This window comes from Manis javanica, chromosome 11 (assembly GCF_040802235.1).
Source record: "Manis javanica isolate MJ-LG chromosome 11, MJ_LKY, whole genome shotgun sequence".
Taxonomy (NCBI): Eukaryota; Metazoa; Chordata; class Mammalia; order Pholidota; family Manidae; genus Manis; species Manis javanica.
Window position 1 is genome coordinate 117,558,263 of NC_133166.1, and position 143,439 is coordinate 117,701,701.

Consider the following 143,439-nt stretch of genomic DNA (forward strand, 5'->3'; position numbering starts at 1 on the left):
CTCCCATGGGAGCCATCCTCTTAAGAAGGCAGAGAATGAAGAGATTGTAAATAAACATTGATATCCCATGCCCTGAAGAATGGGGCTCCATAGTTGCATAGTTCTGTTGCATAAAAAAAATGGAGTCTTTGGAGTCAGATATGGGTTTGAGCCCTGCATAGCTGTCAACATGCCCAGAGGTGAGGGACTTGGAATGAGGCTTAAGGACAGGGATGCTGGTGGTGCGGGCATCACTGGGTGGTATCTCAGGCCTGGCACCTTTTTTACAGAGCTCCTCTTCTGAGAGCTGTGTGAAAGGTAAAAATCATGTCGCTGACATCCCTGTCCCTCAGTATGCTTTTTTGTTTATTTTTTCCTGGCACAGCAACAGGAAAAAAAAGGGGGGGAGGTGACATCTGAGCAATTCTGGCAGCAGAGTGTAAGGACAGGCAGAAGTCAGTCTGGTGTCCGCAGAAGTGAACCTCCCCATCCTGGGTTTGGATGCCTTGAAGGTAAGGTAGGCTCTTGCTTACTGCACAATTTGTTGGGTAAGTAGTGAGGCACACAAAGCCCTGGTATTTATACTGCCTCTGACTCTCCTCGTCAGGAAGCTGGTGAGAAACCTGTGGTGTTATGTGCCTTTCCTCATATTAACAGCCAACATGTTCTGAGGGAGGATTTGCCACATGCCAGAGACATCAGGCTCAGCATTTAATAGGCATCATTTATGTGTTGCTCTCCCTTTGAGGAATGTATTTGTCTGTCTTATACATTGTACAGTATCATCATCACTCCATTTTACAGATGAACAAACTGAGGCTTAGAGAGGGACAGTGGCCCTGGATCCTATAGCTAGCAAGTGACAGGGGCAGGATTTGGCCCAACATTCTGATTCCAAGGCTCAGTGCTGGTCGGGAGCAGCCGGAATACAGAATGAACAGGAGCTCTATCTGCTCCGGTGGACCCACAGCCTAGTGTGGAGGAAGGGCCCGTGTGTTGGGGGCATTCATTCATTTGTTAATTCACTCATTCACTCATTCGTGGAATGCCTACGATGAGCCAGGTTTGCGGGTTGTCTGATGGTTTACGACCCAATTGTCAAAATATTTGCTTTCTGTTAGACCCTTGCCTTCAAATGGCTTTAAAATTTAATAGTTTTAACCTCTAAGCTCACCCGCGCGGAGGAGTTAAGTAACTCGATTACACTCCAGTGTAATGTCTATACAAAAGTGGAGTATAATAGGGTATGTGTTTAAATACCGGGCGGGCCCGAGGCCCGAGCGGAGAAGAGGTGGGGAGGAGGCGGCCTGGCGCTGGGTTCCGCGGGCGCTTCCGGCAGGGCCGGCTGGGGAGGGAGCCCTGGTGCGGTGAGCGGGAGGCATCCTGGCCAGGGCCCGGGAGGCCGGGCAGGGAGCTCTGCGAAGCTCTCATCAGCCGGTCGCACGGGAGGGGCCGGTGACCTCACGGTGGCCCGCACGCTACGGCCATTTAATTCGGTCCCTCGGCCCTGGCGGTCACGCTGCTTCCCAAGTCGGCCAGGTGGGTGGCGCGGCACTTTGCGGGACCTCAGGAAGGGCGGCCCCTCGGGGTGGCTCTCGGGGCCCCAGGGCCCGTGGGAGACGAAGATGCTGGGCAGCGCGGGAGTAAATAAGCCGGGGCGCGGCCGGCCCGCAGCCGCCGCCTCCTGGCATCCGACCCCGCTACACCGACCGCGCTCCCCGCCCGGCGCGCCAGCTCTTCGGGGTCGGAGGAGCCTCCCCGCCCGCTCCGGGGATTCGTGCGATCGCCGCCGGGCGCGGGGCAGGGAGCGCCCCGCGAGGAGCCCTCAGGGGCGATGGTTGTTCCTGGGGGGCTGGGAGGCGACCCGCGCCGGCTCCCCCGCCGGAAGCCACCGTCCCCCGGGGGCTTGGGCTCCCCGGTCCCCGTTGCTGACAGCTGCCCCCTTACTACCCCTGCCTCAGGCATTTACGCAGCTGAAAAGGCGAACTCCAGCCTGAAACTGAGCGTCCACACCGCGGAAGATGCACGCGTCCCTTGTAAGTGAGGGGCGGGCGAGGGCTGGGTGCTGTTTAATGGTGACGTATCCCGGGGCCTGAGTTGTCACTTCAGAGAGGTCCCTCGAGGATGCTGGCCACCCCTCCGTCAGCCGCCGGGCATCAGGCGCCAGACGCGGGGCAGCAGGCACAAACTCGAGTTGTCTCTCTACTTGCACTTGCGTGGGGGCCGCCCCGCCCGAGACAGGTCCGGGGGGAGGCAGGACCCGCAGGAGAAGGGAGGCAGCAAGGCGCGACTTGCTGCGCAAACCCCTGGGCTGCCTTCCTGGGACCCGCCAGACCACCGGGCCGGGCTCCTAGGCCGAGGGTCGGGGCTGGACCTGCTGCCCCAGGCCCCTCCTGGGTCTGACCACAGCGGCCTCCCCTGGTCTCCGCTGACGCACCTCTTGACGGGCCCTGCCAGCAGTTCCAGCGCTCACTTTCTCTTTTTCTAACCTGTGATGTGGCTCAGAAATCAGAAGGGGCTTAGCAGATGCATCCTTTCAGCCTAGCAGGACCAGCTGCAGAGAGGTTCAGAGAACCTGGGATTTGCTCCCACTGTGCGCCTGGATGTGGTACACCTGTGCTTGGCATTGTTCTGAGCACTTCATAAATTTCCAATCCACTCTTTTCCCAGACTGAAGATTATATGACTCAACACTATGAAATGCTCAGAATAGTGCTTCCCGTATTTGTTGAGTACTCTACTGTAACTTATTATTATTACTACTACTACTACTACTACTACTATTATTATTATTTCAATCCAGGAGAGCTTCACTCAGTGCCTGGCATTAGGATGTACCTGGCATATCTGATGCCTGGAGTGCTCATTTCTAAACATCCCTCTCCTTTCTCTAACAACACCATTTTCAATAATAATCATGAAATGAATAGTAATGTCCAGAAAAGAAACACAGTGAAAAATTTTCCTTCATTGAGCTTTGTGTATAAATCATGCCAGTGAAAAAATAAAAAATGAAAGATAAAATGTTACAGAGAAAAATAGAAAAAGTTGACATTTTTTAATTGCATTAATGTACTTTTGAAAAAGACTTATTCTTACAGGTTGATCATAGTAATGGATAATAATAACTTTACAGTTTCTGTTTTGGAGCATCTGAAAAATTATCCACGATCGTGTTAAAATTGATCTTTGCATATATATGTTCAGTGTTTAGTAGAGCTGTTTGTCAATCCATCTTGGCCCACAGTTGAAGAACGGTTTTTTAATTAATTTTAATTTCAAAAGCTTCCCTTGTACTCATCAACAAATATACAAAAGCATCTCTCACATTAAACAGCACATAACCAAGCCTTAAACATTATAAGTTTGTTAGAGATTCATAAAAATATCATTTCATAATAAATTCCAGAAGTTGCAGTATTGCCTATGCTTAAAAAAAATTATAGCAGTTTTTAAGCAGTTCCACATTTGAAACATTTTCAGAAAATTCATAAGTTTTTATCTTACTTGACAAAATTCTCCCAACTGTTATTTCCTTTGGCAAAAATCAGAGAAAATGGACGATGATGGTGAGCATTGACATTTATTTGATCCATCGCTTTAGAATGAGAGTCTAGTTGTTGAAAAAGACCCAGGCTTTCAGACACTTCTCTTTTAGTTTCTTCTTCCAGCACTGAGAGAGAGGACCCTTTTGTCTTCTGTTTAAACATAGGAAGATGCAGGGCCACAGGGTCGGCAACACAAACCGACACAAACGCGCCGAAAGTCAGCTCCAATCATTCTGAGCTGTTTGAAACTTGCTACTGGAACAGACACGTTTATCTGAGCCTGTATGTTGGCTGACCCTATCACTGGTGTTCTCTGAACTTTCACTTAGAAGACAAAGTTTTTTAAATAATAAGAAATAAAAATATGCCAATTTGAGGCTCACATTAAATCTTGGCAGTAACCGCAGCAATGAGAACTTAGACCAATGAAATAGCTTTGTGGGGAGTAGTGTTGTATCACCAATGTTGTTTAAAATTGTCATCACATGGTGATGATAAATAACAGACTGACTTTTGGTGTATCTTATGTTTTAAAATTCTCTGTGGACAACTGATTACCATTTGTGTGCACCCAGGGAATATAGTTCCCACCTGCCCTCTCTGGGTGTGCCACTGGTGGGCTCTTGACACATGCTAGTTGTTCAAACAGCTCCCCTGACTTGCTGGGATGGAGGGGCTGCGAGTCTACTGTACAGGCTCAACGTTTCTCCGAGCCCTTGAGGCCAGCCCCTGACACCTCCTAGTGAGTGCCTGCAGTGACCGCTTCTCTCCTCTTTGTGTCCCAAACTCTCTGAGAGTGACTGGGCCAGGAGCCTTTCTTTTCTCTCCTCACCACACTCTGCCCTTAAATCTGTGGCTTGTTGGGCAGCTGCTGTTGGGGAAGGGAGGATCCAAAGAGAAACTGAGGCTCCACAATAGGAGGAAACGATGGGCCTTTTCTGATGTCTGGTTCTAGACTCCCTTATTGACAACTTTATGAGCCCCTAAGTTTGTCTGATATTTTGACAGATCTCTGCAGAGCTAGTTAAGGTGTAAAAGGGAGGGGGAAGCAGAGGACCCTTCTCAAATAGCAACGGGGCTTCAGGCCCTGCAGGGGTTCATCCTCATTACAGAGGGGCCATAGGCTGGAGGTGTTTGAGAAGGAGGCAGGGCATCTTTCTAGACCACAACCTCTGCTGACAACTTTGCATGTGTCCGGCTGGCTGCAGTGACAACACTCTCTGCCTATGTGTCAAGGGAGACACTGAGGAGGTAGAGATGCTGGGCCTGTCTTAAGGGTTGAGTAGGAGTTTGCCAGTGAATAGCCAAGGGCATTTTAGGCCTAGAGTATAGTAAAGGCAAAGCTCTCCATGGGGGTCATTAGTGGATGTTATTTAGCATCTTCGTGTGAATTACTTGGTGTAGTGAAAGAGCTTGACCTTTAGATTTAGGAAGGCCTGCAGTGGAATCCTGACACCACTTCTGGGGAGCTCCAAGATGGTAGGCAAGTCACTTCCCATCTCTGAGCCGTTTCCTGGTCAGTGAAATGGGGCTGCTGTAAGGACCACAGGTAACTTGTGAAAAGCCCAGGTAGTGCCCAGTGGCCATGCTGGTGGTTCCCAGATGAGTCAGGGGGAAGTCCTGGTTAATGTCACAGAAGTTTGACCAGTAGGACAAGCCTGGAGATCAACAGTCTAGGAAGGGGGATGAGTTTTGACTTCTTTTTCCAGGCTACCCATGGCCTTTGGGCTGCTGGGGCTGGACCTGGTGCCCACTGGAACTGCCACTGTCCCCTCTCTCAGGAACTGGCAAGGGAAAAGGGCATGTGAGATGTGAGAGCCCGACCCCTCCTCCGCCTTCTCTGCACCTGAGGCTGAGGAGTGTGGGCAGGCAGGCCTCCCCCTCCAGCTTGGGGCATGGGGTCTCAACCCTCTCACAGGCATAAGTGGTTTATAGCTTTTGCCATCATTATCTCTTTATTCCTCACACAAGCCCTGCTGGATGGGTCTTAATAGCCCCATTGTCCCAGAGAAGCTCAGAGAGTTTATGTGATTCCTGAAGGTCACACAGAAACAGAGCAGAGAGATGCTCAGTCCCAGGTGGACTTGTTGGGGGGAAAGTCAGTTTGGAGACACAGGGAAGTCAGATGGAGTGAGACATGAAACAAAGTTAGGCAGGCAAAGTGAATTGTATTTTGCCCTGTACAGCAGAGCGGGCCCGCCTGAGGTTAGACAGGTGCAGGCAGTTTACTCTGAGGTTTCTTTTATGGGGTCTTGGCAGGGCTGAGAAGTCCTTGACTGACGGTCTTTGGCCTTGGAGGCCTGGTCTAATTGTTAAAAGGAAGACAGTGACTGCTCTGATGATTTCTGGGCCTGCCTTTGGATGTTTTATTTCTCTTATCTGGGGAGAGTCTGTGCTTGGAAACGTTTTTTCTTGTCTGGGGAGTGTATGGACATTCTAAGTAACTCCTAAGTCCTTGAAACTTCAACTAAATAACTCTGTGAATCTTTTCTGGCTCTCTGGTTTTATCCAGTTAACTCTTTGAGTCCTTTCAGTGCACTTTACTGGCTTTATTCTCCCTCCACCCTATTATGTCTACCTTTCTGCCGAACAGACGGGGCTCTGCTTCTGAAAACACAGCCTCAGGTGGATGGGACTGATGGCTGGCTCACAGGTTTTTCTCTTCCTAAAACCAGGGCACGGAAAGTCCAACTCAGCTGGGAAATTCTTCCCAGCCCCAAGCTCGGACTTTGGTCTTTTTTTTTTTTTTAATCACAAGATTCTAGTCATTTCCCCCAGAGCAGTGGAAATGAAGGGGATAAGGCCGAGATTTGCACACTCCCCACAGCACGTGGTTTGGGGAACGAGGAGCACTGGGTTTCACGACCTCCACAGAATCTCCAGCTGACCCTGAAGCTGCCGGTGACCTTTCCAAATCAAAAATAACAAAACCACCCCAAGAGCAGTGGCAGTAAAACCTGCTTTACACAGCACCTCCCATAAGCCAGGTGGTTTTTGCTGAGTGTTTTGTAGGTATTATTTGATCCTCAAGACAACCCCGCAGATCAGGTGCTATAGTTATTCCCATTTTACAGCTAAGGAAACCGAGGCTGTGAGAAGTTGGGTAACTTGCCCAAGGCGATCCAGTTAGTAAGTAGCAGAGTTCCTCATCTGAACCCAGGCTGTCTGGCTCTGGAACCTCAAGGCTGTAATCAGTGTGGAGTTTCTGACAACTAAACCCATCTTGATTTAATCACAGAGCAGTCACACTCATTAGCCTACCTTCTGTATTTTTGTACACCTGAAACATTTTGTTAAAAAACAATCACAAGCGTGTGGCGATGGGCTAAATGGGGCTGAGTGTGAGTGGATTGAGTACTGAGTGGCCTTGGATTAAAGATGGACATTCTTTCTGTTTTGTTTCAATCATCTGGTTGAAAATTCCTCTGCGAGTGTCCTCACTTCCCTCTCTGGCCCCATCCGCCCCGGGGTCTCATCCTGATCAGAGCTGCAGTGGGGATGTGGATCGTCACGCAGGAGCGGGGGTGGGAGACGTGGGAGAGGGCTGGGCTGTGTCCATTCTCCCTGTGGTGTGGGGAGGGCACTGGCGTTCAAGTGCCCACTTTGCCACTTTGAGGCTGACCCTGGGTAGTGACCTCATCTCTCAGCTTCAGTTTCCCCACCTACACAATGAGGTACATCTCAGCCCAAGCCTTTATCTCACCTGCTCTCCCCTCGCACCCGCTCTCCTGGGGTTCTCACTCCTGGTTGCTCTGTAGACTCACCTGGAAGCTTTAAAAGCACACCAGGCCCGTGCTCCACCCCAGGCATCCGGCTCCTTTGGCTCTTGTCTGCCCCACATCCTGCTTGTCTGTCTCCGCCTCTGCCCTTTAGGTCACTCCCCTGCACCCCCTTCTCTGATTGCAGGAAAGTGGTAGGGTCAAGTGTGTAGAATTTGGGTTTGAATTCTGTCTCTGCCACATGCATGGCCTCCTATTTTTGGAGACTTCGGTGAAAGTCTCAGGTGCTGCCTTTTCTGGGATGACCTTGCTTCCTCTCCCCCCCATTCTTTCTCTCTCATGGACCAGTTCAGCCAGGCTTTTGCCTCCAACTCCCAGTAGGAGCTGTTCTCATAAACATCACCAGGGACTCTTTTCTCAGACCGCTCTCCCAACCTCCGAACACATGCATTTAGCTGCCTGCCAGCCTCTCTTTTTGGCCACGTGGCATGTCAACCAGCATGCCAGGTGGGAGTGCTGAGCGCCCTCTGCCTGCTCCATCTGCAGCCCGCCCTGCAGCCTCCAGGTTGCTTGACCTGAAACCTTGGGGTCATCCCTGATTCCTCTTTTCTTCACACCCACCTCGCTCCCCAGCAAGTCCCACTGGCTCTGCCTTCACAGAAGTCCAGAATCTATTACTTCTCCTCCCTCACTGTCCCTGTCTTGCCTGAGCCACTACGTCCTCTCGCCATCCACCAGTCTCCCACCTGCTCACCATGCCCCTTCACTCTAGCCACCCCGACCTCCAGACCGCTCCTTACACACGCTCGGGGCCCACCTGGGGCCTTCGCTCAGGCTCTTCACTGTCCTGGATGTCCTAGACCTCCGCAGGGCCCACTCTGCCTTCCCGGAGCCCCTGCTGCGTATTGCAGCCCTCTGGCCCGTCCCATTGCTCTCCAGCCCCCTTGACCCTGCTCTTCTTTTTTTTTTTTTTTAACTTGGTATCACCTCTAATATTCCAGATGATTTGCTTATTTACTGAGGTTTAAATTTAAAAAATTTATTTTTATGCCTTTACCCTGATGATGAACAGAAACTTCACAAAGGCAGGGATCTCCAATTTGTTCATAGATGCAGCCCAGGTACCTAGGTTGATCCCTGACACCCAGCTTGGTGAACATCTCTTGAGTGAATGAGCAAATGAATGAATTCCTGGACCTTCTCAGGCAGAGGTGGGCATCTCCAAGGTGATGGGATGCTCTAGAGGCCACTTCTACCATTTCCCTGGGGCAAGGGGAGGGTATTTGTTAAAAATGCACAGTGATTCTGCATTCATGCCAGCAACCCCTTCCCTGACAATTTGTGTGCAGGCTCAAATCTGAGAGCCACAGCTGGAGGTAAAGGCTGCAGGCTTGGCGTACCAGTGAATTAGGATCCAGTGAGTTCTAGAGCATAGAGTTAGAACACATCACATGCTTATTTTATTTCTGTTGTCATTTTCCTGGACTCCCTCAGTATCTACTTCTGTCTCTCTCAGAACACTGATCACTTACATTTAAAAGATGAATTTCACGATACTCTACAGGAGGAATGAGTAGGTGGACATGTGTGTTATGAAGCACGTAACATAATAGTTCACTCTAGAATAGATGTTCACTAAAAAAAGTTTTCAATTTTGAACACTTGAAAATTCAACCTGTATGTTTGAAAATTTTCCATAACGAAATGGTGGGAAGCATGCTATGAACTTAAAAATACTCCTTGTAGAAAAGCTGGAAAATACAGAAAAATAGAAGGAAGCAAACTAATCATGTGACCACCCTTAGCCCAGCACCCAGAGGTAATTGGTTAAGATGTGGTATTTATTTTTCTAGTCTTTTTGCCATGTGTATTAATTTTGTATTTAATTATATAATAGTAATTGTATGGAATACCCAAAATTTAACACGGATGTTTGTCAAGTCTTAAGGTTTTTTGGATTCTAAAAGAAGTGTATGTGTATTTAAGCATTTTGGAAAACCAGAAAGAAATGAAAAGAAAGTACCCCAAATTCTACCACCTAGTAAGTAACACTGTTAACTTATTAGTGTATTTCTATATTTTTTATTTTATATGTTTTTCTTTTTTAAAATAAAATTTAAAACATACACTGTTTCATATAAAGCTTTTTCATAAAATGTAACTTTTAAAACCTTATTAGTGTATTTCTATATTTTTTATTTTATATGTTTTTCTTTTTTAAAATAAAATTTAAAACATACACTGTTTCATATAAAGCTTTTTCATTAACCATTCTGTTATGGACATTTCTTGTACCCTTTTAAAATGTAACTTTTAAAACCTAGTAAGTAACACCTACCACCTAGTAAGTAACACTGTTAACTTATTAGTGTATTTCTATATTTTTTATTTTATATGTTTTTCTTTTTTAAAATAAAATTTAAATTCTACCACCTAGTAAGTAACACTGTTAACTTATTAGTGTATTTCTATATTTTTTATTTTATATGTTTTTCTTTTTTAAAATAAAATTTAAAACATACACTGTTTCATATAAAGCTTTTTCATTAACCATTCTGTTATGGACATTTCTTGTACCCTTTTAAAATGTAACTTTTAAAACATAACTGTACAAAAAGTATCCCAGCATATAAATATGACAAGACTTAGCTAATCTTTTTATGTAGGGTGTTTAGGTTCTAACACCCAATGTTTTGCTTCTAGATGTGACTTTGTGATGGACATGTTTGTGGACATTTAAGAAACAAATTGTCAAATTGTCAAATTTTCATTCAGGAAAGTTATACTGATTTATAGTCCCATCAGCAGTGAATGAGAGTGCCTGTTTGTTTACCTGCATCTTTTCATGTATTTAATAGTGGGATATTAATCCCCCTACCCCAAACCAGTCTTTAATTTGCATTTGTTTGATCACTAATGAGGTAGAATATGTTTTCTTGTATTAATGGTAATATATATTTTTCCTTTTGAACTTATTATATCCTTTGTCCATTCTTTTTCTATTTTGGTGTTTAAATTGTTTTTATTGATTCATAAAAACTCTTTATATATTAAAGATAGTCACCGTTTTTCTGTCATTTTCTTCCAGCTGGCCATAGTTGTTTGTGGTGTTTTTTCAAAACATAGAATATTCTGGTCTTGCCCCTTTGGCTGTAAGTAACAGGCAGACCACTCAAGCTAGCTCAAGTAAAGAAGTTTTAGTGTAAGAACACATCTCAAGAGCTAAGGCGATTCTCATGGTAGTCTAGGAACAGGAGCTAACAAGGCTGGGTCTCCCAGGGCCTAGAGCTGGGAGGCAGTTCAGGATCAAGGTGGGTCCGGACACTTCAGCAGCTGGAGTTTGTGCACCTCCACACTAGTGCTCCATCACTGATGTCACTCAGCCTGCTCTTCTTAGAAATGTGCCTGCTTCCTTCTTTCCTGCTACTGAGAGGTGTCTTCTATTTGGTCAGAGTTGGCATTCTCTCCCCACTCCCCACCCCGGGTTTGGTCCATAGTCTGCTGGGGTCTCTTCATCTTCATCACGACTTTTCAGTTTTAGCCCCTACTGCCAAAAAGCCACTTTTTTTTCTATTTGTTCAAGTTTTTGAGAAAGTGAGAGGATTTGATTGGCCCAGTTCCACTTACCATAGCTCATAGGATGCAGTCTGCTTGAGGCTGTGCCTTCTTCTAGTCCAAGGGCTGGGATACAGTGGTCACATGGTATAAAATCATGCTGCCTGGCGGCCAAGATTGTAGGTTAAAGGCAACTCCCTTAAGAGGGAAGTGGAACATAACAGGCAATGATAGAAACTTTTAACAGTAAGAGCTTTAGCATTTTTAAAAATTGTCTAAACTCCTAATCTTTTACTTTGTGCCTTTGTCTTTGGCCTTTAACCTTAGAGTGTCTTTCTCTGTTTCAAGATCTGATATGTACACATCTATATTATTTTAGAATCTGTCTTCTGGTTTTATGTTACATTTAAATGTTACTGATTTTTAAGCATCATTAACATGGTCATGTTTATAGACTCCACATGGGGGATGGTTACAAGGGGTTTTGATGACAGAAAATATCCACTTTTTCCAGGGAAAAACTGAGAGTTTATCAATATAAGGGTTTTTCCTCCCTATTTAAAAATCGTAAACTTTTTTTGTTATAGAAATAATTCATATTGGTAAAATGACAACAAAATAATATAACATAAAACATAAAAGTCTCTGAATCCTAAACCACACATAGATAATATACAAAAGTTTGGTGTATTTTCCTCAGATCATGCATAGATCATGCAATCAAAATCTCATACATTTTGATTATAGGATTATAAAAATGTATTTTAAGCAAAAATAGGATAAGAACATTTTTCAACATACTTTTTTCAATTATTGCTGAATCTGCTCAGTAAATTCCCCAGATTCTCTCCAATGGTTGTTTGAACATATGGATGTAGGTTAATTTTTTTTTCTCTTTTTTTTATTAAGGTATTATTGACATACACTCTTATGAAGGTTTCACATGAAAAAACAATGTGGTTACTACCTTCACCCATATTATCATGTCCCCCTCCGTACCCCATTGCAGTCACTGTCCATCAGTTGCAGCAAGATGCCACAGAATCACTATTTGCCTTCTCTGTACTACACTGTCTTCCCCATGATCCCCCCCACACCATGTGTGCCAATCATAATACTCCTCAATCCCCTTCTCCCTCCCTCCCCACCTGCTCTCCCCCACCCCTCCCCCTTGGTAACCGCTAGTCCCTTCTTAGAGTCTGTGAGTCTGCTGCTGTTTCGTTCCTTCAGTTTTGCTTCATTGTTATACTCCACAAATGAGGGAAATCATTTGGTACTTGTCTTTCTCCACCTGGCTTATTTCACTGAGCATAATACCCTCTAGCTCCATCCATGTTGTTGCAAATGGTAGGATTTGTTCCTTTCTTATGGCTGAATAGTATTCCATTGTGTATATGTACCACATCTTCTTTATCCATTCATCTACTGATGGACACTTAGGTTGCTTCCATATCTTGGCTATTGTAAATAGTGCTGCGATAAACATAGGGGTGCATCTGTCTTTTTGAATATGAGAAATTATATTCTTTGAGTAAATTCTGAGGAGTGGAATTCCCGGGTCAAATGGTATTTCTATTTTTAGTTTTTCGAGGAACCTCCATATTGCTCTCCACAATGGTTGAACTAGTTTACATTCCCACCAGCAGTGTAGGAGGGTTCCCCTTTCTCCACATCCTTGCCAGCATTTGTTGTTCTTAGTCTTTTTGATGCTGACCATCCTAACTGGTGTGAGGTGATATCTCATTATGTTTTTAACTTGCATTTCCCTGATAATTAGTGATGTGGAGCATCTTTTCACGTCCCTGTTGGTCATATCAATTTCTTCTTTGGAGAATTGTCTGTTTGTATCCTCCACCCATTTTTTAATCGGGTTATTTGCTTTTCAAGTTTTGAGGCATGTGAGTTCTTTACGTATTTGGGATGTTAACCCCTTGTTGGATCTGTCATTTACAAATATATTCTCCCATCCTGTAGGATGCGTTTTGTTCTGTTGATGGTGTCCTTTGCCGTACAGAAGCCTTTTAGTTTGATGTTGTCCCATGTGTTCATTTTTGCTTTTGTTTTCCTTGCTCAAGGAGATGCATTCAGAAAAAAGTTGCTCATGTTTATATTCAGGAGATTTTTGCCTATGTTGTCTTCTAAGAGTTTTATGGTTTCATGACTTACATTCAGGTCTTTGATCCATTTCAACTTTACTTTTGTGTATGGGGAGAGACAATAATCCAGTTTCATTCTCTTACATGTAGCTGTCCTGTTTTGCCAACACCAGCTGTTGAAGAGGCTGTCATTTCCCCATTGTATGTCCATGGCTCCTTTATTGTATATTAATTGACCATATATGCTTGGGTTTTTATCTGGGCTCTGTAGTCTGTTCCATTGGTCTATGGGTCTATTCTTGTGCCAGTACCAAATTGACTTGATTACTGTAGCTTTGTAGTAGAGCTTGGAGTCAGGGAGGGTAAATACCTCAGCTTTACTCTTCCTTCTCAGGATTGCTTTGGCTATTAGGATAATTTATTTAATTGGTCTTAATTGAACCTTAATGTTCAGGTTGTTTTTCTGATGTAAGTTTTAGAGGCCAGCAATTGTTCCTCAGTTTGCTAGCTAGGGAAAATGACTGTTTCACAGCTCTTTGTAGCTCTGCTTTTGTGGCAAATATAAAGCCTTTTTGTTTCTGAAACCCAGTAAGCACAGTCTCAGCATTGCCATTATTCTTGCCTGTGTGGCATAGGAGAGCCCTGGTCACTGTGCTGGCGGGAGGTCCCTGAGCCCTGCGCAGGGGCAGCTCTCTGCTCTGTGTTTCCCGTGGGCTCTCTTTTCCCTTGGAAGCACTGGACACAACACAACCAGGTCCCAGCCCTGGGGATCAAGCCACGTGAGGGATGCACCCAGCATTGCTGATCCTGTTACAACAGGTGTCAGCCAACTTTTTCTACAAGGAGCCAGACAGTGAATATTTGAGGTTTTGCTGGCCATATAGTCTCCTCAACTCTGCTGCTGTAGGGAGAAAGCAAACTCAGACAATATGTAAATGAATGGGTATGGCTGTATGCCAATAAAATTTTATGGAAACTGAAGTCTGAATTTCATGTAATTTCATATGTCACAAAATATTCTTCTTTTGACTTTTCCCCAACCACTTAAAAAGTGTTAAAACTATTCTTACCTTGCACACAAAAATAAGCAGAGGCACAAATTCATCACTAACAGTCAGTGATTTAATCACTCATAATGGAGCCTCCATAAGAAACCCTAACTCAGAGAGCTTCCCTTTAGGATAAACTGGTCATCTAGTCAGTAAACTGTTTACCTGAGTTCTGTGAACTGTTTTAGCAAATTGGGGGGATTATGGGAACTCCTGATTTATAGCTGGTTGGGCAGAAGCACAGGCAAACTGAACTTGCTATGAACAGCTTAATTGTGGGTGGGGGGCAGTCTTGTGGACTAAGCCCTTAGCCCGTGGTCTGCTTTAACCCTGGGCAGGCAGTGTCTGAACTGAGGTATATTGTGGGACATCCAGTCTGTGTCCCCTGAGGACTGAATTGCTTGGTGTGGAATCTCAGCACATCTGGTGACAGAAGGGGGAGTATAGTGCAGAGGAGGAGGGGCTTTCCTTTACTCACGCGTACACACGCACACGCCCCTCATCAGCCAGATGAGCAGCCAGAAGGGCATTACTGCCAGAGAGTGATGCCAAGCCTGGGCAGGCTGGGGAGCGTCTGGTTCACCCTCCCGATTTGGCAGCCTTTGCCGCCTGGCTCCAGGGTCTTACTCTTACTACTCTAACAGCCCTGTTCTTGGGTTCACAGCCGGAGCCCAAGATTGGAGACCTGATTGAGATTTTCCACCCGTTCTACAGACACTGGGCCATCTACATTGGTGACGGATATGTGGTCCACCTGGCCCCTCCTGGTAAGGGCATTGAGGGCCTCCCCTGTGCTGGGGCTGGGAGGAGGGAGATGGGGGAGCTGTGGGTAACGGGTGACCCCAACTATTACCCACATAGGTATAGGGGAACCTATTACCCCTGTTCCCTGGCAGGCTGTTGTTTCTTGAGTGCTGTAAAATGGCAGTTTGATGTGGGGCAATGGTTTTCAAACTCTGTTCCTTGGAACCCTAGGGGTTCTAATACAGGGGCTGAGGTGGGTTTCTAAGGAGGTAACTCTACTTTTATGGTTTTATGTAGTATGGCTTTTTATAAAACACATTCAACTCTAAATGTAAAACTCCCTGAGAAAATGGGTTTTTAGGCAGAAGATTTGGCTATGAATCCAGTTTCTACTCTCTAGTCTTGGTTTCCTTATCTGTAAACTGTGGTTAAGCATACTTAACTTGGAGAATTTTTAATGAGAATTCCCCACCCTTTGTCTTAAACTTTTTACTTAAACTAAGGTATAACATAAACACATCAAGTGTACAAATACAGCAAAGTATATAGTCAAAATGTATCCAACCATGCGACAATGACCCCAGTCAAGATCTGGAACATTCCATTACCCTAAAAGGCTCCTGCATGTTTCTTCAGTATCCTCTCTGCCCACCTAGAGGTAACCATGATTCTAGCTCCCCTTGCCAAAGATAAGCTTTGCCTGTTCTAGAACATCATAAGAGAGGAGTAAGTCTATTCTCTTTTGTGTCTGGCCTCTCACATAAGGCCCATGAGAGTCCTCAAGCTGTGAATGGCCGTAGTTCTTACCTTTTCATTGCTGTGTGGTTTCTGTTATATGAATACACCTCAAATTTTTTATCCACTCTTCTGCTGATGGATATTGGACTAGCTCAAGTTTTGGCTGCTGTGACTCCGGCTGCTATAGACATTCCTGGACAGGTCTTCTGCCTGCCGTTTCAACTGTGGCCTCCCCTTGTACTCACAGAAATCAGATGTAACCAGAGTAGATGTCATCTTTCCATTCCATTCCTGATTAACCAAACCATCAGTAACTTCAACCACATAATCTGTCTTCTGTTAAAGTGCAAAAAGTGCCCCTGCCCTTATTTAAAGATCCAGCCCCCATGTGTGGGTCCTGGATCCCCTCTTACTTTCTTGCTCCTCAAATTCTGCACCTCCTTCGGTTTTGTCACTGTCCCTTCTCTCCTGGTTATTCCTACTGGTACAGGAAACACTGTACTGTCTCCTGTTGATAAAACAATCCTCCCCCACCCCTGACGCATCTCTGGCTAACAGAGCAAATCTCTCATTGGCTCCCATGCCATCACTTGTCCCCCACCTTCCCCTTCTCTCCTTGGTCCTCTCCATCAGGCTCTCTTTTTTCATCTGCCTCCTGGACCAGCTTTTAGCAAGGCTACCGAAGACCTTTCACACCTTGACAAAGCCAAAGGTCACAGTTTCCTTGGCTTCTCTGCAGCCTTTGACATAAGTGGCCTCTTTCTGCTTTTCGCCTGGCACTTCTCTTACCTCCTCTCCCACTAGGCCCCTTCTCCTTGGCCTCCTGTGTGGGCTTCTCCTCCTCTCCCACAGCTTTAATTCTTGTTCTCCCCAGGTGACCTCATCTGGTCCCCCAGCTTCCAGTACTGTTTATCTGTCGATGTCTCCTGAGCCCATGCCCTCAGCCCTCACCTTCCTGCTCAGCTTCAGCCTTGTGTAACCTCCGACTACTTAGCATCTCCACTTGACATACCCCAGATTGGGAGGCTCCATGGGATTACACCATCCAGCTGCTCAGGTCCCAGATCTAGGCGTCATCCTCGATCCTTTGGACTCCATATCTAATCCATCAGGAAATCTAGTTGGCTTTATCTCCAAACAGACCCCAGCTCTGATGATTTCGCCCCATCCCCACTGCATGCCCTGGTGTGAGCTGCCGCCCTCTCTCATTTGAAGCTGCCACCGCCAGCTGGTTTCTCTACCTCTTGCCCACCCATGGCCAGTCCCTCCTTCACTGGGCAGCCACCATGATCATTCTAAAGTATAAATCTGATTATATCATGCCTCTCCTTAAAATTCTCAACTGGCTATTCCATCATATACAGAATAAGATTCAAAATCTGTACTGTGACCCAGGGGCTGCAGTTCACTGGCCCAATTCTCATGACTACCCTTTCCACAAGCTCAGGGCTCATGCATGGTGCCATCTCTTTTATTTACTCCAATGGACCTCTCTTACACCTCTTGCAGGCCTAAATTCCCCTGATTTCCCAAAATCTCAGAGTTGTACTCAGGGCAAAGGGCTTTAGTCCTCTTTGGACAGCCAAGTCGATCAGGACCTGGAATCTGATCAGCCCGTCCTGCCATTGCTTTTTGCTGTCACACAGTGTCACAGTGGAAGACCAGTCCTGCCCTGTGTAACAGGGTGTCTCCCCTGCTGGGAAAATCATTAAGGTCCAGATCTTGGCAGGCCACAGTGGCTCTCGGAGGGAGAGTGAGCCTGTCTCTGGGGTCCACCTATTGGTGCACACCCACTTTGTTTTGAGCCATCGTACCCAAAGCATGCCCCTCCCTACACCATGCACATTGGCTGCCTTTGGGAGGGAAGCCCAGTCTCTGGCCTCAGCTTTCCCTTTCTACCACTCTGGTCCTCCTAATGACCCTAGATTTCCTTTCTTTGAGGCAGTTTCATTTCTGGAGATTTTTTGCCCCTTTCATTCCCTCAGCCTTGCCCAGGGCTGTGCTGATATACCCACTGGGCCTCCCTGGCATCACATTTCAGGGAGCAGCTGTGGGTTTGGACCCTTTGCTTCCAGAAGGGCAGGAGCTACTTCTGCAAATCCATCCACCTTTTCTGTAGTCATCAGCTTTGTATGTGGTGAGGAAGTGTAGCCTTGATGGAATCACAAAAGGTTCACACTTTATTCCTGCAGGAAGATGGGTGTGCTCAGGGCCCATATTTACATAACCAAGAGGGCCACTGAGGTGTCACAGAATGTAGAAGGCCAGTTCTCTACGTTAAAAAAAAAATCACAACAAATCATGGAGTTTCATTACTCCTCATTTCAGATAAGGAAACCAGGGGCCACAGACCACAAGCACCTTCTCCAAAGCCACACGGCATGCGTCTGACTCTCCCTCCTTTTCTCTTATACATCTTCTCATCCCCTTGAGCCAAGGGCGAATGCTGGCTGGGTGTCCGCTCTGAGCCCCTGGGTACCTGCCCAGGACTAATCCTCCTGTTTCCTCCTTGTGACTCCACAGCTGAAAGTGCAGGAGCTGGTGTAGCCAGCATGAAATCTGTCCTGACTGAGAAGGCGATGGTGAAGAAGGAACTGCTGCATGATGTGGTTGGGAAAGACAAGTACCAGGTCAATAACAAACACGATGACAAGTACTTGCCACTGCCTCCTGGCAAAATTGTCCAGTGTGCAGAGAAGTTGGTGGGGCAGGAGTTGCCCTATTCGCTGTCTGGCCAGAACTGTGAGCACTTTGTGAATGAACTGCGATATGGAGTCCACCGCAGTGACCAGGTACGTGACCTCAGGAAGCAGACCATTCTCTCAGGTGACAGTAGTTGGGTGTCAGTGTGAGCTGGACTGGGGCAGAGAGGCATAGCTGTCATTCTGGCATCTTTCTTTCCTAGCATCCCAGAGATTCTCTATAATTCTCTCCATATGAATGCTTTCATCCTCTGTAGTTCACATCTTTCTCTTTCTTGGATTACTTCCTTGTTGTGGTGGAATACTGCTTCTAATAGTTTACTGAGAAAAGGTGCATTTAAAAATGACCTTGCTGTCGGGGGGACTTGGTAAAGGGGGGAGCCTAGTAAACATAATGTTCTTCATGTAATTGTAGATTAATGATAACAACAACAACAACAAAAAATGACCTTGCATGCCTGAAAATACCTTCATTTTACCTACATATCTGCTTGATAGTTTGGGTGTGTATAAAATTCTAGGCTGAAAAATAACATTTCTCAGAATTTTGAAGTCATTGCTCCATTGTTCTATCATTTATGCTATTATTCTCAAGTCTGAAACTGTTCTGATTTTGATCCTTTGAATGTGACCTATTTTTTCTTTCTAAAAGCTTATAGAATCTTCTCTTTATTCTGAAATTTCACTATGATATACCTTATGTGTATATATTTTCATGTGTTGTTCTGGGCACTTGAGGCCTCCTTTCAGTGTGGAAACCCCATTCTTTGAGTTCTTGGAAGTTTTCTGTTTTTTCTTACTTAGGAACTCCTATTATTGGGATGTTGGACCCTTAGACTTCTCTGATTTTCTTATCTGTTCTCTTCTGTTTTCTATTTATCTATCTTTCCTAATTATAAAAATAACATTTATTGATAAATTTAGTTATATTGGAAGTTCTTTAAAAAAGTAGCAGTGACAATATTAAAGGGCATAAAAAAGAGAAACTTATGCCAAATAAATATGATTACATCATTGGTGATACTGCATAACAATCAAGGTCCTCTCCTCACTCATGTGTGGTTTCTACTTCAGGTAAATTTCCAGTCTCCTATGCAGCAGTAAACTCCAAATAAAGATTACTATGCAAATATGGAAACAAAAGATACTCTATGAAATTCAGGGTACTACATTAGGAAGATTCAGCAGGTTTATAAAATATCTCCTAATCATCTCATTTTTAGTTATTCTTTCAGTGAATATTAATAGACTGAAAACAGATTCACAAATTTATATGAGTAGAGTGTTTTATGTCAATACAGAATTGTTGCATGATTTAGTAAAATACATATGTCACTAGCTATGAATGATACTTAGAGTAATTAAATTACTCTAATTCCACATCTCAAGGTAGTGCAATAACTAGGAAATATTTTCTACCATATGCTGTTTTTATAAACAATAGTTCGACTCCTTTTGCAAAATGAAACAATACACATTGGACACATCACACTTTCCTTCCTATGACTTTAGCCCTACACACCTACCCATCCACCTGAAAGAGGCAAAACAATGACCACACAATAGAACAGCGTAAACGATTCTACTGGGCTCCCATCGCAGAAAAGAAACCAGAACATACCACAGAACAAAAAGAAGCCCTATCTATAGTGTTTCCAAAGATTTCCTCTTTCGTTTCTTGGCCTTCGATGACGGTTTCTCACCCGGAGCAATATCAACATTTTGGGCCATTGACAGTGAAGATAATTGCTCATTGTCGTGACTTCCCCTGTGGCTTGCAGGATATTTAGCAGCATCTGCAGTCTCTACCCACCAGATGCCAGTAATGCCCTCCCACTTCCAGGTGTGAGAACCAAAAATCTCTGTAGATATTGCTAAATGTCCTCCAGAGGGCAGAACTGTCCCCAGCTGAGAACTACTGGCCCGGGTGAGTAACGACCATCATACATTGTTTGGCCAAATTAAATGTTACTTCCACGTGTCCCATCTCACTAGAGACGGTGGAGAGAGGAGATGTTGGAAAATGTCCAGCCCTGTTTGCCTTGGTAAGCATTGTCAAACAGCAACCCGCCTTTTCATTTGACTCATGTGGACACTTCTGTTTGTCTCGAAGAAGCAAGCCAGTCATTATGTTTACTTGTGCTGGGCTCTTTGAAACAGACTAGATTTTCCTTCAACAGAGCAACTGTGACTCACTTAACTTCCCAGTTAGAAAGGGAAGCAATGGATTTAAACTAAAATGTAGTTTGTGCTTTACATGCCTAAGAGGATTCTAAAAACGATTCTCCTGCATTCTACCTACTTAAAAATACTCAGGCTTCCAAAAAGGTATATTTAGTAAGCTTTTGTAAACAAGCCTTCATACTGAAAAGCACTTTAAAAAAAAGCAACTAGGAGTTATGCTTATACTGAAGTCATACTGTGTCAGATAAAATATTAAGATAAATAGAAATTGAAGATGTGGCCAGTGGTAATGTGCATATTATCCAAATCTTTTGTGTGAACCCACAGGGGATTATTTTTAAATTACTTTAAATATTTTTTTAATTAAGGTATTACTGATATACACTCTTATTGAGGTTTCACATGAAAAATAATATGGTTACTACATTCACCCATATTATCGAGTCCTTCCAACCTACCCCATTTCAGTCACTGTCCAGTGTAGTAAGATGCCAGAGTCACTATCTGCCTTCTCTGTGCTGCACTGTCTTCCCCATGATCCCCCCACACCATGTGTGCCAATCATAATACCTCTCAATCCCCTTTCCTTCCCTCCCCACCCGCCCTCCCACACTCCTCCCCTCCCCTTTGGTAACCACTAGTTCCCCTCTTGGAATCTGTGTCTACTGCTGTTTTGTTCCTTCATTTATTGTAAATGTTAAAGCCAAATTTCTATACATGTATTTTTTTTACTTTTCTTATCAGTTATGTTTTTAAATTATTGATTACATTCTTATGAAGGTTTCACATGAGAAATAATGTGGTTGCTACATTCACCCATATTATCGAGTCCCCCCCCCCACACCCTATTGCAGTCACTGTCCATTGGTTCTATACATGTATTTTATAACTATTTTGTAACCTCTCACAGTCTAAATCCCACTACATTCAGAGTAACGCTGTTCTTTTACCGACTTAGAACACTGCTGGAAGTGAAGAAAGCACATTAGAATTTTCTTTTTTTCCAGAAACAATTCTGGGGCTTAATTCAGAGAAGTTGTGTCACATGAACAGCTAGCAATGATGGCAAATATTCTCCATCATAATATTCTGATTTAAGATCTGTGATACACCCCATGCAGCCCACTTTCATGATGAGAACTCCTGTAATTTCAGCACAGTGGCTGGGCTGGAGCCACCCACCACCACCACCCCAGCCTTGCAACAAGAAAATCTTCAATGGCGTCTGACTCTTAGGCACATTGTTTTCCCAGTAAAATGTGCACTATCAGGACTACCTAGATTCCACTTTCTTGTATTAATTGTACTCTTTGCCTCTGTACAAAGCCTGCCCGCCAACAATGAGGTTATTGTTTTGCTTCACAAAGTATCTTTTGTGTGAACCCACTGCATCAGCATTTACTGTCACACTATGAGGTTCTGTAAAGAACTGGGGGCATATTGTTCCTCCTGCATTATCTGCAAACTGTCCCCCACCCACCCATCCTTGGCACATCAATTAGCAAGAAAAACAGAAAACAAGTGGTTTTATGCAGGTTCCCTAACAAGTTAGCATATTAGAAACGCAACTGCCACAAAGCCATGCCTAATTTTCTAACTAAAAGGAAGGTGTAAAGACTGACTGGCAGTCAAATCTCAGGTCAGTACCTTCCTACAAACTTTTGTACTCATGCTTCCTGGCTGCTAAGAACATCGGTACAGCTCTCAGTAGAGTTTTCCAGAAGTGAAATCATGTCAAGTAATCTGTCCGTTCTAGTATGTTTCCCTTGGATATGTTTCCTGGGTCAGCCTTCTGCTGTCTGTGCTGGGTGGTCCTTGGCTGACTGCTTGGCTTCATCCTACGTCTCCCCTTCTACTGTCGTCCTTGGGATTTCCTTTACTTTTCTACTGGATTGAATTCCCTGGTTCCATGATCTTTTAGTTTCTCATTTTCTTGTTTCTTCTCTTATTTAGGAAGTTGTTTGAGGTTAGAAAGATAGTACATGGGATAATGTTGATAACAGTCAACTCAACATGCCAGGCTCTTGAGTCACACTGCTCTGACCTGGACTGGTTGCTGTATGAGTTTCATGTAGCTGCTGTAACAATTACCACAGGTCTAGTGGCTTAAAACAACACAAATTTGGTGGCTTACTGTCCTGGAGGCCAGAAGTCTGAAAATGGTCTCACTGTGCTGAAATCAAAGGACAAGTAGGGCTGTGTTCTTTTCTAGAGGCTCTAGAGGAGAATCTGTTTTCTTGTCTCTTTCAGCTTCTAGAGACCACTTGCATACCTTGACCTTATAGTCCCTCCTCCATCGTCAGAGCTAGAAATGGCTGGTTGAGTCTTGCATTGCATTACTATGACACTCACTCTTCTACCTCCCTCTTCCATCTTATTAGGACCTTTGTGATTACATTAAGTCTACCTGGATAACCCAGAATAATCTCCCTATTTTGAAGGTAAATTGTAACCTTAATTCTCCCTTACCATGTAGCATAATATACATATAGGTTCCTGGAATTATAACATCTTCTGGGGTCTACTATTCTGCTTCCAAGTTTACTCTCTACACTTGGTACAAAGATGTTGTCCTGGAGTTTCCCCTCACCATCATTCTAGAGAAATCCCTTCTCTCTCCTGTACTAGAGAGCCCCTCTTCTGTATCTCATGGCTTTTTTCTTGGTTTACTCCCTTGTTTTGGTAGAACCACCTTCAGCAGCTTCCTGAAAAAGGATACATGAAAAGGTAAATTTTTTAGACCCTGTTTGTCTGAATTATTTTCTATTTTACCTTCCTACTTGATTTGATAGTTTGTCTGGGTATAAAATTCTGGGGTTAGAAATTGTTTTACTTTAGAATTTTGGAGGCACTGTTCCATTGTCTTCTTGCTTCCAGCATTGCTCTTGAGAAATTTGAAGCAATCCTGATTCCTGATATTTTGTGTGCTCCCTCTTTTCTCCTCTGATCTAGCAGTTGTAATGTCTTTTCTTTCCAGTGTTCTAAAATTTCACAGTAATGTGCCTTGGTGTCAGTCTGCTTTTATGCATTAAGATGGGCCTCAGAGGACCATTTCACTCCAAAAACATACATCCTTTGGCCCTGGCAAATTTTCATGAATTACTTCCCTCTTGATTCTTTTCTTCTGTGTTTCCTGTATTATTTCTTTCTGGAAAGTCTATTATTCATATATTGGACTGCCTGGATTGTTCCCTATATTTTACCTTTGGCTTCTGTTTTCTAAATCTTTATCTTTTTTGCTGTTCCTACTGAGAGATTCCTCAACTTTATCTTTCAGCCTTGAGCTGTCACTTTTATTGTACTTTTACTTTCTAACAACTGGTTTTTTCTCAACATTCTGTCTTTTATAGCATCATGTTCTTATTTATCGGATACAATATGTTCTCCTATTCTCTAATGATAGTTTTAAAAAAAAGATGTCTTCTTTTCTAGACACGGTTTCTGCCTCTCCAGATTGCTTTCTTTCTGTTTGTTTTGCTCTTCTATCTTAGAGGTGATCCGCAGATGTGTGGCACCTTGGTGGTATGCTCTTGATTAAGGGTGGGGAGCTTGTCACACAATGAAAGCTCTCAGTGAGCTGGGAGGGGACAGTGGCTCGTTGGCTCTGCCTGTCACTTATGTGTGATGTGGGTGGGCTGTTGGCTTGGGAATCCTCAGTATAGATTAGTATTTTTTGTCTCCGTTTGGGCTGGTGAGATTCCCCAGAAAAGTTTTCCTAACTCTGTGTGGAGGGGTAGGGGGGCAAAGAGTCTTACATTTAGCATATTTATGATCTTTTAAGCTCTTGTTTTAGGCATGATACCTTCATTCTCACATGTGCTTCCAGATTTCCAGGCTCCTAAATCTCCCTCTCTAGAGAATAAACTGTCAGACTTCTGTTGTGGTTAGGGAAGGGGTGAAGGGGCCTAGCTAAAGTATTTCTCTCTCATTTCCAGAGGTACCAGGTGGCTCCAAACATGATCTTTTCCAAGAATTTTGTTGTATCATTAGGATTGACCCTCAATTTTTCTTACTGCTGCCTCAGCATTTAGTGTTCTTTGGGTCCTTGTGGAATTATGCCTAAAACAAATGCCTTACATTTTGTCGAGTTCCAAGAGGGAGTGAAATTGACACATGTTCAGTTTTTACCTGAACTTTACTCTTACTTTTGTAATACTCTTTTTTTTAGTACCAGCAATACAAGTAAGAAATCTTAATAATTTAGAGTATAACATCAATACTATTCATAATTGAGTCATGTATTTGTGAACATGTACAGCACCTCTGTGGCTGGCAGGACCAGATGCTGGGGAAACAGCAATGAATAAGACAAGGGAGACAAGTGAGGTCCTTGTTCTCGTGAAGGTCATAGTTTATAGGGTGTTCAATTGCAGTTTCTGCTAGACTTCACATTTGCTCCCTATTGGCCAGCCAGGACCTCCATAATCCTTGCTTCACCTCTCTGTCCTTTCCACAGCCACCCTCTAGGGATTTATGTACTTTAAATAACCACAGGGAGAACTGAGTTTCCCTCTTCAGGCCCATGTATATATATTCCTGGCCAGCTGGCTCCCTCCACTAATTCTTTCCCTATCCAGCTCTCTGCTCCCCGTTTCCCTGCCAATATTTGTTGACTCCAGAGCTTGTCAAGAAGGCCAAGGGACATGCGAGGTGCCCTGAGCTGAATCTTGTTGAATGTACAGCATGTGCTCAGATTCCTGACACGGAGCCTGATCAACCCCTCTCTCTCTTGCAGGTCAGAGATGCTGTCATGGCAGCTGGCATCGCAGGAGTAGGCTTGGCAGCTGTGGGCCTCGTTGGAGTTATGCTGTCAAGAAACAAGCGAGAAAAGCAATAGATTGAAGGGACTGTCGCGTCAGCAATGACTTGATGCATTAAGGGGTACTCCTATTGCCAGAGGTTTGGTTTGTGGATTTCATTCTGTTTTATAATAAGGCTTATTTTCACAGAATAAAAGAAAGCCCCCACAAGGTGGGTTTTATTGGGGGAAATGCAGGAAGACCTGCCTGGTGTGAAATCTGTTGGAGGCACAGCTGGGCCCTGTTCCTACTCCAGGATGTGCTCAGGTCTTTTGGCGACTTTCTTTCACTTTCTCTTTGCAGGCCGTGTTCTTTATCTTCCAAGAAACAGAGTTCAACTCTGGTTATCTCAAGTAATGGGCATTTCTGGTTGTGAGGTTACACGTGGGCTCTAACGGAGGCAGATCCGATTGGTATACAAGGAGAGGACCCATAGGACCGCTAGGACCTTTGGTCTGGAACTTCTAGGACTCCCCAGCTGGAGTCTGTTGACCTCTGGTAAAGTTCAAACATAACCCAAACCAAACCTCTGCCTTAAAGAAACTCAGTATATGCTCTTGCCAGTCTGGTTAAAACCTTTCTGATCTCCCCCTGCTCTTCACACCTTCCTTCAGCCTTGTGGCTCCCACCCCCAAGCATTCCCGCGTCCTCTCCCATGACTCCCCAGACTCTGATCTCCCACCGGCTCCCACTACCGCTCTTCTGGCAGGGACTCAGTGCCATCTCTCCCCACTGCCTGTAGGGGGCTCTCAGTTCAAGTTCCTGAGAGAGAGAGAATCTGACTGGCTCAGCTCACCACGTCTAGCTACCTACCAATTGGCTGCCCTTTGGGTCAGGTGACCCCTCTAGGCAAATCAGCTCTGCTCAGTTGGATAGGGGGTGGTCACATGGTACAAGGTTGCCTCAGACCTTCTCCGGTGGGCATGGAGCTGGCCCTTTGACTGACCTTCCCCTCACTGGAGGGGTTGGGGGGAAAGTATGCCTGGTGGCTGGCTTCTTGAGGTCTGCTATTGTGCAAAGTGACCATTTCTCTGAAAGGGGCTTTTGTAGATTTCTCAGAAAACTCTGCTGGGGCCAGCTGTCCTCCCCTTCGCGGGGCAAGGCTTCTCCTCCCTCTGGTTGCGAGTGTTTCCTTCGTCAATCCTGGTACCATCTGTCTGTTGACACCCTGGATGGGACAAACAAACGACTCCATGCCAGCTCCCTCCTGCCTGGCCCACGTGTGGTCCAGGGTAAACACGTGCCCATCTACTCCCTGGTGTGGATATAAAAATAGTTTTCTCCCAGTGCACTTTCCTTTCGTCTCCACTCTGTTGATGTAACATCTCACGCTTGTTCCCAAGCTCCCCAAACCCAAGGGACACAGGCCAAAATCAAAGGGTGGTCCTTCCGAAACCTCCTCTCACATAGCAGAAGGTGATGGGGACACATGGAGTATAAACCTCCAAACAAATTACAGAGAAAGAAAGGAATGAGGAAAAATAAATACAAGAAAGCAAAACAAAAAATTCACTTCAATTAAAAATAAATAAAAGAAATTATATCCAAAAAGTAGAAGTATAGAAATAAATATGATGGAAAGACTAATTCCAGATATACTGGAAACCACGATAAATATAAATGAACTAGAGGTCTTAAAACAGTTGTTTTAAATTGAGGGTGTGTGGAAACTGTCCTAGACTGAGGGGTGTTTTGGAGACAAAACAACTAGACGTGAAAAACAGCTATAAAAGTAGTTTGGGATAATCTGGAGAATTTTAATATGGACTGAGTATTAAAAATATTAAGGAATTCTTAATTTTATTAAGTGTGATAATGGCATTAGGCTTATGTAAACACAAGACAAATTAAAAATAGGTTCAGATTAAATATGACAAAACAAGTTTTTAATCTAAGCAGTGGGTATATGGGTGATCACTGTACTATCTTCCTAGTGCTTTCTGTGTGTTAAAAAGTTTGCATAGTAAACATCTTAAAAGTATATGAAATTTTCACTTGAAAGTTTAAATAAGGTTTTTGAATCTACTTCCATAGATAATAATTTTTTTTTGAGAGGGCATCTCTCATATTGATCAAATGGTTGTTAACAACAATAAAATTCTGTATAGGGGACTCAATGCACAACATAGATGATAATTTTTAAAAGTTAAAAGAAAAAAAATGTATTAGGCAAGTACTAACTAAAAACAGGTATACTAACTAAAAGCTGGTATAAGCATATTGATATCAGAAAATGTAGGCTTCAAGGCAAAAATTATTACTAGACAGAAAGAGGATAAAAAGTATGGCATAATAAGAAATATAGTTGGTTTTTGTCTTCAGTTCCTGGGCAGAGCTCCAAAAACCCTTGGAATTTCTTAATTCCTTCCTCCTTCCTTTCTTCCTATTTTAAAAGTAATTTATTCTAATTATTGAAATTACATTTATTGAATTATAATAATTGAAGTGGTTAGCCTTGAAAATAAAATAAAATTTACTAGCAAAGACAGGTGTATTCAGGAGTAACAAAGAATTGCAACATGGGACAAGCAAGTTATGACAAAACCATAGCCAAGTTTGGAGAACAAAGGAGAAGAAGACTCTTTTATGAAGAACAGGGCTGAGTTAGGGGGTTGTTTTAAGCAAAAAGTTCATTGAAGTAAACTTGGAGTCCCATGTGTCATGGTTTCTCATTGGCTGAGTTGTGACAGTCTCTCATTGGCTGGAAAGGGCAGAAGCCTTCCTTCCTCCCGCTGGGGAACAAAGTAGCTCAAACAGCATTAACTTGTAAGGGATTAGTCTCCTCCACTGGGGTGGGAGATTTATGGAGAAGTGGCAGGTGTGAGCGTCCCCTCTGCTGGCCTCCCGACTAGTGAAGTCTCCCTTTCTTAATTTTCACAAAGTATAGTTGATAAACAATATTATATTGGTTTCAGGTAAACAACATAGTGACAATTATCTACATTATTAAACCCTCAGCATCATAAGTGTAGTTACCATCTTTCAACATACAAAGATATTACAATATTCCCTATGCTATACTCATACAAGAGTCTACTCAGGTATCCTCATCTCTGTGACTAATGTCTTTTATAACTGGAACTTTGTGCCTCTTTATCCCCTTCACCTATTTCATCCACCGATTCCCACCTTCCTCCCCCATGGCAGTCACCAGTTTCTTCTCTGTGAATATGAATCTAACTCTTAGAATTTATTGACTGCCAGGAGTGTCTTGTTATTCATAATGAGCCCCTTTTGAATTATACTTAAGTTTATGCTAATGAGGTGACTTAGGCTGGGGACCCCAGAAAGCCTTAGGATGGGGCTGGTCATCAGAAAGAACAAGTAATTAGAAAGCTGGAACTCAGCCCCACCGACTGATCTCTGGGTGGTAGAGGGGGGCTGAAGATGCTCTACAAAATTCTTAAACAAGGAGACATGATGAGCTTCTGGGTTGGTGAACACATGGAGGTGCTGGGAGGTGGGGTGCCTGAAGAAGGCATGGAAGCTCCTTGCATCCCTCTGCCCCCATACCACGCCCTGTGCATCTGTTCCACTCCTGAGTTGTATTTCTTACAATAAACCAGTAACTGTAAGTAAAGTGCCTTCCTGAGTTCTGTGAGCTGTGCTAGCAAATTATTGAATCCTAGGTGGTGTCATGGGAATCCCTGATCTAAACCCCATTGACAGAGTGTGGGTGCTTTGGGACTTGGACTTGGAAATGCCATCTGAAGGTGGGGTGGAGGGGAAGGCTTGTGGGACTGAGCCCTTACTGTGGGGTCTGTGCTAATTCCTCATAGATAGTGTCAAAATTGAACTGAATTGTTGAACACCCAGCCAGTGTCTGGAGAATCAGAGAATTGGTTGTCAGTGTTGGTAAACACTCCAAAAAGTTTCTGTTTAAGTTTTACCTCATTAGGAAGATATAATAATTCTAAATTTGTTTGCATCTAACAAAAGTCTGAAAATAGATACTGAAAATTTTGGCCTATTGCAAGGAAAAGGGGACAAATTCACCGTCATAGTGAGAGATCTAAATACACCTCTCTCAGAACCTCATAAATCAAGGAGACATAAAAGTTAGAGAAGATAGAAAATCTGAAAACTTACCAACAAGCTGGTTTAATGGACATATATAGCACAATTGTGGAATATGGATTGTTTTTGACCACACACAGAAGAATGTATGAAAAATGACCATACCCTGGGCCTTAAAACAAGTCTCAACAAATTTCAAGGAACTGGTAACATAAAGATCATATTCTCTAACCATAATGCAATAAAGTGAAAAATCAATAACAAAGAGATAGCTAGAAAAACCTTCTACCTCAGAAATTTTAGAACATGTTGTTAGATAAATTATGAGTCAAAGATGAAAAGAGTAGAAATTTGATAATATTTTGAACTGAAGGATAACAAAAATATTAGACAACAATATTTGGGACAGGCAACTAAAGGGATACTTAGAAAGAAATTTGTAGCATAAATCCTTACACTAACAAAGAAAAAAATGCAGAGTTAATCACCCAACTGAAGAAGATGGAAAACATACAGGCGGCCACCAAGTACATGCAAAGGTGGTTAGCATCACCGGCCATCAGGGAAATGCAGATCAAAGCCACAGTAAGACAACAGCTCACATCTGTTAAAATGACTAGCATCAAAGAGATGAGAAATAACAAGTGTCGTTGAGGATGTGGAGAAAAGGGAACCCTTCTGCCCTGTTGGTGGAACTGTAAACTGGTACAGCCACTATGGCTGCAGAATGGAGATGCCATAAAAAATTAAAAACAGAAATATGATATCCAGCAATTCCACTTCTGGGGGCGGGGGTTATTTATCTGAAGAAAACAAAAACACTAGTTTGAAAAGATACATGCATCCCCATGTTCACATATCATCTTAGCGACCCTCATGACATCCCTGTGAAGTGGTTCATTACCCCCACTCAGAGAGGACGAAACTGAGGCTCTGAGAGGCAAGAGCCTTTCCCAGCGTTGCACAGCTAAAGGTTGTTGGAAAGTATCCAATTAATGCTGAATTAATGTTCCTCCTTTCTGATCCAGAAATCTACAAACACCCAGGGGAAGTCCTTTCTGTAGATACATTTATTGATGGTTCAATTGGTACGCTCGGCACGTTCTTCAGCCAGTGAGGATGGGAGAGTGAGGGAGAGTTGCAGGTCACTGTAGCGCGAGGGCTGGTAGACAGCGGGCTGTGGGGGGCCGTCTCTGCTGGCCTCCACAGCTGCTTCTACCCAGGAATCTGTGGCTCCTGCAGGCTCTCACTGGTTTTGGGAGCGTTTCTTCCAAAGAGAATATCCGACGACACCCAGAATTCCGATTCCCAGGGCCACCCCTGCTCCGATCAGGACGTTTTCCACCTGAAAATGAGTAGGCCATCTTGAATCCACAGCAAGTCCAGGCAGCGTCTCCCTCCTTCCCAAGGGCCTGGGGTCTAGGCTCAGCGGCCCAACCCAGAGTCCCATCCTGGGGAGAAAGCCTGAGGTGTCCCAGGGGCCTCATTTCCTGGGAAACCGGAAGTGGAGACCAAGTCCTGGCGGCAGGCTTGTCTGGGTTTGCCCTGACAATTGGCAGGATGGGCTGATGAGTCATTTTGCTTCCGCCCCTTATTTAGCTGGGTGTTTTGGGATAACAAATTTGGAAGACTGTGAAGGGGTAGTGGAAGTTGTGCCCCAGATCCTACGTAAAAATGTCTTGGTCTCTCACATAGGTCCCGGAACCTTCTGGGTGAGGACACCTGTTCCTGACTTGGGGTGGGGAGGCAGGAGGGCTCGTGCCTGGTTTCCTAGGGCCAGAGCTCAGGGTGGGACTGGGGACTGCTCTGCGGTCCTGATTCTCCCAGAGCTACACCCCTGCAGAGGAAGGGGCTGAGGCAGCACCTGAGGGGAGCGTGGGGAGCAGAGGCCACAGCAGTGCCCTCTGGGCTCACTGTGTATGTTCAGAAGTGAAGCCTGGAAGTGCCTACCTCCAGCTCCACCACAGCCCTGAGCTCCCGACTCACACGCCCAACTGCTACCCAACATTTCCACCTGGATGGCTAACCAGCCACCTCACACGTCCCAGCAGAACGTCCAACTCTTGATTTCTGTCGCCAAACCTGGTGGTCTTGCCCTCATCCTCATCTACCCCAGGGCCTCCCACTGATGCAACCAGCTGGGCCGGAGCCCTGAAGCTATTGGGTACAGCAGTAAAGAGCGGAGAGTCTGGAGAGGGAAGCAGGGCTTTGAACCAGGTTTCTACCACTTATTTAGCTGTGTGTCTTGGGATAACAAACTTGGGAGACTGTGCAGGGGGACAGGGTGGAAGCTGTAGATCTTACACACAGCCCCAGATATTACACAAAAATGTTCTTAAGCTCTCATAAACCTTGTGCATCACTTCTGGGGCCTTTAGGACACCTGCCATGGTGCTGGGTCGGCCCCGACTCTCCCTGACAACCCACATGAGGCCCAGAGAGGAAGTGACTTGTCCAAAGACGCTTAGTGGATTAGAAGCAGATCTGAGATTTGAGTTCAGACGTCCAGTGGGTCCCCAAGAGCCCGAGTTTGCATAACAGACAATGATGCTCCCCTCTGGCTGCACAGCCACATTACCGCCACCCCTAATCCCACACCAACCAAGCAGACTTCACCCCAAAGAGGACCTTACCTGCTCGCTCTTAGCCTTGCCATATCTCAGGTCAGTGACAAAGTGCTCACAGTTTCTGTCCAGAATATTATACACCATCTCCTCACCAACCTTCTCCTTTGCAGAACAGATGATCACGTTCACAGGCTGTGGTATGTACTTTTTGTCCAAGTCATTGTTGACTCGATAATGGCAGCCCCCCACCACATCCTTCAGGAGTTCCCGTTTTACCACAGCCCTGCTGCTCAGAACAGAGAAGACGCTGGAGGAGCCAGCCCCAGGGTACTCACCTGCAATCAGAGACACTGTCACCCAATCTACAGGGGAGGGAGGGAGGGACCAAGGAGGGGCAGGACAAGAAAGAAGGGTGGGGAGAATCTACTAGTGAGCTTTGGTGCTGTCTCTTCAGAAATGTGGAGGATCTGACAAGTTCACTCTTTCTACTTAACAAGCTGTGACTACGTTTTCAAGTCAATGAATGTCATGATTTTCAATGGCGGCCATTGTGTTCCATCATATGAAGGAATATCATCTATTTGACTAATCCCCTGTTCTTGAGTATTTAGGTTACTCAAAAATTTGGCCATTAAAAGCACCGATGGTAAGGCACATCTGTTGTTTGTTCATCTTTCGGCACTTGTGAAAGAGATAAAATTTGTAGTCCCCACTGTGTTTCAGACACAAGGCTGTGCTCCTTTTCATATGTGGATTACCTAATTGTGTCTCCTTTTTTCTCTTTCTAGGTAAATATTCTCATGTCCCTTTTGCAGCTAATATTGGACCCAGAGAGACAGAATCAGACTTTTCTGTGCTGTGAGATGTCCTAGAACCAGAATGTGAGGCTGCCTCTGTCCAGCTCCAAAGGCAGGCTCCTTCCCCAGCACTGAGCTGATGTCAGGGACTCTCTCCCATAAGTATCTGCTCTCTGGGACCTGGCACAGTTCTGGGCACACAGAGAGGTCCCCAGAAGTGCTCTCAGCTCATGGATCCAAATTCCATTCTGTAGTGAGTCCAAGTTCTACCTTCCAAGGGGAGAGTGACCAATGGGCACACTAACTGAGGATGCTCGTTTCATGCTTCTTCTTAATGGCTTGTATTTGCACTCAGAATCCAGCCCCTTAAGAAAAACTCCCCACAGCCTGGAAGAGGCACAATCAGGACCACATGTCCTCACCACATGCTTTCTCCTACAAGGCCCAAGTGCCATCTGGATTAAGTGAGCTTGATTTACTATTAACCATCTATCCAGACATTTTTACAATATTTTCCAAGGTAGATGATAACTTGTAGAAAACTAGTAAGATGCAAATATATTATTCTGATCATAGTGACTGAGATCTTTTCCAGTAACAATACAAACATTTGGTAGAGAAGAGAACTCCAAAGGTTATGGTGCCGTTGCTCCGGAGGGTGTGAACCAATTTGCATCTGATTTGGCTGTCTTATTCCAGCATTTGTTTTTATTTCACTGACTAGACATACATCTGTTTCCTGCATTCTCCTTTTAGCTGGCTTTGCCAGCCTGGGGCTTCTGTTATGAATGGTTAAAGAAATCATTCATATGTACTCACTATGCATATGTACTTGTGGGAGGGTTTATTATTGTTACTATTTTAATGTGTAACATCTGTGAGAGCTGCTTCGGTTAAGGGGTATTAGGTAAATACTTTCAAGGTAATCTTGCCTGTGGAACGATATGAGTACAGAGGACATACACGGAGAACCGTTATTCTTTATGTAACATTGACCTTCAGAGGCTTTGCTGGTTTGAATCGCATGAGACTCTACACACCCAGCTCTGAGCTGGAGAGATGGGAACACAGAAGCAGCCCGGCTTCACTGCCGGAGCCCAGAGCCCTCTTTTGCTGCTTCTGTCAGGGCCTCTGGGACCCCACTGTGGTTACTCAGTGATACATGGGTGTACATTGTGCTCAAGTCCTGCTCAGCGGGAAGCCCACTCAGGTTTGCCCCGCTCAGCTCTTTCCTTCACTTGTTCTCGTTATTTTAACAGATATTTCGATCATTATATTTTCAACACTCCTTACTTGGAGGAGCCAGATGGATCACGTAACCATTTCCCACGTAGATGGCCCAGTGCTCATAGCCAATGCGGAAAATCTCAATCAGGTCTCCAGGGCTGAGTTCTTTGCACTGCAAAAAAACCCAAGATGATGTAGACAGCCTTTTGGCCAAGAGCAGAGACCCCGGCAGGGGAGCTGTAGTTCGGCTGGGGGACCTCCTTGCTCATGTTCATCCCCCTGTGAGAGCCTGGGGGAGAGGAAGAGATCCTGGCCCCTGTGGGGTCCTCAGCCTGCTGTCACTCTTATAGGTTCTCCCACAGCCAGGGTCTGGAAGCCTAGAAAAAGCACCTTGTGGAATGGGAGAGTGGAGAGTTGTCCAGTGTAAGTATATTATGCATGTGTGGGCATGTACATGCTGTTCTGTGTGCGTGCATGTGTGCATGTGGGCATGTCATGCATGCCTGTATACATGTTGCGTGTGCTGTACATGCGTGTTGTGTGTGTAGACACACACGTGCTGGGCATGCAGACCTGCATATGCAGGTGCATTCGTTACGTGCTCCTGAGTATGTTGTCCTGACAACCCTGGTTGTCCATGGCTGCATCAGGCACCCCATCCTCCTCTGACTCTGTTCCCTCCAGCCCTGGGACACCCCCACCTTGGACATGACAACCTATGAGACAGGGGCTGACAACATCCTAAAGAGACTGTGCCTAGAGGGGCTCTCCTGGGGCCATGGCTTCCAGCACTGGGAGTGGAGGACCCCTGCCCGCGCTGTTCCTGAGCCGCATCCCTCATTCGGCTCGGGGAAGGAAGCACCACCCTACTGCTCAGGTGGGGAAACTGAGGACCAGAGAGAACTGCCCAGGACCTCTCATTGGGAAGCGGCCGAGCCGGGTTTTCTCTACTGTTTCACGCATGTCCTGCTGCATCTCTGTCCTCCACCCCACCAGCTCCTGCCGGCTCCTGGCTCCTCGCTTCTCACACCCAGACACTGCAGCTTGGTAACCTGAGAACTTTTCGGTTTTCTCCTTCTCTGTGCCTGATCTCAGTGGATGACAAACCCCCTCCTGCCCCATTCCGAGCCATCCCACTGGAGGCCAGCGGGTAGCTTAGCTTTGCCTCCATCCCAGGGTGATGAACAATGCTGACCCTGGAAGTTTCTCCTGAATTCACTTCAGCACCCTCACCTTTGGCCCACAGCGTCCTGTCCCTCCCACTCCACACCCAGTCTCCCCAAGACCCACTGTGGCCATGACCTTCCTCTGGCCTCAGGGCACAGGTGCAGGGCTTTCCCAGGGGGCAGCTCGCAGGCCCCTCATGCCCCCTGCCCAGGCTGCCTGGGGGGCCTGCCCTTTCATTCACCGCAGAGCTCACCACGGCCCCTGCCGCTCTGCGCATCCGGAGCTTCTGCACCAGCCACCTTCCCCACAGCCACCCTTCCTCTTCTCCCCGGTCACCACCCCTCCTCTGAGAAGCCACCCTGAAGGCCCAGCCTGGCTCAGCTGTCACTCTCTGGGTCCCCAGGCCCCTGGCCCTCCACCTCTCCCCATGTGCCCCATGTGGGTCTCAGTGTCCTGGCCCCTCCGCACGTTGAGCTCCGTTCTGGCCGGCTCCTGGTGCTCATCCCTCCCTAGCAGGGCCTGGCTGGGAACAAGGTCAAAGGAAATACACATGGAAGAGGGCTGGAGGGTCAGCAGGGCCAGGACGGCCACCAGCCACCGCCTGCTCTCAGCCAGGGCAGGGCAAGCCCAGAGACAGTCTCACTTCAGAATCACAAGGGGATTTTTTGCTCTGAAACCAAGTATCTGTATAAGGCAAGCCCTGGGCACTGTTCATAGCAACCTGGTGACAGATAAAATGTGAGCTTGGACCCTGCCTGCATAAGGAGACAGTTTCCCTTTCCCAGGCAACAGAGCCTTGGCAAAGCCCTCCCCCAGGCCCACACTCCTCACAGAGCGGCCCCTCTGGGTGTGCAGGGCACCTTTCCAGAATCGCCCCTGTTCTGATGAACTTCCCCAGCCAGCCAGCAGGTCCTCTTCAGCTCACACCACTCAACTTGGTCTGCCCCTCCCCGGACCTGTGTGAATCTGGACCTCAGGGTGATAGGAGGGGAGGTTTCTGAGTCAGAATGCTGAAATTCAAATGCACTTCATAGGACAGGATGGATGCCATGAGGAGAGGGGAGAGAGAAAGACCAGAGGTGGGAATGCAGCCAACTCCAGGCAGCAGCCGAGGCAGACAAGGTGGGCTTCACTCCCTCGCGTAAGCCCACACCCTATCCTCTTCCCTAGTGGGTGCCCCCTGCCATAGGCCTACACCCTGTCCCCTTCCCCAGCGGGTGCCCCCTGCTGTGAACCCACACCCCGTCCTCTTCCCTATCGGAGGCAAGCACAAACCCCAGGCACCCCAGCCCCTTCAGAGGCCGAGTGGACTCTCATTCTGCCAGGAAATCTCACAGTCCTGCGGGCGAAGGACTTTGAAGCAAGTTTCCCATGAAACCATCCTAAGAAGCCTCTCCAAAGTGCTCTGAGTTAACTGTGCCCAAGGCCAGGAGCCCAGACTGAGGCCTTTACCTTTAGAGAAGGGGATGAGCCCTCAGGCAGTGGCGCCTCTGTGGGAATTTCCAGGGAACTTACCAGAGCCATGGTGATATTTGAGGTGCTCTTGAAAGTTTGCTCAAGGACCAGCTTTTATACCAAAGTTGAGAATTTCACTTTCAGTTTCCTTTTGACACTTTACAAATGGTAAAGACATTTTTTTTTAAGGGACACGAAAAATTTGCTATAAATAGAAAGGCCGATAATTAGCTACCTCAAAACATGGATTCACTGATGCTTTTAAACCACCTGGAAGCAGTCGAAGTAGGAGGGAAGCCTCATTATTTGTCTTCGCTTGAGAAGCCTGAGGTTCCTTCCAGCGAAGGCCCTGGGCAGCCGTCAGTGCTCCCCACAGGCCTGGTCACGTAACAACTACAGAGCATATTTGGTAGGAAGCCATGTAGGCCAGACAGGGTGCTGTACTCCAGGGGAAAAGTCTTTGATGGCGGCTGCCTTGGACCATGAGGGGAGCTCCTTGTCCCCTTAGGCTGCATCTGGCTGGAAAAAGTAGAACTTGACTCCAAAGGGTTTCCACAGCCTGGATGTTCAGTGTCTCTGAAACAGGAAGACAGGTAGGTAGGTGGCTCCTATTCAGCTCAGCAGCTTGGCAAGGCCCCCTGGGACGCAGGCTTTTCCACGGTGCCGGTCCTGTGTCTGGAAATGATTGCGTGTCTCCTATCTCTGCAGTGGCTTCTGGCGGCACACTCTTGCCTGGAAATGTCCAAAAGCAGTGAGGAAATATGTTGCTCCTTGCTTGCCTCTTTTATCCAGGAGCAAAATTTTTCCCATAATCCTGGCTGTCTTGCTTCCACCTTTCATGGCCCCATACTGGGTCACATTTTCACTCTCAAGCCAAGCATGGGCAGCTGCCCTGGCAGGCCCAGACCACTCACATATATCAGCTGGACCTGTGGGGCTTCTGCTGCCCAGCCAGCAGCACAGCAAAGGGAGCCTGGGAGATGGGGAGTGACGGTGGCGTGTGGGGGGTAGGGAGGGATGGCTACTGGTTAGGCGACCACTGCCAGGTGCATTCTCCTCCTTCCCACCCAAACAACTCCAGAGAGGCTGCGACCAGTTCAAATAATCAGACTGCTTCCTAATAGAATCTGACGGGCTCCCTGGAGACTGGAAGACAAGCAGCAGGCTTGTGGGCAGAGCTTTCCGTGGTGTCCGGGTTCCCTTGACTAGACAGAACTCCAGCCACAGCGGCCCAATGTCCAGCGGCTCCTCTGGCCTCGGCGCCAGGTCTGGCACCGCAGGTTCTGTTTCTAAGCGAGCTGTGTCTCTGAAAGGAGTATGAGTCGCTGACCATTCACCTCCATGCATAAAGGTCATGTTCAAAATACAAAAAAAAATTAAAAATTGAGAAAGCAAGCTGCGAGGACTTCCTCTTCCAGGTGGTGTCACTTTGGGCTATTGGCTCCCCTCTCCTCATCTCAGTGACCCCCCCTTTGGGAGGGAGAGTTTCATCCCCGTCAGCCAAGGGGCTCTGAGTCTGCAGACCAGGAGCTCCAGGAAGGGTGGTGTCCCTGGTCACTGCTGCCCGGCTGGAGCCGCCTCTGCCACTGGACTGCAGTCTCGGAGGCCCGTCTTCAGGTTTCACGTGGTCAGCCAGACTCTTCAGCTGGGATTGGCCTCTCCCCTGACCGCTCCTCTTGTGCTTCCACGCCTGGACGCTACTCTCGCCACACTCTCCCTGTTTCCTTCCTTCCTCAAGGGCTCTGCTGTCAGCTCTGACCAGCGCTTGAGCAGTTCTTGGCATTGATATGCCCTGAATACTGGTCAGTGACATCTGGGACTTACTCCACATCTTTGTCCCACAGACATTTCTAGGCTCCCCCCTCAGGCTAGCCAGCAACGGGTAGAACATCTGTGCCAACCTGAGGAGCTGGGAGGACGAGGCTTCTGGTAGTCCGGTCATTGTGGTTGGGCTGTTGTGGGGTCGAACTCTGAGATGACCAACTCATGAATACCCAGGATTCAGTGGGGCCTCACTTGGTTCCTTCAGTCCCAAGGTATTGACTGAACTCCTGCCATGTGCCAGACTGTTGTAGACACCCGGGGACCCACCAGTGAGCGAGACTGCTAAAAAAATGGTGTCATTGTGGGTCCTACCTCCTTGTTGAGGAAACAGGTGAAAGTTTAGTAAGATAGGTGTCATAGTAGATAGCCAAATGCTGAGAAGAGCACAGAAGGCAAGGGGGAATGGGGAGGTGCAATTTTGTACAGTGTGGTTGGGGACAGTGTCACTGAGCTGGTGACTTTTGAGTAATGAACTCAAGGAGGTGGTGAGTTAGCCTTTCACATATACCTAGAAAGCATTTCCCAGGCAGAGAAGCAGCCATTGCAAAGGCCCTGTGACTACATGTTCTGCCAGGGTATCTGGAGCCAGGGAACAAGTCGTAGATGAGAGCTGAGAGGTAACAATCTACCTGGGGCCATGTGGCTGTTGTAAGGGTGTTGATTTTTACTCTGAACTAGATGGGAGCCACTGGAGGGTTGAAGCACAGCAGGGCTGCGATCTGATTTAACATGGTTTTCATATTAAAACCATGGTGGAGGTCAGGGTGGAAGCAGGAAGCAGTGCTCAGTATTCCAGGCAAAGGAGTGGCAAGAAATGATTCAATTCTTGATATGTTTTGAAGGTAGAGTGTATTAGTTTGCTAGGGCTGCTGTAACAAATACCACAGACTAGGTGACTTAAACAAGAGAATTTTATATTCTCTGGAGGTTAGAAGTCCAAGATCAAGGGTTGGTTTCTTCAGGCACTTGTCTCCTTGGCTCGTACATGGCCTCTTTCTCATTGGCTCTCCACAAGGTCTTACCTTTGTATGTGTCTGTGTCCTAATCTCTTTTTTAAGGACACCAGTCAGATTAGTACCCATCCATACAACCTCATTTTAAGTTAATCACCTCTTAAAAGGCCTATCTCCACATACAGTCACATTCTGAGGTATGAGGGGCTAAGACTTCAACATAGGAATTTTGGGAGGCGGCAATTCAGCCCATAACATTTAATATCTGGCACAGCACTATAAGCCAGGTTTGTCTTGCCCTTTCCCTGTCCGTTACCCTGGAGCCAGTCATTTCTCCAAGGACCCTGGATAATGGTATGTACAAAATAAAATCAGATCATTTAAGAAACTTTTAATTAAGTTCTGTATCTTGGAGCCAAAAGTATTCTGATGAGAACATTGAGCATTTCTGTCCACACCCCAGGGTCCAGACTTTCTCGGGGGATGTACCTCTTCCCCTACTGCCAAACATATGCTGGCTTTGCTGTTACATAGCGGATAGAGGGAGGGGGCACTCTTCTGGAGGCGGCTGTGGGAGCACAGCCGTAAGGGCCCCTTAATTTTTGTCTCTCAGGGGCTCAGCTCCTGCACATGGGTGTCCTGAGGCTGCAGGGAGGATCCGAGGAAGGGAATCCTCGTGTCACGTGGCCCTGCACACCGTGGGTGGGAGGAACATGACAGGGCCCTGAGGGTCAGTCTGGAAAGACGGAGGGGGTATGCAGCTAACTCCTAGTTGTCCTAGGTATGCCCGGTGCCCTGGCACATTGCAAGTTCTTGCCCATGAGGCACCGGTGTCCCCATGCACGGAGACAGAAAACAACCCACACACTCAACTGAGCACACACACACAATACACTCCCCACCTCAACCTGAGTAACCCCTTCTCTTCCACATCTCTCAGAGGGCATTTCCCTGCGCTCCAGTGCCTCACACCCCCACAAAGGGCAGCCCCCTCATGAGTGTGACAGCAAAGCTGGGGCACCCTACATATGACAGGAGCTCACTCCTCGCTGGATTCATCCCAGGAAAACCAGAGCTGGTTGGGGAAGTGGCCTCTTAATTATACGGACTGGCTTGTCTATCAAAGACAGTCCCAGGGCCTGGAGACCTGATTGCAGTTCTTACCCTGGCTATGATCACTGGAGGACGGTCATTAGTTCATGTGGCTTCTCCAGGTAGGGACATATTTTTCTACTTGAATGTCAGCCTGAGTTTAGAAGTATGAATTTCTGGTGATCTAACATCAGTATTTTGTTCCGATGAACCGATTAACTTGTCCTTGTGGAAATAAAATAATATAGACCTTTCTCCACTGTAGACTGGAACTTGTCCTGTATCAGTTGAGTTGCATTTTTGGTTAACTGTCTCATGTGTCTCAAATGTGCCAGGTGACAGGATGTAAGAGAAATGTCAGAAACAGAATCTCTTTTATAAATGATCCACATCTTTTCAGCCTGGTAACAGGAAGAGCTGGGCTCTTGGAGCTTGGGAGCCTAGTTCCAAATTCTGACTGCACAGCTGCTCAGCAGAGACCTTGAAATGTCTGTTAATTTCTTTGAGGCTCAGTGGATAGGTTGACAAAACACTGTGTCCACTATCAGAGAGGAGGGAGGATTTGTAACAGATAGTAACAAGGTCCTCTTACTTTCTATAAGTAGTTCAGTTGGTTCCATAGATGGTTTTCTTAGCCTTCTTGTTTTCTGCAGATTCAAACAACATAATATAACCCATGCAGTGGTTGCAGGAGGGCATTAAATAACTTGAATGACAGATACTGTGCATTCACTTAGCACCCTTTTCAATCAAGGGTTACAAGAAAGATTTCAATATTATATTTCATTTCCTAGACCCCCTTGAAGTTAAGGCTAGTCTGAATGTCCAAACTTTGCTGGCAAAAAAAAAAAAAGCCTATTGGAACCTTGATTTTGTGAGATCAGACTGGCGGGCAAGAATTTGGCAGAGACACACAATTCTTCTGTGCCATTTTCTGGGATGGATTCATTTCATTTCAACTTCTCAATTCATTATTGGCAATATTTGGTTGGTTGTCAAATGTGAGAAAACTCCTATCAAGTTTCTTTTATATATGAGCTGTAAGATTTGGAAGAATTTTCTGTAGACTAGCTTCTGACTCTGTTCATTTCAAACCTCGTTTCTTCTCCACTGTTCTTATGTTCCCAATGTCAAATACTGTAAAAGACCTTTGTGTTTTATTTTATACACTTTCGTCTTGATGTCAGAACATTGGGTGAGTCAGCACAGTGGACAGTGGGAGTAGGCAGGAAGCCATCCCTCCACCAGGACAGCTATCTACAGGTGGTGGTGACTGTGAGTCATACAGTCATAGCCCACAAACAGGGATAATAATACTCACCTTTTAAGCTGATGGAGGCAACTAAGTGAGATAATAAATAAAAAGGCAACCAGCATGAATGCCTGGCAGATAGGACCAAATACTTAGAAAATAATGTTCTCTGTCTTAATCAGACAAGGCACAAAGTTATTCACAACATTATTTTAATAATAATGAAAATGTTGGATTCCCCTGAGGAAGGCGCCGCCCCAAATCACTCACCAAAGACGTTTCTTGATGCAACAAGCAAGAGGAATTTATTCAGAAGCCAACTAGCTGGGGTCCAAGTCAGCCCGATGCAGCGGGTCTCAACGAGGACCCCAAGCACTTCTAACTAAGGGGTTATATAGGATTTCCGAGGCATTCAGCTCTAAAGGATTACCATGGTTACAGATTAGATAACAATTCTACAAAGGCAGTAATTTTTCAAACCTATGATTTCTGGGTTGGTGCCACATCCTGGGGGTGTAGCAAGATAGGATCATTCTCTTACTGCTAGGGTGATTTAGCAAGGTGGGGTCGGCATTTATGATTAACTAACCGAGAGGTTAGCGCTGCCAGCTGTCATTTCCCAGAGGAGTTACCTGGTTTCAGTTGTTCCCTCTGAGTCATATATCAGAATGGCTTTTTGGGCTTCAAGATGGCCACTCTTAGGCTAACTTATTTCTCAGGGAGGTTGGGGTCCTACAAAAACTTGGAAAAACCTAAATGCTCAATAATTTCCAACTGGCCAACTAAATTCTAGTTCACCCAGACAGGACTGGCTAGAGCTCTGTGACACATTCTGAAGGTGCCTGCACACCTCTGTGCAGGTTGACATGCACATCCACTCAGAAGCACAAGGACACAGACACAACGGTAAGCAAAACACACACTCTTAACACGTGCTCAGCCTGGGGACACAGTGGGTCCCACATCCTGGGTCAACTCTCAGGCCCAAGGGGATCTTTTCCAATCTCAGCACTGTCAGGGACAGGGACAGTGGGAGGGGATCTCCTCTGTCAGGGCTCTCTTTCTTGTTGATTGAGCTATAGATGTGCCCCAGCCGGGGCATCCGGCATTTCCAAGGAGGATTCAGATTTATCTATATCCTGTAGATACCCCAGCAGTTAACCTCGCTGTAACTTAGTTCCTGCTTAAGCTGAATCTATACCCGAAACCAATCTAAGAGAAAAGAACAAAAGGTGCTGCGTCTTGGAATCTGGTGTGAGTCATGAGTGGCGTGACAAGGACCGCATACAGTGATCCTTTCTGAGGCAAACCCAGATAAGGAACACATCTTGAGACTCACGTGGCCGGATGACTTGACAAGACGTAAGAGAAACTTTAAGGGGATTAGTTTGCAATTGTTTAGCCTGGTAAAAAAATTCATCCTATGATCCTGTCTTTCTCTTGCTGTAACTTAATAAAAGCGCAGGGGAGCGCTGACTTGGTGCTCAGTCTCCAGAGGCAGTCCAAGCCCTCTGCATTAAACGTCATTCTGACTTGGTTTCTCATTTTTGCGGTCCCCGACTGCAACAATATCCATTTATTCCCATAAAAGACACTATAACAAAACAAAATTCCAGAAATATGATTGAAATTCTATGTTCTGACAAAGAGCACTGGGTCATCCATGTGGAAATGAAAACATGGTGTTCCTTATTCACATAGGCAAAATACACTCAATAATGTATCATTCCAAATGTCCAGCATACAATAAAAACTAAAGACATGAAGAAGCAGAGATAGAGGACCATTAACCAGGAGGTAGACTGGCAACTAGAAACAGACTCAGAAACAGTGGAGACGATGGAGTTAACAGGCAAGGAACTTAAGGGAGCCACTGTAAATATGTTTGAATATTTAAAGTTGAACATGAATGTTATGTGAAATGTCTCATTTGAAAAATGGAAATTCTGAAAAGGTACAAAATGGAAATTTAAAAACTGAAAAATACAATACCTTAAATGAAAATTTTACTGGATAATAAGATCAGATTAAATGCAGAAGAAAAGATAAGTGACCTCAAAGACAAGTCAATGTAAAATACTAAAATTAAAGCCCAGAGAGATTAAATTTTTAAAAATGAGTGCACCTTGGTGATTTGTGAGACAATAAATATCAAGTACCTCAACATGTAATGAGATTCCCAGGAGAGGAGAAAGAGACTGGTACAGAAAAAGTGTTTGAAGAAGCATGGTCAATAGGGATGACAAACCAGACCACGGCCTACAGCAGACCCTCAGTTCTGCAAAGGGGGGATATTAAAACCATCTGGGAAGCACTTCTCACTTGATCTGCTTTATGTCCCCACAGGTGAGACCCCTTTGGTGAGATGCCCCATTTTCTAGGGTTCTGCTCATGCTGGGCAAAGGGGTGTTAGCAACATCAGTGGGGCCAATGTATTATGTCTCACATTACGAGGAAGAGCCACTGTTGATAGAGTCCAAACTCAGTATGAGGCATTTCAAATAATTTGGATTATAAATTCTCACAACTACCCTGCTAGGTTGATGTCATTTCCCATACCTTTCCATATGAATGCACTGAATTTGCCCAACCCATGGAATCTAATTTCAAAGAGGTGTCAGGATTTGAACTCAGGTCGGTTTCCCCTCCTGGGAGAGCCCTGTCTGCTTTGGGAGCCACAGCCGCAGCAGTGTCGGTGGAGAGCCCTGAGCACGTGCCCTGACCCAGAGGCAGGAAGAGCTGGTCTGGCTGCCAGTCCGTGGAGCTGTGTGTGCTGCCTGTCCATCAGCCATGCGTCCTCCTTCTGTACTGTCTACATCACAGGATTCCTACAAGAAGGCGATGCATGGTAAAGTACTAGAAAACAGTGCAGCTAAAATGTGAGCCTCTGTTACGGTGTGTCGCCCCCACATTGGGGGTGATCGAGCAATAACTTACCACCCTTGTTCTACAGCAGAGGGAACTGAGACTCGGAGAGGTCGTGTGGTTTACTTAAGGCTCAGGAACATGGATCCTGCCACTCTGAGGCCGGCACATTCTCCCCTCTCCCTTCTGGGGTCTTGGCTCCCTAATTTGGGGTGTCCTCACTTCTCTGGCATTGCTACCTCATCCTACCCTCTACCCCCAACCCAGTCATAGCCTGGGTCCATCCCTCAGGCCTTGTTCTCATCTGGCTGTTAACTAATTGTTACCAAGAACTGCTCTGGCCAAGGCATGAGGCATTTCCTTCCCCAGGACAGTCTCACATACAAAAGGATATGGAGGTTGCCAGAGACTTCAAGGGCTGAAACAGTCATTCTCAATCCTAGATGCATGTCAGAATCTCCTGGGAGCTTTTAAAATATACCAAGGCACAGGCCCTGCTCCCAGACACACAGAGTTCACTGGCCTGGCGTGGGGAGCAGGCACTGTCATGTTGTAAGAACTCCCCAGATGCCTGCCATGTGCAGTCAGGGAGTGGCTGTGATACGCAGTGGCTGATCTTACTTTGAAGATATTTGTGCCATGGTCCCGGAGATTGCTTTGGACTGTACTTCCACTTAAACTTTGCTTTTAATATAGTGTTGCTAATATTTCAGCAAGAAAATCAAGTTTCCTTCTCTAATCATCTTATAAAAACATTGAACTAGCTGGGTGATTATCATTTTCTTACTTCCCACTAACTAGTGTTTTCATTTTTAAGTTGGGTTTACTGAGGTATAACTTACATACAGCAAATTCCCAATTTTTATGTATGAGTTTGGGCAAACATATCTAATCATGTGAACACCATCGTAATCAATATAGAGAATATTTCATCACCCCCAAAGTTCCCTTATGTCCCTTGCAGTCAACTCCTCCTCCTTCAGACTACCGGTGCTCTGATTTCTGTCCCCTGTAGTTTGTCTTTTCCAGTGTCACATGAATGGAATCAACCAGATGTCAGCTTTTGGGTCTGGATTCTTTCATTGAATATAAATATATAATTAAAAATTATTACTCATCCATATTTCATGAATCAGTCGTGTACTGATTTCCACTGGGCAGTATTCCATTATCTGGATGTGCTGTCATTTGTTTCTATCTATTCACTTACTGGTAGACATTTGGATTATTTCCAGTTTTTGGTTTACCATAAATAAAGTTGCTACAAACATTCAAATACAGGTCTTTGTGTGGACTTATTTCTTAATTTCACTTGGGTAAATTAGGAGTGGGATTACTCGACATATGGTAAGTGGTATGTTTAGCTGGTAAGAAACTGCGAGACTACCAGCCTGTCTGTCAAAACAAATCTATCTTGCAGACTGTTCTTCAGGCTCAGTTCAGGGCTCCCCCTACCCACCCTCCTGCTCCTGCTTCAGCTGCTCTTCCCTCCTCCTGCCTCCACTCACTCCGGGCGAGTATCTGCCCACTCTTTCTCGCCACCCCACTTCCACCCCCCTCATACGCTCACTAACCTCCACTGACTGTACGACTCAGCAGCCCCACTCACGGGGTGACCCAAGTGTACAAAACACATCTTCAAATGAAGGAAAACTAAGAGAGTCCATAGTCAGCATCTGCGCTAAAAGAATTGCTAAAGGGAATCCTTCAGAAAAAAAGAGAAATGATGCCAGAGGGAAACTTAGGACATCAGGAATGGAGAACAACAGAAATGAAAAATATCTAAGTAAACACAATAGATCAGTGGTTTTCAACTGAGGGCAATTTTGTCCCCCAAGGGACTTCTGGCAATGTTTGGAGATCATTTTTATTTGGGTGCGGGGGTGGTTGCTACTGGCATTTAGTAGGTGGAGGAGAGCGCCGCTGATCATTCTACAAAGCGCGGGGTGCCTACCCAGGTATCTGGCTTCAAATGTGCTGAGTTTGAGAAACTGTAAAACAGACGAGTCTCCTTTTGAATTCTTAAAAACATATTTGTTGGTCAAAGCAAAAATGACAGCCTTGCAGGTTTAATATAAGGAAGGGAAGGTAAAGAAAATATATGGTGATAAAGTTTCTATAGTCGACTTCAAGTGGTAAAATATCGATTCTAAGTACACTGTTAAATGTCAAGTATGTATCAAAATGTCGGATCATTTTGCAAGGTTTTCAAATATTGGATCATTATGTTGTACACCTGAAACTAGTATCATGTTATAGGTCAGTTATATCTCAATAAAAAAACTTCTTAAATATGTAGACAAAGCCTAGAGACAACACAAAAATATTATGCAGAGAGATATAGTAAAAAATGAATAGGTTAATTAAAATTGAATGTTAATAATGTTCAAATAATCTAAAAGAAGGCAGGAAAGGGAAAACAGAGGGTGAAAAAACAAGGAACCAACCAAAAACAAGTAATAAAATGGTACACCTAAATCCAAACATATCAATGTAAATAGTCTAAACACACTAATTAAAAGAAAAAGCTTGTCAGAATGGATTTTAAAAAACAACAAACACAAAAACTAAAACCATAACCCAACTGTATGCTATATACAAGAAACTCATTTCAATACAAGGATACAGATAGGTTAAATCTAAAAAAAAAAAAAAGTGCAAAAAGATTTAAAAAATCTTTTAAAGAAATTTAAAGAAATGAATCAAAGAAAGCTGGAGTGGCTATATTAATATCAGACAAAGTAGGATATTTTCAGAGAAAGGGAATAACTAGGGACTTTACAGAATGACAAAAAAGTCAGTTCATCAAGAAGACATATGTGTTGGGGATCCCCAAGACCCACCCCCAGGTATAGCAATCCCTAGAGAGACTCACAGGACTTAACATAGAGTCATACTCACAGCCAAGACTTATTATAATAACAAGCAAAAACAATAAAGAGAAGGGTGCATGGGGCAGGAAACCATGGCCAGGGGCAAGCTTCCAAGAATTCTGTCTAGTAGATTCACATAGGATGCGCTTAATTCCTCCACTGAGTTGTGACAACATGTGTGAAATGTCTACCAGGGAAGCTCTCCTGAGCCTAGAAGTTCTGAGTTCTTATCAAGGGTGAGTCATGTAGGCATCCTCTGCCTAACATGTACCAAAATTCTAAACTCCCAGAAGGAAAGCAGGTATGCAGCATAAAGTACATTTTTGCACAATCAGTTTGGACACAGTAAGCCACTCTTAATATTTAGGGAATATTTTATATCAGTACAGGGAACTGTTTACAGTTAAGTTCCCAAACACTAGCCAAGAACCAATCTTGCAAGCAGGCCTTTCTAAGAATAGCTGTCTCAGAGCTGGTATGATAATTTTTTTCTGTACAATATAATAATCCTAAATGTATATGCACCCAAAAACAGACCTTCAAAATAAGTGAAGCAAAATCAGACAGAACTGAAAGGAGAAATAGACAAAAATACAATTTTTTTTCTTTGTAAAGCTGGAGACTTGAACATTCCTCTAAGAATAATTGATAGGACCCATAGGCAGAAAATCAGTAAGGGCGCTGAAGAACTGAACACCATCAACAAATTGGGTCTGGTTGACACTTTTTGAACACTCAGTCCAACATCAGAATACACTTTCTTTTCAAGTACCCACGGAACATTTACTAAGAAAATTTATATCCTGGATCATAAGACTATCTTAAAAACTTTTAAACAATTGAAATAATACAAAGTATGGTCTGTGATCATAATGGAGTTAAACTGCAACTCAATAATAGAAAAATAACAGAATGAAATCTAACACTTGGAATTAAATAACACACTTTAATATAACCCATGGGTCAAAGAGGAAGTTTCAATGGCTATTAACAAATATTTTTAAACAAACAAAAATTAAAATACAAAATATCAAAATGTGTAGGTTATAGCTAAATGCTGAGAAGAAATTTATTGTATTAAATGCTTATGTTAGAAAAGAAGAAAAGTTTAAAATAAGTACTCTGAACTTCCATCTGAAGAGAATAGGGGAAAACAGAGCAAAATAAACCAAAAGCAAGCAGAAGGAAGGAAATAATAAAGATAAGAACAAAAACCAATTAAATTAAACAGAACAAAATAGAGTAAATCAATAAGGTCAAAGCTTTTTCTTTGAAAAGATCAACAAAATTGATAAAACTTCAGGGAGATTGACAAGGAAAAAAAGGAAAAAAATAAAACTTAGCAATATTAGAAATGAAAGAGAGGCTTTCATTAAAGACCCACAATTATTAAAATGATAATAAAACAATACAATACATTCTACATACATACATTTGATGACTTAGATTAAATGGACCAATTTCTTAAAAGACACAAACTACCAAAAACTCACCCAAGATGAAACAAACTATTTCATATGTCCTAGTAAAGGAATTGAATTTGTAATTAAGAATCTTCCAAATGGAAATATCCAGGTCTAGATGGCTTCCCTGGTAAATCTTATGAAACATTTAAAGGACTATTCTCAATTCTCACAAACTCTTCCAAAAAAGAGAGGAGACAATAGTTGATTAATTTTATAAGGCCAGCATTATCCTGATACCAAAACCAGTTAACAATAGTACAAGAAAATAAAACTAGAGACCTTTATCCTTCATGAATGAAGATATTAAAATCCTCAAAAAAATCAGCATTTCAAATCCAGCTATTTTCAAAATGAATACTACGTCCCAGCCAAGCAGTTTATCATGGAATACAGGTCCAGGTCAACACTTGGAAATCAACCATGTAACACACCAGATTAATAGCCTACAGAATAAAAAACATATGTTCATATCAATTAATGCCAAAAAAGCCTTTGACAAAATTCAAGATCCTCTCATAATCATTGTAATAATAATAAAACTCTCAGTAAACTAGAAATAGAGAATCACTTCCTCAATATGAAAAAAGGGCATCTACAAAAAAATCTACAGTCAATATCGTAAGGCTTCCTCCCAATCCTGGGAACAAGGCCCAGAGGTCTACTCTCACTCCTGTTGGGCACTGCACTAGAATTCCTGGCCAGCATACTTGATAGAATCCGGACCTGAATACCACCTTGTCAATAAGCCCACCCACCACCTCAGAGAGACCTCGGTTTCATCTTACTTAGGCTACAAGCATCCCCCAGAGGACACGTCAGCAAGCCACAAGCCCACCTTTCCCCTGACCCCTCCCCACAAAGAGCCGGCCAAAGACCCTGGCCATAAAAAGCTCTTAACCTGTTAAGAGACTCTCTCTTTCCTTTGTTCTGCTGGCCAGGGCAGAGGGGTCCCTCTCAGGTTCAGCAATGAACCTGCTTGGACTGTTGAGTCCGCATCTCCTCTCTTCATTCAATAATAAGGAAGGAAAAATAAATAAAAGTCATACAGAATGAAAGGAGGAAGTAAAATTGCCCCTTTGCACATAAAGAAGCAAATTCTTCCCAAGTTCTTCTAAAAATTTAGTGCAATTGCAATCAAAATCCCTGCAGGATATTTGGTAGATATGGACAAGCTGATTCTAAAATTTATATGAAAAGGCAAAGGAACAAGGCTAGCCAAAATAATTTTGAAAAGGAAAAATAAGGTTGGAGGAATTACACGATCTACTGTAAAGATACAGAGGTCAAGACAGTATGGTATTGGCACAGAGATACACATATAGATTAATGGAAGAGAGAAGAGAGTCCAGAAAATAAGACTGCACAAATACGGTCAATTGATTTTTGACAATGTTGTAAAAGCACTTCAACAAAGAAGGATAGCTAGTCTTTTCAGAAACTGTTATTGGAATAATTGGACATCCATAGGCAAAAAATCCCCAAAAAACAAACAAAAAAGTTTTGGCTTAAACTGCACATCATAATAAACTCAAAATGAATCAGAGATCTAAATGTCACCTATAAAGTGTCAAACTTTCAGAAGAAAACTTCTTTAGGCAAAGACTTCTCAGATATGACACCAAAAGTACAATCCGTCAGTGAAAAAAAAATTGATGAATTGGACTTAATCAAGATGAAAAAGCTTCGGTCTGTGAAATAGTTTAGAGAATGAAAAGACAAGCTGAGACTGGTAAAAATTATTTATAAATATTGACAAAGGACTTTTATCCAGCATATATAAAGAACGTTTAAAAGTCAATGACAGGAAAACAAACAACTCAATTAAAAAATGGAGAAAAGATTTGCTGCACCAGACAGAACACATGGATGACAAATTTAATGCATGAAAAGATGCTCACCATCTTCAGCCTCAGGGAACTACAGATTAAAACCACAACGAGGTACCCCTCCACCCCAATGGGGATAGGTAAAATAAAAAATACTGACAAGAGGTGAGGCTTAGAACCTCACCCCCGCTGTTTGGAGAGAAATCTTCTGCATCCGTGGATATTTTGTTGCCCTTGTCTAGCTTGGATTAATACTTAGTCTATAGGCACACACCTGATCTCCTATCTACACTTGCCCCCTTAAGGCACTAAATTATGCTTTCTATCTTTATCTTGCATCTACGTACCACTTCAGCATTTTATTTAAAAAAAATAATAAGGGAGAAATGTGGGATTCACATATAAATCAAGTATACAAATCAAATGAATAATCATATCTGACTTGATTGTTTTGACATCATAGTTCATGATGCGTGATCAAAACTGAAAGTTTCTGTGATATGACTGCCCTTGCACTGTTCACCATGTAGGAACTTATTCACTATGTAAGAACTTGTTCACCATGTAAGAACTTGTTCGTTATGCTTCAGAAGATTGGAGACTGTTGAGAGTTAGGCTTGGGGTTGATTAATGATTGTGCATTGAGTCCCCTATACAGAATTTTATTGTTGTTAACAACCATTTGATCAATAAACATGAGAGATGCCCTCTCAAAAAAAACCCCACAAAAACCCTGAAAGGAGCTTTAATAAGGAATATGCACTTATGTACCCATGATACAAATAACAAAATAAAATGTGACTAGTAACTGACAAAAAAAAAAATGCTGACAGTAGTAAGTACGAAGATGCGGAGCAGTTGGAAATCTCATACAGCGCTGGAAGGAATGCAAAATGGTAAACCCATTCTGAAATAATGAAATAAAACTCTGGAAAATAGTTTGGCAGTTTCTTGCAAAGTTAAACATGCATTTATCATATGATCCAATAATCCCAGTACTAGGTATTTACCCTAGAGAAACGAGAAGTTATGTTCATACAAAGACTTGTATACCAATGTTTTTAGTAGCTCTATTCATAATTGCCAAAAACTCAAAACAATTCAAAAATTCTCTCAGTGGGTCAGTTGGTAAACAAATTGTGGAACAATGGAATGCTACTGAGTATGAACAGAGATGGGTAACGGATACACACAGCATCTCAGATTAACCTCAAAAGAACGCTGAACAAAAAGAAAACAGTTTCACAAGGTCGCATTCTGTATGATTTCACTTACGACATTCCCAAAAAGACAAAAATGTAGTAATGGAGAACAGATTTTTGGGTCACTGGGGTCAAGGAGGTGTGATTACGAAGGAGTAACACCAGGGTGTTCTTGGAGCGATGGGGCTGTTACATGTTCTGACTGTGGTGGTGGGGTTACTAAAATCTACAATTATGTTAAAACTCAGCATTTCACCCTGGACCATTTTCTCCAGAACTGTTAGATGAGAATAAAATAAGTGTCTAAATCCCTTAAGCCACTGTATTCTTGAGTGTCCTTGTTTGGCTACAAGATCTGCCTCCTTATCTAGGCTCTGAAGGACGATGGAGTCCGATCCCAGGCTCCTAGTGGAGGGAGCGGCGTCACACGAGGAGCCCTGGCAGATGGCCTTCTCTCTGCTCTGGGGCCCAAAGCGCTGCAGACTCGGGTGGTGGTGACAGGTGGCAGTTTAATGAGGGGAGGAGAGCTGGGCCATCTGTGGGGCATCCTATGGGCTGGCCCTCCTTCCCTAGCGTGCCTCTGGATCTCTCCTCAGGAGTGGACGCAGTAGAGTTGGACGCTGCCACTGATCCGGAGCTCCCGCAGTCGCTCCAGGACCTGCTGGTCCAGGCTGGTGGCCCCCAGGCCCTGCCCATTGAGTGCCAGCTTCAGCCCTCCCTCCTGGCACAGGAGCAGCACCTGGGAAAGGAGGACAGGAGAGCTTTGCAGACTGTCAGGCACACCCTCTGCTGCCTGCTGATGCCCCACATAGGGAGCCCTCCCCACAAAGGACACACCCACCACACCCCATAGGGCACCCAGCCGTGCAAAAGAATAGGACTAGGTGCCCAGCCTGTCACCAGCCCACTGTGACCTTTCACAGGGGATCTTCCCAGCCCTGGGCCTCCGTTTCACCATCAGGAATAGAGGACGCCTCCCCTGAGGGCATGGTTCTCAGCCCTGGCTGCGTGTTTGCGTCATTAGGGGGCTCTTAATAAGGCTAATGCCAGGGTCAATCCCGATGGATTACAGTGCTGGAAGGAATGCAAAATGGTGAACTTATTCTGAAATAATAAGATAAAACTCTGCAGGCAGCAGCAGGGAGGGTTGACAGCCATGGCGTGGTGTTCTCTCCCTGCAGCAGGCCCTGGCTGGCCAACCCCACGTGGCGGGCCCCGGAGGAGCCCCAGTCTCCCTGCTGGGTGTGCAGCTCTGCCCTCCAGCTGGGAGATCAGGCCGCTCGACCGTGACCTGGGAGATCAGGCCGCTCGACCGTGACTGACCTCAAAGAATCGCTTTGGGTAGAACAGGAAAGGGGCCAAGATCAGCTTCTTCTGGCCCCAGGGCGAAATCCAGGCCAGAGTTCTGTCTGCGAAGGAAGCCCTGAGAGTCACGGGGATGCGGGCGGCCTCATCCCGCAGGCTCAGCGTGAAACTGCGGAGATGGACCCAGAAAGCTCAGCGTCCGAGGCCCCCGGGCCCTGGCTCCCTGACCTCTCTGAGCTGCGGCTGCTGAAGATTTAGCTAAGGGCTCAGAGGGCTGGATACACCTGGTGGAGTCTTAGGCGCGCCTGAGCTTGAATGCCCACGTTTCTACCCACTGGCTGGAGAACCATAAAGAGCAAATTACTGTGCCTGAACCTCAGGTTCCTCTCCTCAAAATGGGGAGAATTCTATTACTCTAGCTAACATTTGTTGAGTGCTAACTTTGTACCAGCTTTTGTCTTAAGTGTTCTGCAAAAAGCATAAGATTAAAGCCTGGTTGCCTAGGTCAGCTCTGCTGCTTTCTAGTCCTGCAAGCTTAGGTAAGTCTCTGTGCCTCAGTTTCCTCATCTGAAATGTGGAGAGAACAATAGTACTCTACCTGCCTCCCCAGAGATGTAAGAATTAAGTGAGTTAACACATGTAAAGTGCTTAGGACAGCCCCCAGCATGAAATAAGTATGCATATCACAGCCTGTTGTTTAAAAATTATATAATACAATACCTACCTCACGAGGCCATCAAAAGCAAGAAGGAGATAATGTACATGAAATCTAGCAAGTATGGGGCACACAATAGGTGTTTTATAGATGCTACTGTTTACTATTCCTAAGTCCTCATGAAATCCTGAGGTGTGAGGTTTATCAGCCCATTTAATAGATGAGGACCAGAAAATTTATGGAAATAACCCACTTGCTGTTACTAGTAAGAGCTGTGGGACTCCAGACTGGCCTCTGGAGATGGGGGTCTTTGGGCTGCCTGGCACCTGCCCCTCAAAAGCATTGGCAGATTCTGTTTCACGCCTTGGGAGCTTCTGTCACCTTTGAAACGCCATGCCTGAAGCTGCGGCTGACTGCCTCCTTGGCAGGATGTGGTGGACAGCCGAGGGGAGACTTGGTGCAGAAGTGGGCAAAGTAGGAAAGGCCACCCTGGGTGGGCCTCTCAGGGACCCGCCTGTCTATTCCAGGAGGATGCCCCATCCATTTCCAGCTTTGGTAAGAGCTGTCAGGGGACCCCACTGGGAAGAAGCTGGGAAGGCAAGGACCCTGGACAGCAGACTGCATGAAGCCTCCAGCCCCAGCCCCTCCGCAGACCCTTCCCCGGGAAAGGCTTTGTCTTCCATTGGCCTGACAACTCCTGGAGGCCTCGATGTCCCCTCAGCCAAGTCCAGCACAGCCCTGGGCCGGGTAATGACCTCCCTCTAGATGCCCGTTGAGGCTCTTGGAGGCTTTAACTGGATGCCCATGTCCTCAGTGCTTGAGGCAGGGGCTAGAGAGGAACGGGCAGATTTTTAAAGCAAATGACTCCCATGCCCTCCAACACTCTCTCCCTCTGTCTGATTCAAGCCACAGTGGCTTTCAGAAAACAACCACAGCAGTAGCCACTCTTCCTGCAGGCTGACTAAGCACCAGGCACTGTGCTGAGTCTTGATGGGGGCCCACAGCTGAACTGGCCTGTAGAAATGTTCTGGTTGGTCCATAATATTCTTCAACTTTGAATACCATATTCAAAAATTAAGAGTTTATATAAAAGATAGCTTCCAGTTTCTCTTTAAAACTAATCAGAAGATCTGGCATGAGTGGTGTGGATAAAGTGAAGGTTCCTGTGGCCAGGATTCTCACCTGGCCCTGGTCGGCTAGCTCACTGCACACGTGTGGGCAATTCATTGTTATTAACTCCATATAAAGAGCTCTGCCCAGTGCTCTGGGTGACATGGTAGCATGGTGGCACAGCTGCAAGGCTTACACAGCTGCAGAGAGCAGAGGCTGGAGTGGTGGCAGGGCCAAGGACAGAGACTGAGACAGCTTCGGGGGCAGAGAGGCCCAGAGGCAGAGACGGGCTTGCTGAACGCAGACTCGCTGTGAGTGGACGGGATTCTAGTGACTGACCTGCCACAGTTGGAATAAAGTTGGGTGTAACCCTTTCACCCCAAGAATGTTCCACTGTCATTTTTTTGGTCTCATTGAATCCATAGTGAACTTGCTGGGGCCAAAACCCATCGGCAAGACAAGTGGGTTTATGGAAATATTCTGTTCACTCACCACCTTTTCAGCCTGGAGCCTCACTAGTTATGTGATCTGTTAGGCCTCCAAGGGCATGGGAGTTCATGTCCCTTGGGAAAGAGCCTTTAGATCACTTGCTGTGTCACTAATAACAACCATGTGACTTTGAGCTTCGGTATGAACCTGGTCTCATGTCTCCAAGGTTGGGGCAGGTATTCTATCACTGGGAACGTTTTCATTTTCCTTATTGGGTTGGGATTATCTTTCTCCTTTCTTTTTCTGATGGGGAAACTTAGGACTTCGGCCTCAGAGAAGGGTAGTGACCTGCCCAAGTCCACAGAGTTTACAAGAGGCAAAACCAGGACTCCAGCCCAGTAATGCCGGCTTTAGAGGTCTGCACGGTCCAGGGTCGTGCCACATGACTGCCCCAGAATTTGCTGGTCTGACCACAAGCACGCAGGGCAAGGGTTTAGTGAAGTGGGTAACTTCAAAAACAAAAGCACAACAAAAGGGGATTGGGCAGGGAGAACACGCGGTGCTCTCCGTCCTCCCCGGCCCTCTGCCAAGAGAATTCTGATACCACCACACTTGTGGGGCACTTACTGTGGGCCTGGCACAATTCTAAGCATTTATACCACCCTTAAAGCTGGCACCATTATTATCCCTTTTTACAGGCAAGGAAGTTGAGGCATAGAAAAGAAAAGTAACTGCCTTGTGATTGCGTGGGTAGTGTCCTCAGCAGAAGTCAAACCCAGGCCACCTGGCCCAGAAAGGTCAGGAAGTCCAATGCCAATCCAGAAAGAAGGAAAAGAGAAGGGAAGGAAGGAAGGAAAAAAGAAAGAACAGAAAGGAAAAAGGAAAGACCTTGTCTAACCAGCCTGGCGCCCACGGGTTTGGGAAGTGGAGCTGGAGCGCCCCCTGTGGGAGAGGTTAGGCATCGCCCACGTGGGTAGTGTGTGCACCAGGCCTTGCCTCTGGGCCCCCCTGGCTGTGTCTCCTAAACTGGGGCGCTGTCACTGTGGCGGTTGAATCCTCTTTCTGGGTCTGAGCCTACGTCTTTCCGCAGCCTTTCCTGAGGCCGCAGCTGAGACCCGTGAGGAGAGGCTGGCTGCCTGTGGCTGGAGCGGAGGATGCTCCCAGAACTGGAGCTGCTGGGCCACGCAGGCAGCCCGGGCCCTGGTCCCAATCCCAGCCCACTCTCCCAGGCTCTGCAGCCCAAGCAGCTTACTGCCCTCTGCTCCTCTGTGTCCTCGTCTGTAAAGGGGATGACCTGGTGGTGTTGGAGATAAACCAGTAATGCTGAGAAAGCCCCAGCCGCGCAGACGAGCTGCTCCCTCTCCCCCATCTGGGTACTTACTCCTTGGGCTCTGGCAAGACCAGCCCCCGCAGTATGATGACCTGTCCGGGCCAGAGACCCCGGGGAAGGACACGCGAGCAGGGCACCTCCTGAAGGACACAGAAGGTGACTGAGAAGGCCACTCACAGTCCCTGGGAGTGGCTGTGGGCCACCCTCACGGGCTGGCAGCCCTGGGGCAGGTAAGGCTCTGCTTCGAGGCCCACAGCCAGGAGGACACTTGGCTCTGCTCACCTATTAAACACCTGCTGCACACCTGGCCTCCTGTACTCTGCTCTCCCCTGGCCTTTCCAGGCTGAGCTTGGTGCCCTCCATATGTTCCCCATTGCTGCCCCTCCACCTGCAATGGCCTCCCCTCCAGCCTGTGAGTAACAGGAGGGCAGAGGCTGGCTTGTGCCTCTATCCTAGAGCCTGGCATAGGGCCTGGCACAGAAAAGTGTCAAACAATTGTGCGCAGGATAGATGGAGAAAAGGAAAATGAAGCTGGAGCCCCAGCCTGAAGCTTCCCGGTCCACCCTCCACCTGCAGGTCTATAAGGGAGGGGAAGCCCTGTGCTGAGGGCATCTCCCGCCAGGTGGAGGTGCCCCCCACCCCAGACGGAGCAGGTGAGAGACTCCACCTCCCACAGGAACAGGAGGGAGGTCACTCACCAGCCTGGGGCTCGTCAGCAGGAAAGGCTGTCAAGGAAAGAAAGAGGGATATGGAGGCCACGTAGCATTTGCTCAATGAAAGGGGGTCTCTTGATATCATTATTAAAAATTGGGGATCTGGGGGGGTGTCTCTCTCAGATACAATGCAGGTAAAGGACTGGAGCCCCTGTGGAGGCCTACTGAGTTCAGATGGACCCCAGCCCTGGAATGATGGGGAAGAACTAGACAGAGGGCCTGTGTGGCCCTTAGGAAGTACACGGGCCTCCCCTGCTGCCAGCCAGCCTCTGAGGCTGAGACTGAAAGCTCATACTGGGATGGACCTTTTCAGAGGAATTCTGGGGCCTTGCCCAGTCCGGGCCGTCAGCCCGCGCCCCTCTGTCTGCTCAAGCCGGCCCTGGCGCCAGGGACTGAGGCAGGGCCAGCTGTGTCCACAGCAACCGCAGTGGGGCAGGGCAGCTGGGCCCCTGCAACATGAGCAGCAGCCCAGCGCCCGGCAGTCAAGCGGGGGAGGAGGGAGAGCCAGCGGCTCAGGAGACCACAGCGGCCAAACGGACTCCCAAGAGACTCACGTGTCCAACCGGATACTCGCTGCCGCCCTCCACAAATGGCTGTTGGGAAAGAGGAAAGGGAGAAGCAGGCTGCAGGGCCGGGTGTGCCTTCAGAGCCACTTGTCTGGCTCCTGCCTGTGCCTGGCAGGTGGGCGGAGGCTGGCTTTGGCCTTGATTCTCTTCATTCTCCCCTTAGGCCTTGTCAGTGGTTCTCAAACCTGGCATTTAAACATGCTGATTCCTAGGCTCCACCTCAGACTTACTGAACCAGTATTTCTGGTGATAGGCCCCAGAAATCCACATTTTAATGAGCTCCTTAGGTGGGAACAATACAGCCAGCTGCTGGATTTGGGTCCCCTGCTCCAAGCCTCCTAGTGACTCGCCTCCTGGCCATTGCTCCTCCGCGGTGACCAGACCCTCCACCCAGTATCAACCTCTGCCCAAGGCTCTTAGCCCCTCCTGGGGTCATGTTCTCTTTCCCTCACCGACTCATATCTGACACCTTGATGGACCCTCTGCCTTGGCTACAGCTGGTGTGACAGGCTTGCCCCCGGCAGGCAGGGTCCAGCTGGTCCGGGCTTCAGGGGCAGCCAGAGGCTGCTGCCACCCAGTCCTTGACCCCGAGGGAACTTACATTGATGTTCAGGAATCCTACGGCCTTCACCAAGATGTCACCAAATATACCCAGGGTGTCTACACGAGACAGTGGGAGCCGGTAGGGGTAGTGGAGAAAGTGTTGTCCATTCACGCTCACCTGGAGAGACAGACAGGCTGGTTCAGCAGCAGGTGATACCCCGAGTTCACACCCACAGGCCAGGCTTCGGGGAGCGCTCTGACCAGAGTTCTCACTGAACTTCATACTGACTCTGTGGCACAGGTACATTCTGCAGACGAGGGGCCCGAAGCCTGGGGAGCCCAAGTGACCTTCCCGAGGTGGCAGAGCTGACAGATGGCCCCTCTGAGTGCGCCCCCGCCCCTGACAGGGCACCTTCCCACACGGTCCCTCCTTGGGCCTCTCAGCAGGCCTGCCAGCAGCAGCCTCCCCGTCCACAGCTGAGGAGAGGCAGGCTCAGGGGGCTGGGTGAACCCCTACTCCACAGGCCCCTCCAGCCACTGCTGCCTCCCACCAGCTCCCCTCTCCTCTGGAGAAGTCTGAAGGTCCTGTCATCTCTCTGGTGGGAGTTCACATCAGCAGTGAAAGCCTTGAGGTCAAGTTCCCTGTCCCTGTCCCCTGTTCCCTCAGCTGGGAGATGGGAAGAAAGAGGGTCCCCTCCTCATGGGCTCTCAATGAGCTGATATTTAGAGGCTTGGAACAGGGTGTAGTGCAGGCCCACCCCTGTGCTTGCTGAGACTGTGGCTATGGCGCCCCCTCCAGGGCCAGGCTTTCTTGTAGCAGGGCTACCAGGGCAGCTGGGAACTGAGCTCAGCAGCATCTCGGTCCTCTCGGTAATCCATCCCTCCCCCCAGTACCCCTTAACACAATGGCATGGGGAGTTCACTGGAAGGAAGGGGGGTATGGCAGGACAAAAGTTCTAGACACCTGATGCCCATCCCTTCCACCTACCTTCATTTCCTCATTTGCAAAGAGAAAGAGGATCAGGAAGCTGGCTCCTCTCTGCAGGGCCAGGCGGGGCCACCGGGCCTCGGCTTGCCAGCGCCCAGCGTGCAGGGTGTTACAGATGACATGCGGCTTGGTGGTGTGGAAGCGAGGGTTGAAGTGGATGGCGATGTCTGGCCGGGGGTGCATGCTGCAGCCACACTGGAAGTCCACCTGGAACCTGGTGGGAAGTGAGGTTCCCCAAGGGCATCGCTGGTTGAGACCCCCCTCAGAGACCACGAAGGCAGGGAGAACCCACAACTCGAGGCCTCTGGGGCTGAGCTCCAGATCCCCTTACCCATTGTGGAGCACCCCTTTACCTGTGTGCAGCTAGGGGGACCACTCCCTGCAGCATGACCATCTTGCCTGCACGCAGGCCACCAAAAATTGTCGTGACATAAGGAACCACCTGATAAAGGGGAGAAAACCATCCATACAGGGTTGGAGAAAGGGCTTAGGGACCCTGTGGAGGGGGCTTGGAGCAAAGAAGACAAAAACTCTCTCTCCTGCCCCAGACAGACAATGTCCTTATGGGCAAAAATTAGTTTTCTTTGAAATGTTTTCTTCTTCCTGCTCCCCTTTCCCAGACTTTCCCATGTCAAAGCCCCATTGCACCGAGGAAGCCAAGTGCAGCTCCCCTACCCGCTTGGAGCACCAGCCAAGCCCCTCTCCCCAGCTCCCAGGGCACAGTAGTGTCCCCAGTGAGGCTTGCTGTCCACTGGATGCCACCTGGCCTCCAGAAGCCTGTACTGAAGCTTCCTGGGGACTGTTTATTGGCCAGAGCCCTGGAACTGGGAGGCAGAAGGACAGCCAAGTTAGGACCTGCTGCGGTGGCCCCAGACGTGGACGCCAGGGGAGATGCCTAACCATGGCCCACCTATGCCCCAAGGAAGCAGTGTGGCATTCCTAAAACACAACACACACTCTTACAACTCCCTACCTTTTTAGGGTTGTTTCCTCTGCTCTCCCTCCACCCTGTGAAATCTGACTTGACTTTCAAGGATCCTAACACCTTCTTCAAGCATCATCCACCTTTTTTTTTTTTTTTGAGCGGGCATCTCTCATATTTATTGATCAAATGGTTGTTAACAACAATAAAATTCTGTATAGGGGACTCAATGCACAATCATTAATCAACCCCAAGCCTAATTCTCAACAGTCTCCAATCTTCTGAAGCATAACGAACAAGTTCTTACATGGTGAACAAGTTCTTACATAGTGAATAAGTTCTTACGTGGTGAACAGTGCAAGGGCAGTCATCACAGAAACTTTCGGTTTTAAGCATCATCCACTTTGATGCCTGGATTATTCCTTCCCTCCCCTGTATCCCTAGAGCACTTCACTTGCATGGCCCGCTTGGTGCGCAGGGAGGTGTGCGGCTGGCTGTGTGTGCAGTGGGGGTGGGGGCACAAGCCCCTGTCTTTCCCTTCTGAGCTCGGTGCCTGGCAGCCATGGGCTCTGACTGGGTGTTTGCAGAATGAGTGTGAATGTGCAGCAGGTCCACATCGGGCTGTATCACTGGTGAGGACTGGCCTTCACTGGTGTACTCCAACTCTCCGCAGCCTTCAGAAGCCCAAACCACCTAGAAAGAGCAGAGACCCAACAGCGCAGCCCTCCTGTGGTTGCTGGAAGCCTGAAAATTAAGGAGCACAGCAACCTGGGCCCCGGCTTCACCCCATTACCAGGCACCTGGGCAGCTGCTGAGGTGCAGGAGATGCCAGGCTGTCAGAGGGTGCACAGCACTTCAGTCCCTCCGCCTTCTTAGGCTCCAAGCCTGGCCTGTAATTAATGGAGCTGATGCAGCTCTCCAGGGAGGAGAGGGCCAAGTAGAGAATGATAATTAGTGGTCAATGGTGGGAGGGTGGTATCTGATGGGAGGTCAGCCTTCCTGAAAGCCAGAAAAATCTGTGTGGGACTGAGCAGAAGGAGGAAGCCAGGGACCCCCACTCCCTTCTGACCTGACTCCCTTCCAGGCTGGAGCTGAGACTGCCCTTCCTAGTAATCAGTGTCCCCCACAAGGATACTACCCTCCCTCCCAGAACCTCCTAGCCACCTGTCATACAGTAGGGGCACAGCAGGGGGTGTGCAGGCTCCTCCACTTTAAAAATGCAAGGACCCTGTGGGCCCAACAACCATTCACACCCAAGTGAGAATTAGCTGGTCAGCCACTTTGCTAAGCTTAAGAGGGCCCTCCAGAGCCATGGGCAGGTGCTGGGGGAGCAGGCGCAAGACGGAGGGAGTCTGGGCTCAGATGGGAGGGAGGAGTTCTGAGACCTAGAAGGTTCCAAATCAGAGCAGCTGCTCACCGGGTGGAAGACTGGCGGCTGCAGGATGAAGGGGTCAGGAAGTGGATCCAGTTTTTCTCCAGGTGACATGAGGGGTGGGGTGCCTCCAACTGGGCTGCAGATCTTGATTCCAGGAGCCCTGCCCCCACTGGCCTGATTCGCATTACCCAGCCAATCGTAAGTGCTGGGAGCTCTCCCAGCTGTTAGTGTCCCTGTGCCTGGCAGGGTCCTAATGCCACTTGGAGCAGGCCTGGGAGGGCAGGTCTGGGAGGGCAGTGGTCCGCCCCTGGTGCTGTAGCCCAGCTCTAGCCTCACCAGCTGAACTGGGTATCAGCAGAAATCTGTGTCCAGCAGCGGGAAGCTTGCACTAGGTAACCAGACCCTCTAGGTCTGCAGCACAGAGTGTTGGCAAAGGGAAGCCAGGCGCTGGCTCCTTTGGGGCCAGCAAGGGTTTGTGGTTTCTGAGCCCTGGCCTCCCATCAGAGGCAGGGGTGGTGGTGGTGCATGTGGGCAGGTCCCAGGAGAGGTCCCGCCCCAGCGTGAGTGGCTTTCTGTTCCCTCCTCCCCTCTCCGCAAAAGGCTTTTACCTCTTTACCTCATTTGCCGCTTTCTCCACTCCTCTCCCTTTTGCAAGTTTTATAGTCCCCGGGGAGCCATTTCAGCATTATCTGAAACCCCAAGGCTATTACAACACTCAGGAGTGGGGGCTGACAAGCCTGCAGCTGGAGAGGCAGCAGGAAATGCCAGGGCCCAGCTGGGGTCACAGGAAAGTGGGGTGGGGGGAGGTGAGAAAAGGGCTGGGAGAGCTGAGAGCCCCTGAGAAGATGAGGCTCAGAAAGGCAGCAAGGTGCAGTGGAGAGCAGGCGCTCCTGCTCGGTCTCTGCTCCAGCGTGCTGCGTGCCCTGGGACAAGGCACTATCTTTCTGGGACTCCCTTGGTTCATCTGTGTATTGATACAGCGACTACAGCCATGCGTGTCCAAGGGAAGCGTGTATCTGGGGCTGGGCCCAGACACCTGCAGTTTTATCAAATTCCCCCTGTAATCCTTTGGATTAGAGTCAGTCTGCTTGGGGACAAGCACTATCCCCCTGTAACCTTTTGCCCCCAAGTAGCCATGTATCCACATGGCCCCCTCGTGCAGGTGGTATGCTGAATATGTGGTCTCTTAATGGCTTGGTGTTGGCCCAGCCCAGGCCTGCCTTGTGGACGGACACACCTTATTGTAAGGCAGACCCCTTGTTGAAGGTTTGCTTCCTTGGGGTGCTGGTCACACAGGAATGATTCCTTCTGGCATAACACGTAATACAGGCATAAATTGCTCTCCTTGGGACACATGTAATCTTTGTGCCCTCACCCCGTATAAGCAGCCCCCTTCCATCCACGATAGAGGTGCACCACCTTGTCCAGCTGGCAGCTCCTGGACTCCCTGTACATGAAGTCCCAGTAAACCCTCAGGTCTCAGATGGCGTCTCTGGATCTTTCCTTTGGTCTTTCAAGCACTTTCCCATTGCAACTTGCCCACTTAGGCGTGTGATTGGACTTGTGATTACACAGTCCGGTTCTGGTTCAGATCTTGTAAAGCCTTCTCTTAAAAAGCAGCACAGCCTCTCCACTTGAGCCTGAGTTGGGAGGTCCTGGGATCTGACCACAGGGGCAGACTTGGCAGCAGGGAGTTCCTGGCAGGGCGAGGCGAGGTGAGGTGAAGGCTCCAGGATGGGGTGCTGAGGGAAGAGCAAGTGGCGGCTCCGGTGGAGGGGCAGTGCCTGGGCCTTCCTGGGGAAGGGTCTTGGCCGGGGCTATCCTGGCAGATTGTTGGAAATGCAAACTTTTGGGCCCCACCCAGACCTATCCTAGAGGACTCTAGTGGCAGGGACACACACACACACACACACACACGCAGACACACACACACGCAGACACACACACACAGACACACACACACGCAGACACACACAGACACACACACGCGCAGACACACACACGCAGACACACACAGACACACAGACACACACACACAGACACACACACACATGCAGACACACACACAGACACACAGACACACACGCAGACACACACACACACGCAGACACACACACACAGACACACACACGCACACACACGGCGATTCTGATGCAGTCAGTGCTTGCCGAGCACCGACTTCGCTCCTCACTGCAGGGCTTGGGGTAAGGAGCCAGGGAGTTTGCTCACATCTTGCTGGGCAGGTGGAGCCGCACTGCTGAAGGTGTTTGTGTGGGGAACTTCCACCAGAGGCGCGCTCAGGAAGAACGCTCTGCGTTCCCAGCCGAGAGGAGGAAGCCAAGGTGGAGCCGGGCAGGGACATGGGGCCCCGCCGAGGGGAGTCAGATCTGCTTCCTGGTCCCGGCCTCAGCCCCATTCCTGACCAGCCCCCTTCGTGCGCGCTCCTGACGCCCCATTCCGGCCTCGGTCCCCACCTCCAAATTGAGGAAGGAAGGTGCCTTAGTCAGGTTGCCACGGCAGAAAGCCATCGACTGGGTGGCTTAAGCAACAGACATTTTTTTTCTCAGTTCTGGAGGTTAGAAACCCAAGATCGAGGTGTTGGCAGGTTTCTGTTCTTTCTTCCGAGGCCTCTCGCCTTGGCTCACCCCGAAGTCTGTGTGTCTCCATCCTAATCTCTTCTCAGTAGACCTGACCTATTGGATTGGGGCCTGACCATATGGCCTCATTTTACTGTAATTACCCTTTTAAAGGTCTTATCTCCGAATAGTCTCATTCTAGTTACTGCGGGTCAGGACTTCAGCATAGAAAGGGGGATGTGGGGGGAGATTGACACAATTCATCGAGTCCGAAGAGTCGCTCTAACTGTTCTCTTTCTGAAAACTTGAGGCTATTGCAGCAGTCTGAGTGGGGGGCTGATGAGGGCCTGCACTGGGGGAGAAGGCAGAATTCATTTCTCTTTTCAGATGGCCCCAGGTTTTGACAGCTGGGAGGGACCTGGTTGGGCTTAAGCACAACTCCAGAACTTGTTGAATATGCAGGGCTCCAGAATAAGAGAGGGTTTTAGTGTCTGTTGGTCTGTCCGGGGCAGAGGAGGACAAATCTCTCTTTCTGAGCCAGAGTGAGGGGGAACTTTTGGGAGAGGCCCAGCAGAGGGCCTCTGATCGTGACCCTGACACTGGATTCCCTGCCCCAGACTGGCCTCCTCCACTCCCACCCCAGCTTCCTACAGCCTGTGCTTTCCCACAGAACACTTGTCATCATGTACTGAAGAATTATTTAATGTTTGTTTCCCCATTCTTCCTCCTCCCTGATTATAAATTCCACAGGGGCAAATTTATTCTTATACCCCTAGTACCGAGCAGATGCCTGACACAGAGCAAGTGCTGAGAATATGTTTAAACAATGAACGGCCGTAACAGGTGATGGTTTGTGGCTTCTGTCCAGTCTCTGTCTCTCCCCCAGGTGTGGAATTGTGGTCCAAGCATGAACAAGTCATGTACTCTTCTGACTGGCTGCAGATTGTGACAAAGGCCATTTCACTGATACCTATGAATTACCAATTAACAGCCCGGGAAACCTGTGGTCAGGGACCTCGGGGTGCCCTACTTTCCCCCATTCCTTGATCCAGCAGCCCCTTTCACACTCCCTGACTCTCTGGGCCCAGGTGCACCGACGAGGCTACTTCGGTCTACATCTCTACCCCTTTCTTCCATTGGTTCCCATTAAGGTCGCTGGAAACCCTCACGGACCCTGTTTCTCACAGGAGCAGATTTGTACCGTCCCGGAGCAGAGGGTGTGATAACTGGGAAAACACATGGCAGGAAGGGCCAACCGAACCTCAGCTGGGTGGATAAGGGAGATGAGGGAAAGAAGCCAGAAGTGACTCCAGCATCAACAAACAAGCTGGAATATTCTGGTGGCATTAATGGGAAAACAAGGAGGCGGTGGGTATAATCTGGAGGGGTGGTAAGCCGGCTGATTCCAGTCAAGACCATTCTGGAGGAGGTGGGGCTGCAGCAATCAGTATGGATGGAGCCTGGACATGGGGGATGATCCTGTATTTGTTGAAGGAGTGAAGGTGCTTTTGCCTGAAAGCAAGTTAATATACTCTCAAGAAAATAGTTTCCATTGGTTTTGAACCCTTCTGCCCTGGGAGTTTTAGTGGCTGCAGCCATTTTTCATAACTGGGTGCTGTGGTCATTGAAGCGAAAACAGCAATCAGTCATGCCCTCAAGGACCTTCCAATCTAATCGAAGAGAGAAGACACACACTTGGCTGGAGGAGCCAACAGGATAAAGCCAGTTGCTTTTTTCTTATCTTTCCTCCCAAAGAGATAGAACCATTTGGACAGAAATATTGTAAGATGCAGGGAAGAGCCAGCACCTCCCACAGCCTCAGGGGGCCAGCACGCTTTCACTCTGACGTTATCCTTGCAAACCTCCTCCCCACTCCATGGAGCATAGGGTTATTGCAGAAGCTCAGCTCAAAAGTTGAAGTAGTTGATTTTTTTCCAGCCACTGCTCTTGACATATAGATTGACTCTTTCTTCCCTGTTGGGTTGCAGACCCCGTAATCCCAGGAAGTTCTTAGCACTTTCCAATCACTTTCCCATCATATTTACTTCCTGATGGAAGCGTACATTGCAACTAATGAAATGCTCTTGAAGAAAAAGTCACCTAATGTGAATTTGACTGAGTTGGTAGACCTAACAGTTTATAGGAATATGGGGCATAAATTAATCATGCTGAGCAACAGCAAGAAAACTCAGACCATGGGAGACTATATAGGACAAATGACTCACTTTCTTCAATTAAAAAATTGCAAGGAAAGAAAAAGGTAGAAGAGAAACCTGTAAGATCAGAGGTTGGCAAACATTTTCTGTAAAGGATGAGAGAGTAAATATTCTAAGCTTTGAAGCCATAGTCTCAGAAGCCACAGCAACTGTATTATCTGCCTTTGCAGTGGGAAAGCTGCCATAGACAATATGTAAATGAAGGGTGTGCTTATGTTCAAATAAAACTTTAGTGGGTGCTGAAAGTTGGATTTCATAAAATTTCCACATTGTACAAGTATTTTTATTTTCTAAGCCATTTAACAATGTATAAATCCAAGCTTAGTTCTCAGGCCTTATAAACACAGGCAGCAGTTGGCAGTATGTGGGCTGTAGTGTGTTGACTCCTGCTTTAATAAAATAAGAAATTAAGAGGCATTTAACCAATTATAACTTTTGGACTTTATTTGGATTTTGATTCAAACAAAAAACAGAAAAATAAGCAATCAGGGAGGGAGATGTGAACACTGATTATTCAATGACATTGTGGAATTGCTAAAATGCCTTTAAATGTGCTAATGGCATTGTGGTCTTTATTTCTTTACTTTTCTTCTTTTTATTGAAGTATAGGTGATATACAATATTATATTGGTTTCAAGTATACAGCACAGTGGTTCAACAGTTACACACATTATTAAACCCTCACCCCCACTAGGGTAGTTATTGTCTGTCAACAAAGAAGATGCTATAGAACCATGGACTATATTCTCCATGCTGCCTTACCATCCCCATGACCAATTTATATTATGATTGAGATTTTTGTGCCCCTTTATCCCCTCACCCTTACCACCCACCCACCTCAACCCCTCCCCCAGTGTAACCACCAGTCACTTCTCAGTGCCTATGAGTCTACTGCTATTTTGTTCATTTTGTTTTGTTTTGTTTTTAGATTCCACAAATAAGTGAAATCATATGATGTTTGTCCTTCTCTGCCCGGCTTATTTCACTCAGTATGATACCATCTAGGTCCATCCATGTTGTCGCAAATGGCAGGATTTCTTTCTTTTTTGTGGCTGAATAATATTCCATTCTCTGTATGCAGCACATCTCCTTTATCTACTCATTTACTGATGGACACTTTGGGTGCTTCCTTAGTCATCTTTCTTTTTAAAAATTCCTTATATCTTAGAAATATGTATAAATATTTCACGTATTAGTAAGTCTGATATAAATGTATCTTTACATATTTCAGATATACAAATATATCTGAGATATATACCAATGAAATGAAATGACATCTGGCATGTGCTTCAGAATGACCTGGGTGTGGAGGAAGTAGGTGGGGGGCATGGGGGAGGCAAGACTGGCCAAGTGCTGATAATTGGAGAAGGTGGGTGAAAGGTAATAAATGGGGCTCCATTGTTGTTTTCCCTACTTGATTTGTGTGTGAAAATTTCCATAATAAAAAGTAAACAAACAAAACAGGACACCCAACCCAATCAAAAGCCACAATTGTACAGCTTTTCATCTCATATCCTATTCACCTGGGGCAAAACGCAGGGCTTAAGGGGCTGGAAGTGGAGGAACACCCCCATGGCAGTGTCCCCAAATGGCGAATGGCGGGGAGGTGGCAGCTGCTGCAGGTGGGGGCGGGGAGGAGGAGCGGAGTTGGCAGGCACGGGAGGCCATGGGCAGCCTGGGGACCTCTAGCTCTGTGCAGCTCTAGTGCTAGTTCCGGAGGCCTCCGCCTGTGTGGTCTTGGTAGACACAGTGTACAGGGAAAGTCTTTTCACTCTACACTCTCTATGCTGAGGACCGCTCCAGAGAGGCACCGCGCCCTTCCTTTGGCCCTTCCAGAAGCAGGAGTGCTTCCTCCTGCAGCCCTCCAGCCCAGCCTGGCTGTCTAACTGGCCCGTGGCTCTTGCTTTCCATCTCCGCTCCTTCACATGATGGATCCTCTGGGGTCTTCATCTGGGCACCAGGAGAGCCAGGAGCTAACCACCAACAGACCTTCACTGCAGGAGCTTCAAAGGGCTATATTTTAGGAAGGAGGAAGGTGGGGACACCAGGATGGACAAAGGGAGTGGTAAACACACAGGCAAATCTAAACAAAAGCTGTGTGAGGCAATGGTGGTGGTGACACTGATTCTGTGAATTCAGGCCTCAAAGGGCAGAACGAAGTGAGCCCGGGAGGGTAAGACCACAGAAAATTCTAAAGTTCTTGCATTGTTTCAGAGGGGTGTTTAACGTATTATAGACTTTGAGCATGTTAAAATTTCAAGAGCAATAAATAATAGAGTGCAAACTTTTAAATGAGTAAAGGGGAAAATGTAATATGTCTAAGATCAGATCTTTATGAAGAATATTATAAAACTTTATTGGAAGATGGTAAAGAAGCGTAGTAAATAGAGATACGTAACATATAATGGATGGAAGACAATTTTGTAAAGATGTCAAAACTGCCAAACTGACTTGTTGCTTCAATGTAATTTGAATCAAGATGTCAACAGAGTTCAGTCATAAAAATGAATGATATCTTGCCTTTGTGACAACATGGATGGACCTGGAGGGCATTATGCTAAGTGACATAAGTCAGAGAAAGACAAACTCCATATGATTTCACTTTTATGTGGAATCTAAAAAATAAAACTAGATTCATAAACACAGAGAACAAACGGGTGGTCACCATAGGTGAGGTGAGCTTGTCTCACACACTCAATAGTGCAACCATTTTGGGTTGACAGACTGATTCCACTGCAAGTATTGGGGGGGAAGTCTTCCCACGCACACCGCCAAGCAATTCTTGGACACCAGCAGGGTGTCCAGGAACTCAATTCTGATGCTATCTTCCCGGGGACAGCACCAGATTCCCCAGATTAAGGGCTCCTGTAGGATCTGAAAAATCAAAAGTTAGCATAAGTACAGCCATCTTAAAGGCTTAAATACCACCCCCTAACCTAGAAGGAAGAAAATTATTAGAATCTTGAAAAACAAGTTAGTCAGCCAGTGTTAAATGTAGTGACCTTTAGTTAGCTGACCTCAAATCAGTTAATCATACATACCAAGCTTATCTTGCTAGAACCACCCTAAACATTCCGAAGGTAACTATCTAACCAGACCCCCAGGATGTGGCGCCAGCCAAAGATTTATGTGTCTATAGAAAAACACTGTATTGTGATTGTAGAAAATGTTGCCCCCTTTGAAAATGCTATAAAACCTTCTGGCTTTGTGTGCTCAGGGTCCTTGTTGAGACCCGCTGCGTCGGGCTAACTTGGACCCCAGCTAGCTGGTTCCTGAATAAATTCCTCTTGCTTGTTGCATCAAGAGACGCCTTTCATGAGTGATTTGGGGCAGCATCCTCCTCTGGGAGAATCCAACATTTGGGGGCTCGTCCGGGATCGTGCGCTCACCCCGCTTCACTCCCAAAGCCGTTCTTGGAGGAAGAGGTAAGGTTAGTGGCGCCTTGGGTTGTCTGTGTTCTGTTTTCTGTTTTTCAGTGAGACCGGTCGGAATTCTGAAAGGGTACCCTCTGTCTGGCAGCTGTCCCGATCCCGTAAAGGGGTCGAGACTGCGGTCGGTAGACATACTTGGAGTAGCGCAGGCTGCAACCCAGGGGGACGCCTTGGGGAGGTTGGAGGGCCAGGGACGCCTGGTAGCCTCTCGTCTGTTTTTCCAGCAAAGTGAACCTGATGAGATAGGGTTGATTTTTGGGCGCCAGGAGTATCAACCCTCCGATTCCTTTCGGTTTCTGTTTGAAAATCTGAGAAAAACAAAAAGCAGCCGCTGTGTGTCTAATTTGTGTGTGTGTCTTTGTTTTCTGTGTCTTTTACGTGCCTGATTATTGTTGTACTGACAATGGGACAGACAGTGACGACCCCCCTTAGCCTGATGTTAGATCATTGGACGGAAGTCAGAGCGAGAGCGCATAACTTGTCAGTAGAAGTAAAAAAGGGACCGTGGCAGACTTTCTGTACCTCCGAATGGCCCACCTTCAATGTTGGGTGGCCCTCGGAGGGGACTTTTGATCTCCCCACTTTATTAGCAGTAAAAGCCATTGTCTTCCAGGATTCGCCTCAAGGACACCCGAATCAGCAACCCTATATTGTAGTCTGGCAAGAGTTGGTGAAAAACCCACCGCCCTGGGTAAAGCCCTGGGTGCAGAAGAAAACGGGCCCTCGAGTTTTAGCTGCCCAGACCCAACCCCAGAGCAAGGAAAAAGAAACCACTAAAGTTCACCCTGACACTCAAGATGATTTGCTTATGGTTGATGATCCCCCTCCCTATCCTCCTGCCCCTACGGCACCCCCAGCCCCGGCACCCCCGGTCCCGGCACCCCCAGCCCCAGCACTGCCAGCCCCGGTACCCCCGGAACCGCCACCCCTGGCACTGAGGCAGTGGAGCCGGCTCCGGGACCTGCCCAGGGAACTCGGCGCCGCCGAGGGGCCACCTTGGACCCACCGGGTATTTTTCCTCTCCGGTCTTATGGAGTTCCCATCCTTGGGGAAGAGGGGGACCCGCCTTTCCAACCTCTGCAATATTGGCCATTCTCCTCTGCTGATTTATACAATTGGAAAGCTAACCACCCTCCTTTTTCAGAGGAACCGCAGAGACTAACGGGACTGATAGAGTCCCTGATGTTCTCTCACCAGCCCACTTGGGATGATTGTCAGCAGCTCTTACAGGTACTCTTCACCACGGAAGAAAGAGAAAGGATCCTCCTGGAGGCGCGGAAAAACGTGCCTGGAACTGACGGATGACCATCGCAACTCCCTCATGATATAGAAAGGGGGTTCCCGCTGACCAGACCCAATTGGGACTTTAATTCTCCAGAAGGTAGGGAGCGACTAACCATCTATTGCCAGGCTCTGGTGGCAGGTCTTCGCGGGGTCGCAAGGCGCCCCACCAATTTGGCCAAGGTAAGAGAGGTTAGTCAGGGAGCCGCTGAGGCACCCGCAGTGTTCTTAGAACGCCTGATGGGAGCCTTCAGGCGGTATACTCCTTTTGACCCCACTTCTGAGGAGCACAGTGCTTCAGTGGCTCTTGCCTTTATCGGGCAATCAGCACCTGATATTAGAAAGAAGCTTCAGAGACTAGAAGGCTTACAGGATTTGTCGCTGAGGGATTTGGTGAAAGAAGCTGAGAAAGTTTATCATAAGAGAGAGACTGAGGAAGAGAAGGAATTAAGGAAGGAAAAGGAAAGAGAAAGTAAAGAGGAAAAGAGGGACAGGAAGCATGAGAGAAATTTAACAAAGATCTTGGCCGCAGTAGTAGAAAGCAAGGGACGCCCGCCCTCTAGCGGTAGAACTAGTAAGGCAGGGCACCTGGGCAACCGACCTCCTTTGGATAAAGATCAATGTGCGTACTGCAAGGAAAAGGGGCATTGGGTGAAAGAATGCCCTAAGAAGCCACCACAGGGACCTCCAAAGAAGGTGTTGTCTCTGCTGGAAGATGAGGATTAGGGAAGACGGGGCTCGGAGCCCCTCCCTGAGCCTAGGGTAACCCTGAAGGTGGAGGGGCAACCCGTTGAGTTTCTGGTGGATACCGGTGCTCAACATTCTGTACTGACCCAAGCTAGAGGCCCTCTTTCTGGCAAAAAGTCTTGGGTGTTCGGGGCCACGGGCCAGAAACAATATGCATGGACTACCCAACGAAAAGTGGACTTAGGAGTGGGACAAGTAAACCACTCATTCCTTGTCATACCGGAATGCCCCACACCCTTGTTAGGAAGAGACATCTTGACCAAAGTCGGGGCCCAAATATCCTTTCAGGCTGAAGATGCCCGAGTGACTGATCGAGAGAAAAAACCTTTGGGCCTAAGTATTCTGTCCATAAGATTAGAAGACGAGTACCGCCTTTTTAAGGAACCAGAACCCTTCTGAGTTAGTCAGGGGTGGCTTAACCAGTTTCCGGGGCCTGGGCGGAGACGGCGAGTATGGGGCTCACTGTAAACCAGCCCCCAGTGGTCATAGAATTGAAAGCCTTAGCCTTACCAGTAACTGTGAGACAATATCCAATGAGTAAAGAAGCCAGAGATGGAATTAGGCCCCATATCCAGAGGCTCATAGAGTAGGGGATATTAGTAAAATGTAAATCCCCATGGAACACTCCCTTGCTGTCTGTAAAGAAAGCGGGAACAGGAGATTATCGACCAGTGCAAGATTTAAGAGAAGTTAATAAGAGAATACAGGACATTCATCCCACTGTGCCGAACCCTTATAACCTGCTAAGCTCTCTGGCCCCAGAAAACACCTGGTATACAGTCCTAGATTTAAAAGACGCCTTCTTTTGTTTGCGCCTGCACCAGAGTAGCCAACCGCTGTTTGCTTTTGAATGGAAAGACCCCTCCACAGGAACTACTGGACAATTGACCTGGACTCGCTTGCCACAAGGATTCAAGAATTCACCCGCCCTCTTCGACGAGGCTTTACATCAGGACTTGGCCTTTTACCGAGCCTCCAACCCACAGGTAACTTTGTTACAATATGTTGATGACTTACTGATAGCAGCCCCTACTCAGGAAGCCTGCCAAGAGGCCACGGGAGCCCTTTTGACTGAACTTGCTAAATTGGGATATAGGGCATCTGCCAAAAAGGCACAGATCTGCCAACAACGAGTGACTTATTTGGGATATTCCCTGAGAGAGGGGAAAAGGTGGCTTACTGAAGCCCGAAAGCAGACTGTGACGCAGATCCTGGTTCCTACTACTCCGCGCCAAGTTCGCGAGTTTCTAGGGACGGCAGGGTTTTGTAGATTATGGATACCCGGATATGCCACCTTAGCCGCCCCTCTGTATCCCCTAACCAAAGGGGCGGCCCCGTTTGTTTGGGGACCTGAACATCAGCAGGCCTTTGATGATATCAAGAAGGCCCTCCTGTCAGCGCCCGCTCTGGCCTTGCCAGATGTGACTAAGCCATTCATCCTTTTTGTGGATGAACGGAGCGGAGTGGCTTGGGGAGTGTTGACCCAACAATGGGGACCTTGGAAGAGACCTGTCGCCTACTTGTCAAAAAAATTGGACCCAGTGAGTAGCGGATGGCCTGCCTGTTTGAGAGTAGTGGCGGCCGTGGCCCTCTTGGTTAAAGATTCTGACAAACTGACACTGGGACAAAAACTCACTGTGGTTGCTCCACATGCATTGGAGAGTGTAATTCGGCAGCCACCCGAGAGATGGATGTCGAATGCCAGAATGACTCACTACCAAACCTTACTCCTGAATCGTGATCGTGTGGAGTTTGCCCCCCCTGCCATCCTAAACCCGGCCACTCTGCTCCCCGATTCGGGGAAGGAAGTGCTTCATACCTGCCAGGAAATCCTGGCTGAGGAGACAGGGACCCGCAAGGACTTACAAGATCAGCCCTTAGGAGGACCGGGACTCCTGACTTGGTACACAGACGGGAGCAGTTACATCATGGATGGTAAGAGAATGGCTGGAGCTGCAGTAGTAGATGATGACCGGATCGTGTGGGCCAGCGGACTCCCAACGGGCACTTCTGCACAGCGAGCAGAACTCATCGCCCTGACTCAGGCTCTAAGGATGGCAGAAGGTAAGAGACTTAACGTCTACACTGACAGCCGATACGCTTTTGCCACCGCTCATATACACGGGGCTATTTATAGACAGAGAGAGCTGTTAACTTCTGCCGGGAAAGATGTTAAAAACAAACAAGAAATTTTAGATTTGTTAGAAGCCATCCATAGGCCTAAGGAAGTAGCGATAATACATTGCCCTGGACATCAGAAAGATGACTCTCCAATAGCTCGAGGAAACCGGAGGGCGGACCAAGCCGCAAAGCAAGCAGCTCAGGGAATGAGCATTTTACCCCTCCAAGTGTATCCGGAAGCCACCCACATTAAGAGCTTCCAGTATACACCTGAAGATCTCGCTTGTATAAACAAATTAGGGTTCAAAAATTCCTCGCCCCAAGAGATATACAAGTCTGAAAAAGGGAAAGTTGTCCTGCCCCAGAGAGAGGCAGGAAAATACTTAAGGCAATTACATCAATTGACACATTTGGGAGCAAAAAACCTAAAGACCTTGGTTTGGGACTCCCCTTATCATGTTATTGGATTAGGAAAATTGGCTGACGAGGTTGTAAGAAATTGTGTTCCCTGCCAATTAGTAAACGTGAGTAAAAATCAAGCAATGCCCGGGAAGAGACTTCGAGGAGATCGCCCAGGAGCTTATTGGGAAGTTGACTTCACTGAAATTAAGCCTGCTAAGTATGGATATAAGTACCTTCTTGTTTTCCTAGACACATTTTCAGGATGGACAGAGGCGTTCCCCACCAAAACTGAGACAGCTCAGACGGTGTCTAAAAAGATCCTTGAAGAAATATTTCCCAGGTTTGGGATCCCAAAGGTAATCGGCTCCGATAACGGCCCTGCCTTTGTTGCCCAGGTAAGTCAGGGATTGGCCAAGATCCTGGGGACAGATTGGAAATTGCATTGTGCATACAGGCCCCAGAGCTCAGGACAGGTAGAAAGGATGAACAGAACTCTAAAGGAGACCTTGACTAAATTGTCCATAGAGACTGGCTTATGTGATTGGTTAGTCCTCCTTCCCTTCGCCCTGTTTAGAGTCAGGAACACTCCCGGCCATTTTGGACTAACTCCCTTTGAAATAATGTCTGGGGCCCTGGCCCTGCTCCAATCAGCTCATCTTCATACATTTCCCGAATGTGCAACTAATAAGTTTCTGCTTGAAAGGTTACGAGCCTTGGAAGCCGTGCAGAAAGAGGTGTGGGCCTCCATTTATTAAGGAAGCCTATCGGCCAGAGGACCTCTCAGTACCTCACCAGTTCCAGGAGGGAGACCCTGTCTACGTGAGAAGACACCGGACAGGAAACCTCGAGCCGCGGTGGAAGGGGCCTTTCATCGTCCTCCTGACTACTCCCACAGCCGTGAAAGTGGACGGCGTCTCCTCCTGGATACACGCTTCACATCTGAAGAAGGCACCCCCACCGGACCTGGACTGGCGAGTAACTCGGACTGATAACCCCCTTAAGCTTCGCTTGTGTAGAAAGAACTATGTTATTAGTGATTCTGATGTTCCTGCTACCTCCAACCCACCAGAACCCCAACCCTCATGAGCCCAGGTTACTGACATGGCAAATCATTACCCCAGCTTCCCGCCAAGTAGTAGTCCAGTTAACAGGACAACACCCTAAGAGAACCTGGTGGCCTACCCTCACTGTAGATATATGCACTCTTTTCAAACAAGACCCCTGGCACGAAGATAAAGTTGGGGTACCCGGATGTGGCACTCGGGATTATACAGTGCATTGGGGCTCTGGGACTATGAAAGAGATCCAAAGTACCTGCTTTTATGTATGCCCGGCCCCCTCAACCGATGCCGAGGTCTCACAGTGTGGTGGGCAGACAGATTTTTTTTGTAAAAATTGGGGTTGTGAGCAGACAGGGACATGCCATTGGCTGACAGGAAGCGCAGGGAGACCTCCTCCAGGCCTCATAAAAATCCAACGGGGTGCCACTCATGCCCAATGCAGGACTAATCCCACCTGCAATCTTATTGACATCTCCTTCACAGATGCAGGAAAAAGGGCAACAAACTGGGAAAAAGGGCTTACATGGGGACTAAGACTCTACCAGAGTGGCTATGATAATGGAGTCTTGTTCATGCTCAGGCTTAAGGTAGAGACTCTCCCGGCTATCCTAGTGGGACCCAACGCTGTCCTGCGGGATCGGCCGCGTCTCCCAGTCCCAGCCCCCGAGCAGACCCTAGCCCCACCTGTGGACTCTACCACCACTCCCTCTGTCTCCACTCTTGGCCAAGTTACCCCTTTTCCTAGCACCGGACAACGCCTTCTCAACCTCCTTGAAGGGGCTTTTCAGGCCTTAAACACCACCAATCCTAAAACTACTGAATCCTGTTGGTTGTGTTTCTCTTCTGGGCCACCTTATTATGAAGGATTAGGATTGTTGGGCAGTTTTAACAGGATGACCCATCACGAGATCTGTAGCTGGGGGAGCCATAGGAAACTAACCCTGACCGAAGTAACTGGAAGAAGAAGATGTTTAGGTACAGTTCCCCCCACCCATAAAGCTTTGTGTAATGAAACCATAGCTGTAACCTCCTCAGGTGAAAATGAGTATCTAGTCCCTCCTCCCGAGGGATGGTGGGCTTGTAACACTGGAGTGACCCCATGTGTCTCTACTTCTGCCTTCAACTCCTCCCGTGATTTCTGTATCATGGTCCAGCTGGTGCCCAGGTTGATGTATCATGATGATCTCTCATTCGTAGCTGAATTTGAACCTAGGCATAGATATAGGAGAGAGCCGGTCTCGCTGACCTTAGCCGTGTTGTTAGGGATAGGAGTCGCAGCCGGAGTGGGAACGGGGACAGCCGCTATTGTCCAAGGGAACCAACATTATGAAGGACTAAGGACAGCTATTGATGAAGACCTAAAGACCATAGAGCAATCCATTACAAAACTTGAAGAATCTCTGACTTCCCTCTCTGAGGTAGTCTTGCAGAATAGACGAGGGCTGGATCTGCTGTTCCTAAAAGAGGGAGGACTGTGTGCAGCTTTAAAAGAAGAATGCTGCTTTTATGCAGACCATTCTGGAATAGTAAGAGATTCAATGTCAAAGCTTAGGGAAAGGCTAGACCAGAGAAAGAAAGAACGAGAAGCCAGCCAAGGGCTATTTGAATCTTGGTTCACTAGATCCCCGTGGCTTACAACCCTGATATCCACTCTGGCTGGGCCCTTACTCATCCTTGTGTTGCTCCTCACTTTAGGACCCTGCATATTAAATCGGCTGATAACTTTTGTTAGAGAAAGAGTGAGTGCTGTTCATGTACTGATGTTGAGGCAACAATATCATTCACTCACCCCACAAGAAGACACAAACATTCCATGATTGGAATGCCCCTAAAGAGAAGTGGGGAAATGTAGGATCTGAAAAATCAAAAGTTAGCATAAGTACAGCCATCTTAAAGGCTTAAATACCACCCCCTAACCTAGAAGGAAGAAAATTATTAGAATCTTGAAAAACAAGTTAGTCAGCCAATGTTAAATGTAGTGACCTTTAGTTAGCTGACCTCAAATCAGTTAATCATACATACCAAGCTTATCTTGCTAGAACCACCCTAAACATTCCGAAGGTAACTTTATCTAACCAGACCCCCAGGATGTGGCGCCAGCCAAAGATTTATGTGTCTATAGAAAAACACTGTATTGTGATTGTAGAAAATGTTGCCCCCTTTGAAAATACTATAAAACCTTCTGGCTTTGTGTGCTCAGGGTCCTTGTTGAGACCCGCTGCGTCGGGCTAACTTGGACCCCAGCTAGCTGGTTCCTGAATAAATTCCTCTTGCTTGTTGCATCAAGAGACGCCTTTCGTGAGTGATTTGGGGCAGCGTCCTCCTCTGGGAGAATCCAACACTCCTTCCTAAAAGTCTGCTGTCCACCCTCAACTCCAGACCCCAGTCACAAGCCCCAGGCAGTTTACCTGTGCTTCTGACCTACTGGCTACAGATAGGAGCCTCCCCCTTAGGTTCAATTAATTTGCTAGAGCAGCTCACAGAACTCAGGAAAACAAGTTAAATAAAGGATACAAGTTACCAGCCAGCCACATGGTCCCAAATAAAAGGGCTTCTATCTTTGTGGAGCTTGGGGGTTGGTTTGGTGGCACATAGGAGCTTTCTGGTTCCTCAAGCATGGAAGCCCTCTCCAGCAGAGAAGTGAAATGTCTTGAGATCTTTCCATGGGCTTCACTGCAGTCATGATCTAAACCTTTGGCCATTGGTTGATTCAACCCCCAGCCTCTGCCCTTGGGTGGGGTCCAAAAGTCTTCTATTAACATGACAATACACCCATTTCACTTTTAAGGTTCTAAAGTGTCTTCAGGAGCTGTGAATGAAGACCAAAGATACCTGGGAAATATATATGAACGGCCAAATATGTATTTCTTATGACTCGTTATATTGCAGGAGGAGTGGGAGGCTGGCATGAAATAGGGGAAGGGGATAAAGAGGTACCAACTTTTAGTTATAAAATAAGTCACAGGGATGAAAAGTACAACATAAGGTATAAAAAAATGTATATGTATTGATTTGGAAAGCTGTCCAGGGACATAATAGGCAAAAAGCAATAGTGGAACATCATGTGTAGTATATTATGCATCACAACTATAATACACTAACAATAAAAAGTAATAGATTTGGAAAAAAGATGTCAACAGAGTATTTTGAGCAAATTAACAAGCTAATTTTGAAATATTTATGGAAGGGAAAAATCCAAGAATAATCAGGAGCTTCTGTGGAAAAGTAATGGTGGGGTTGAGGGGACAATCTCAAGACAGCCGTGTATCAAGATTTATCTTAAAGATATAGGAATTAAGATCACATGATAGTAGCACCAACACAGACACATTTACCAGTGCAGTTGAATAGAGCCAACAATATTCCTGCTCAGTCATTAAAGCCTGTCACATGACAAAGGTGGCTTTTCTTGAACAGATGAACAAAACAGCAGTAAATTCACAGACACTGAGAAGTGACTGGTGGTTGCCATGGGGGAGGGGCTGGAGTGGGTAGGCAAGGAGGTTGAGAGGGACAAAGAGATACAAACATTCTCAGTCATAACGTAGGTTGGCCACAGGGATGGTGGGACAGCATGGAGAATACAGCCAATGATTCTGTAACATCTTCCTATGTTGACAGATAGTAGCTGTACTAGTGGAGGGTTGAGGGGGGATTTAATAATGTGGGTAACTGCTAAACCAGTGTGTTGTATACTTGAAACTATGATTGTATATCAATGATACTTCAATTTTTTAAAAAGAGCTATATCAGACAAGCACAGAATTACAGAATAGCAATTATCTGGATAAAACAACAAAATTTAAAAAAAAAGGTGGCCTTGCTCATCTCCAGGGGCAAGAAAGTCTATCAACAGGTGATGCTGAGATAAACAATTATTTATGTGGGGGAAAATTAAATTGGATCCCCATCTCACACATGCCCAAAAATCAATTCCAGATCAATTAGATGAGAAAGACACCAATTTAAAAACTTTTACAGTCAAATATAGGAGAATATTCTTCTGACTTCAAAGCAAAGAATGGCTTTGTGCAAAGACATGGAGAGCAAACTGCAAAAGAAAGGACTGGTGAATTCTACTTGATTAAAGTTAGCAGCTTCTCTTCATCAAAAGACTTTATAAAGAAAGTGAAAAGACAAACCACAAACTGCAAAAAATATGTGTGAACAAACATAACTGACCAAAGATGAGTATCAATACATAAACATACTGCTTGAAACCATTATAAGATTGTATATCAAATATACTTCACTAAAAATATCAAAATAAATTTAAATAAATAATACATAAACAGCTCCTAAAATCAGTAAGACAACCCTAAAGAAAATGGGCAAAAGATGTGAACAGGCACTTTTTAAAGGAGGAAATCTAAATGGCTAATAAATATGTATTTATTATATGGCTAAAAAATATTCAGGTCTCAATCTTATTACTGATCAATGAAATGCAAATTAAAACTTCAGTGAAATACTACTTTATACCTACTCACCTGGAAAAATTAATGACAACTAAGCATTAGTGAAATGTAATCCATAAGAATTCTTACATGTTGCTGGAAAAGTGAAATGCAGACCATCAATTGGGAAAATGTTAGTGTTCTACTGTAAAGTAGAACACTTTCTAGGTTCTAAATCCTATAGAATCTCTTGCTCGCATACATGAGGACACAATTTGGGTTCTTTTCAATAGCTTCTAATTCCAAATTAGAAAAAAAAAATCAAGTGGCTTTATCACCGGATAATAAACTGTGGTATGGTCGCATAAAGCAGTATTTTCCAGCAGGTAAAAATGAATTACAAATCTATACTGGAATGTGTATTTACTACAGAAACAACTTGGAAAGAAGCAAGTTTCAGGAGGGAACATACGGCACTAGACCGTTTTTATAAAGCATCAAATAAGCAAAATGAAACAGTGTATTAGGGATACAGACAAGTGATTTTAAAAAGGTGTTTTAAAAAGCAAGAGCCTGATAGACAAAAAACTCAGCAGGGAGGTCACCTCCGGTGGAGGGAGGCGGGGAGGCCGGGTAAGGGGATTTTCTAGAGACTTGCCTAAGTGGAATCACATCATATGTACTCTTTTTTGTCTGCCTCCTTTCCTAATTTCACGTAATTATTTTGAGTTACATCCATGTTGTTCCTTCATTCTATTAATAGTTCATTCCTTTTTAGGACCAAGCAGTATATAAGGCAACACAGAGTTGGGTTTTAGTTTTTTATATGAGGGAGCAACACACAGGTAGGAGTATGGTGCAAGGGACATTCTAGCTCTTAGGCAGCATAGTATTCATGGATGTTATTCCCATGTTCACAACATGTATTTCATGTATTCTTCTGTATAGAGTACATATTACATGTGTGCATTCTATATAATTAACTATATAATATGTAATTTAAGTTATGCACATAATTAAAAAATACTCTGAATCCCCAGATTTTAACTCCTGAGCATGCCTCCCCAGGCCCTCCTCATCTGGCTTCACCCGCCCCCTCCACTAGCCGCCCCTCTGCGCCGTAACATTCTGCCTCTCCAGCCACATTAGATGACACCTCCGCCCACGTGCTGCGTCACCTCCCAGCCCTACGCCGCCTCGCCCACCTTCCCCATCAGAGAGCCCCGATTCCTGCGCCCTCTCTGTTCCCTGGTGTCGCGACCCTTCAAGGACCGAAGCAACACGCCCAAGGTCTTGATTCTTCTCTAGGCTTTATTGTCTAATCTCTCACGGCGCTTACAGCAGTTGTCGGGAAGCTTTTCTCCCTCCCGGCGGGCTCCCTTATATTCAGTCACCCAACCAATCTGGGACAGTATCATGCGTGACCTTTAAGCAGATAGGTGTCACGCGCCACTCTAAGCGGGCAGCACGAGCTGTGCACGGGTACGGAAGTCTGCTGGGCCAATCCCCAACAGGGAAGAGGGGAAAGGGTGGTGAGCAGGAAGCAGGCGCCATCTTTTAGGGCGTTGTCCAGCTAGAGTGGGGCTCAGCCTCGGCCCCCACACCCAGGCCCTGCGATCCGCGTGCCCCGCCATTCCTCGCAGCACCCTCTAGAGCCCGCGCCCCTGCCCACCGGGGGCCGCGGACTGGGAACTGGCCAGGTGCATTGCCCCTTGCGAGGCCCGGGGACTGGCGGGGCCGTAGCCGCGGGATGGGTTTGAGCCCGGCCTCCGCAAGGAAGGGCCGGCTCCACCTCTCTGGGTTCCCCAGAGGCCACCCCAAACCCGTCCTGGGAACCGCAGGTCAGGGCCCAGCGCCAGTCACCCTGCGGCCCCTCGACTGTGCGGAAATGCTCCCCCCACCCCCACCGAGCCGCCGCGGCCTCCAGGCGGTCCTCCAGGTCGGGAGGGCTGTCGGACTCCCAGGGGAGTCACCAGAGTTGCCTTCAAGGCTCCTTCTGGTAGATATTTATTGATGGTGTGAAATGCCATTAAGCGAAACGATTGCCTGTTTCGGAATGCTCACTGTAAGTAACATCACCGCAGCGACCCCTGCCCCTGTGTCCAGGTCTCCCCCGCTGCTGGCCTGCAGGTGAAGTGGGACAGAGGTGGCAGCCCCATGCGGGGGGAGTAGGAAGGGCTCTGGGGCTCTAGCTCTGCAGAAGCTTCTGCTATGGGTTTTAGACCCTAGGATGTCTGCCATCTCACCTCATCCTCTCCCTGACCCTCTCCCAAGGAGTTCCAGCCTCTCCTTCCAGAGGAACTGAGCCCTCTCCAGCACCTAGTCCCACAGTCCCCTTCCGTTCACCCCAAAATTTATTGGGGGTGAACCAGGAGCCAGGCACAGTGCTAGACTGAAGTGCCCAGCCCACCTTTGTAGAGCCGTCAAGGTGCTCACTCCAAAATCCCTTCACCTGGTGCCACCCCCACAGAAGGTGTGATGGTTTAAATAGCCCTTGTTTTCTTGAATTAGAATAATCTCTGGGGCCTCACACGTTGGTCCAGCTCCCCCTGCCCAAGCAGTCGCAGCAAGGCACGTCAGGCCAGGGCCAGAGCCAGCAGCAGGGGTAAGAGCCTTCCTGTCCTGGGGAAGGGCTGGGTCTCTGGGTGGCAGGCTTTGAAAACTGGCTTTAATGGCAAATCTACAAAACACAGTTTGAGGTGGTTTCTGTGATAACTAGCCTACCACTGACCCATCAGCAGAAGGCTGGTGAGCTCCTGGTAATGGATTATGACCAGGCCTGGGACCCACTGGCAGGAGGGGTGCTTGGAGGCAGTTCCTAGCCACAGGGCCTTCTCCAGGCCCCTGAGAAAGGAATCCAGGAGGACACCTACCGTATTGCCGGTTGGTCTCGCTAAGGAATGGTGTGACCTTCTTGCAAATTCCTCTGTTCCATTTCATTAAAAACATGGTTTGCCTCTTTTCACAATCCTGAGGGGCTGAAAGTCTCTAGAAGAGCTGTACCGAAAATGAGGGGCCCCTCCTCCCCATACACTACTATACTTTGGGGAAGAATTAAAGTATAGGGCAAGAAAATGCCATTTTCGGGTTGGTAATGTACCAGGTATATACATATGCTTTGTCTTGAACCCTCTTGACAACTCTGAGACAAACGGTATCATCTCTATTTTACAGATAATCAGACAAATTCAAATTCAGACAGGCTAATTCACTAGCTCGTGGTTGGACAGCAAGTATCGGTGTCAGAATTCAAACCCAGGTCTCTTTGCCTCGATATATTTCACTATAGTTACCCAAAAAAGCACATTCTTGCCTTCAATTTCAGTCTTCTCCTGAATACTTTGTTTCAAGGGACAAAATATACCGATTTCTTTCACATTATTTGCAGTTACAGTGTTGTGGTTCAATAAGATTTCTCAGAAATACAGAGCCACACAGTGGAAAAAACAGCTCAGGGGTCAAGCCCTTGCCGCTGGCAGGACTGGGAGTGAGAAGTGAGGAGAGAGGCCCTCGTGCATTGCATTAGAAGCCGCTGTGTACTGTTACCACTTTTTTGAAAGCTGTGTGCGAGTTTCATTTTGATGAACATTTTAAAAAGATGATTAGCAAATTAAAAAACCCTGAAGCTACTTGTTGCTAGGAATGATCTGAAAAGCAGGAAACAGCCATTGTTCTGTAGGACATTTAATGGCAACACAGAAAGAAAGCTTCAGGGGAAAAACTCGAGTCTCAAAACAGAAATATCTTAAAATCACAAAGCTGAAGTAATACAGAATTTCCAAAAACTTGTTAACTATATGATCCTAAAATTCATTTAGGAAGAAGCCTGTAGTTAAATTGGAGACCACACCCAACCAGGAGACAGCAGAGTCAAATTCAACCCCAAAGCCTGGGAGTGCAGGCAAATTAACAAAGCACGCAGCTGAGGTGCGTATCGCAAGAATTCGTAGGCGGTGCATATCTTTACCATCCCAGCGACTTCTCTACATACTGTATTTTTTCTATTTAGACTGTGTGGCACACTGATTCGGAGTGTTGGTTATACCTTTTTAACTTTTTAAAAGCAGCTTTATTGAGTCATTTGCTGAGCTTTACTGGGGAATAACTGACATACCTATAGACTGACATACCATAAACTACATATTTAGAATATACAACTAGGTATGTGGACATATATGTATATCTCCATGAAACAAACCATTACCACGATCAAGATAACATCCCCATCACTCCCCAGACTTCCTTTATTTCCCTTTGTAATTCCCTCCCTCCTCCCACCCCCATCCGCAGCCAACAACCAATCTGCTGTCTGTCACTATACTTTATTTAGCATTTTCTAGAGACTTACATAAGTGGAATCACACACCACTACTGGTTTATGCATTCACCTGTTGACCGGCATTTGGGCTGTTCCCAGTTTTGGGCTGTTACAAGTAAAGCTGCTATGAACATTTGTGTGCAAGTCTTGATTCAGACATGTCTTTGTTTCTCTTGGGTGAATACTCAGGAATGAAATAGCTAGGACATATGGTAGGTGTAAAGTTTAACTTACTATTTTCCAAAGTGACTGTGCTTTGAAAAGACTGATAGTAATATAGCCTTATATTAATACAGTCACTCCAGTTTTCTTTCAGTTAATATTAGCACATAATTAGTATATACTTTTATATATAATTAGCACACATAATTTTATACAAATTAGCATAGAAATAGTATGTCATTACCATCTATTAGTATATAATTTTCTTCCTTTTAACCTATTTATGCATTTATATTTAAAACATGTTTCTTGTAGGCAGCATAGCGTCAGGTTTTAGTTGTTTATCCAGTCTGACAATCTCTGCCTTAATTGGAGTGTTTAGACTGTGTACTTTACTGTGACAATTGATACAGTTAGATTTAAAGCTATCATCTCACTATTTATGTTCTGTTTGGCCCATCTTTGTTTGCTTTCTCCTCTTTTTTTCTGATTTCATTTTGATTATTTCTTGTGATTCTGTTTTATTTCATTTGTGGCTTATTAACTATATATAGTTCTTCGTGTTTTGTAATTTTAATTCTTGTTTTAGTTTTCATGTTATACACTTTTATTTATTACAATCTACCTTCAGGAGATAACATACCACTTTATATATAGTAGAAGAAGCTTACTTTCAGGTCTCTACACCTGGCTTTATTGTACTATTATCATACATTTTACTGAAACCTATGTTATAAATCCCAGTCTACACGGTTGTTATTTTTGCTTCAGCTGTCAGTTATCTTTAAAAAAAAGAGAAGAGAAAAAACTTTATTGAGATATAATTCACACATAGAATTTCCCCTTTTAAAGTGTATAATGCAGTGGTTTTTGGTCTGTTCACAGAGTTGCATGACCATCATCCCCATCTAAGTCTAGAACATTCTCATGACCTTAAAAAGAAACTCCATTCATTAGCAGTCACCCCCCCACCCTGCCCCCATTTTCCTGCACCCAGTCCCTGGAAACCACTAATTTATTTTTTGTCTCTGTGGGTTTGCCTATTCTGGACATTTCATGTAAATGGGATCATACAACATGCGGTGTTTCGTGTCTGGCTTCTTTCAGCCGGCATAGTGTCTGTGGAGCTCACCCGTGTCGCAGCTGCCTGCCCCTCTACCTCGAGTTCTCCCTCTTGTGTCGTGTCAACATTTCAGGGCTTGGGGTTTTATTTCTGAGATACCGTCTGGGTTAGGGTTGGAGCCAAAAGTGAAGTTTCTAGAATTTGTGTCTTGATGTTCTTTTGCTCCTAGTTTTCACATCTGCTCTAATGCCTGGTCCGGTTGGGGAGCGTGACCCAGGAGCCAGTGTGTTCCAGAAACTGTCTGGGGGCTTCACATGTTCACTCCCAGGAGTTCGAATCAATGCTCGCTCTTTGTGAAGCTCCTCCTGCCTCCCTGCCACGGGCCACGGGCAGCACAACCCCGTATCCACCTCCCTGCGCCGCACAGACTGGTGACTTTCAGCACTCGTATCATCAAGGGGCCTTACGAAAGACCAGTTTTTCTAAGTGGGTGCCTGTTTCTTGGAGAAGTGTCAGAGCTGGGTGCCAGTCTGTGAAAAGTAAACACAGAGCAGGTGGATGGAAGATTCTGAAGTAACATCTTCCAAAGAAAGAAAAAATCAGAGAAACCTTAATCTGGAATTGGAGACCGGAGCATCAGGTGGGGTTGGAGGTCGCCCCGGAGGACCCAGACAGATCCCTTGAGGGTCATGCAATGCTGGGGAGGGGGAAAGGGAAGGATGGGAACCTGGGAAAAGCCTCCAATGTGGCTGCAACCTTGGATGCCATTAAAGTCACCTGGGTAGCTCTTAAATCTGGTTCCCAGGCCATAGTGGGAACTTGGCTTTATACTTCATACTTCTTATTTTTTATATATAGTATAAAAAGCTTACTTTTGTGTTATCACACCTGGCTTTATTGTATTGTTATCATACGTTTTACTTAAACATATGTTATAAATCCTTAGCTCTGGCTTTGTAGTTTTGGCTGCCTTTAAAGTCACCTGGGTAGTCCTTAAAACTCTGGTTCCCAGGCAATACTCCAGATCATCTTAATATTTTAGATCTTCCCAGATCATTTCCATGGCAACCAAGGTTGAGACCCAACGCTCAATATAATCAATTTACAGTGGGAGAAAATCCAGCAAGAGTGGTAATGCCAAGTGACTATGAAGTCTGTTGTGAATCCCAACCAATTTTTCACCTTTTTTGCCTCCACCCAGTGGAATATTGCCGACGGAGAGAATTAAAGAACAAACGAAAACTTCTCAGACTTACAAAATTCCCTCCTCTTCCCCACTCCCTGTATTTTCTATACCAAAAAGCTTGTTCAATATCCTTGATGACCAGCACATGGATTATTTTTGATATTTTTCTTGCTCATAATGGCATCGCAATGAGTCAGGCTGTCCTCCAACAGGCAGTTATTCTAGGAAATAACAGCAAGGATGCTGATTGATTGAGCGGCTATTGTTGACCCTGGGGATGACCCGGCCAGGCGGAGTGAGAAGTGACTGACTATTTGGTTGGTGGGGAGTGGGTCTGGAGAGGGGCCTGCACGCTCCTAGGAAGAACTTGAGTGTCTGTCCACCTGGCTCGGCGGACGTTCAGCACCCTGCCTTCCGTGATGTACTTTGGTTGGAGGGCAAATGACATTGATCATCACCCTCAGGTATTGGAGGTTGTACTCAATAGAGTGAAATAGAAAAAGGGTTCGTTCAAGGATAACATAAAGTCCCTCTGGACTGACTCAGCAAAACCTGCCCCATGACATTACTATCACCACTGCCCCATCTGCCCCCATCCTTGCCAGAAATAGCCTGAAATAGTCTGAATCGATTTGCGTTCCTGCACTTCAGGAGCTTATTTGTTATCCTTCATCCTTTGTCCATGATCCTTCCCTTTTTTCTGCCTAGGAAACATCTGTCAGGTCTTAGATGTTAATGACCTTCAGGCTGTGTGAAGTGTCAGTGAGGGTGGGTTTTCCTGTGCCACCTGTAGACAAAGAGCAAAAATGGCCTCAGCTTATTGTGTTCATTCCTGTGAAGCCATTAGACTTAATAAGTTCTCCTCCCCCTCATTTATGTTTGCTCAGAAGTGAAACACAATTAGAAAATCTATGAGTCAAAGATCTGTATATACTTAAATTTAAATCAAAGGCATTTAATTCTCTGCCTATGTCAGCACATGTAAACACTGAACCAAACTTAGTTTTTTTTTCTGTTTTTTATTTTTTAATTTTTTTATTAAGGTATTATTGATATACACTCTTATGAAGGTTTCACATGAAAAAACAATGTGGTTACTACATTTACCCATATTATCAAGTCCCCACCATACCCCATTTCATCCACTGTCCATCAGTGTAGTGAGATGCCACAGATTCAGCATTTGCCTTCTCTGTGCTACACTGTCTTCCCCATGGTTCCCCCACACCATGTGTACTAAACATAATACCCCTCAATCCCCTTCTCCCTCCCTCCCCACCCACCCTCCTCCACCCCTCCCCCTTGGTAACCACTAGTCCCTTCTTAGAGTCTCTGAGTCTGCTGCTGTTTTGTTCCTTCAGTTTTCTTTTGTTCTTACACTCCACAGATGAGTGAAATCATTTGGTACTTGTCTATCTCTGCCAGGCTTATTTCACTGAGCATAGTATCTTCCAGCTCCAACCATGTTGTTGCAAATGGTGGATTTGTTTCTTTCTTATGGCCAGACTTAGTTTTTAAAAATAACTTTCAAAAGGTTTGAAAATGCTGCACTGATCCCTTTGCCATTCATCAAGACACAGGCATTCACTTTAAATGACTGGTTCTTAGTATTTGAATCACAAGGAGGATCCTATTCATTTTTCAATATTCCTTTTTAATCTCCTTCAAAGGTTGAGGAAGGCCCCTGCTCTTGGCCTCTCTCTGCTGCCTCCCTTACCTGCACCTGCCCCAGCCCTCTGGTCCTCCGTGTCCATCTACCACTACCACATCACTTCTCCTGATGTCTGCCATCGTTTATGTGCTCTCTTCCCAACCCTTAGCTCTCACCCTCCTCAGTATATTGCCACCCTCTAGGTTTTAGGGAGGGATGCAGCCACATCTCTTTCCCTGGGCCTGTGGTAAAACAAAGTGAAGTCCATGGCGGTCTGCTTTCTGGTTGAGAAGCGTGGCTTGGGGCGCCCTCTAGTGGGTGCTTGATGGCCATTGTATTTTCTTTTTAAGGCGGTAGGAATTGGCGGTTCTGCTGTTGACATGCTGTGGGACCTTGGACAATGCACTTGGTCTTTCCTGACTTCAGTTGCTTCTGTGTGATATTGTACTGTAGGTATTCTTCATGCCCATAAAAACTCGTTCCATCAAGCTAGCAGGAGTTCTAAAATGGATAAATGAGGATCTCAGAAAATCTCCCCATTAAAGCAGAGATAAAGCTGGACAAAATTGTCAAAGGAAACTATTTAATGACTCTGGATTTGACCAAAGGCACACAGTATATTGAGGAATGCCTACTGAATCTTGGAATCTCAGAACAGGAAGTCTGTAGTGTTTTAGCAAAGACCCCGTCTCTTTACCTCCCCAGGTCTGCGGTAGAGATGCTGTACCCTGGTGGGTGGGACATGCCACAGGGACTGCCAGTGGCAGTAGAGGGCAACTGACTTTAATTGGAGCAAAGTATGGAAAAATGCCATGTCCAGGGATGTTGTTGAAAACAATAGGTATCTCAGTGGCAAAAATCATGGGCAGCCTATATTGCAAGCTAGCCTGAGGTTGCAATGTGGTTGGGACAAACAATAGATTAACAGAGCAGCCAGAAATGTGACATGGAAATTCAGGTAGTGAAACAGCTAAAGAGGCTCTGGGAAAGCCACCCATATATCTGGAGGTCTGGAAGGGACACACAAGGCCTACACACAGGAGGCTGAAGGGGGCCTGTGGGAGTCTCTAGGTGCTGGAGGAACATGAGGCCTCGTGAATGCAGAAATTGAAAGCTGGGAAGGACTTGTAAACTTCAGAACTTTGAATTCTTCAAACCACACAGATCCATAAGCCTTCCTGGCTGAAGACATAGCTCAGCCTCTAACCCATCACTGGCTGACCATTAAGCTATGCTGATCCGGGAAACTAGGCTTAAAGATAAGAGAAAAAACCCAAAACAAAATAAAGCAAAACCCTAAGCAGATACATCAGTAATCGCAAGCTGGGAGGGAAACAGACACAGAAATAGTCCAGGCAGGCCACTAAATGGACACACAAATGGCAAAGACCACCAGCCCAGAGGGGGATCAGAATCCAAACTGTTGGCAGCCAAGCACAAAGAGAAAATCTTTAAAGTAGAAAGAGGGGAAAAAAAGATGTATCATGTACAAAGGAACCACAGTAAAATAATAGCCAATGTTTCATCAGAAACAATGGAGGCCATCGGGCAGTGGGATGGCTTCTGCAAAGTAAAACACGGTCAACTAAAAATCCTATAGCCAATAAACTACTGTTAGGCTGGAGGAAGGAAAAACAAGGACATGCAAACAGAACAGAGAGATGCCATAGGGGGAGAGCAGACCAGACCCCAAGGTCCGTGCCTTATATGGAAAGGGGACAGTTCTTCCTGAATTCCATCCTTCTGATGTGCCAACTAAGACCCGGATATCAGCCTCCTCCCTCTTGGAAGGAAAAAAGTTTCTAGTTGTCTGTTATGTCGCCTTTAGCCAATCATATCTCTCCACGCCCCCTAGGAAAGCTTGCCCACTCCTCCCCCTCCTAACCCCTTATAACCCCCACCTCCCTGACCAGGTGTGGCTTCCCCGGCCTGTAGTACCCAGACCGCAGAACATCACCCGGGAGTGGCACTCAAATAAACTACCGGGCCCTTTGTTGTCTCTCTTTGCCTGCTTATTTCGGCTAAAATTTATCTTACAACTACCTTTCAAAAAGGTGAAATAAAGGTAGTCTCAGATAAATGACCCATAGAATATGGCACTAGAATACTTGCTTTACAAGAAATAGCACAGTTCTTCAGGGAAGAAAAAGTTCTGCAAGGAAGTCACATCAGATAGTAACTCGAAATCCAAATGAAATACAAAGCACCCGTTAATGGTAGTTCATAGGTTGTTATTATAAAAGAGTATAAACATAGTATCTTTTATTCTGACAAAAAAGACAATTTAATGAAACAATGATTATAAAATTCTATTGGTGGCCTTCTAACCTGCAAATATGACAATAATAGCACAAGGGGTGGGGGACTGAAATGGACTTATATTGGCCAGACAGTAACTTAACAGGAAGAAGTGTGAAGCAGTTAAACAGTCCAAAACAGGCAGGGGTCATCGTGGTAAAGCAAGATACAGTTACAGGCCACCCATAGGAAGCACACTTTAGATTCAAAGTCATAAGTAGGTTGTAAGTAAAAGGATGTAAAAAGATGCAAATATTATGCCAATGAAAGAAGCCAGATATGAGACCACATATTATATGATCCATTTATATGAAATGTCCAGAACAGGCAAATCTAGAGAGAAAGTAGATCAGTGGTTGCCTGGGGCTGAGAGGAAAGGGTAGGCGAGACAAGGTGAGTGACTGCGCGTGGGTACCAGGTTGTCTGGGGCTGGGAGAGGAGACAGGAATGCCTGCGTGCACATGAGGAATCTCTTTGGATGTTTAGAACAATTCATGTTCTATATTCGGGTTGTGGTGGTGATTATACAAATTCAGAAAAGACACAGGTGAAAATCCCCTTTTACTTCTATGAGTTTTTGCCCTGGCAAATGCCTGTTCCCAGCCAGGGAAACAGTGCTGGGAACTGGGGGCAGAGACCCAATCCTGAGGAAGTTTGACTAAGCAGGCAAATTGCCACAAGCTTGGGGTAAGTACCAGCGTGACGGGTGGGTGGGCAGGGAGGTGGCGCTCTGCTGGCTCTGACCATCTGGCAGGCCTTCTCCGGGAGGAATCGGGGAGCAGAGCCCTTTTCTTTTTGCTCTTTCCTGAACAAGCCTGGGGGTAGTTTGGGAGGGATGCGCAGTACTGGCATAGGAGGGATATGGGATATGTGCACGCGTGCGCGCGCACACACACACACACACACACTCACACACACTCACACACACACACACTCTCTCACACACACACACACACACAATCTCTTAGATGAACAGTGTCTCCCCCAGGCCTGTTTGAAGTATCAGCAGTCTGGGTCAAAGCAAGAGATAGAAACTACCTAGTGGATTAAACGGAAAGTTCAATATAAAGAATTACTGAACTGTGTAAAAGAGTGACTATAAGGTACAGGGAACCTTGATATGGGCTGAGGGAGAGTATTCGAGGAAGCACAGACAGGAAGAGGCCCAGCCCTCATTGGAGAGGTCTGGTCAACCCGCTGGATAGCAGAGTACCTTGGTTTGGCCAGGTTGGAGCTGGACTGCAGGTGCTGGACAAGTGCAATCCTTTGGAGAATAGGTGGGGAGTGGGCTACCAGCAACTCGTGCTTTGGGCCGGCAGAGGAGGGGGAGATCCTCTGGGCCGTGCAAGGGATCTGCAGGGGAAGGAGGCTTCGGGCACTGATTTCTGTGTGAAAAGGGCCCCAGAAAGGTTATTGCCAAGCCAGGCTGCAAGGGGGACGGGGATGAAAGGTGCCGGGCTTGGGCAGAGCGCCACCCCGTGTCCTCACATCTACACTGCTGGCCATCACCCCCTGCCCCAAACCAGCGACTGCAGGAGAGCCCCTTCCTGGGGCAGTGTCCCTCCAATACCCTCTATTGAGAACGCTTAACATGGCACTCACTGTCAAGTAGAAACACAGGCGTCGGTCAATTGCCACAGCGTACAGAGTGTGCATGCAGACCCAAGAGGCACTACACTGCTGACTGGCACAGTTAGCGTCAGTGGTCTTAATAATGGCAGTGACAGCAGGGGTGGGGCAGAGCTTTTGGTCCTTTGTGTGAAGAGAGCTTTTTGCAGCCTGGGTTTCTACAAAGGGATGCAACGTGGTGTCTTTGGGCTGGGCTGCAGGTGATCCCCAAACAGGGTCTCTGGAGGTCCTTGGGTATGTGCAGTTTCCTTATTTTATCTTACTGTTTCCATCACGGGGGGAACCAAGACCCAGACCCGGAGACCTGATGAGATTTTTCGAATTGGCTATGAGCACTGGGCCATCTATGTGGAAAATGATTGTGTGGTCCATCTGGCTCCCCCGAGTAAGAGTGGGTATGCTATTGAAATGCTGATGTGGAAGTTAGGGAAGCAGAAAGCAGTTCGGCTCCTTGTTGCTCCTCGGCTGCTGCCCTTCTCCAGCAATAGCACAGCCCACAGCATTACTGGATTTTAATTTACCCTGTGATAAGGTGTGGTCTCTACCAGAACCATCAAGCGTCCAGCCCTAAGAGAGATGCAAGTGCGGAGACTGCCCCTAAGTTCCCTGACTGCCTAGACCACCCTTTCTTTTAAAATAGACACGTAGGAATCTGAGCCTCCATTTCCTGGACAGCGGTTCAGTACCCTTCCTCTTGGTTCTGGGGATCCCCTGGGAGGGCTGCAGATGCTGTCATGTTCTGATTGTCACTTGTTTCCTAATGACCCCAAATGCTGCTTCCAGCTGCGTGGTCACCTCTGGGCCCCTCTGCGAGAGGACAGCCCCCTCCTAGGAGCTGAGGCTTACACGAAGGGGGCTCCTCACCATGTCTGTGAAGATGACTGATGTCTGGTTAGGAAAGTAAGACCCAAACCCTGGATTTGGTCAGGCCAGCACAACATAGCAGAGGCCAGGGCCTCACTGTAAGATGCTTCTAGAGTTTCCTTAGACAGGGAGTGCTATGGGGATTGACCCACGGGCAGGCAGCCAGCGCAGGGCAGAAGGCTTCTGGAGGAGGCTGCTCCTTGGCAGCCCATCTGATCCACCCCCCGTCCTCTGCCATGCCTTTCATAGAAGGTGAAACCGAGGCCCCAGAGGGACACGGCCTACCCAGCACCTTAGAGGGAGCCTGTGTCCTGCCCGCTGCCCCCGGCTATTTTCCAGTTTCCGTTCATCTGGCCCGCAGGTGAGCAGATTGAGGCGGGCAGCAGCACCTGCGTCTTGAGCAGCTGAGCCATCGTGAGGTACAGCCGACTGGAGAATGCGCGGCTGCTCCCGGAAGATTAACAAGCTGGACAGGACCCACCTGCCCTGCCTGTGGACAAGATCATGCAGCGCACAAAAAAGATGGTCAACAGGATAGTGCCATACAGCCTGATGGAAGGGAACTGCGGGCACTTCGCCAACCACCTCAGATATGGCGAGCCTGGGAGCCAGCAGGCGGGCTGCCACTCGCTCTGACGGCGCCTTCCTGATGAGTTTTCTGGGGGCCCGTCACCTCATTGGTGATCAGTGCGTTCCTACTGTTTGTTGGACTAGCAGAGCCTGGTTCAGGGGATGTTTCCACCTCTCTTACTCCACAGAGGAGCGGAACAGGCAGGGGGCTATAATGTGAGACCCAATCAGTTTATTTCTGAGCCGCTCCTTCCTTTACAAAAGGGATAAACTGAGATAGATCATTTTTTGCAAAAGTTGCAAAAATTAGCAGCCAGTGGGCCACATCTGGCCCACAGAGATGTTTTTCTCAGATGGCTAGTTTTTTTGTTTAAACTGGAATTACTTGCCGGCATTCAGTAAGTATATGCTATATACAAAATATAGAAATTTTATATAACAAGATCTGGATTCCCAGCCTCTTGGGGCCGTGGAGCCTGTGTACCTGCTTGCTGACACCCTGTGGGGCTGAATCCGGGCTCCCCTTTTAGAAGAAGTGAGCGGGGGAGGTGAGCCACCTACCAGCTTCTCCTCATTACCTGCCTGGCCCATATTGCATGTGGGTTTGGGACCTCCTGCCATATAGGGTGAGGATCAATTAAATTTGGTACAATGCATATGAAAAGAGCTTTGCAAGACTGTATCTGTGGCAATTTGAGCAGCTCTTCTTGAGATCTGATCCTTACTAAAACCTCATTGTTAGGGGCTGGGTTTATTCTTCTCAGTTCTTGTCCCGCCTGCAACAGAGAATTGAAAGGCAGAGACACAGTAGCGAACCAAAATGGAATGAAAGTTTTATTTGAATACACTCCAAGTTCACTGAACTCCTGCTCGGCCTTGGGCACGTCCCTTGCCAACTCCTAAAACCAGGGTCACCTGGTGTCCAGTGTCCGCTTGGACCAGCACAGCATGGGAACTAAGCCCCCACCACCCCAGGATTTGGGGGAGCCACAGAGCACTGGATGAAGTGAGATTATGTTCTGAGAACTTCCCAAAGCAAAGAAAGGAGATTTTCAGGCAGGCTTCTAAAGAGCATGGTAGCACAGCTGCAGTCCTGTTGGGGTCCCCAGGTGACCAGAACTTGCAAGCCCAAATCAGAGCTCTCAGCAGCCCCTCCCTACTTACCTGGAGTGGGACAGAGAGAGTGACACACTCGAAGAAGGTGAGTGTGGGCAACCCCAGAGAGGAGGCGCACTGAAGGGTTTAGGGTCTGGGGTTTTATGGTGCCTTTTGGGTAAGGGCCAGCATAAGGCATGATGTACACAGGTGATTCATAACTCCTTTGATTTTTGTCCTAGGAACAGGGTTATTTAAGTGACTGTGTTGGTCCGGGTCCCAGCATTCCTTCCGCACAGGTTTACTTACGCTTCGGAGCTCTGTCCTGATTACAAAGTCACTCGATTAAGGGGCTGGAAGAAGAGGGACTACAGCATGTAGATTAAGTTAAAGAATGGGCTGGGCTCTTTTTGCAGGCTAAGTAGATTTTACAATGGCATGACCCTCGTGCTATTTCCCTGCCCTACCTAAGGCGGAGAAGTCCTTGACTGACTTTTCTCTATTTGGGGAATATCGGGACATTCCAACTCACTCCTGGCCTTTGAAACTCCAACTAATGACTTCAGCTCATTAACTCCGAGTCTTTCCTGGCTCTCTGAGTTTATCTGGTTGACTCTTCGAGTCCCTTCCATTGGGCTTTACTGGCTTCATTCTCTCTCCACCCCCTTCATGTCTGACTTTCTGCCTAACATTGTGAGATGAGCAGAGAAAGTCTTTATTATTGCCTTTTTAATAGTTTAAAAAAAAGGATTAAAGGCAAAACCTAATTTTTTCATGTTCCTTTCTGTTTCTTATGTTTTCTTAACATACTGGGCTCAAATCCCAGTCCAGGCTCTGTACTGTTGCTACCCCAGCCCCCAGTGAGCATCAGCTGGCCGCCCACCCCTACGCACTCCCTCCTCCTCGGTTCTCTGCTCCTCTCCAGGCCTTGCTCCCTGACTAGGGGTTCAGTGAGCTCTGCTCTGAGGGAGCCCCCATCCCATGAGCATTTGTACGTGAAAAGAAGACCACAGGGTTCACGAGGGTGATGGGGGGCTCTCCTGAGGAGTGCGGGCCGGGCAATGAGACGCAAGCCCAGATCTGATGCTAATCCCCTCTGGGGCTTCGTCTGGGTGCGTCCTCTCCCTGGCCCACTCCCTGTGTCAAGCGGGGGGCCTCAGTGGCTTGGCCACTCTGACATACTCTGCCTCCAGCCCCACAGTAGAGGCAGACCCTGGGCTGACTAGCTGTGCGGAGGAAGGGGATCAGGAGCCCTGAGTGCCCCCGGCAGCAGGGGAGGGTGTCTGGCTCAGCCGTCCCTCTCAAGCCTCCTGGGTCTTTGGGAACGTAGGACAGCACCGGCTGCTGCTGCTTCCTTCAGGGAGGACTCCAGGCAGGCGACTTCCCGAGGTGGGTGGTGGGGAGGGCGGGGGCAGGGCTCAGGCCCAGGACACCCTCTGAGTACCCTGTGCACTGATGTATTTTGCAGGTCGAGCACGCCCTGATGGAGGGTGCGGCGGAGGCCGCGGGAGCAGTCCTCTCAGCTGTGGTGGACGGCATGCGGCCCAAGCCAGCCACTCCTGAAGGTGCTGAGAACTCCAAGCAGAGGAAGAGCTGCTGACATTGGCAAAGGGAACAAGCTTCCTTCCCTCCCCTTGCCTTCTTCTCTCAAGGAACCCATATAAGAAAATTGTGAGCTTCTGGAAGAATCTAGAGTGTATTCAATTACCCCTCTAGAAATACATCCAGTGTATGTGATCGTGGACCCATGGGCTCTCAGGGTGGGAAGAACCTAATATTCATTATGCATCTATTAGGTGTCAGGTCCTGTGCTCCGCATGTCGTATGCTTACTTCATGTTACCCTTTGTGGGAGGGGCCCCTGCTCGTGTCTTAGGCTGATCCTGGTCTGTGATGCTTGAATACGGTCTAAAACACCCTGGAACCCTCTGCTTAAACGTTCCCAGGGATGAAGGGCTCTTTTTAGAAGTTCTTTTTATTGAATTGAAATGTCTCTAGCTTTTCTGCATTCACCCTAGCCCTGCCTTTCTTTTTTCTTTTTTTACTTTTTTACTTTTTTACTTTTTAATTTTTTAATTTTAGTATTAATCTACAATTACATGAGCGACATTATGGTTACTAGATTCCCCAATTATCAAGTCCCCACCACATACCCCATTACAGTCACTGTCCATCAGCGTAGTAAGATGCTAGAGTCACTACTTGTCTTCTTTGTGCTATACTGCCTTCCCCGTGTCCCCTCCCTGCCCACATTATACATGCTAATCATAATGCCCCTTTTCCTCCCTTATCCCTTCCTTCCCACCCATCCTCCCCAGTCCCTTTCCCTTTGGTAACTGTTAGTCCATTCTTGGGTTCTGTGATTGTGCTGCTGTTTTGTTCCTTCAGTTTTCCTTTGTTCTTATACTCCACATATGAGTGAAATCATTTGGTACTTGTCTTTCTCCGCCTGGCTTATTTCACTGAGCATAATACCCTCTAGCTCCATCCATGTTGTTGCAAATGGTAGGATTTGTTTTCTTCTTATGGCTGAATAATATTCCATTGTGTATATGTACCACATCTTCTTTATCCATTCATCTACTGATGGACACTTAGGTTGCTTCCATTTCTTGGCTATTGTAAATAGTGCTGCAATAAACATAGGGGTGCATCTGTCTTTTTCAAACTGGGCTGCTGTATTCTCAGGGTAAATCCCTAGGAGTGGAGTTCCTCTCAGACCTGCCTTTCTGACCCAGGGTGCAGAGGTGTCTCAGGAGGATGACTTGAAGGAAATCTGTAACTTGCTCTACAGGGCTCACTGCATCTTATTCTGGGAACTCTTCTCCCACAAAATATTTTCTTTTTAAAATTATACATTAACCACTCCATTTCTTCTCTGAACATGTAACCTTTGAGCTGACATCCTGAAGCCCTTTTGTCCACCTCCCAAAAAGAATGTTTTCTAGTCTTCTATTATATATTATAATTCTATTAAAATTTCTTATCTCTATTATATAGTTTTCATCAGGAGCATTGACAAGAAAACCCTAACTTTCCGATAGCACCATGTTATAAGTTTAAAACCCCAGTACCCCAGTGATAGAATATAAGCAGTGCCTAGAAAAACATTCCTACAAAACAATCCAATTGTGAGGAATGGATGCTTTTTTTTTGTACTGAGAATACCTGTGTCTTATCATGGATTTTTTCATTTTTTCAATCAGAAGAGATATGAATTAGGCTTGTGACACAGCGAGATTCAGAAGGCCTTCTGCATTAATGAAAATGTCATTGGTGCCTTATCTTAGACCTCTACAGTGAAAAAGGGAAAAATAAAGGCCAGGAAAAGACAAAAGCAATAAAGGAACTAACCAGGCAACACTATACAGTAAATACCAGTTTCTGGCAGGCCATTTTATCCCAATGACAAGGACATAAAGGAGAAATGTCATTTATATATTATGTTCCCTAAAATTGAAATGGGAAGTGCTTATGGTTTTTTTTGCTAATTTTCCTAAGTTTCTGAGCTCTTCCTCAGAAGTTAGTACTAAGCTAGTTTAACACACTTCTCAAATTAAATGAAAACTTGAAAAGGAAAAAAAAATGAAAAAACTGTTATTTATATCTTCAGGTTAAAAACGAAACTTATGCAAAAGGAAAATAAAATCTTTCATTAAAAAGGAATAGGTTAATCATGCTGACCTAATTTAAGTCACTATCATTCTTGCATTGTCCCTAACAATGCCACTTGCATATTTATGAGTAAGAGAATTCTGCATGATTAAAAAAAAATGAATTTACAAACTATTTCATAACTGGCATTTTAAAGTAAATTTTTAATAAAAGTATGTACAATGATAATCTTTAAAAAAAATTATACATTAACCTTACTCTTTATTGTTCAAAAAAAACAGTTTCAAGTATAATCAAAAAGACCATTTATCTTGCTTTTCTACCTTTCAATTATCAGGAAATTAGAAATTTCCATTTTCATGATTTCAGATGAATATCTAAAATAAGGTAATCAATGGACCTCTGTGCGGATGAGGGAGAGGAAGGAGCGGACTTTTGTGATGCGAAGAATGTTGCCTTGACAGGAGATCTAAAATTATGCCTGGGGATTGTTAGTGCCACTTGAGAGCTGATGCCACCCAAGCAAGCTGGAGAAGGGCCCTCAAAACACCCAGGAAATATAGGGAATGTGGCAGAGGGCAGGATGAAATCCCCAAAGCATTTCAGATATGTTAGGATCTCCCACAAGTCTTTCTCCTATTTGGAGAAAATAGACCAGTAATGGAACTCTTCAGTCTCCCCATTTTTTTCTTAGCAATCCAAACTCGACTGCCTCCTCCCACTTCCTAAACGTTGGCATCTGGGTGTGCATCTTCGTCTCCCGTCTGCCCTTTCTGGGCAGCCTCTCTGCCCTGCCAATGGATTTCAGGCCCGGACAGGTTCACTATGGATTCAGTGAGACTGAGGAATGACAATGGGATGTTCTTGGGGTGAAAGGGTTTATTACCCTCCTTGTTCTCCTGGCGGCAGGTCGAGCACTAGAATTACCTCTGCACCCAGCAGTCTGCAGGTCTGTCACCCTCCTCCGTCTCTGCCTCCGCCCAGAGCACCGGGCAGAGCTCTTTATATAGTGACTCAGTCAATAACAGCTCATTGCCAGCAGGTGTGGAAGCAGTAGCCTAGCAGCAGGCCAATTACACCATCAAGTAGTTCAGGGTCAGGTGAGGGTCCTGGCCATAGGAACCCCAACTTTCCCCACACTCTGTGCTTTGCACGGCAGTCCTGGGTGCTGGTAGGTAGAGCATGCCCTCAATTCTGTGAATCAGGACTTGGAGAAAGCCACTGTCCCAGCCAGCTCCCCCAGCCCCCAAAACCAGTTAGTTCTCCAAACCTCACCCTTCATTCATTGTGGTCTAGGTTGAGACTTCCTTTGAAGCAGAACCCAAGTGCCAGGAATTTATAAATTATATTCCCTTGAACTTCGAGTGAACTCAGTCATCTATCAGTGAACCTTGTGATTTGAAGATGACTTTGAACCTATAGACCATATTAATCATTCAAACAACTAATGTTTGATTAACAAACAACTCCCCAATACCAGAGAGTGTTTAGTGACTTCTAGTCAAAGGACTCATCCATCTCTTGCTTATGTTTGACATGGAAAGATGTTTCCCTGGCTTCTTTCTGGTTTGCATCCAGTGAGGCAAAGACCCCCAGGAGCGTATCAGGGCTTATGTCCACCCATTCATCCACAAACATTTTTGAGTGTCTGTCAGGTGCCCTGCCCTGGCTCCCCCCACATTTGCCTGAACCCATGAGCAATGGTCAGGGATGGCAGTGAGAAGCTCTGAGTCGGTTGGGAGGACACAAGCCACAATGAGGCGTGGGGTGCAGACCACCCGCAGGACAGCACCTCCTGCTTACAGCCGTCAGAAAGCCATGAGCTCTGGAATGCACACACAGCAGTTCGCAGGTGACGGGGCAGGTTCATAAGAGGATGTTAAAAAACACCTGCAGCAGTGTCTGCATTCTAGAGTAAAAACCGAAATCTCTGCTTTGAGTGGGACCCTTAGAGCCTCTGGTTAGCCTTTAGTCTTGCAGATAGAAGGCGCATGCCCACTGTTCTGAGAAATCCTAAGTAATCTGAATGCAAATGTTTCTAAGGTGGTAAATGCTGATGTCTTGTTTGTATGCTTGCTTTTTAGTGCTCATTCCTTTTCGCTTTTGGGGGGACGGGCGAGTGGGGGCAGGGGTTGACCTGGCAAGTCACAGGGAAGGTCAGAGAATTCGAATGCGCGCCCTGTTCCTGAACGGTCGGTCGTCGGGAGGTCCCGTATTAGCAACACATGAGCCAGCAGGAGCTGCCCGCAAAACAGTTCTGCTTAACGACTGAAAGGCTGACCTCAGGAAACACTGAATAAGCCCTGGGGAGATAATTATAACAATAATGGATTTGGTTTTGCTGGCTGGGAGTGGGAGATAAAAAGTGGAAAACATGTTGGTCCGGGATGCCAACTGAATAGAAAGGAGTGACTCCCCCAGTGAGGGGAGAAGTGGACAGAGAGGACCCCCTGACACCAGGAGTAGGAGAAACTGCTCCCCAGTTCCTAGTTGGAAGCTTTGGTCTTATGCTTTTGATCACCTTCTGTTATTCAAGCCGCATATTGAGAAGGGGGATAAAGAAAGCAGTGTGGCATCGTCTATGGTGCCCAAGAGGGCTACAGTTACAGAGAGACGAGGCTGGGGCCACCAGAGGGCATCTGCGGAAGTGAGCCGCCCAAGAGGGGCTCCGCGTCCCGGGCCTCGGGAATACTCGGGGAGAGGACTGGATTTCTAGCAACCATACAGGTGGAAAGCTCGGTCAAGAAGGTAAAATTGTAAAGGGAAGGATGACTTGGATGTAGGACTTGGATGGTGGGCCCCGTAGGTCCCGGATGCTTGTATCACACAGTCCAGCCCAACATACAGGCGGTGGTGAAGGAGACGCTGTGTTCTGCTGGTCATGGACCATTTTCACCGCACGTTTTTACCAAACCTTCTTTCATCACTTTAGCAGAACAAGAAATGTTTACAAAAACTCTGAGAAGGCTGTTGAGCCACTGGAAGTTCTTTTCTCTCAGAATTTCTGTGCTCAGTGCATTTGAGGCCAACCATCAGCTAGGCAGACTCTTAAATGAGAAGACAACTATTTTTGAACCCCTGCTGCTTCTCTGTACAGAGGAAGTAGTTTGGTTTTCAGCTTGATTAGGGTGGTTATTTAAAAAGATTTTTTTTTTTTTTGGTTATTCAGTTTATTCACTTTGCTAGGTTAAATATAAAAAGATTAATTTTTATGCTTGTTTTCAGAAAGATTGCTTAAAGTTCAACTTCAAAGTTAAAGCATATCTGAGTTTAGAGCAATGTGGGGGGTGCTTTGCACATGAGTAGTTCTGGGGACTCCTAGCTCTGCTCCAGAACAAGGGCTTTTGGAAAAACCAGCTGAGGTCACAGCATCCTTCTCTTTTCACCTGGACCGAAGATGGCTTTACCCACCCTTGCCTGAACCCACGAGCAGTGATGGGGGTGGCAGCGAGACGTTCTTCATCAGAAAGACCCGGTACCTGTAGTGTCAGTGATTTTCCAGGGCAGGGGCCTCCACGCTTCCCAGCAGCGGCCTTGAGGCCTGAGGCTGTCCAGCTGCCTGGTGGATGGAAGGGATAAAAGCAGAGCAGGTTGGGGTGAAGTTGGGCCCAGAGCCACTTGAGGCAGCGGGGGTGGGGGGCCGTCTGTTAGAGCAGAAGCCCTCTTGGAAGCCCCCTCAGACACGCTCCGCCATTTCACGGGAAAAAAATGATTCTGACAGCACGAGTGACACTGAGGGAGGGCCCCTGCCTTTCCAGCGCCATTTGAAATGCCTTAGGACCTTCACTCACGCCGGCTCCTGAGTTCGTTGTCTCCCTTACAGAGCCGGTGGCCCCTTAGACAGCTGCCCCACCAGCTTTATCCAAATCTTTCAGTGGATAAGTATTCAAAGCAGTAATATCTCCATTTGGAGAAATAAGAGAATTGAGATCTAGAGCTGCCTTAGGAGGGAACCAGAGGAAAACAGGAGACGCAGGTACTCAAGGCCCAAAGATGCATAACGACCAGGACAGTTTGGGCAGGGGCGGAGGGCCGTGCCCGCCACAGGGCTCAGCAGCAGGGCCAGAGCCAGCTGCATAGAATCCCAGTGTCGCTTTGGCCCTGAGGTGCGTAGTAGTAGGTATTAGTGAGTAGGATGAACTTTTGAAGCTGACCTCTGACACATGTAGCACTAAAGTTCTCTGCAGGGTTCGACACTGAGTTGTGTTTACCTGTGGCTGCACAGGTCGCCCCTTTTGGAGAAGCCACTCAGACTTCTCACTAACAAATCAAAGACAGTCCTGAGGCCCTCTCTCATGACCCACGCTGTGGGAATTAGACTGTAGCTAGAGAGTTTTTAAATGGGTGTTTGCAAACCAAGGTTAAGAAAGCTAAACAGACACAGGACACTCTTGGTCCCCCCTCAAGGCCATAGACAAACTCTTGACTTACATGTCCTTGAGATATTTTGCAGGAATCAGGACCCACCAATGACCTACCTCCTGGCCACCAGCATGTAGACCCCAGACTGGGCGGAGCCAGAAGCTCGGCAGCTGACACTCCTCAAACAACCCCTGTCAGCTCACCACTGACCAGTCAGAACGGGCATGAGCTGATCATGCCCTCTAACTCTTTGCCCTACTTTTGCCTTTAAAACCCTTGCTTGTGAACCAACTGGGAGTTTGATACCTTAAGCATTAGCTACTTCTTCTCCTTGCTTGGTGCCCTGCAATAAATCCACTGTTTCCTTCATGACATCCTGACATCAGTGTTTGGCGTTGCTGCGTGCTGGGCGAGCAGACCCAGGTCTGTGCGGTTAGGTGACATACGCACATGCAGTACCTACTCACAGAGCTGAAGCCACAAGGTGTGTCCTCTTTGTGGGAGGTCGAAGGCATGGGGGGAGGTGAGGGGAGAACTGGGGAGCCATGGAATGTCAGAACCACTTTGGCAGGAATCAGCCTTTGGACTGATTTGGCACAGAGCCCCCAGCCTGTGGCTGCGGCACAGCTTGTCTGGATGCAAACTTATCCAGAGGGTAGCTTTGGCATCCCCAGGAGCCAGGTGTGGCTCCCTGTAGAGGGAACAGGCTTCCCCACCATCTCAGCTGAGGTGGAGAGAGCGAGAGGTCTCAGTATGTCTTGCTCACATGCAGACGCTCGGGGTTCTGCTCCTCCACACCTCTGTGTTCTGTGCTCAGTCCCAGGGCAGCCCTGAAGCGTCTCCCCCAGGGCTGTGGGACTTCCCACAGCAACAGGAAAACAGTGCTCTCATAACTGCTGATGGCCATTGATGAGACTGCCTTCTGGGGGCTCACACTCAGGACTGTCACTCTGCAAGGCTGGGCTCAGGAAGCATGGGGTAGGGAGGCCACCAAGCCTTGTCCATCAAGAACATAGAGGCAGACTCCAAACACAAGGGCCCTGGCAGATGCATGATATTAAGAAAAGTGTCCAAAGAAATACCTGTGTCATGATTGATCTGTCATCCTCCAAATATGGGGAAATAACCTGCTAGAGATTCCTTGAAGTCTCATCTCGAGATTTTTCCCAAAGGTGCAGGTAGACAGGTGTTAGGACTCTCAAGTCAAACAGAGTCACTATATGACCCAACAATTCTACTCCTATCCTCAAAGAATTGAAAACAGGTGCTCACAAAAAATTATCAAATATTTATAACATTATTCATAATTGTCCAAAAGGGGAAATAACCCAAATGTCCGTCAACTGATGAATGCATAAACAAAACGTTGGTATATTATTCAACCATAAAAAGTAATGAAATAGTAATACATATTACAATATGGATGAACCTTGACATTATTTTCAGTGAAAGAATATAGGCACAAAAGGTCACATACTGAAGCAAGATACGGAAGCAACTTAAGTGTCCACCAATAGACAAATGGATAAAGAAGATGTGGTACATATACACCATGGAATATTATTCAGCCATAAAAAGAAAAGAAATCCTGCCATTTGCAACCACATGGATGGGTCTAGAGGGAATTATGCTCAGTGAAATAAGCCAGGTGGAGAAAGACAAATACCATATGAATTCACTTTTTTGTGGAGTATAAAAACAAAGCAAAACAGAGGGAACAAAATAGCAGTAGACTCATAGACACTGAGAAGTAACTAGTGGTTACCAAGGGGGAGGGGTTGGGGTGGGTATAGGGGGAGGGGGAGGGGAATAGAGAGGCACAATAATTTGCAATTACAATATAAGTTGATCATGAGGACTGTTGAACCACTGTGATGTACACTTGAAACCAAATAAGTTTGTATATTAACAGTTTAATTTTAAAAAATATACATTGAATGTTCCTTTTATATGAAGTATCTAGAATTAGAAGATTCATGGACAAAGTAGATAAATGGTTGCCATGGGTGGGGCAAAAAAGGAATGGGGGTGAAGGCTAATGAGTATGGAGGGGTTTCTACGAAGTGATGAAAATGGTCTGGAATCAGGTACTGGTGATGGCTGAGGAACCTTGTGGTTATATTTTAAACTACCAAATTGTGCCCTCTAAAAATATTAATTTATGGTCTACGAATTATATATCAATAGCCCAAAAATGGAATGCAAATGGATGAATTATGTTATCTGTCCATTATTCAGTGTTCTCTATAATTACTTTCACAAACACTTATTGATGGCCAAATACATCCTACCCCATTGGACAACCAGGCCAGTGGAGGAGGCAGATTTGGTCAGAAATGACACACTGCAGAGAGATGGTTAAAGGTTTAGTGCAGTGAGATGAGGTCAGATGGAGAGCAGGGTATAGTCCGTGTCAGGCTCTTCCATTATCCCATCTCATCATCATAACAACCCTAAGGCATATGACCCTTCTGCCTCCACCTTCCAGTGATACGTGATACATCTGTGGCAGACATAAGATGAGTAACCTGAGCACACAGGGAGTTTCCAGTACACATGATAGAAACAGAAGCTCAAAAGTTCGTAGGCCAGAAACCCACAAAATGTGGAGGCTGTTCTTTAAGAAAATTACACAAATTATGAATACAAATTTACTATGACTGCTCTTACATCCTTGAAAGGGGTCTATAAAAATGAGAGACCCTCAAAATCCACCTTCATGTGCTTTTTGATAAATCTAACTGGGGGTAAGTGGTGGTACTTAAGGGGGTCAGAGGGCCAATGCCACAGCCTGTGTTCTGAATCATGCCTATAGACTCCCTGAGGATGTCTCCCAACATTTTCCTGCGGCTGATGTGTTTTTCCCTAATGAGAACATGAGTTTCTATATAATGGAAGCCCGAGAGGCTTAAAGATGGCGGCATGAGAGGTGAGACAGAAACCTCCTCCCAAAACCACATATAATATGAAAATATAGCAAATACATCTAATCCTGAAAGAGCAACAGGAAAGAAGGCTGCCACAGACTGCCTACACCTGGGAAAAACAGCAGGCCTCAAGGAAAAGGGTAAAGTACCAAAACTGTGATCCAGAGAGACCCAAGCCCTTTTCCCACCTCAGTTCACCAGAGGGAGGAAGAGAAATGGAGCGGGGAGGGGGTGGAGGCCTGGGACTGCTGGGCATTCAGTCCTGGAGATCTGTTCTAGGAGCACGAACCTGCATTACATGGTGCTCTGGAGATTGGTGGGGTTGAAAGCTAAGACAGGCAGAACACTTGGAGACACTGAGATTCCAGCCACTTGTGGAAAACACGTATCCACAACTGGCTGCTCTGAGACAAAAGAAGGGCGGTCAGACTGAGAGACTTCCTAACAGCAAGAGGGCTGCTAAAGGGGCAAAGGTTGCACAGAGCTTGCTGCTCAGGAGAAAGGACAGGTGGACAAAATTGGGCGCACTCTGCCCATCAGGTTGGGGACTTTCAGGAGCTTCAGGCGCTCTATGCCTCTGACTGGCTATGAAGCTATGAGGCCTCCCCCACTGCAATACGCAGCCTGCTGCATCTTCCTCCCTCCCACCAGCACCAGATCGTAAACCGGCTGCCCCCACCATTGTGCCAGGCCAGCTAGAGGGCAGCCCTGCCTACAGTTGCTACAAGTACAAAGCATAGTGGCTTCTCCCTGTATGTTTGGCCCACTGGCCCTGGCAGTGGTGGCAGGCACTGCAGCCGGGAAGCAGGAAAGAGCTTTTTCCTCCTGAGAGGCACCAGCACCACTCACCTGCAACCCCGACATCGCTCCAGGGACTGAGCAGCTCCAGAGACTAGAGCTTCTGGGCACTAGAGGGCGGCACCTACACATATGAAATGTCAAAGGAAACTGGTTCAAACCCACATCTCACAAACACCAGAAAGAAGGCCAAGTGAAACTGAACTCATAATCTTTCTGAAAGAGATTTCAAAATAAAAATCATAAACATGCTCACGGAGCTACAGAAAAATATTCAAGAACTCAGGGAAGAATTCAGGAATGAGAAACAAACATTGAAGAATTCAGTATCTGAAATGAAACATACAATGGAAGGATTTAAAAGCAGATTAGATAAAGTAGAGGAGATGGTAAATGAAATAGAAACTAGAGAACAGGAATACAAAGAACCTGAGGCACAGAGATAAAAAAGTATCTCTAGGAATGAAAGAATATTGAGAGAACTGTGTGACCAATCGAAAACAGAACAATATTCACATTATAGGGGTACCAGAAGAAGAATAGAGAGAAAAAGGGATAGTAAGTGTCTTTGAGGAAGTAATTGCTGAAAAATTCCCCAATCTGGGGAAGGAGATAGTCTCTCAGGCCATGGAGGTGCACAGGTCTCCCAACACAAGGGACCCAAGGAAGACAACACCAAGGTATATACTAATTAAAATGGCAAAGATCAAGGATAAGGACAGACTGTTAAAAGCAGCCAGAGAGAGAAAAAAGATCAGATACAGAGGAAAACCCATCAGGCTAACAGCAGACTTCTCAACAGAAACCTTAGAGGCCAGAAGGGAGTGGTATGATGTATTTAATGCAATGAAGCAGAAGGGCCTGGAACCAAGATTACTTTATCCAGCAAGATTATCATTTAAATTTGAAGCAGGGATTAAACAATTTCCAGATAAGCAAAAGCTGAGAGAATTTACCTCCCCAAAACCATCTCTACAGTGTATTTTGGAGGGACTGCTCTAGATGGAAGTGTTCCTAAAGCTAAATAGCTGTCACTAGAGGAAAACAAAACCACAGTAAAGAAAGTATACAAATTAATTACAAGCAGATGCAAAATCAAATCAACTACCCCCAAAGTCAGTCAAGAGATAGACATAGAGTACAGAATATGATACCTAATATAAAAAGAATGGAGGAGGAAGAAAAAGGTGGAAAAAAAGAACCTTTAGATTGTGTTTGTAATAGCACATTAAGTGAGTTAAGTTAGAGTCTTAGATAGTAAGGAAGTTACCCTTGAACCTTTGGTAACCACGAATCTAAAGCCTGAAATGGTAACAAGTACATATCTATTGATAATCACCCTAAATGTAAATGGACTGAATGCACCAATCAAAAGACATAGAGTTACTGAATGGATAAAAAAAACAAGACCCATCTATATGCTGTCTACAAGAGACTCACTTCAAACCCAAAGACATACACAGACTACAAGTGAAGGGATGGAAAAAGATATTGCATGCAAAGAATAGGGAGAAAAAAGCAGGAGTTGCAGTACTTGTGTCAGACAAAATAGACTTCAAAACAAAGAAAGTAACAAGAGACAAAGAAGGACACTACATAATGATAAAGAGGTCAGTCCAACAAGAGGATATAACCATTCTAAATATATATGCACCCAAAGAGAAGCACCTACATATGTGAAACAAATACTAACAGAATTAAAGGGGGAAATAGAATACAATGCATTCATTTTAGGAGACTTTAACACACCACTCACTCCAAAGGACAGATCAACAAGACAGAAAATAAGTAAGAAGACAGAGGCACTGAACAACACATTAGAACAGATGGACCTAACAGACATCACAGAAAACTCCACCCAAAAGCAGCAGGATGCACATTCTTCTCAAGTGCACATGGAACATTTTCAAGCACTGTTTACAATAGCCAAGATATGCAAGCAACCCAAGTGTCCATCAGTAGATGAATGGATAAAGGAGATGTGGTACATATAAACAATGGAATACTATTCAGCCATGAGAAGAAAATCCATTTGCAACAACATGGATGGAGCTAGACGGTAATTATGCTCAGTGAAATAAACCAGAGAAAGACAAGTACCAAATGATTTCCATCATTTGTGGATAATAACAACGAAGCAAAACTGAAGGAACAAAACAGCAGCAGACTCACAGACTCCAAGAAGGGACTACCAGTTACCAAAGGGAAGGAGTAGGGGAGTGTGGTTGGGGGAGGGAGGGAGAAGGGGATTGAGGGGTATTATGATTAGTATACATGGTGTGTGGGGAGGTTCACAGGAGGAAAGTGTAGTATAGAGAAGACAAGTAGTGACTCTGTGGCATCTTACTACACTGATGGACAGTGACTTCAGTGGGGTATAGAGGGGACTTGATAATGTGGGTGAATCTAGTAACCACAATGTTTTTCATGTGAAACCTTCATAAGAGTGTATATCAATGATACCTTAATTTAAAAAAAGAGTGAAGTCTGAGCATTGGTCTGTGTTAGAGGGAAGGGGAAAGGAGACTCATATTAAAGGTTATGGGGAAGGTAAGCAATTGTTTCCTGCACTTGCATTGTCTTATTTAATCAAGGGGCTGGAGGAGTCTGTGCAGCAGCTGATTATTACCCATCAGCCAGATGAAACCTGAAAGGAACTTAGAAGAACTGCACACACTGATGGGAAAAAGAATACTGAGGAGACCCTAACCATTGAGGTGATCTGGAAAGGGGAGCTGGTTGTTGGGATGAAATGAAAATATGGCCTGGCAATCACAATGGCCCAGGTTCTTGTGGCGTGACTACCCGGCCAGAGCTAGAAGACTGTGAATGGGGTCTTACATCTCTGTCCTGGTCCCTAGGATTCACCACTGTAGAGGGAGGGGTGGTGAAAAACATGGATCTCACCTTTGCCATGGATTCGCACATAGATATTACAAATCACTATCAGCAGAAGTGTAATTAACTGTTTAAATAAACAGGCAGCTGCTGTTGCCCTATTCATCTAAGGGGAAGCAAGGAGCTCAACAAAGGGCAGCAGATTCTTCTACTACTGCACCGGCTCCATCCAGAGGCCACTCATGAACTGAGTAGGTGGGATGTGCCACCTGCGGACCCCTCCAACCCTCCCACATGTCATCCCAGCCCTCTGCACATTCAACTCCCTCTCTACCCAACACCCCATGTGCACCACTGGAGGGAGCACACGTGAGCATCTGCAGATTATGCATGAACACTCAGAAACAGCAAGTTTGACCCCACTGATTTGAGAGAGGGCACATTACCCTGAAAACTTCAGGGAAAATAAACAGGAGGCTCTGGGCATCTGGCCTGGCTTGGCAGGAGTCAGAGAAGGCTTAGGATCCCAAGACTAAGCACAGAGTGGCTGAATGGATTTAAAAACAAAAACTTAAAAAACAAGATCTGACTGTATGCTGCCTACAAGAGACTCTAACTTTAAGGACACAAACAGGCTGAAAGCAAAAACATGGAAAAAGATATTCCATGCAAATGGTAAACAAAAAAGAGCATAGGTGGCTATACTTTATATCAGACAAAACAGACTTTAAGTCATAAATTATCTAAAGAGATAAAAAAGGTAATTGTACACTAATAAAGGGGTATATTCATCAAAAGGATATAACAGTGATAAATATGTATTCACCTAACATTGAAATACATAAACACATGAAGCAAATATGAATAGAATTGAAAGAAAAAGTATGTAGCAATACAGTAAGAGCAGAGGTTTTCAATACTCTGGTATTTCAACTTTCAACTATGGATAGATCATCTGGACATAAAATCAATGAGAAAATAATGCACTTTAATAACACTATATATCAAATGGACCGATATGACACATAAAGGACATAGCATCAAGCAGACATGCACTCTTCTCAAGTGCCACAGAATATTTTCCAGGGTAGGTCATATATTTGATCACAAAACAAATCTCAGTAAAATTTTAAAGATTGAAATCAGATCAAGTATCTATTCCAACCATAGTGGCATGAAACTAGAAATCAATACAGGTGGAAAATTGGAAGATTCACAAATACGTGGAAATTAAAGAACACGTTCCTGAACAACCAATAAGTCAAAGAAGAAATTAAAAGAGAAATTGGAAAGTATCTTGAGACAAATGAAAATGGAAACACAACATACCCAAAGTTATGGGATGCAGTAAAGGTAGCTTTAAGAGGGAAGTTTATAGCAATAAATTCCCAAGTTAAGAAAAAGAACCCCAACCACCCAGCTTTATATCTCAAGGAACTAGAAAAAGACAAACTAAGCCCAAGGTTAGCATGAGGTAGGATATAACAAAAAGCAGGGCAAAAATAAATGAAATAGAAACTAGGGAAACAATAGAAAAGATCAGTGAAACCAAGAGCATCTTATTTGAAAAGATTAACAAAACTTTGGCTGTACTAAACAATAAAAAAGAGGGAAGAATCAAATTAATAAATTTCAAAAAGAAAGAAGAGACATTATAACTGATACCACAGAAATACAAAGGGCCATATGTGCTGTCATGAGAAGTATACACCAGCAAATTGGATATCCTAGAAGAAATGGGTAAGTTCCTAGAAACATCAACCTATCAAGAATGAATGATGAATAGAAACATTGAACAGAACAATATAACAAGTAAGGAGATTAAGTCAGTAATCAAAAATCTATCAAAAAATTGCCATAGCCAGATGGCTTCACTGGTGAATTTTACCAAACATTTAAATAAAAATTAACACCAGTTCTTCTCAAACTCCTCCAAGAGGCTGAAAAGCAGGGAACACTTGCAAACACATTGATTGATACCAGAATTACTTTGATACCAAAGCCAGTCAAGGACACTACAAGAAAAGAAAATTACAAGACAATATCTCTGATGAATACATGTAAAAATCTTCAACAAAATATGAACAAACTGTATTCAACATCACCTTAAAGGAATCACACATCATAGTCAAGTGGGACTTATTCCTGGGATGCAAGAATGGTTCAACACATGCAAATGACATGTGATACACCACATTAACAGAATTAAGAATAAAATTAAATGATCATTTCAATAGATGCAACAAAAATATTTGACAAAATTTAACATCCTTTCATGATAAAAACCTCTAAAAAAATTTGGATATAGAAGGAATTTAATCTTAACACAATAAAGGCCATATAAGCCCACAACCAACATCACTCAATGGTTAAAGTTGAAACCTTTTCTCTAAAATCAGGAACAAGATAAGATAAAGATACCTACTTTTGCTACTTCTGTTCAACACAGTACTTGAACTCCCAGACAGAGCAATTAGGCAAGAAAAAAAATAATAAAAGGCATTCAAATCAGAAAGGAACAAGTAAAAAATGAAAACCTAAAGATTCCACCAAAAAACTGTTAGAACTAACAAACTCAGGAAACTTGCAGATACAAAATCAACATGCAAAATTCAGTTGTGTTTTATACATTAGCAATGAACTATTTCTAAAAAGATATTAAAACAGTTCATTCTATTCACAGTACACAGTAAAATGCATTGGAATAAATTTAACCAAGGAGATGAAAGATCTGTACATTGAAAACTATAAATCATTGATGAAAGAGTAGAAGACAAAATAAATGGAAAGATATCACCTGTTCATGAATCAGTAGAATTAATATTGTTAAAGTCTCCATACTACCCAAAGTGATCTACAGATTCAATGCAATCCATATCAAAATTCCAATGACATTTTTTTTCACATAAATAGAAAAAACAATTCTAAAATTCAAATGGAACCCCAAACACCCAAAGCAGTCTTGAACAAGAGGGACAAAGATAGAAGCATTACACTTCTTAATTCCAAATTATATCACAAAACTACAGCAATCAAACAATATGGTACTTGCATAAAAACAGACACATAGACCAATGGAACAGACTAGAGAGCCCAGAAATAAATCCATGCTTTCACATGTATTTATTTGAAATTAATTTGATCACTGACAAGGATGCCAAGAATTCATAATTAGATAAGGATAGTCTCTTCTATAAATGGTGTTTACCTTTAGTCTTACCTGTCTGATGTCAGAATAATGGCATTTCCCACTGAAAGCCAAGGGACTTTCTGAAGTCAATATGAGGATTTAAAGCCAATTCTGGCTAAAAGCTGTTCACAGGATTTAGACTCTTATACAATAAATGTCAGCAAGGAGTGGTTCAGACACATGGTTTTCTAAATCACATCCAAGATGTATCTGGACATTGGTTTCTTCAGAACCTGATAATTACACCAGACAATTTCTTTAGGACAGCAACCAAGCACTTGCCTTTTGGCCCATACCAGTCAGGGAGAGGCTGGATCTTGCAATTATATCCCAAAGTAGGGACACTATGCTTTTGCTTCCTCTGGCTCGGACTCTTGCTGGTTTTTAAGGCTTCTGTAACTTGCCTACTCCATATATATTCACTTTTGAATCTGGTAATAGATCATCAAAAATGCAGTGCTGTTTTATGAGAGGCTTCCTGGCTTCAATGAAATAAAAATCACTTGTCTTCAGGCAGAGAAGTGTAGCATAGGAACAAGGGGAGAAGCTAATCAGTATGTCTGTTAATCTGCCCTTGAACAAGGAACAGATGAAGAGCCTAACCCAGCCTTCCTTAGAATCCATTTTACTGAGCTAATAAGATGCCCATACGGAATGACCAAGGGACTTCCGCGGTCACTGCTTCGCCCAGTACCCAGAGCCGCAGCATATTTTGCAGGCTCCCAGTCCTCTGGACCCCACTCCCCCTGATGCAAGTCTGCTGCCTTATAGGAGAGCCTGCTCCATTATTTTCAAGTTCTCTTTACACTGTTTTTACTGAATAAAAGGGTGCCTTTTTGAATTTTCAGTGTCAGTGGTTCCCAGCTGACATTATTTCCAAAAAGAAGTCCTAGTGCTGGTCTTTTAAACCCTCAATTACTATTCTAGGGCTTGCTTTTCTTCACGCTCCCCTTCCCAAATAAGTCCAGTCCCTTTACTACCATATGGTGGAACACCTGTCCCTTCTCAAAAATTGTTCCTACACCCTTAATTCTAAACTGTGCAAGGCGTAGGTCATAAACTCCTCAGTTATTACCCATATGTAGTCTATGTCTTATAGTAAATGCACAGAAAATATTAGGAAAATAAAAATAAATATGTCCTGACCCCCTCCTTTACTGGCAATACTCAAATGGGCCAGGAGAGTTAAAGCAACTGATTTAGACAATCACGTACTGCTGAAGCCTTGACACTGGGCAGCCCATCCCCGCAGCAGGGCCATGGTCTCTGGCACGCTGCAGCCGATCTGCTTCCATTTCACACTTGCAAACCTTCCATGGCTCTTCAAGGGCTGGCAGATTTCTCCAGCCAACAATTCCTGACGCTCACTGGTCTTCCCCTCTCCAGACATGTAGCCCCTGTGTTCGGCTTTAGCAGCTCTGGGAGTTGGTGCTGTTTCTTCAGCCATTGCTTGTTCTTATGTCCACTTGGCCAAATTGGTCCCCACCACACTCAGGTACAGGGGCTAACGGGTCACTGAAAGGCCCCCACCAGTAAGATGGCGAACTTCCGGCTTCTCTTCTGGGTCCTCGGTTCCTGACGGTGCCACCTGAAGACCAATCACCTCTCGCTCCCCTCCCAATCCCAGCACCTAGCCAATAGCCACCAGCCCCATAGAAGTGACACCTCAATCAGCTCAAGCCCCTTCCTATATAACCCAGCACCTTTCCCTAATAAAGCGGAATTCTCCGGTGAATTGCTGCTGTGTGTTGCTCCTTTCCTTTCACTGGTGCTGAAACCCAGGAGACGGGACACCCCACGGGGCCCCGTCTTCCCCCCGACACCAGCAGCAGCTTGCCCTCATCCCCTTTTTCCGGCGCTGGCTCATCACACTCACCACTCCTCTCTGGCCTTTAGGTAAGTTTTCCCCCCGGAGTGGGCCACTCTTCCCCGAGCTATCGCAGTGCCATTGACCGTGATTGTCCAGCAAGGCCCTGACGCTCGGGGATGAGGAGGGAACTCTCCCCACCTCAGGCCTCCCCGGCTGCGGCGGACCCTCAGGCCCCCCTCCAACAGCCATAAATCCCCGCCTCAGGCCTTCACGGCTGCGGCGGACCCTCAGGCCCCCCTCCAAAAGCCATAAATCTCCACCTCAGGCCTTCACAGCTGCGGCGGACCCTCAGGCCCCTCCTCTGACAGCCATAAATCCCTGCCTCAGGCCTTCACGGCTGCGGCAGACCCTCAGGCCCCCCTCCAACAGCCATAAATCTCCACCTCAGGCCTTCACAGCTGCAGCAGACCCTCAGGGCCCCCTCCAACAGCCATAAATCTCCACCTCAGGCCTTCACGGCTGTGGCGGACCCTCAGGCCCCCCTCCAACAGCCATAAATCTACACCTCAGGCCTTCACAGCTGCGGCAGACCCTCAGGTACCCCCTCCAACAGCCATAAACAAGGTGACTCCTTTGCGGATGAGAACGTTCCCTTTCCCCCCCCTCCTTCCGTTCTGTCTGCCAAAATCTGTTCCATCCGCCGAAAATTCCTAGTACTAGGTTCCTAGTGACTCCAGCACTCTGCCTTCTTAGAGAAGTCTTGGTGATGACCCACACTTCCTAAGAAATTCCGACTCGTACACGAGTTTCTGCAGACCACCAAGGATCATCGGGGACGCCCTTTGTCTCCTTGCAGTCTGCTTCCAGTCCAAGGATCTCTGTTCATCTTCCCCTGTTTGTCTCCTTCTCTGTCTTTCAGCCATGGGAGCCTCCTCATCCCTCCCTGAAAGTTCACCTCTTGAATGCCTGCTTAAGCATCTGGCTAACCTCTCCCTGACGCCTGATATAAAACCAAAACTTCTCCGTAAATACTGCTCCCAAGATTGGCCAACATACCCCCTAGACAATACCAACCAATGGCCCACAGGGGGAACTCTTGATCCTAACATCACTCGCGATCTCTTTAACTACTGCCAGTGCCTGAAAAAATGGAAGGAGATTCCCTATATCGAAGCTTTCCACCTCCTCCTCTCCCCGCCCCCCCAAGTTCTCCTAGCCTGCAAGCCACCAACCCCGCAGAAGCCTCCGGTTCACTCCCTTCCCCTTCTTCTCCTACAACAGCCCTTCTCCCTTCCTCCCCCACCATCTCCTCCCCCATCTCACCTCCTCCGCCTTCATCCCCCACGGATTAAGCCTGAGCCTTTCAGCCCCCCTTTAACTAAGTCCCGGGGGCCTCCTCCGTCTTTGCCCTCATCACCTGTTTCTCCTCTGTTGGGGACCGCCTTTGTCTTCTCACATGTTTGTAGGCAGAATGGGAAAGCACCTTCCCCCATGTCTGAATGCAGCATAGGAAAGCACAAGCTTGAGAACAACCAGTGCCGTCCTTGGAAGTTATCCGTCCACAAAAACATATCTTGTCCTCAAAGACGGGCCAAGACTCCTCACTCTGAAAATAGGGAGACCTTGAAGATGTGTAGAAACACCACCCCTGCTTCTAGCTATGCCCTTCCCCCACTTGCCGATGTGGCAGGAATGGAGAACAAAAAACATTCTTTTTACACATTCCATAAGCAACTAATTGGAGCCCTGCTGTAGCTCAGTTAGTAGAGCATGAGACTCTTAACCTCAGAGTCATGAGTTCAAGCCCAACTGGAGTGGCAGAGGCAAGCAGCTGGGCTGCTGGCTGGCAACGCGTGAGAGCATCAGCCCTCCCAGTTCTTTCTATCTTTCTTTATTTTCTTCGCCCCCCTTCTGCACTTCAAGACCTGCTCGACTAAGCACAGCTGGACCGCATCACTCCCCTACAGACTGAGCCAGAACCCTTCAGTCCCCCTCAGACTCAGTCCCAAGGGCCTCCCAAAATTATCGCCCCCCTCTGGGACATAGCTTAGACAGACTCACTCAAGCCCTATTACAGTATACCAGCCTTGACCCAGAAATGCCTGATGGAAGACATGTCCTTATGACATACTTCCTAGCTCAAAGCTACCCAGCATTAAAGCTAAACTCAAAAAGTTAGACCAGGGCCCCGCTACCCCACAGACTGAGATCCTAACAGTGGCCTTCAAAGTCTTCCATAACCGGGAGGAGGAGAAAGAACGCCGTAAACAAAAGGCTGATCAAGCCAATTTCCAAATGTTGGCCCAGCTGATAAAACCACAACCTGGGCGCCCTTCTACAAACAAGCGCCCCCCAGGAGCTTGTTTCAAGTGTGGACAAGAACGACATTGGTCAAGGGCATGCCCCTCCCCCATATCTCCTCCCACCCCATGCCTCGGATGCCACAAAAAGGGCCACTGGGGGTCTTATTGCCCAGCAACCCGAAGGGGAGGCTGGACGAACAACCTCCATCCTAAGCCCGCTGTAGTGGGGCTGGCAGAAGATTAATGGGGCCCAGGGGCTTCTCACCCTACCATTTCCATCACCAAACAGGAGCCCAGTATTACTTTAATAGTAGATGGTTGCCCCATCTCCTTCCTCCTAGATACAAGAGCCACCTTCTCAGTCTTGCGAGAATACCGGGGCCCTACCACACCTGCCATTACTCCTGTAGTCGGGGTAGGAAGTAAACAGAGTGGGAACAGTCTCAACTTGACACTGCCTCCCTACTTAACCTTCTAGCTTCCAGAGGTTACTGAGTATCCCCCGTCAAAGCTCAAATCTCTTCCCCTTCTGTCACTTACCTCAGATTCCTTCTATCTCAACAAAGAAAGTCCATTACCTTGGACAGAAAATGACTCCTCTCTGACCTGCCTGTTCCCAAAACCAAGACAGAAATCCTTTCCTTTCTAGGCCTGGCTGGGTATTTTAGAGCGTGGATCCCTAACCTCTCCCTGTTAGCAAGACCCCTATACGACCTCAGCAAGGGCCCCCCTGAAGAACCATTATCCTCCTCACCCCGACACTCCTTCATTAAGCTCCGTCGAGCCCTTGTGGAAGCCCCAGCTCTCCATCTCCCTGATTTGTCGAAGTCCTTTTCATTATACATTCATGAGAGGTCCAGTCAAGCTCTAGGAGTCCTAGGCCAATATTATGGCCCATCCTTTGCCCCAGTAGCTTATCTCTCCAAGCAATTAGACCCCACAGTTCGGGGATAGGCCCCCTGCCTATGGGCATTAGCCGCTGGACAGCTCTTGCAGAAAGAAGCTCATAAACTAACATTCAGGGCGCCCCTTACCATTCTGTCCCCACATCACCTAAAAGATCTCTTAACCTACAAAAGTTTACAGACTCTCCCTCCCTCCAGACTCCTGACCTTACTGCCCTCTTTCCTCCAAAATCCTGTTCACCCCCTTTGCCAACCATACCCGAATCATGACTTTTTCCTCCTTTACTGCTCTCTCACTTTTTATCCTCATTCCTATTGTCTTCCCTGCCACCCCAGCCTCCTTTGTATGGCGATTCAAAGTCAGACAGACTTACACACAGCATCAAACAAAAGTTACTGCCCTCATTGCCACACCAGACTGCCCTCTGAAAAGCTGCTCTGAGCCTTTATACCTCCACTTTCCTCCCTCCACCGAAGTGTTCACTAGCAGCTACCCTTATTCTCCCCACCTCTGCTTCCTCTATGACCAAAAACAAGCCTATTGCAGGCGATGGCCAGACACCTACAGGAGATGTCCCTACTGGTCTTGTGCCATTCACTACATGGGTAACTCCTGGTACCCACAGTATTAATCCTCCAACCGTTTCATGAAATATCCCAATGGCTCATTCTCCTTATCAATCCCAGATCCCTGGGACTCTCGATGGGCTGCCGGAGTCACAGCCACAGTTTCTTACGGGGGATCCTCGACCCCCCACGGTACCCTTCATATCTCTCGAAAGTATGTTCCCTCTCATTCCCAGATCTCTCAAGTTGCATCAGATATCAGACATTCCGAAAAAGTCATTATCCAAACTCTTGACGGCGCCTCTTCATCTTCTTATCCCCGCTCCTCTTCCAATTTCTCCTACTCTAAGTTACAGCTCATTCAAGACACCACCATCTTTCTCAACCACACCCTCAACACCGCCAATTGTTTCTTGTGCGCATCACTACAGCGCCCACTGCTGGCCGCCGTGCCCCTTAATATTTCCAACTACTCCTTCCATGCAGAAAGACAACCCCTCTGCCCCCTGGCAGACATACCCCTATGGGAACCAGAATACACAGATAATCTCACCATCCACCACTGTGTAGGCCCAACTCCACCCGCCTCCAGCGCACTTCACTGCCTCCCAACTCCAGCACACCCTGCATTCTCATCACCCTAATCCCACAGCTTACACTTTACAGCATGGCAGAATTCCTTGAGCTCCAACCTCCTTTGCCCTCACGCACAAAAAGGGCTGCTTTCCTTCCCATCATGGTCAGTATCTCTTTGACCACCTCAGCCATTGAGGCAGGATTTTCTGGGGGAGCCTTGAGTCACTCTCTATGGGCAATTAGAGCTCTCAACGCCAAACTTGAGGGAGCCCTGACATCCACTGCCGATTGCCTGGTCTCTCTCCAAAGACAGGTCACTTCGCTAGCTAAGGTCACCCTTCAAAACCAGCGGGCCCTAGATCTGCTTACAGCCAAGAAGGGCAGCACCTGCGTCTTCCTCCGGGAAGAGTGCTGCTATTACATCAACGAATCCGGCATTGTAGAAACTGACATCACCAAACTCACCGACCTTGCCTCCAGCCTCCACTCTGCTTCCAACTCCAACCCATTCTCTTCAATACTAACAAACCCCCTCCTCACCTGGCTCTGGCCCATTGCAGGGCCCAGAATAATCATTCTTCTCGTCTGTCTCTTCTTACCCTGTATAATAAAGTTCATCAAATCCCAAGTCAGAAAAATCTCTAATCAAGCTTTCAACCAGCTTTTACTCAGGAACTACCAGCTTCTGGCCACAGAAGATCCCTCACCCTCACGTGACCTCCTCACCACACGCTGAGATGGACCCTCTCTCCGCTGGAAACTGTTCCTGGAAACAATGGGCGCAGATGCCTGGCTTCTGGCACCCGTATCCTCCTAGCACCACCATTAGAATCAACAAGTCCTCGACCTATGGTTACAGGGAACCTTCATTGATTTCCAACCTGAAGAAGTCCACGTCTACTCGTCCTTACTGTGGGGAGTCCTATCAACCCTTTCCTCCCCGTCCTCAAGCCCTCACTCCCTTCTCCGCCCCCATTCAGCAGGAAGCAGTCAGAGAGAAAAGCAACGTCCACAACCCCATAGAGGATAAAGGGGGGAATGAAGGGCCCCCACCAGTAAGATGGCGAACTTCCAGCTTCTCTTCCGGGTCCTCGGTTCCCCATGGCGCCACCTGAAGCCCAATCACCCCTCGCCCCCTCCCAATCCCAGCACCTGGCCAACAGCCACCAGCCCCGTAGAAGTGACACCACAATCAGCTCATGCCCCTTCCTATATAACCCAGCACCTTTCCCTAATAAAGTGGAACTCTCCGGTGAATTGCTGCTGTGTGTCGCTCCTTTCCTTTCAGTCACCTGTCTGCTTTCCCAACAGAACTTTCTGAACTACTTGACATTTACTGTGGGGAAAACAACCTGAGCCTGCTTGGCTGTGAGAGGAATGAATTGTAATAGAAATTAAGATAGCAAATGACAACCAACAATTATTAGAGATGACTTTGTGAGTGGTGCTGTGCCAAGTCCTTTAACGCATCACCTCCTGTAACCCTAAGAACCATTCTGCGGGATTGGTGCTCTGGATATTGCTATTGAATAATGATGAAACGGAGGTTTAGAGCAGTTACCACATGATACTGTCAGATGGGAAACAACAGAGATAAAACTTAGGGCTTGCTGTCAAAGCCCAGGTGCTTGCACGTGTTTTAACATGTGTTTAACAACTCTGCTGTATTGTCCCCCATAATGAAATGGAAATGATAATAACTTACATGTATAGATGTTTACAAGATTTACTTCATGTTGCTATTTGCACCCTAAGCTCAACCTAAGCTTGCACCCTAAGCTGGGAGAATCAATTCCATGTTCAATAGCTTTGGGGCAGCCCTGGCTCCCCTCATCCTGACCCTGGCAGTGTACTCTCCCCTGCACTGGATCATCTGCAGAACCTTCTCCAGGCTTGGTGGCCTTATTGTCCTCCTTCCTGAAACCAAGAATCAGCCTCTTCTTACCACCCAGGAGGTGGAAAATGAGTAAATAAAACCCCTGGCTGTCACCAGAGCCGGGAGAGGCTGTGTGTCCCTGCTCTGCGATTAGGGAGGCAGAGGGCCAGGTGGGGCTCTCTGTCCTTCATGCAGGCTCAGGCCTGGGCCATTTCCATCTGTGTGCATGTCCTTTAGCTCCATAGCAGCTTCGGCCATACTCGCAATACTGTCACGCTTCCTTTGAGGTTCTCCAGAGCCCTCAGACCACCACCACCAGTATTTTCAGTGGAGAAAAAGCCAAAATGAGTCCCCTTGGGAAGGGTGCATACTCTGCCTTCCCCCACAGGAGACACAGACGCCTGATGTTTTCCTCTTTAATCTGCTAAGACTCAAAAAAATGCTTCATTCTCATCCCCTGGTTCTATCAGCCATCAGCTCAATGAGTGCCTGATCAATTGTGGGGAAGGGAAAGAGACCGGCTCATAGATACAAACCTGATTATTGCTGGGACGGAGCAGAGAACTAGAAAGCTCATCCTTGCAGAGATGACAGTGTACTTAAAGGAAGCCGGTCTTGCTGCAATTTGATTACGTTCTCTGTCATAGGTAATGCAAGTCTGGAAATGGAAGTTAAAAAACAGGAGCACAGAATTTTAAATGAGGAAAAATAAGAAAGCCACCTTAAAAATTTCAATTTTCCCTTTGATTTTTCTAAGATGTCATTGGTCAAAAGTCTGCAGAGACAGTGGTGAGAATAGCAGGATTCAAAGCTGCCTTCCCAGGGATTCCCAGGTATCAGGGGCTTTTTCAGAATAACAGAGCCAATATCTAGGGGGTCTTAGGTCCCCGAGTTGGTGGGGGGGAGGATCAACTTGTCCTCCCATGCAGCACACATATACTCATTCTCTACCTTCTTTACTTTTTGACTGTTTTCTCTTTTGAATTTCTTTTTACAGCAGAAGAAATTCAGGAAAAACAAAGCAAGAAGATACTTACATGAAAGTAACCCAATGTTAAAGAGTTCCCAAGAGCTAATCAAAAGCAGAGCAAAATAAGGGGGAAATATCAAGATTGGTTCTTTAGTCCTGAAAAACTGGCCAAAAATATAATAGACAGATGGAGGCTATTTATAATTATGGCACTAAATATAAACAACTTTCCCAAAATAATCTAGGAGCTTAAGTAATTCCAGTGAACAATCACTTGGTTTGGGGAAGAAGTCGCAAAAATAGTCCCAAATTCATCTAGAAATTGGTAAGAGCCAGATAAAGATTTAGGAAGAGAGCATCACGCAGTGGCTGTGGGGCTGGCATGCGATGAAGCACATGCAGGGCTTTACCATAAAACCGCAATCTCCAAACAGCACTGCAGAGGCAGCCATGCATCAGTTATTCCAGAAACACGCCCAAGTATGTAGAAGCACTTAATGTATGAAATTTTAGTACCAAAGTCATTTCCAAATTGGAAGATCATGTAATAAATAGCTCACGACTTAGCTCTTTAGAAACAAAGTCACAAAATTGTATTGCTTTTCCTTTGCTTTTATTCTCTGGCTTCATAGCTTAAACAATCAACACGAATCATTTAAAAATATTATAAATACTGTTAAGTATTAAAGGGCAATTGCCATGATAATGATTTCAAAATGTACATGTATATATGTGCACATATTTAATAAATATCATTATAAATAAAATTACACTTCAATCCAAAAATGAGCAAAGACCAAGAACAACTAATTCTCAGGGAGGAAAAGCCACATGAATAATAATTATATGAAAAAGTGCTCCAGCTTAATAGTGACCAAAGAAATAGACACTAAGATGAAATACCAACTTTCATTTGCCGCAGCTGCAAAGACTTCCCATTTGCAATTCATTCTCCAAGTGGGCGAAGTGCAGTGAGATGGACCCTCATACAGTGTTGGAGAAAGTATGAAGCAAAACACATTGTGAAGCTGCTTTAAAAAAAAATGTAACCAATGGAATATAATTCAGCCATAAAAAAGAGAAATTCTGCCATTTGCAACAACATAGATGGATCTAGAGGGTATTATGCTTGGTGAAATAAGCCGAGGCAGATAAAGACAAATACCATATGATTCCCCTTATTAATGGAATATAAACACAAAGCAAAAGAGAATGGACAAAACAGCAGTGGACTAATGAGCACTGAGACTGGTGGTTGCCATTGGGAGGGGCTGGGGTGGGTGGGTGGGGAAGGTGAAGGGGATAAAGGGGCACAAAAATTCTCAATCATAAGATAAGCTGGTCATGGGAATAGTAGTACAGCATGGAGAAAATAGCCAATGATTCTGTAACAACTGTGACAGGTAGTAACTGCACTAGAGAGGGTGAGGATTTAATAATATGGGTAACTGTTGAACTGTTGTGTTATACATGAAACCAAAATAAGATTGTATATTCATAAAAATTGAAGTCAATTTTTAAAAATGGGGAAAAAAGTAACATGGATCAAAAGCTCCAGTACATTCTTTATTCACTCAGAAAACACTTACTGAGCTTGTACAACCTAGTATACTAGCTCCTTCATCTGCCAAGAAAGCTTCCTTTTCATTCTGGAGACGCCCTTTTCAGTTTGTCTTATTGCCCAGGTGAGAAACGCTGGTACAATTAGAAAAGAAATGGTGAGAGCCGAAATCCTTGCCTTATTGCTGGTCTTTGGGAGAAAAGCATTCCATATTTCAGTATTAGCTGTCATCTTTGTGAATTTTCTATCGATTCCCTTCTCAGTTTGAAGAATTCTCTTTTCCTACAATGCTGAAAGTTTTTTATCAAGAACAGATGTAATTTGCCAGGTATGTTGAAATGATTTTTTCCCTTTTTAGTGTCTTATTATGGAAAATTATAGTGATTCATTTTCAAATGTTAAAACACCTTTGTAACTCAGGCATAACCACCACTTGGTCATGATTGTATTGTTTTTATATAACACTGGAAATGGCTTTCTAGAGTGTGGGGAAGATGGAAGTTCCTATGGCCAGGATCCTCACCTGACCCTGAACTACTTGATGGTGTAATTGGCCTACTGCTAGGCTACTGCTCCCACACCTGCTGGCAGTAAGCTGCATTGACGGAGTCACTATATGAAGAGCTCTGCCCAGCACCCTGGGTGGAGGCAGAGATGGAGGTGGATTGTGGACCTGCAGACTGCTGAGTGCAGATGTGATTCTAGTGCTCGGCATATCAATGGGAGAATAAAGCCAGGTATAAACGCTTCTACTCCAAGAATGTTCTGTTGTCATTTCTTGGTCTCACAAATCCACAGTGAACTTTCCCAGGGCTGAAACCCTCAGGCAAGACATACAGTTATGTTGAGATTTTCTATCTATATTCGTGTCCTATGGGTCTGCGGTTTCCTTTTCTTCCAATAGTTTTATCTTAGTTTTGTTTCAGAGTCATTCTGGCCTCAGAGAAGTCATTTCAAAGTGTTTTCTCCTCTGAAACAGTTTGTGCAGAATTCAAAATATTTCTTCTTTTTGTATTTTTTTGTAGAATTCACCAGTGAATCTATCTGGTCTCACAGGGTTGTTTTATTGCTACTTTGTTTTGTCTTATTTTTTAAGTGGGCAGAGGGAGATTTTTAACTACAAATTTCATTTCTTTAGTAGATGTATAAGGCTATCCAGGTTATCTGGTTCTTCTCTGGTGGTTTTTCTTATTAGGGTCATACATTCTTGCTGGTTTGTTTGCCTAGTAATTTTTATTCAATACCTGGCATTAGGATTTCACTCACTTAGATGCCTGATTTCTTTGTTTTATTCCTACACTCATTCTTGAACTATTCTGGCATATGCCTCTGTTATTAGGAAGTAGTTTGATTCTCTTGGGTCTTTGTTTTTAGGCATTCATAAGCAAAACATAGAAGCATATAATCTAAAGTTAAATACCTCCCACCACTCTTGAGTCAAAATTCTTAGTACTCTGGTCAGTGATCCTTGAATTATGAAATTTTCTGTCTAGCCTAGAAGAATAGGAACCATTTCCAACTTGATGTGAAAGCTAGCAGCTTTCAGCTCTAATCATTTGGGTGGGTCACTCCACAGCCGTGGATATTTCCCACATCCACAGGACAATCTCTGTCCAGCTGAATCCCTGAGCAGGGCCCGCTGCTGACCCTGGGCGATCTCTGGAGCCAGGCGATCTCTGGAGCCATCCCTTCATGTAAGTGTCTCCGTCCCGTACTTTTATGCTCAATGTCTAGCCTTGTGAATCTTCCAAGACATGAGCAAAAGTTTCCCTGACAATGAATTTCCTACCTTGAGCATCTTTTTCCATCTGGAGAGGCTGAGAATTTCTGCAGCTATCAAGACCTGGCTCCTTCGTGTGTCACGGTCTCTCCTTACTGTATCTCTCTCCTCTCACACCTGACTGTGAGCAGAAGAAGAAACCAGCAAATACCTTAAACACTTTGCTTGGAACTCTTGTCTGTGTATCCAAGGGTGCCAATAACCACATAACTTGGGACACAATTCCACTAAGCTTTCTGACACTTTATATGAAGGATCCCCTTTCCTCCAGTTCCTGAGCCCTCATCAGCAGTGACCTTCATGTCTGTCTTTCTACCATCCGTCTATTTATGAGAAGTTAGGGGTTCTCTACGATCATACAGATTTTTCCTACCACGCTTTTCACTTCCTTATGAGTCCTCCCCAGAAGTATCATCAACATCTACAGTCCCACAAACACGCAAGGCAATCTGGGCTTTGTCTGTCATGCTCCTCAAAAGTCTCCCAACCTCTGCCCACTGCCCACGGCAAGAATATTTTTAAACAAACAGAACACAAATTGAATATAATATGAGGTGTAATATGAAGATGTCTCACACTGATATTAGTAAAGCATTAATTGGACGGATTTACAAAGCCGGTGAACATGTACGATATTTAAAGCTTATGGTTGGTAATTTTATTGCTCATCGGCAAGAACTTTGCAGAAAATATCTGAGTCTAGTGTGTGTTGCTGAATTAGACTTTCTCCACCACATGCTAATTTTATTATAATTAATTGATTTTATTATAATTTTTTGAGCACTTAGGGCCAAGGTTGAAATTTTTCTGAATGAAAAGAAAAGCATCCTCTTTTATCAAACGCAGAAAGACTTTGGGAATTAGCTTGTGCTACAGACTTGATAATGTTTCTTAATTAGCTCAATCTAAAATTACAAGGTGGAACATCACGTGCAGGTAAATTTTATTCTGCAACAAAATTAGAATGACTCTGACAACTAACATTGGTCGAATCACCAGTAATGTCAGTCTACTGTGTATACACCATGTGCCTGGAGTATTTGAAGAGCTAATCGAAATTCAGTATTTTTGGAGTGTGGGATGCTAAAAAGGAGTGGCTGGAGATGGAGTCAAGGAGGGAGAAGAGGCTGTCTTAGTCACTGTAGCAGACTGCAAACATGGTGGCGCAAAACAGCAGAATTCATAATGCTGCTCATGTGATGATTGTATATTAATGATACCATAATTTAAAAAATTTATTCTCTCACAATTTTAGAGACTAGAAGTCCAAAATCAAGGTGTCAGCAGGGCCATACGCCCTCTAAAGGCTATGAAGGAGGATTATTACCTCTGGTCGTTGCTGGCAGTTCATGGATTTCTTTGGCTCATAGACACATCACTCCGATCTCCACCCCCATCTCCACGGGGTGATCTCCCTCTTGGGTGCTTCTGCACCCCAAATTTCCCTCTTCTGACAAGGACACCAGTCACTGAATTAGGGTCACCCTGGCTAGTGTGACCTCATCTCAACTTGGTCACCTCTGCTAGAAGAAAAGAGGAAAAAAGCTCCTTGACATTGGTATTTGGACTTGATGCCTAAAGCACAAGCAACAAAAGCAAAAATCAACAAGTGGAACTTCATCAAACTAAAATGCTTCTGCACAGCAAAGGAAACAAAAACGAAATAGCAACCGACGGACTGGAAGAAAAGGTTTGCAAACCATACATCTGATAAGGGGTCAGTAGCCAAAATATATGAGGGACTCCTCCCACGGAATAGCAAAAACCAACAACCGATTAAAAGTGGGAAGAGGACCTGAACAGACATTTTTCCAAAGACAACATGCATGTGGACAAAAATAAGTGAAAAGGTGCATCACTAATCATCAGAAAAATGTACATCACAACCACTACGAGACAGCACTCACATCTGTTGCTAGTAAGGATGTGGAGGAAAGGGACTGGTGCCCTTTTGGTGGGAATGCAAACTGATGCAGCCAGCATGGAACACAGCATGAGTTTCCTCAAAGAAAGAACAACAGGACTACCTTACGACCCTGCAGCCCCACTTGTGGGCATCTATCCAAAGGAAAGGAAGTCATTATCTCAGAGGTATCTGCACTCCATGGTTATTGCAGCATTATTCACAATAACCGAAGCATGGAAACAACCTAAGTGTCCACTGACAGATGAATGGATAAAGAAAATGTAGAACACATGTGCAATGGAATATCATCCAGCTACAAAAAAGAAGGAAATCCGGCCATTTGTGACCGGATAAGGCTGGACCTTTAAGAGCATTATGCCAATTGAAATAAGTCAGACAAAGATAAATACCGCATGATCTCGCTTATATGTGTAATCTAAAAATATCAAACTTGGAAGCAGAGAGCAGAGTGGTGGTTGCCAGTAGCTGGGGGTTGGGCAAAGTGGGGAGATATTGGTCAAAGGGCACAAACTTCCAGCTAATAGTTCTGGGAATGTAATGCACAGCACAGTGACTACAGTTAACAATACTGCGTTTTATACTTAAAAGTTGCTACGAGAGCAGATATTTAAAATTCTCACCATAATAACACAATGGTGATTATGTGAGATGCAGAACATGTTAATTAACCTATCGAAGTAAACATTTCATAAAACGTATGCATATCAAAGCATGATGTTGTATGTCAAACACAATGTTATAAGTCAATTACATCTCAATAAAGCTGGGGAAAAAAATAAGATGGCAGGAAATAGTCCCGAGTGTCTTCCTAGGGGAGGCCTGTTCACACGCCTTGCTGCTGGTTCCCACCCACACTCTGTGACTCAACGTCTTCTGCCTCCTGAAGGGTTTCTATCAAATTTTACTGGGGTTTTTCCGTGAACTTGTCTCTTACATCGCTGGCATCTCTACGGGTGAGCTTGATAGAACATGCTGGGTTGAAATCTTGTAAAAATCTGTTTCAATCAATTTTCCTCTCTTTTAATTAACAAGATAGTTTTAAAGCACTTGTCTTTTTAAAATGGAACAAAAAAGAGCTTCCATGGCAAAGTAGAATGGCTGGTCAGGATCAGATGGGTGTGCTCACGACTTAGAGGGTTTTCCCACTCAACTGAATTGCCAGAGATGGTGCTAGCTTGGACTATTTGGAACTTTAACTTGTTTATCCTTAATCATACATTGTTTAATTTATACACATAATTGACTGATGGTTGAGTAGAGAACACATTGGATGTTGATGAAAAATTGATGTTGAAATACACGTTAATAAGGATCATGATAATGATAGTAATTTTGCAAATTCATTTCAAGATGATTTTAACTAGATCTTTACTGAAATTATCTAAACAAAATTCTTACATAGCACATATCCAGATGTCCCAAGTATTTTGAAAACCAATGCTAAGAAAGAAAAAACAAAAATGATTACATCCAATTTGCCTTTTCATTGGTTGAGAATTAATTCTATCCACACCTGCAATGGAGGGAAAAATAACATCTTGAAACTTCTTTTATTCTCATCATTTAGAGACAAATTCTTTTTAACTATTACTATCAGCCAAGTGATTTGTCTAGTGTCATAATGCAAAAAGTTTCAGACATCATTTCTGAAAGCTCTTATGTCTAGTGTGGATGCCCTGAAACCTGTTTAAATAAATGTACAAAATAAAAATTAAGCATAAATAATATTAACAGCATACCCCTAAACTCTTTTTTAGTTCACTTATTGAAAACATGAATTTTCTTGCACACACACACACTTGTGTAAGAAAGAAAAAGACCCCAAGACATCAGAATCATTCATAGAAAGGAGTCCAGATTCCTTCCTGAGGAAATCTGCTGCCTTGTGTTACACTTTGAGCAAGAAAAATATTTATAATATTAAATCTCTTGGACTTGGGAGGTTTTTTCTTTTGTTAGAACTGCTAGAGTCAAGTAACCTATCTTGTATTCCTCAGATGGCTCGTTTTATTTTCTAAGATCTCAGAGAAAACTAAATCCAATCTTCTGCCAAATATATTTTTTGTATTTTTCAGTGCTAAAAGCCCTACCCTTTTTTCTCAGTTATTATAGTTACTTTTATAGTTTTCTTATCTCTGCAACTATTCTTTAATCTTGTTTTTCTGTTGACTGATATAGTAAGCATAATTGTTTTTATCATGTGTCTGATCATTCTAACATCTGAATATTTCTGCAGATCTGTTTCTACCCTCTGGTTCCCACTCCTTGCACCTTGTTTGATTTTGTCCTTGTTTCATTGACTGCTTACAGTCCTTAGGAAACTGTGTAAGCACAACAGTCCACACAGTTACTAAGTTTTGATTTTTTAACTCCTAGATCTTAAATGTTCTCACCAGACACACACAGAAAAAAAAGATAATTATGTTAGTGATGGATTTGTTAGCTAACACTACAGTGCCAATCATGTTACAATATATAAATGTACCAAATCAATACACCTTACACTTACACAATGTTCTATGTCAGTTATATCTCGGTGAAAACAAAACATAATCTCTTACAAAATTACAAAAAAAAATTGAACTTCATCTGATGTCAGCTTTAAAAAATCCTTTGCAACAAAGCCCAACTACTGTAAGGCCCACAAGTACACAGGCCAGTAATTATATACGTACGTCCTACTCAGCTAAATCCTTTGTGAAATACGCAACTGACTCTTCTCTGAGGGACAGAATGAACATTTTTCTATTTGGCCTAAAGGGAGGGAAGAAAAACATTACTACTTTCTTACTTGCAACTCAGAATGTACGCTGTATAAAGAAGGACCTTACAAATTCTCTCTCTTTGTCATCAGGAAAACTATGGATGCCCCTGCACCTGATCTAGAACCTTACTACTCAGAGTGGTCCAGGGACCATCATTATCAGCATCACCTGGAAGCTCGTTAGAAATTAAAAATCTCAGGCCTCTCCACACACCTACTCAATCAGTTTCTGCATTTTAACATCCCCCAAGTGAGTCACACGCACATTAAAACCTGAGAAGCACCAATCTAGAATCCATTAGCTCCTACAGTGAGATGCATAATTACAGCGACTGGAAGGACAAGAAAACAGCCAGAATCCTGGAGGCAAACTTGCTGGACTTCATTGTCTGATAAAACCCTGACCAGAGCGTCAGACCGTAAATGAAGTCTGAAACTAGAAAGGAACTTCAGCTGTTTCCCATATGAGAACAGGCGACTCACAGCTTCCATTCAGTAGCTGGACTGGACAAGCTGGCTCTTACGCAGTCCCATGTGACTGTAGCGGATGGCAAAGCAGCTCAGATGGCCCTTGTCCCTAAGGAGGTGGCTGAGAAGAGCTAAAAATCTTATAACCTAAGGCATGTGCTTTGCTTTTGTTATAAATGCTCCTGGCCTGCCACCAGGCCAATGCGAGCCAGAGAGAGGTCTGATTACGTCACAAGAGAACAAGGCAAAGAGGAAAACCTCTGGAGGCGGCTGCAGGGATCTTAATCCTGAATGAGCCAAACCAAGAGGTGCTACACCCTGGACGGTCCAGCAGTTTGGCCTTTCTTGAAAGTGAAGTTCCTGGGAGAAAAGCTACGGAGGACACTGATGTATAATCTTTTCTCTGTTGTTCTGAAAAATTATTCCATGACTCTCAACTTTCATTCTCTATTCAGCAAAACAGAAGTCCTGAGCTAAGGGCCCATTCGCATTAGAAATGGAGGAAGTAAGACCTAGTGATGCCACCTCGTAAAGCTTATTAAAGTATCTAGCTGCATACGTACTGTCTGTGGGAAATTATTCTGGGGAAGCTATAGGGACCAATACAGTAGGGTGCTGGCATAAAAACACACACAGACCAATGGAACAGAATAGGAAGCCCGGAAATAAACTCTCACATATACAGTCAACTAGTAATTGACAAGGGGGCCAAGAACACTCAATGGGGAAAGGAGAGTCACTTCGGTAAATGGTGTTGGGAAAACCAGACAGCCAGGTGCAGAAGAATGAATATGGACCCCTATCTGATAGCATTCCAAAAAATTAACTTGAAGTGGATGAAAGATTTAAACAGAAGAGCTGAAACTGTAAAACTGCTAGAAGAAAACAGAGAAAATGCTCCTTAATCCTGGTCTGCACGTTGTGGATATGATACCAAAAGCACAAACCATAAAAGCAATACTAAAAAGGTATTTATTGAGACTAAGTCAAACTACAAAGCTCCGTGCAGTTAAAGGAACGGTCAACAAAATGAAAAGGCAGCCTACACTGGGAGAACATACTTCTCCCAGATAAGGGGTTGATATCCAAAATATATAAGGCATCATACAACTCAATAGCAAAAAATTTTTTAAATTCATTAAAACAATGGGCAGAGGAACAAATAGGCAGTTTTCTAAAGAAAATACCCAAACGGACAACAGGCACATGAAAGGTGCTTAGCACCACCTATGATCATGGAAATGCAAATCAAAACCACAGCAAGATATTGTCTCACACCTGCTGGAACGGCAATCATCAAAAAGACAAGAGACAACAAGTGTGGGTGTGGATGTGGAGAAAAGGTGGCCTTCATGCACTGTTGGAAGGGATGTAATTTGGTGCAGCCACTATGGAAAACACTATGGAGGTTTCTCAAAAAATTACAAATTCAGCTACCTGTATGGTCCAGGAATCCCACTTCTGAGTGCATGTCCAGGGGAAATGAAATCACTCTCAGTACCGAAGAGATAGCTGAACTCTCATGGTCACAGCAGAATTAATCACAATAGCCAAGACGTGGGAGCACCCACAGAGGTGCCCACTGAGTATTCTGAACACGTGACCTCTTCAGCATACAAGCCTATCACAGAAGAGAAACACTATGTGAGTTCCTAACCTTAAAAAGGGAATCTCTTCTCCAGCTTTATCACTTAAAGTAGCACTTTTTGCCCACCACAGACACTGATATAAACTTCCTAAGCCCCAGATTTTAATCATGAACACTGTTCTCCTCTGAAAGAAAAAAAAAATCAGGGCTTATTGAAGAAAATTTGCATTAATTTTGGAAATAGGAAAAATCCAGGATAAGCCTGTTGATGCCAGAAAGCAATGATGATGTCAGAAACACTAAGGCAATGTTGAAGAAGCAGGAAGCCAGCTTACAGGGGCTCCCTTCTGCAGTGTGGGGATGATTTAGCCTCAAGGATAAGCGTAAGGAGGAAGAGAGAGAGGAGAGGGTGGAAAGAAGAAAGGGGAAAGACGGGAAACTGATAAAAGTTGAGTGTGTGGAATTCCAAAAATTTATAACAACACTCAACAGGAAAGCGAACACAAGACCCAAAAAGTGAATGATTAATTTTTGTTGATTTTAACAAGCAGAAATGCATTTATGTAGTTTAAGCTTCTTATTTATTTTAACAAGTATAGTTCATTAATATGCACTTTCGCCATTTGTGTAAGTAGAAAAGGAAGCAAGTCAAATTCTGAGAAGAGTATGAGTGTAAGGAGAACAGGAAAGACTGATCCACATAGTGGGAAGTCAGGCGGATCAAAGCTCCAACCGTGAGCCAGCCCTGTGGTTACGCGACAAGCCCACACGCCAGGGGCGGGGGCCACAGTGTGTGCCCAAGTGCTTAATCGGCCAAATGGAAAACGAAGAGAACTGACTGACTCAGACACCGTCATTCATCTCCCAGGAGATGGAACATCCATATGGTTTTACTAAATATAAGACGCTAATCAGGCAAACAAAAGTGTTTTATAATGTTAACTGGCCGACTCAGCATAACCATAATGACAGGACACAAGCGAGGAGAATTCTAAAGAACGTCACTGGGGGAGGATCCAGGTTGTAAAAATCCAAAAATCCACTTGACGTAACAAAGTTAAACTACAGTCAAAGAAGCCTAATGGCCAGTGGCTTCTGTCTGTCATCCGGGGAGTCCCCTGCTCTAATTAAAATTAGGCCATTCGTAACTCCATTTAACCTCAGATGGTTTGAGGATTTCTGGTAGAAACTACTATTTAACCTCCAATATCCATTTCCCTTTCTTCCATAATACAGAATTTGGCCTACCCAGAAGAATGACTGCATTTCACAGCCTGTATTGCAAAAAACTGCTCACCTGGAAGGGAAGAGATGCAAACTTAACAGCTGCCTTCAGATCTCACTCTTCACGCTGCTCTACTGCCCTCTCGTGGAAGGATCTGGTACTTGGCATAATCGTTGTGTCGCTGCAGTGACAAAGCTGAGGGCGATGTGTGAAAAGTGTCACCAGGGGTCAGTGTGGAGCAAGAACTATACCAGGACATGCAAAAGGGTATCAGCAGACCTTAGAAAAGAAACCGCAATCATTCCCTCCATCCCCTGCTTCAGGACTCTCATCACTTATTTTGAGAAAAAGACTGAAAGCCTATGTCAGAACTGAGTGCAGAAAAACCATGGATCATCGCCCAGTTTCTGTTTATATCACCTCATTGTAAACACGCTGACTGAGCCCCCACAGGGTGCCAGGCATGGTTCTGTCTCGTGATCCAGACAAACAAGATCCCTGCTCTCAAAGATTTATTCTAATGGGAGGGGAGGGGACAGGGATGGGGGAAGGAACAGATAATAGTAAGTAAAAAATAAATCAATGCAAGCGGTGCTTGATGAGGGTAAGCAGGGGCCAGACTGTCGGACTTTCAATGCCAAAAGCGAGTGAAGGATTTCTTGCAGGGGCCACGTGCTTGACTCAGTTTTCTAAAACACCACTCTGGCTTCTAGGTAGGAAATGGATTGTTGGGGACATGGATGGAAGCAGGAAGACCAGCTGAAAGATTTCTGCAGAGGTCCAGACAAGAGGGGAAGGTGGTGTGGATTAGGACGGAAGCAGTGAAGGAGGCGGTGAGTGAAAGGATCAGCTGACTGTGGAGGCAAAGCCACAGGACTTGTTGGGGATTAGATGGGGAGGAGGGTTTCAGAAAAAGGGCAGAAAATACAGGATTTATATATGGTTCTCATTTGGGACCAAGGGTCCCATCATTCCCAATATATCCTCTTCTCTTCTTAACAAAATGCCAATTTAAGGAACTGTCCTGGCGATTAGACTGAATGGATCCCACCTAACACCCAGATGATTCTTGATCCAAGAGTGGGCGAAACCAGGTAGGAAGCCTGCTTCTAGGAACTGGCTTGTTGGTGCCATTAACTTATATGACCCCTGGCCTGGAGTGGAGTGAGATGAGCCAGCTTTCCCAGTCTCCCAGAACCCTCCAGGCGTGTCGGGGCTCTCAGGCCCTCATCCAGAAAGGCCACTCCCCAAGAGACTTTAGAGATGCCTCAGAGGAAGCCCTCCCCAGGAGTCCTAGGCACACTCTTTCCCCCAACCAATAGCTCAGGATTTTGTTCCAGGTACACTTGCTAAAGGAAATTCCCCTCAAGCCTCCAGGCCCTTGTCCTACCCCTGAGGGCAAAGAAGGGACCAGGTGGAATGACTGCCCCATGCCACAGCCCGGTGAAATGCCTCCTGTGGCTAAAACTGGGACAGCCTCTGTTAGGAAAGCATAAAACCTAAATGTGATTTATTCCCACCAGGATGTTTAAACATTTTAACAGTAAGGTATTTACAAAGGGCCTCGTGGTGGAGGATGCTCAAGCTGAGAGTGGGGGAATTGGTAAGGACCTGGCTATACCTGTTTGAGTTTTTTAAACCTATCAGTAAAATTAAGACAAATGTAAGGGAAAGATATAACTGGCTTAGGTGACATCCGGGAAAGAATGTGAACCCTGTAGTACTCAGCCAATGAGGAACCAGGGGAGGGACTCGCGCACTAGGAGATACCTTACTGGCGCCAACCTCCCCAGGTGGGTCTGCTCACCAGACACCCCATCTTGCAAGACCATCAATAAAGCCTCGTTCCGCTGTTCTCTTTGTCTCCATGTCCACTTATTGAATTTGGACCAATGAGTGTGTTTCTCACAGCCTCTAACTGGCCAGGCAAGCCCTAGAGTCAAAGCGTTTGTAAAACATCAAGCTGAATGAGCAACTTCAAATACCGCCTTTAAATAGGTAAAATGAAAGCAGTTTTTCTAACTAGCTCTTAACCTGGGTCAGAATGTCCTAAATTCTACTCTTTTCAGTTTACTGGGTTCTGTTATGGGTTGAACTGTGTTTCCACCCTAAAAGATATGTTGATATCCTAGCCCCCATGACCTCAGAATGTGACTTTATTTGAAAAGAGGGTTATTGCAGATGTATTTAGTTAAGATGAGATCATACTGGAGTAGACCTACCCCAGTATGACTGGTGTCCTTGCAAGAAGACAGGCACATGCAACAGGCACGTGAAAAGATACTCCACATCGCTAATTATCAGGGAAATGCAAATTAAAACCACAATGAGATATCACTTCACAACAGTTAGGATGGCCAACATGGAAAAGACTAGGAACAACAAATGCTGACGAGGATGCGGAGAAAGGGGAACCCCCCTACACAGCTGGTGGGAATGTAAATTAGTCCAACCATTGTGGAAAGCAATATGGAGATTCCTCAAAAAAGTAAAAATAGAAATGCCATTTGACCCAGGAATTCCACTTCTAGGAATTTACCCAAAGAAAACAAGTTCTCAGATTTAAAGACATATGCACCCCTATGTATATTACAGCACTATTTACAATAGCCAAGAAGTGGAAGCAACCTAAGTGTCCATCAGTAGATGAATGGATAAAGAAGATGTGATACATATACACAATGGAATACTATTCAGCCATAAGAAGAAAACACATCCTACCATTTGCAACAACATGGAGGGAGCTAGAGGGTATTATGCTCAGTGAAATAAGCCAGGCGCTGAAAAACAAGTATCAAATGATTTCCCTCATGTGTGGAGGGTAACAATGAAGCAAAACTGAAGTAAAACAGCAGCAGAATCACAGACTCCAAGAAAGGACTAGTGGTTACCAAAGGGGAGGGATGGGAGGGAGGGAGAAGGGGATTGAGGGGTATTGTGATTAGTACACACGGTGTGTGTGGGGTCACAGGGAAGGCAGTGTAGCACAGAGAAGACAAGAAGTAGTGACTGTGTGGCATCTTACTACACCGATGGACAGTGGCTGCAATCGGGTATGGAGGGGATTTGATAAAATGGGTGAATGTAGTAACCACAATGTTTTTCATGTGAAACCTTCATAAGAGTGTATATCAATAATACCTTAATAATAAAATGAGACAGGCACATGGGGCAGGGGGCAGGGGTGGACATCACGTGAAGAAGGGAGATTGGAGCAATGTGTATGCAAGCCAAGGGGTGCCTGGGGCCACCACAGCTAGGAGGAGGCATGGAACAGACTCTCCCAAGCACCTTCAGAAGGAGCCGACCCCGCTGACACCCCAGTTTTGGACGTCTAGCCTCCAATTTCCTACCACAAGCCACAAAGTCTGTGGTAGGAAACTAAGGCAGAGTCCCCTGAGTGGAGAAGAGGCACCTGAGGTTCCGCCTAAAATCCAGTCCCCTCCAGAAGCATTGTGGCCCAGTGGAAAGGGCACATCTAGGAGGTGGGCCGGCATCCCTCTGGGGTCCAGTGCTGGCTCATGGACTGTGCCTACTTCAGAAACAGTTTTATTTCCTGAAGCCCTTCATTATTTCTGGAAAAACAAAGGGAGGAGGGATAATGCAATCTAACTCAAAATCCTGCTGAGGCATTTGATGTTGATTTAATTGATGATTCTGGAACATAAACATTTTTAGTTTTAAAATGTTGGGTCTATTGTCATAAATGAGGAAATAAGTCCGCTATTAACGGTAAAGGTAATGAGATTCATTCTGTGTCTTAGGTCTATTAGATTTGGAGACAATAGTAGGCATCCTCTGTGATGTCTCCAATGATTTCCACCTCCTGGGATTCGAACCCTTGGATAAACCCCTGCCCCTTAAGTGTGGGCTGCACTTACTGACTTGCTTCGGACAAATAAAATGGCAAACACAGATGAGACGGAGGGCTTGGCTGTAGTAGTGGGCACTCAGTACCTGCCCAAACGCTCACCAGACGACATGGCCTCTTCACACCTCTCCCTGCACTGCCCCCCACTCCCTCCCTTCTCCCGCCTGGGCCTGGAAGGGAAGCCTCTTCACCCTGACTTTCAAGTAAGCAGAAGTCCTATCGGGGAGGTCACAGGAGGTCAGGTGAGACAGTGGCTGTGAACAGGCTGAGGGAAGGGACACTGTCCTACCCTTGCCTACCTTCCTACCTGTTGAGCAAAGGTGGGCTGACTGCAGCTGGCTCTGGCCACACACCCCTCCAGGAGTGCTGTCGACTTAGAGATGGACAGGGACTTGTTCTGCCACCACACCCCCCTTCTGACAACCAGGGCAGACTGGCAGAGACTGGCAGCACCCTGACCACATCCCACCAGCCTTGACCACTTTAGAGATCGATGGCCTGACTTCCTGTGGCCAGGACCTGCATCTCTGCCAACAGGCTTTCCCTGGCCACCAGAGCCTGCCCTGCCCAGGCATGGCAGGCTAGAAGTGCAGGGGAATTAACTGCCTATATTACAGAACTCAATCCGTGGCTGACCGGAGTTCACACAATATCCCAGCCTCCCCGTCCTGGGTGCACGTTCTGGGTGCAGGGGTAGCCCAGACACATGCCTCCATGCAGTCTCCCGCGGTCGCCCACTGGGATTCGGATCCCCATGGCTCTCAGGAGGATCTGCCTTAATGACATGCCCTTTATTGGTCCCCCTGCCCACTTGTCCACTGCCCTACCGTGCGTCCTGGGACCAAATCCTAAATAAACCACGTATGGATCAGTATGTTCATAGGAGAACCCAGATGTTGGAAATTGTGTTAGACAGTCGAACGTCTCCCCAGCCGGGTCCACATCCCAATCCCCAATGCCTGTGAATATGTCACTTCACATGGCTACGGGGATTTCTGCCAATTTGAGATGAGATCATCCTGGATTATCTCGGTGGACCCGATGTAATCTCAGGGGCCCCTATGAGAGAGAGGCAGTTCATCAGAGTGAGAAAGAGGCCAAGCGGAGCGCTGTGAGCGCTGGAAGGCCGCGAGCCACGGAATATGCGCGGCCTCTAGAAGCTGGACGCGTGACGGGACAACTCTTCCCTGGGGCTGCCGGGAGGACCGCAGCCCTGCGGCACCTTGACCCCAGCCCGTGGGACTGATCGTCGACTTCGGACCTCCAGGACTGTGAGACAATAAACGTGTGCTGCTTGAAGCGCCTAAACTTGTGGTGACTTGTTCCAGCGGCGACAGGAATCACACAGTAACCCCTCAGCCACTCTTGCACACTGAACCCGGGCGCAGCTACCCTGTCCTTCCCGGTGGGTGCTGACCCATAAATCATGCAGGGAGAATGACGCATGGCCCATCCCTGGGCCGCAAACAGCCCCTCTAGAGCGGGACCCTTGGGACACATCAGAAGGAGCCCTTCCCTTGGGTGGGTCCGGCGAGGACCTGCCTGCGCTCCCTGGCGGGGTCCACCATGCTGCACAACCAGGGACCCCACCTCCTGACGCTGGGTGAAAGGCGCCCCCTGGAGGACGACACAGAAGGCACCAGGAATGACCAGGGCCAGAGCCGCCCCGAGCCCGCCGGGAGCCTGCCTTTGCGGGGCAGCGACGTTCTCACCCGGCCTGAGAGGCACACCACGGAACTACCAACGTCTGTATTTTGAGTAACGTGGGAAACAGACACCCCGGTGCCAGACCCAAGAGCCTGCCTACCTCCGGCGGCATCCCGGGTGGGGATTGGGAATGAAGTAGGGCCCGGGGCTGCCTGTTGCCCTGAACTCTCCCGTGGTCAGCAGTGTTAGACGATAGCCCCTATCTTTACCCGCCTCGGTTGCTCAAGCCCCCAGCTGTCTTATTGTCCTTCTTCCCCCACACCACCCCCGAGGCTGATGCGGTCCGGGGCGGCAGTCTGCGTGCAGGCGCGGCCTGTAGGGAATCCGCCGTCCCGGCGCCGTAGCCTCTCGCGGCCACACGGCGTCGCTGTGCAGCCAGCCCGCCGCGGTCCGGACGCCACAGCTGCGAACCCTCAGAATGAGCCCCCTTTCCCTGGGGAAGGGGCCCCTCTGTCCTTTGAGAGAGGCTGCCTCCAGGGCGGCTGCCCAGGAGGCCCCAGGGGTCCAGGGGGCCCAGGCGACTGGGAGACTTGCTGCCGCTTCTCTCTGGAAAAGATGCACACGCATGCACACACAAAAAAACCTGCTGGAGAAATACAGATTAAAGACAAAATCTCCTGCCAACCCAGGAAACCTCCCCATAAAAGCATAAGGGGAAGAATACAGTTTTCTTATTGCATAAGCGTCCACCCAGAATGTGCTGCAATCACAGGCAATTCCTTAAGAGACTGCAAAGACCTCGCCCCCTTTTAATAGCTCCAGGAGATAACCGCTTAGTACGTGTCCTCAAGATAAACGACACTGAGTCCTCCAGCAAGAGGACTTGACAGCACCATTTGTCATACATAGTTCATGCCAAATTTACCAGGTAATCGCGGTGGCCTCCTGTATTTAATAATTGCCTTTATGCAAAGGGAAACCATCTTCCTCGGATCTTTACGACAGGAGGAAAGTTTGCAGCTGGGGACCAGGCAGCAGCTGAAGTTAGGCTGCTACTCTGCCACAGGAAGTGGAGATGGGGATTTTCAAATATTTGGTTTCTGGGTCCTGGGGAAACATTCCTAGGATATAAAGCTGGCAAAAGGCTTATTTAGCTTTTGAAAAGATTTATGTGCATTTCAACGAGGCAGAACTTAACAATTACTAGGTTTCTAAACTAAATGCTCTAAGGGAGGGAGGAAGTCTCTTTAATTCAACAGGGAGAATTAAACTTCTTTTTTCTTATATTTAATTTGTATTTGCCCTTACACACCTTCAGCGAACACTCATTACCCCTCAACACCACCACCCTGGCCCCCCCACCTCCCCCAGGCCCTGCAAGCTAGCCACCACTTGCATGCAAGCACATGCAGACATGCACACAGGGGTACATGCATGCACCAGCACTGTGCCCTCACTGCACACCTGGGCTCACACGCTGCGCAAACATGCATGTACACGTGCTCTGGCACAAGCTCTGCTTACCCTTTGCTTTCTGGACCATTCTCTTTTCCAGGTTAATCCTCCAGGTTGAGCTGACTGAACCCAGTGAAAGTTAAGGCTGGATCTGGCTCAGTCTGCAGGGGCGTGAGGAGCAGGGAAGAGGCTGAGCCTGGGGCAGGACCAAGGATCTGGGCCTGCCTTGTTTCTTGGCCGTGAACTCTTGATTTGGGCATGTATCCTGCCTCTTGACTTAGCTGAGCCTGCCCACTGTCTGGCTTCCCCTTCCACCAATAACGATAACAGTTGCCTGGCCTGTGCCAGGGTTCTGCAGAGACCGCCACAAGTAAAGAGAGGGGACTGGACCTCCAAGAGGACCTTTCCTACCCTCAGGCTCTCCTTCAAGGCCCCAGAGCTAAGAAGCACAGCCGCCTCTGCTGGACTTACTCCAAGGAAACAAAACCAAGCCCTTTACCTTAGCCCATCACCGCCCCAGTGAGAAGTTCAAAAGAGACTCTTTGGAGAGTTTCTTCCCCAGGAATTGTCGACCCAGGAGGAAGAAGGGAGCAGCAAAAAGGGTGCCCCCCCCCACAAAAACACTCCTCAGCCAGGTGAGGGGAACTCAGGAGCACCACTGTGGAGGGTGGGGGTTGCCTGAGGGGACCCCGGCATGTCAGCTCCACCTTCTCCGGCCTGGGTGCTGGCTGAGCTGCTGATCTCAGGGGCTTACTGCTGGTGCCACCAGGACAGAGCCAGGGGAGGGTGGCTGGGAAGAGATGGGACGGGAAGCCTGGGACAGTCTCAAGCCTGACAGAATGAAGGGGAGAAGCTGCAGTCGGAGTGACCTTTGCACTGGCAGGACAGGAGGTCATGTCCCATGGCCAGAGTGGACACCCAGGGAGAGAGCTGGGCTATGGGCTAGAGCACACCATGCGACCTCACCCAAGAGGGCTGCCTGTGACCCACGGTGGCTCCACAGGGAGAGGCTTTGTCGGGAGAGCTGCGCAGAGGACGAGAGGTCAGCCAGGTCAGGGAATGGTGTGGGCAGACCTACCAGGACACCCCGCGTGCGTGACACTAGTGTATGCAAGGAGCCCTCGCCCTGTATTTTCATCCCTCCTTCCCTCTGGACCCTGAAGGAGCAGAAAGCAGCTGCCAGCAGCGGGAAAGGGGGCGAATCAAAGAGAGCCGGGATACCCACCACAACCAGGCACGGGCCACCCCTCCCTCCCCACTGCAGAAAACCAGGTCAGCATGAGTAGGAGAAGCTTATACTGGGTGAGAGGTCAATATTTATATTTAAATAAGACTAGGTTTATTTTTTTTTTATTTTTTATTTTTTTCAAGAGGGCATCTCTCATATTTATTGATCAAATGGTTGTTAATAACAATAAAATTCTGTATAGGGGACTCAATGCACAAACATTAATCAACCCCAAGCCTAATTCTCAACAGCCTCCAATCTTCTGAAGTATAACGAACAAGTTCTTACATAGTGAATAAGTTCTTACATGGTGAACAGTGCAAGGGCAGTCATATCACAGAAACTTTCGGTTTTGATCACACATCATGAACTATGAACAATCAAGTCAGATATGATTATTCATTTGATTTTTTTTTTTTGAGAGGGCATCTCTCATATTTATTGATCAAATGGTTGTTAACAACAATAAAATTCTGAATAGGGGGGGTCAATGCTCAATGCACAATCATTAATCCATCTCAAGCCTAATTCTCATCAAGACTAGGTTTATTTTTTAACCCGGCAAAACCAGTTTCTTTTTTGCCCAACTTTTTATAAGAATTCTCAAAGACATAGAAAAAGTTGAAAGAATGGTGTGATAAACACCCACGTACTCACCATCTAGATTCAAAAGCCGTTGTGCTTGTATTGCCTGCATGTGTGTGCGTGTGTGTGCACGCGCGTGTGTGTGTGTGTGTGTGTGGTTGAATTTGAACGCAAACTTCAGACATCAGGGCACTTCAGCCCTAAATCCCTCAGTGCACATCTCCTAAAAGACTCAGACTTTGTGATGGCTGAAGTTGAATCTGATCAAACACCTGAAGGAAATCCGGAAAGCTACACTTAGCTGAAATCTTTTCCAAAAGGGGGAAGAAAGAAGCCACAGAATGGGTGCTAGGATGGTGGGGTGGGGGGGAAATTCAACTCTTTTCCTGTTTACACCCTGTAAAGTCCAGCCGGTTGAATAAACCAGTTACATAAAGAAGATAAGACAATTTCAAGTAACAACAAAGGAAAGAAAACAAACTGGGATGACAGTAATAAGAATAAGACTAGGAGGTGAGGCACTTGGGAGTCGGTGGTAAGGAGGGAAATAGCATCGGAAGGCGGGAATGACAGGAAGTCAGCAATGCCAGATGACAGGGAGATGGGCGTTCAAGGCAGACAGCTGACAAGGCCAAAGGCCGGAGGCAGAAAGGAGGGGAGAGTGATCGTTTGGGGAAAAGGGGGGGCTGAAAAGTACTGAAAGAGGAGAAGTGGTCAGGCCCAGATCTTGTTAGCCATGGGGAAGGCTTTGGGGAGAATTTTAAGCAGTAGGGTGACTTGATCTGACTTCTGGTTTTCGATATTCTGGCTGCTTAGCTGAAAAAGACTTGGACAGGAGGTCTAAGTGGGAAGCCTGGAAACCATCAAGGAGGCTAATTGCAATCCTCCAGGCAAGGGAAAATGGTGGCTTGGACCCTTGTGGTGGCAGTGAGGTAGGCATTATTGCCCACCATTTTAAGGACAAGGAATCTGGGGCTCAGAGAAGTTAAGTGACTTGGCCAAGGTCATGTAGCCTTTAAGTGGCAAGTCCAGGGTTTTGTTTTGGGTTTGGGGGGGTACTTTTTAATTGTGGTAAAATATATATAACATAGAATTTAGTATTTTAGCCACCTGCAAGTGTATGATTCACTGGCATTGAGTACATTCACAATGTTGTATGGTGTCACCACCATCCATTTCCAGAGCAGTTTCATCATCTCAAACAGAAACTCTGTACCCCTAAACAAAAGCCCCACACGTCCGCCTCCCCCAGCCTCTGGTTACCTCTGTTCTGTTTTTGGTGTGTATGGATTTGCCAATTCTAGATACCTCCTGTAAGTGGAATCATACAATACTTGTTTTGTGTCTGGCTGATTTCACTAAGCATATTTTCAAGGCTGACTCGTGTGGCCTGTGTCAGAATCTCATTCCTTTTTAAGGCTGAATACTATTTCATTATGTGTGCATACCACCTTGTGTTTATTCATCCTTCTGTTCGTGGAGGACCAGGATTTTCACCAGGATGTCTGATTCCAGCCCCATTCCGCTTGCCTCTGCTCCAAGACCTTCCCCAGAGCTCAGCGCGGTGCCCCCTGTTGCCACCAGAGGGCGCACACGGAACCCCAGCAACTGCGCTGTGGCGCAGGGCTGTCTGGGGGAGGCAGAGGAACCTGGAGCCCAGGCTTTTGCACACAAAGTGTACCCCCAGAACTTGCAGATGACTGGGATGCTGGCTGCGGGAAAGCAGATAAACTATAGGATCACCCTTAGCTGGAGGAAAGGGGAGAGGTCAGAGTGGGAGGGCCACCCCTGTAATTCTGGTCCAACCCCACAATGGAGATAGTTGTGGCCACCCACAGCTTCCCAGCCGCATGTCCTCCTGTGAACAACCCCAGTGCTGAGGAGCAGTGGGGCATGCAGGAAGC

General features: G+C 46.2%; 4 protein-coding genes across 9 annotated transcripts; 2 read left to right on the forward strand and 2 right to left on the reverse strand.

The window, feature by feature from the left end:
* Nucleotides 1-413: 413 nt before the first annotated feature.
* Nucleotides 414-25,313, forward strand: PLAAT3 (phospholipase A and acyltransferase 3). Of its 2 annotated transcripts, none has more exons than XM_017655095.3 (5): nucleotides 414-491; nucleotides 1,941-2,015; nucleotides 14,611-14,713; nucleotides 17,952-18,220; nucleotides 25,050-25,313. In XM_017655095.3, the coding sequence occupies exons 2-5, from the start codon at nucleotides 2,001-2,003 to the stop codon at nucleotides 25,149-25,151; spliced, it is 489 nt and encodes a 162-aa protein (XP_017510584.1). In that variant the 5' UTR covers nucleotides 414-491; nucleotides 1,941-2,000; the 3' UTR covers nucleotides 25,152-25,313. The 2 variants fall into 2 exon arrangements, with proteins under 2 accessions (XP_017510584.1, XP_017510583.1); XM_017655094.3 differs by lacking the exon at nucleotides 414-491 and adding an exon at nucleotides 1,289-1,518.
* Nucleotides 25,314-26,685: 1,372 nt separating this feature from the next.
* On the reverse strand, nucleotides 26,686-36,561 carry PLAAT4 (phospholipase A and acyltransferase 4). Its single transcript, XM_017655092.3, has 4 exons — nucleotides 36,404-36,561; nucleotides 33,788-33,893; nucleotides 31,764-32,032; nucleotides 26,686-30,475 (listed from the first exon to the last, which is right to left on the reverse strand). Exons 1-4 carry the CDS (start codon nucleotides 36,410-36,412, stop codon nucleotides 30,377-30,379), a joined length of 483 nt encoding a protein of 160 aa, XP_017510581.1. The 5' UTR covers nucleotides 36,413-36,561; the 3' UTR covers nucleotides 26,686-30,376.
* A 13,843-nt stretch (nucleotides 36,562-50,404) lies between these two features.
* On the reverse strand, nucleotides 50,405-62,139 carry LGALS12 (galectin 12). Of its 5 annotated transcripts, none has more exons than XM_073217627.1 (10): nucleotides 61,675-61,806; nucleotides 61,058-61,256; nucleotides 59,689-59,777; nucleotides 59,336-59,549; nucleotides 58,406-58,525; nucleotides 57,793-57,831; nucleotides 57,224-57,250; nucleotides 56,577-56,665; nucleotides 53,020-53,170; nucleotides 50,405-52,435 (listed from the first exon to the last, which is right to left on the reverse strand). In XM_073217627.1, the coding sequence occupies exons 3-10, from the start codon at nucleotides 59,727-59,729 to the stop codon at nucleotides 52,289-52,291; spliced, it is 828 nt and encodes a 275-aa protein (XP_073073728.1). In that variant the 5' UTR covers nucleotides 59,730-59,777; nucleotides 61,058-61,256; nucleotides 61,675-61,806; the 3' UTR covers nucleotides 50,405-52,288. The 5 variants fall into 5 exon arrangements, with proteins under 5 accessions (XP_073073728.1, XP_073073729.1, XP_073073726.1 ...); XM_073217628.1 differs by having other exon boundaries at nucleotides 61,058-61,147; nucleotides 61,675-61,788; XM_073217625.1 differs by lacking the exon at nucleotides 61,058-61,256 and adding an exon at nucleotides 60,603-60,950 and having other exon boundaries at nucleotides 61,675-61,756.
* A 19,475-nt stretch (nucleotides 62,140-81,614) lies between these two features.
* On the forward strand, nucleotides 81,615-96,813 carry PLAAT5 (phospholipase A and acyltransferase 5). Its single transcript, XM_073217751.1, is given in 9 exon segments — nucleotides 81,615-81,803; nucleotides 82,408-82,469; nucleotides 83,683-83,790; nucleotides 92,448-92,476; nucleotides 92,479-92,556; nucleotides 93,397-93,469; nucleotides 93,471-93,520; nucleotides 93,523-93,650; nucleotides 96,169-96,813. Coding segments are annotated over 9 exon segments (849 nt in total). The 3' UTR covers nucleotides 96,301-96,813.
* Nucleotides 96,814-143,439: the final 46,626 nt, after the last annotated feature.

What these genes read in the sequence shown, in the direction of transcription:
- LGALS12 (XM_073217624.1), bottom strand. Translation starts at nt 61,743, where the DNA reads ATGTCACCTGGAGAAAAACTGGATCCACTTCCTGACCCCTTCATCCTG. An exon ending in GTCCCCCTAGCTGCACACAG is followed by an intron (nt 59,550 to 59,688) that starts GTAAAGGGGTGC and finishes ACTTCCCACCAG; the next exon opens with GTTCCAGGTGGACTTCCAGT. An exon ending in TGCTGACGAGCCCCAGGCTG is followed by an intron (nt 56,666 to 57,223) that starts GTGAGTGACCTC and finishes TGTGTCCTTCAG; the next exon opens with GAGGTGCCCTGCTCGCGTGT.
- PLAAT3 (XM_017655095.3), top strand. An exon ending in GGTCCACCTGGCCCCTCCTG is followed by an intron (nt 14,714 to 17,951) that starts GTAAGGGCATTG and finishes GTGACTCCACAG; the next exon opens with CTGAAAGTGCAGGAGCTGGT. An exon ending in GAGTCCACCGCAGTGACCAG is followed by an intron (nt 18,221 to 25,049) that starts GTACGTGACCTC and finishes TCTCTCTTGCAG; the next exon opens with GTCAGAGATGCTGTCATGGC.
- PLAAT4 (XM_017655092.3), bottom strand. An exon ending in GATCCATCTGGCTCCTCCAA is followed by an intron (nt 32,033 to 33,787) that starts GTAAGGAGTGTT and finishes CTCTGATTGCAG; the next exon opens with GTGAGTACCCTGGGGCTGGC. An exon ending in GCAAGGCTAAGAGCGAGCAG is followed by an intron (nt 30,476 to 31,763) that starts GTAAGGTCCTCT and finishes ACTCATTTTCAG; the next exon opens with GTGGAAAACGTCCTGATCGG.